Genomic DNA, 144,179 nt, shown 5'->3' on the forward strand with positions numbered 1-144,179 from the left:
GGAAGTGGGGCGGTCCAGACGCCCAGTGTATTGGAGAAGGCAGAGACATGTGGGGAGGTTGCCCGAGAGGAAGGGCAATCAGAGACCATGCATTCACAAGGACACCTGCCACAAGAATCAGGCCCAGAGCTTCTGGCGTGCCTGGCCACGGAGCCTGCAATCAACAATACAGCAGTGAGTGGGGGCGAGACTCATGGTCTCCCGCAAGAACCACCTTCCCAGCAGCAAGTTATCAAGATGGTGCTGGATAAAAATAGAGAGGGGATGTCAGACGAACAACAGCAACAGTTATGGGATGTTCTGTATGAGTTCTGGTCAGTCTTTGCACACGTCGCCCACTGACCTGGGGAGAACCCATTTGGTGCAGCATGAAATCGACACAGGCACGGAGCACCCCATTTGCCAGCGAGCTTGGCGCATTCCGCTGAAGAAGCAGGAAGCTGCTGAACGATGTGTGGAGGAGATGTTGGAAGCTGGGGATTGAACCCTCAAGCAGCGCGTGGGTGTCGCCCGTGGTAATGGTGCAGAAGAAAGGTGATTCAGGGTGGCGGTTTTGTGTCGATTTCAGACCACTGATTGACATAACTGTGAAGGACCGGTATCCCCTGCCCCGAGTTAATGATGCGCTGGATGGGGTCAGAGGTTCAGCCTGGTTCTCCTCGCTTGATTTGAAGAGCGGGTATTGGCAGGTCCCGCTGTCACCAGAAGACTGGCCTAAGATGGCCTTCCGACAGGCTCTGGATTGTGGCAGTTCACGGTCATGCCTTTCGGGTTGTGTAACGCCCCAGCCCCATTCGAAAGGCTCATGGAGAGAGTCCTTGCCGATGTCCCACCACAGAACAAGCAGGTCTATCTGGATGACGTGCTGGTCCATGGTCCAGACTTCACCACTGCCTTTCAGGCCCTTCGGTTGGCGCTCTCCAAGTTCCAGGCGGCGGGGCTGAAGATGAACCCAGAGAAGTGCAAGATGTTGCAGAGGGAACCCATCTTCCTGGACCACAAAGTGAGCGGTCAGGGGATAGACACAGAGGAGAAGAAGGTTACAGCAGTTCGGGACTGGCCGGTGCTGAAGAACGCTTCTGAGGTCCGCTCCTTCCTAGGCCTGGCGTCATATTATCAACGGTTCATCGCAATGTTCTCAACGGTGGCTGCACCTTTGCACCGTCTGACATGTAACAATGTGAAGTTTGGATGGGTCCTGATGAGCAACAAGCATTTGATGCGCTTAAAGCGGCCCTGTGTTGTTCCCCGGTTTTGTCTGAGCAATGATGCTATGGGAGCGGTCCTGGCCCAGATCACCGAAAAAGGCGAGCAGGTGATTGCTTATTACAGCGAAACCTTCACTAAAGCAGAACGCAATAATTGTGTGACACGAAGAGAACTGCTGGCGGTGGTGGAGTCTGTGCACCACTTCAGGCACTACCTATGTGGGGTTAAATTCCTCATTCGAACAGCTCTCTCTCCCTCTCTCAGATGGCTGATGTCTTTCAAAGAACCGGAGGGACAAGTGGCGAGGTGGTTGGAAAAGCTGCAAGAATACAACTTCTCAGTGGTGCACAGGCAAGGAAGTTCTCATACGAATGCTGACGGGCTCTCCAGGTTGCCATGTGAGAAAGAGTGTGCACAATGCAGCCGTGCCGAAGCGAATGATGCAACGGGCAGGAGAGAGTAGGCTGAGAGATGTATGGCCCTGAGGTTGGATGTGACGATGGACTGGGCAGGTGAGCAGCAAGGGGACCCTGAGTTGTGTGAGGTCTTAGGCTGGCTGGCTGCTAACCGAAGACTGGATTGGTCGGAGATTGCGGCAGCTGGCCCGTCTCTGAGAGGACTGTGGACGCAAGGGGATGGCCTAGCGCTTCGTGATGGTGTGCTCTGTAGACGTTGGAAGGAGCCGGCATCGGGAAGAGAGAAGTGGCAAGTTGTTGTGCCGAAAAGCCGTCAGGAAGAGGTGCTGAGCTTCCATCATGGGCAGCCTGGGGTGGGGCACTTTGCCATTAACAACACGCTGAATAGGGTGCGAGAGGGGTTCTATTGGAGCACCATGAGGCGTGATGTGGAAGCCTTTTGCCGGAAGTGTGATCCCTGTGTAGCCTGCAAAGGACCCTCAGGCCAGAGTAGAGCGCCACTGCAGCAGTACCGGGTTGGAGCGCTCATGGACAGGGTCGCTGTGGACATGCTAGGGCCCTTCCCCCGCTCACGGCAGGGCAACCGCTACGTGATGGTGGCGATGGATTACTTCACGAAATGGCCGGAGGCTGTGGCCGTTCCTGATCAAGAGTCAGCGACCGTGTGTGTTGGTTGATGCGATGTTCAGTCGGTTTGGCGTCCCTGCGGAGCTACATTCTGACCAGGGGACCAATTTTGAGTCCAAGCTGTTCGGGGAGGTGTGCGAACAACTCGGAATCCGCAAGACTCGGACGACGCCCCTTCACCCACAGAGTGATGGTCTGGTGGAGAACTTTAACCACACGCTGGGAGTACAGCTGGCCCTTGTGGTTGACTAGGACCAGAAGGACTGGGATCTGCATTTGCCGTTGATCCTGATGGCTTACCGTTCAGCGACACAGGAGACAACTGGGTGCACACCGGCCCTACTTATGTTCGGTAGGGAGCTCCGGACCCTGACCGCTCTGCCATATGGCCTGCCCCCCGACACTTACCAGGTACCGGCTGGTATGGAGTATGCCATCCTGCTCAGAGAGAGGGTGGAGATGGCACATGAGTTTGCGAGGGCACAGGCTGAGACTGCGGGGGCGCGACAGAAGCGAACGTATGATCAGCACACAAAAGGGAATCACTTCGACGCAGAGGACTTGGTGTGGGTCTATGCACCGAAAAGGATCATGGGGAAGTCGCCTTAGCTGCAGAGTAAATGGATGCCGTGTTTTGGAACGGATGGGGGAGCTGGGGTGAAGGGTGAAGCTGGCTGTTCAGGGAAGAGTGGTGGTGCTGCACCGTGATTGTTTGGCGCCCTACAGGGGCGCGAGTCAACCAAACTACAGTCAGGCTCGTCGCACCCCTCCAGCTGTTCAGACACAACCTGAAGACGGAGCCTTCTCCCTGCCGCAGTCTCCTGTTGGCTCACAGCATTCATCTACTCGTGCTGAAGGAGCCACATCCTCACCGCCCTCCCCAGGGAGGCCACAGAGTTCGGGGCGGCAGCAGATGGAGATCAGGTCATGCCACTGGGAGCAGTTGTTCCAACACAGGAGTTCGGGGAGAGAGGAAGCGGGGAATTGGGGATGCAGTGACCCAGGCGACAGCGGAGAGTCCTCCAGCATTACTTGGATTGAAGTTAGTTAGTTCCTCGAGGACGAGGAATTTAGAAAGGGGGGGGGGGGGGGGGGCAGTGTAACGCTGGGGTACTGTGTACATGTGTGTTCTGTTGCTTTAATTGAGGGAGGTGTGACTGGTTGGGGATTGGCTCGATTCCCGCCTGGGGCGCTGTTGGCACCGTGCTCCGGCGGGTTATCTCCCAAATAGGAGCCTTTCTGTGTGGAGTTTGCATGTTCTCCCCGTGCTCACATGGGGTTTCCTCCACCTCACGTTAGTAAGGACCCCCCTCAAAAACATGCACCCATCATCGTCTGACCAGCGATGGACATTTATCACCTGGTCCCCGGGCGCGTCCACGTATGCTGCCCACTGCTCCTGGCTGTGCCCCTGGAGGTAGGACAAGCCAGGATGGGTCAAAAGCAGAAGATCCATTTCACCAGCCACCATCAAAGCATGTGCCCCGCATCTATCATTTACCTTGGGCTAGCCACCCTGTTATTTGTTTTAATCCAGTGCCCTCAACCTCGGGGCAGCTATACGTCAGTACGTGACTGACAGGGAAATAAATCTGGGCTCAGTGTTTGAGTTAGCAACTTGGATCTTGTCTCCACGCCTCGTCTGTCAAGCTACCCCGCTAAACGTCACAGTATGCATCTTGTGCTGACCCGGCCCGTCTGTCAAATTTTAAAAGTCAATGTGGCTACTGAGCCAAAAAGTTTGCCCAGTATGAGAGTATGAAAATGTCTAATGTTAGCAAGTTAAGCAAGGCTACACATAACATTTTAATTAAATTGATTTGAGGAGCGGGTATTGGCAGGTCCCGCTGTCACCACACCATTCACATTAACATTTGAATGGTGTGTCTAGCTTAAACTGTTAGACTTTATTTGTTGACTACACCAAAGAAGCTCTCCAGTACCATAGAGAGTTGTTGCAGCAGACAGATAAACAATCAAACATCTGAGTCGTCTGTCTTGCCAGGAACCACAAATCTCCAGCTAAAAATTTAAAAAACAAACGTTATAGATTAGAACTATATTTTACTGAGCATTTTCTCACACAATTACGATACCAACCCATGTTTGGGTCGGTATATAACCACCCGGATCCCTCCGTCATGTCATTCACAATACTGGGACACAATCATACTCTCTTCAGGGCAATGACATACTATTGCAAAAAAATCTCACATCTGAATCCTACCCTAAAAGCTACAAGACATCAGATAGCAACTTTGAAAACATTAATACATCACTGCATGCATACATGCGAACAACTCGGAATCCGCAAGACTCGGACGACGCCCCTTCACCCACAGAGTGATGGTCTGGTGGAGAACTTTAACCACACGCTGGGAGTACAGCTGGCCCTTGTGGTTGACTAGGACCAGAAGGACTGGGATCTGCATTTGCCGTTGATCCTGATGGCTTACCGTTCAGCGACACAGGAGACAACTGGGTGCACACCGGCCCTACTTATGTTCGGTAGGGAGCTCCGGACCCTGACCGCTCTGCCATATGGCCTGCCCCCCGACACTTACCAGGTACCGGCTGGTATGGAGTATGCCATCCTGCTCAGAGAGAGGGTGGAGATGGCACATGAGTTTGCGAGGGCACAGGCTGAGACTGCGGGGGCGCGACAGAAGCGAACGTATGATCAGCACACAAAAGGGAATCACTTTGACGCAGAGGACTTGGTGTGGGTCTATGCACCGAAAAGGATCATGGGGAAGTCGCCTTAGCTGCAGAGTAAATGGATGCCGTGTTTTGGAACGGATGGGGGAGCTGGGGTGAAGGGCGAAGCTGGCTGTTCAGGGAAGAGTGGTGGTGCTGCACCGTGATTGTTTGGCGCCCTACAGGGGCGCGAGTCAACCAAACTACAGTCAGGCTCGTCGCACCCCTCCAGCTGTTCAGACACAACCTGAAGACGGAGCCTTCTCCCTGCCGCAGTCTCCTGTTGGCTCACAGCATTCATCTACTCGTGCTGAAGGAGCCACATCCTCACCGCCCTCCCCAGGGAGGCCACAGAGTTCGGGGCGGCAGCAGATGGAGATCAGGTCATGCCACTGGGAGCAGTTGTTCCAACACAGGAGTTCGGGGAGAGAGGAAGCGGGGAATGGGGGATGCAGTGACCCAGGCGACAGCGGAGAGTCCTCCAGCATTACTTGGATTGAAGTTAGTTAGTTCCTCGAGGACGAGGAATTTAGAAAGGGGGGGGGGGGGGGGGCAGTGTAACGCTGGGGTACTGTGTACATGTGTGTTCTGTTGCTTTAATTGAGGGAGGTGTCACTGGTTGGGGATTGGCTCGATTCCCGCCTGGGGCGCTGTTGGCACCGTGCTCCGGCGGGTTATCTCCCAAATAGGAGCCTTTCTGTGTGGAGTTTGCATGTTCTCCCCGTGCTCACATGGGGTTTCCTCCACCCCACGTTAGTAAGGACCCCCCTCAAAAACATGCACCCATCATCGTCTGACCAGCGATGGACATTTATCACCTGGTCCCCGGGCGCGTCCACGTATGCTGCCCACTGCTCCTGGCTGTGCCCCTGGAGGTAGGACAAGCCAGGATGGGTCAAAAGCAGAAGATCCATTTCACCAGCCACCATCAAAGCATGTGCCCCGCATCTATCATTTACCTTGGGCTAGCCACCCTGTTATTTGTTTTAATCCAGTGCCCTCAACCTCGGGGCAGCTATACGTCAGTACGTGACTGACAGGGAAATAAATCTGGGCTCAGTGTTTGAGTTAGCAACTTGGATCTTGTCTCCACGCCTCGTCTGTCAAGCTACCCCGCTAAACGTCACAGTATGCATCTTGTGCTGACCCGGCGCGTCTGTCAAATTTTAAAAGTCAATGTGGCTACTGAGCCAAAAAGTTTGCCCAGTATGAGAGTATGAAAATGTCTAATGTTAGCAAGTTAAGCAAGGCTACACATAACATTTTAATTAAATTGATTTGAGGAGCGGGTATTGGCAGGTCCCGCTGTCACCACACCATTCACATTAACATTTGAATGGTGTGTCTAGCTTAAACTGTTAGACTTTATTTGTTGACTACACCAAAGAAGCTCTCCAGTACCATAGAGAGTTGTTGCAGCAGACAGATAAACAATCAAACATCTGAGTCGTCTGTCTTGCCAGGAACCACAAATCTCCAGCTAAAAATTTAAAAAACAAACGTTATAGATTAGAACTATATTTTACTGAGCATTTTCTCACACAATTACGATACCAACCCATGTTTGGGTCGGTATATAACCACCCGGATCCCTCCGTCATGTCATTCACAATACTGGGACACAATCATACTCTCTTCAGGGCAATGACATACTATTGCAAAAAAATCTCACATCTGAATCCTACCCTAAAAGCTACAAGACATCAGATAGCAACTTTGAAAACATTAATACATCACTTATCTAACCCATAGAAGGAAGGGAAGGCTACGATTATGTCAAGTGAGGAATAAGAATAATCTAAGATAATGTAATACATGTATTCAAAATACCAAAAGAAAATGACAGATTAATTTGTGATTCCCATCTATGTGCCATATTGCATTTGGTGCCAGAACAGATTATTGTCTGTGTGCAAAACAATTTTGCTATCGTACTGCTAAGAGCTGCATCATGTATAGCCTACATACATGCACACATACGTGCACTCTTACTCACTCTCTCACACACTCACAGAATGAAAATCACAATTTAAAATACCTTCCCTCACTTCTCTGTCTCACACACACACTCCCTCTCTATTAGGTAAGATACTGTATAAAGTAATCTTTAAACACAGTACCCTTCTCTTCATATGCTCTTGTTTATTTCATCATTACAAAATCATTCAGCAGAGGAAAGCGATTTACAATTATTCATATGCCTATGGACGCAGCCATTACGAGCAATTAGGTGTTATTTGTCTTGCTCAAGGACACTACAGCACGCTCTCAGGAGGAGTTGTAAATGTCATGACACCCGGTGATTACGCACAATAAGCTCTATAATCTCTAAAAATACTAAAATGTGTGCAGTCGATTCGAGGCGCTCGCGTGTTGGCCGCAATCGCGATTCTTGGCTCTATAATTATACTGTATAATAGAATTCATTGTCTGTGTTGTATTAAATATACTGTGACGTTTAGCGGGGTAGCTTGACAGACGAGGCATGGAGACAAGATCCAAGTTGCTAACTCAAACACTGAGCCCAGATTTATTTTCCTGTCAGTCACGTACTGACGTACAGCTAACCCGAGGTTGAGGGCACTGGATTAAAACAAGTAACAGGGTGGCTAGCCCAAGGTAAATGATAGATGCGGGGCAGTGTCTCTCAGCTACTTCGTTCCCCGCGCGCACCACCAACAAACACAACCACCACCACCACCTTTGCTTCCCTCCTTTTTCTCCCTCCTGGAACAGAGCCTGCAGCCAATCCCCAACCAGTGACACCTCCCTCAATTAAAGCAACAGAACACACATCTACACAGTACTCCAGCGTTACACTGCCCCCCCCTTTCTAAATTCCTCATTTACATTTACATTTAGTCATTTAGCAGACGCTTTTATCCAAAGCGACTTACAATTATTCAAACACCGAAGGACGCAGCCATCAGGAGCAATTAGGGGTTAAGTGTCTTGCTCAAGGACACTACAGCATGCTAGCAGGAGGAGCCTGGGATCGAACCAGCAACCTTTAGATTACTAGACCACCAGCTCTACCTCCTGAGCTACCATCCCCATCCCCAACTTCAATCCAAGTAGCGCTGGGGGACTCTCCTGGGTCGCCTGGGTCGCTGCATCCCCCATTCCCCGCTTCCCCTCTCCCCGAAATCCTGTGTTGGAACAACTGCTCCCAGTGGCATGACCTGAATCTCCATCTGCTGCCGCCCCGATGTACTCTGTGGCCCCCCTGGGGAGGGCGGTGAGGATGTGGCTCCTTCAGCAAGTGTAGATGAACGCTGTGAACCCACAGGAGACTGCGGCGGGGAGAAGGCTCCGTCTTCAGGTTGTGTTTGCACAGCTGGAGGGGTGCGATGAGCCTGACTATAGTTTGGTTGACTCGTGCCCCTGTAGGGCGCCAAACGGTCACGGTGCAGCACCACCACTCTTCCCCGAACAGCCAGCTTCACCCTGTAGACCACCTCCCCCACCCGTTCCAAAACACAGCAGGGCCCGATCCATTTACTCTGCAGCTTAGGCGACTTCCCCATGATCCTTTTCGGTGCATAGACCCACACCAAGTCCTCTGCGTCGAAGTGATTCCCTTTCGTGTGCTGATCATACGCTCGCTTCTGTCGCGCCCCAGCAGTCTCATTGTGCCCTCGCAAACTCATGTGCCATCTCCACCCTCTCTCTGAGCAGGATAGCATACTCCGTACCAGCCGGTACCTGGTAAGTGTCGGGGGGCAGGCCATATGCCAGAGCGGTCGGGGTCCGGAGCTCCCTACCGAACATAAGTAGGGCCGGTGTGCACCCAGTTGTCTCCTGGCGTCGTCCGAGTCTTGCGGATTCCGAGTTGTTTGCACACCTTCCCGAACAGCTTGGACTCAAAATTGGTCCCCTGGTCAGATATAGCTCCGCAGGGACGCCAAACCGACTGAACATCGCATCAACTAACGCCCCACACACGGTCGCTGACTCTTGATCAGGAACGGCCACAGCCTCCGGCCATTTTGTGAAGTAATCCATCGCCACCATCACATAGCGGTTGCCCCGCCGTGAGCGGGGGAAGGGCCCAAGCATGTCCACAGCGACCCTGTCCATGGGCGCTCCAACCCGGTACTGCTGCAGTGGGGCACTACTCTGGCCTGAGGGTCCTTTGCGGGCTACACAGGGATCACACCTATGGCAAAAGGCTTCCAGATCACGCCTCATGGTGCTCCAATAGAACCCCTCCCCGCACCCTATTCAGCGTCTTGTTAATGCCAAAGTGCCTCACCCCAGGCTGCCCATGATGGAAGCTCAGCACCTCTTCCTGACGGCTTTTCAGCACAACTACTTGCCACTTCTCTCTTCCCGATGCTGGCTCCTTCCAACGTCTACAGAGCACACCATCACAAAGCGCTAGGCCATCCCCTTGCGACCACTGTCCTCTCTGAGACGGGCCAGCTGCCGCAATCTCCGACCAATCCAGTCTTCGGTTAGCAGCCAGCCAGCCTAAGACCTCTCAAAACTCTCTCCTGCCGCTGCATCATTCGCTTCGGCACGGCTGCATTGTGCACACTCCTTCTCACATGGCCGCCTGGAGAGCCCGTCAGCATTTGTATGAGAACTTCCTCGCCTGTGCACCACTGAGAAGTTGTATTCTTGCAGCTTTTCCAACCACCTCGCCACTTGTCCCTCCGGTTCTTTGAAAGACATCAGCCATCTGAGAGAGGGAGAGAGAGCTGTTCGAATGAGGAATTTCACCCACATAGGTAGTGCCGGAAGTGGTGCACAGACTCCACCACCGCCAGCAGTTCTCTTCGTCACACAATAATTGCGTTCTGTTTTAGTTTAGGTTTCGCTGTAATAAGCAATCCTCTGCTCGCCTTTTTCGGTGATCTGGGCCAGGACCGCTCCCATAGCATCATTGCTCGCATCCGTGTCCAACACATATTGCCCATCCGGATCTGGGGCAGACAAAACCGGGGACCGACACAGGGCTGCTTTCAGCGCATCAAATATTTGTTGCTCGTCAGGACCCCATCCAAACGTCACATTGTTACATGTCAGACGGTGCAAAGGTGCAGCCACCGTTGAGAACATTACGATGAACCGTCGATAATATGACGCCAGGCCTAGGAAGGAGCGGACCTCAGAAGCATTCTTCGGCACCGGCCAGTCCCAAACTGCCGCCACCTTCTTCACCTCTGTGTCTATCCCCTGACCCCTTGTGGCCCAGGAAAATGAGTTCCCTCTGCATCATCTTGCACTTCTCTGGGTTCAGCTTCAGCCCCGCCGCCTGGAACTTGGAGAGCGTCAACCGAAGGGCCTGTAAGGCAGTGGTGAAGTCTGGACCATGGACCAGCACGTCATCCAGACAGACCTGCTTGTTCTGTGGTGGGATGTTGGCAAGGACTCTCTCCATGAGCCTTCGATTGTGGCTGGGGCGTTACACAATCCGTAAGGCATGACCGTGAACTGCCACAATCCAGAGCCTGTTGTGAAGGCCGTCTTAGGCCGGTCTTCTGGTGACAGCGGGACCTGCCAATACCCGCTCCTCAAATCAAGCGAGGAGAACCAGGCTGAACCTCTGACCCCGTCCAGCGCATCATTAACTCGGGGCAGGGGATACCGGTCCTTCACAGTTATGTCATTCAGTGGTCTGAAATCGACACAAAACCGCCACCCTGAATCACCTTTCTTCGGCACCATTGCCACGGGCGACATCCACGCGCTGCTTGAGGGTTCAATCACCCAAGCTTCCAACATCTCCTCCACACATCGTTCACCAGCTTCCTGCTTCTTCAGCGGAATGCTTCGTGCTCGCTGGCGAATGGGGTGCCCCGTGCCTGTGTCGATTTCATGCTGCACCAAATGGGTTCTTCCCAGGTCAGTGGGCAACGTGGCAAAGACTGACCGGAACTCATACAGAACATCCCATAAATGTTGCTGTTGTTCTTCTGACATCCCCTCTCTATTTTTATCCAGAACCATCTTGATAACTTGCTCCTGGGAAGGTGGTTCTTGCGGGAGACCATGGGTCTCGCCCCCACTCACTGCTGTATTGTTGATCGCAGGCTCTGTGGACAGGCACGCCAGACGCTCTGGGCCTGATTCTTGTGGCAGGTGTCCTTGTGAATGCATGGTCTCTGCTGGGACAGTTGAAGCCTCTGATTGCCCTTCCTCTCGGGCAACCTCCCCACATGTCTCTGCCCTCTCCAATACGCTGGGCGTCTGGACCGCCCCACTTCCTTCATCCCCGCATATCAGGGGTAGTGGGGGACCACCCATGAACGTCACCCTCTTTCGACCCACATCCAACACGGCATTAGCGTCTAGCAAGAAGTCAAACCCCAGCATGCACTCTTCATGGATATCAGCCACCCACACAGTGTAAGGGAAAGTCTGTTCCCCCAACTGGATGTCAATTTCACAATGACCCAGCATTGCTGCTCTATCTCCGGTCACAGTGATGAGAGGCCGCACTGTAGAGCACCCCTGGAAATTCTCTGGAAACATGTCTGGGCGTACGATTGTCACAGAAGAACCTGAATCAACAAGTGCACATATAGGCTTCCCATTAATCAGGGACAGCACTCGGGACACCTTGAGCCCTGACTGTGGTTGTACACAACCCGCCACCCCGACGCAGTTATTCATAGCTGGCGAATACATAGAAGGTGAACGGCCAGGAGCGGAGTGACCTTCCTCACCTCTGCTCCCCACCCCGTTTCCCGGCGGCTGGCGTTGGGCAGGCGGCATAGGATTAGAGAGTTCTGGGCAGTTATACTGAATGTGGCCCATTTGGCCACACATCCAACAGACCTGAGACAGCTGGGCTGGTGCCCCCCTAGAATACTGAGGCCTAGGTGGGGGCCTAGCTGTGTCCCGCCGCGGAAGGGAATCAACATTGCGTGTCGGCCTCCAATGCCGTCCTTCCGTAAAGATATCCTTCACCTCCTGTGCACGCTCCAGCGCGACCTCCCAGGATTCAGGTTTGCTGAGTCGGACCTGCTCCCGCAGCTTGTCAGGCCTCAGTCCGCTGATGAACGCCTCCGTTGCAAGGATAACCCTCTGTTCTTCACTGAACTCTGGAAACGCCTTACGGGCCAGGCGGCGTAATTCAGCTGCATACACGCCCAGCTTCTCTCCTTCTCTGCGTGTTCTCTCATTAAACATTTGCCTGGCTGTTGACTTATTGATTGGATCACCAAACTGTCTTTCTATGACCACTGCTATAGCCTGTGGGTCAGCCATTTTACTGTCTGAAAGGTCCAACAAAACCCTTCTAGCCGCCCCCTCCAGGGCTGCGGCTAACTGGACCGCCTTCTCCATTTTGTCCCACCCGTTGGCTCTGGCTATCAACTTGAATTGAACCCAATATGTCTTCCAATCAGTAGAGCCATCATATCGCCCAGCCTCAACTTGGTCTCTTCTCTGAGTGGCTGCTGGCGCTGCTGCAGTATTCGGGGACGAGGAGGCACGAGCTATAGATGCATTGAAGGCTTGAGTGAGAGCAGTAGTCAGCATTACAGTAGGGTCAGGAAGGGGCCGCTGACCGGAGTGCTTGGAGCTGTCAGGGGGCCTGTTATCACGGTTCATCAAGGGGGTGTAGTAAGCATGCTGAGTCACATTTTCCTCCCCTTCGCTCCTGTAATCGCCCTCAAGGCGTCTTACTGGTTCAACATTATGATTTTGTTTCCTTGATCCCTCAGGCTGGGCGAACACACGGTTAATAATAGTAGCCTGTTTATCTTCACCCATAAGGCTATCCTGCTCATCTTCCAAACTCAGAAACCTCAGCTTTGGATTAGCACCCTCCCAACTAGCTCCAGATTCACGTCTCTGTGCAGCAGCAGCAGCTGAGCTGCCGGGTTGCTGTTCCATCGCAGCCGCATAGCGTGTCTTCAGCCACTCTCTGAACAGTCTCTTTTCCATTTTGGGTGTGTATGCTGAACTATGATGTTGATAATCAATCGATTCATCTCCTACTTTCCTCCGTCATATCTCTGTTCCACCCGAACGTGCCTCCATCTCCGCCGGAGTTATATCCGAGCGCGCTTGACTCACTTTTGCTTCCACAGACGGAGGGGGGGTTAGCACTCCACTCAGCATTCTTTTCTCCTCCATCGTCGTCATTTTAGCTACAGTAGATTAGTGGGAAATCCAACAATTCTGACACCAATGTGACGTTTAGCGGGGTAGCTTGACAGACGAGGCGTGGAGACAAGATCCAAGCAATATCCAAATATTAGATATAGACTTACAAATACATTGCCACACTGTTTTATTAACAGTTGCACAATGTCTGCTTGCTGTGGGAGGCTTGTCCTAACGAAGACAGAGAGATTGACCATTCTTAATGTTTTCAGGACGTAAGGCATGTACACCGGAATGCAAAACCCACCTGTGAAAAGAAAGCAACAAATGCGAATATTTGTGGGAGTCGTTGGACCAACTACCATTTGATGTACCGACAACATAGTTGGTCGCCAAGTTGAGAAATAAAAGGTTCCCCTGCGTCCTCAGCCTTCACGACAAACGCGAGTATAACCAGTGTGTTGCCGACCACAGTGGTGACCACCAGTAGCGTCATGAGCGCCCCCAGAATTACAATTACAATTACAATAGATAAATATCTCTGCAGGCAGCAATACGCTGGGTCCTGTTTATTCGTTTTAGGTATGTGTTCGTTTTTTTGGTTTCTCTGAAATGCATCACAATTTACTAAACTTACAAAAATCGTGGGGTTACATCATGGAGTTACATCCATGGTACTTTTTTTTTAAGAACATTGTGACTGACCTTGAGGACTGGATTTTTAAACAATGGCTTATTTATTGTCTTTATTGGCTATTTTTCGGCATCTGGAACAAAAACTAAAACAAACTTTATAATGTCTTATTTATAACAATATTAATAAATACATTTTATTTTAAAAACATAATGAATACATGTTAGTTGTAATTACTACTTCATTTTATTTCTTCTGTTAATAATGTACAATTGGAAAATTCAGCATAATTGATTACTTGTCTATATTGTAATGCAGACATTACAATATAGGCAAACATTTATGGAACTTTAACATTCATTGTCATTCGAATTATTATGGAGGACTTGTCGATACTTAACACTGACTGTCTTTTCATTTAAATCATTAATGGAGATTAATGATAGCAGTCAAACTTACACAATTTTAGTGGTAACTTTTTTCCTTGGATTACATTTTCATTAAGTTATGTCATTGCACGGCTTCTATTTTTTAACACATCACTCAGTCGCACATGTCAGTGGATTTGAAACGACGTGGGGACCAAAGAGATAAAATATCAATCGAACAGATCTATAGACATCTACCAGTTAAGAAGGTACATAAATACACATTTAAACGTATAGTTAGTAATGTTGAACCACTACAGAGCAATGGAGTCTACGCCGCACACAGGACACCATCCGTATGAACATTCTGAATTAGAATCTGTACATGTATGGTATATTGTATGACGACGTCATAAAAGGTCTTAATGTAAATCTCATCTGGTTTGGATTAAATTTCAACCACAAGATGCCTGGACATACCGGTTTAAACAACACCTTAACCGTCATGGTCATTTCTGTAATTAACGATCGTGAACAAATTCTTTGTCGCGTGTATATTTATTTTAGAGGAACAGAGTTAGTCTTTGCAAAGAGAGGAGAGGGAGAGAGCGAGTCGCAGGACGCAGCCTGTAGTCGAGCTCACCTGTCCTGCTGGATACAGGAAGTACGTGTGTATATATGTGGTGAGATGTGTGAGACCGTTGGGGTGGGGTGATGCACTGCCCCGTCTGTTGATGACCTTGAAGTCCTTGTAAGGATTTGTCTTCGACTATGTGTTTTGGTATGTTCTGCTAGTGGGTCGCAGGTGTTCCTTGTTGTGGGAATAACGCGTCCTTGCCTAGGGTGCATGCTGTTCACATAGTGTTTGGCAAACATGTTATTGTAGAAGCAGAAAAGGAGGATTTTGCCTCTACACCGTGTTCGTAGCTTATGTCATTGTGTTCGAGATAGTTTTAGTCGGGTTGGACATATTTTAGCGTGGAATGCATCGCACTACGTCTGTGATATTGATCAAATTTCGGTTTTTCATAAATCTCGGCTCCGTATGTTGATCGATTTGCATGAAACTTGCATGAAGGTGTTTGTGACATACCAGTTTAAACAAGACTGTGATTAAAATGTGATTGTAGCTTTTGTCGTTCTTCTGTTTCAAATTATTTTCGATTTCAAAATTCTGACAGCAATATCAATACGTGCTGGACCCCTAATAAAGGAAAAATAAAAATAAAACTAATAATAATAAGACTAAACTGTTTTCCAGAAACTCCTTTGAGAATTCCTATTATGAACCCTAACCCTAACACTCAGTGGATACTGACTAACAAATATATGCTAATCTTGGAAACCCAGCTGTATTACGAATAATGTTAACTGTTAGTTATTTTCAAGAATTCAGCCAGCCATTTTCTTGGCATGGGAAATAATATCCCTCGCTCAGCTCTAAAATTAAATGATGAATAAAAAACTAAAAACATTGTGGTGAGCGGCCACATCGTTGTCCATGCTTGGGAAACCCTGCACTGATCTCGGCTAGGAGGGACCCAAATGCACAACACGGAGACCGGAGGAGACTGGGGAGCGGCGGGCCACGGAGACTGGGGAGCAGCGGGCCGTGGAGACTGGGGAGCGCTGGGCCGCAGAGACAGGGGAGCGCCAGACAGCGGAGACTGGGGAGCGCCAGACAGCGGGGAACGTGGCGGCCTCGGGGACCCTTTGGACCGCGCCCTTTCTCTGAGGATTCCTGGGGGGAGTTGGGGGGGACTGTTCGGGATCCTCCGTAGCGGGAACGGGCCAGGCGAGTACCGGCCTAGCCGGCTCAGGTCAGGGGACTAGGCCAAGGGCCGCTGCCAGGGTCACAACCCCGCATCTGGTTGCCGTGATTTGGGTGCAGGGGGCGGGCCGTCCAAGGTGCCTGGAGGGGACGTCTGTTACGAGGTTATGCAGAGTGAACCCAGGTGCAGAGAACGAGGCAGAGGCAAGGTGGCAAAAATAAAGGTTTACTTGAAACAAGTACCAAAAACGGACAAAAAACAAATAAGAACTTCGTGGGCCTGGAGACTAGAGCGTTGTCAGGAGGCTAGACAAACTCGAGACTGAACCAGGAAGGACACAAAAGACAGGGTATAAATAGGAAAGACAAAACGAGACCAGGTGAAACATGTGACATAATGAGGCTGGGTAATCTGAAACAGAAACAGGTGAAACAAAGCAACATTGATGAGGCAGTACTAGCGGCATCCAGTGGCCGATGCCGGAAGGACCCGGGCTAACCCTGACAACATCCAGGCCAGGAGGCACGCTGGCCTAAGAGCACGCCCCGGTCCCGGAGAGTGCGGTGGAACGTCTCAGTGTCGGCAGGGTCCATGTTTTTAGGCCAGATCGTACTGTTAGTATCTCGGTTAGGAGGGACCCAAATGCTCGACACGGAGACCGTAGACAAACTGTAAAACTAAGGAGGTTTATTAGGGAACACAGTGGAGACACCAGAGGGGGTCCAGTCGGGTAGGAACGGGTCTGAGCCGGCGGGGCTAGAGGACCAGGTGGAGCAGGACAGGACGGGAGGATTGGGACAGAGGATCCAGGTGGTTCCGGGTGAGGAGGCGGAGAACCAGGCTGGATGGAGCAGGACAGGAAGACTTGATGATGCACACATCATCGTCTGACCAGCGATGGACACTCGTCACCAGGTCCCCGGGCGCGTCCACTAATGCTGCCCACTGCTCCTGGCTGTGCCCCCGGAGGAAGGACAAGCCAGGATGGGTTAAATGCAGAGGCCTCATTTCACCGGCCACCATCCAAAAAAGCGTGTGTGTGGTGTGCTGTGTGACGATTAAAGATTGTTCTTCTGTTCTTCTAATGGCAGGGTTCATTTTATAACAGAGGATGAAATAAAAGTGCGGGCACTGTGATTCATCAGTAGCTCACAGGTTCTCCCAGTGCCTATTCACATTGTTTCATACATTTTTTATACTGTTTTCACACCAAAATTAGAGGGTTGACCAGAGTTTTTCCCCTTTAAAAAAATAGGTGATTGACACCTTTCTCATTGCCAGGAGAATTCAGTTTTTTCTGGTGCGTCACGTCTGAAAAGGGGGCATGTCATGGTTACAGTGTGATTGGGAACAAAACAGTAGAGACAGCAACTTCAACAAACAACAACATAAAACTGTAAAACTTGAAAAAAGGTATTTCGAGATGTTCAAAAGAATCGGATCATTCATGAACGACCCAACACGGGGCGGGGAGTGTCGGAGTCCTTCGCTGTGGTTCCCACGGTGCAATCCCCACACTCCCAACATTGCATGCCCCCCCATGCAGAAAAAGGTCAATAAATTCTGATTTTGATTTTGGATTCTAAATGGGATATGAAACTATGGAATGATGCATGTATATTCCTGTGTATTTAGACGCCAACGTCCGGAACTTCAAAGCGCATCACATCACGCAGGTAAAGGGGCCAGAATGCAGTGGGAAAGGGGTTAGAAAATATTGACCAGCTAAATTTGAGCCAGTGGCAGTTCTAGATTTTATAATGCAGGGATTCAAAATTCAAGAGATTATGTGTTACATATCAGGCCCACCACGACGGTGTCGTCAGCAAACTTGATGATGGTGTTGGAGCTGGACCTGGCCACACAGTCATGTGTGTACAGGGAGTACAGTAGGGGGCTGAGGACGCAGCCCTGGGGGGATCCTGGGTTCAGGGTGAGGGAGCTGGACATGTGCCTCCCCACTCTAACCACCTGGGGCCGGGCTGAGAGGAAGTCCAGGATCCAGGCACACAGCAGAGTGTTCAGTCTGAGCTCCCGCAGCTTGACAGCCAGTCTGGTGGGGATTACAGAATTGAAGGCTGAACTATAGTAGATGAACAGCAATCTCACATAGGCTCCCGTCCGGCCATCCAGGTGTGTTAACATGGTGTGCAGTACCTGGGTGCCCACGCCATCCATGGATCTGGGTTGAGATCTAGAGACTGGCAAGGCCACTCCAGGACCTTGAAATGCTTCTTACGAAGCCACTCCTTCGTGGCCCAGGCGGTGTGTTTGGGATCATTGTCATGCTAAAAGACCCAGCCAGGTTTCATCTTCAATGCCCGTGCTGATGGAAGGAGGTTTTCACTCAAAATCTCAAATACATGGCCCCATTCATTCTTTCCTTTACACGGATCAGTCGTCCTGGTCCCTTTGCAGAAAAACAGCCCCAAAGCATGATGTTTCCACCCCCATGCTTCACAGTAGGTATGGTGTTCTTTGGATGCAACTCAGCTTTCTTTCTCCTCCAAACACGACAAGTTGACTTTTTACCAAAAAGTTCTATTTTGGTTTCATCTGACCATATGCATTCTCCCAATCCTCTTCTGGATCATCCAAATGCTCTCTAGCAAACTTCAGATGGGCCTGGACATGTACTGGCTTAAGCAGGGGGACAGGTCTGGCACTGCAGGATTTGAGTCCCTGGCGGCGTAGTGTGTTACTGATGGTAGCCTTTGTTACTTTGGTCCCAGCTCTCTGCAGGTCATTCACTAGGTCCCCCCGTGTGGTTCTGGGATGTTTGCTCACCGTTCTTGTGATCATTTTGACCCCACGGGTGAGTTCTTGCGTGGAGCCCTAGATCGAGGGAGATTATCAGTGGTCTTGTATGGCTTCCATTTTCTAATAATTGCTCCCACAGTTGATTTCTTCACAACAAGCTGCTTACCTATTGCAGATTCAGTCTTCCCAGCCTGGTGCAGGTCTACAATTTTGTTTCTGGTGTCCTTTGACAGCTCTTTGGTCTTGGCCATAGTGAAGTTTGGAGTGTGACTGTTTGAGGTTGTGGACAGGTGCCATTAATACCGGTAACGAGTGGAGGACAGAGGAGCCTCTTAAAGAAAAAGTTACAGGTCTGTGAAAGCCAGAAATCTTTCTAGTTTGTAGGTGACCAAATACTTATTTTACCGAGGAATTTACCAATTAATTCATTAAAAATCCTACAATGTGATTTCCTAGATTCTTTTCCCCCATTCTGTCTCTCATAGTCGAAGTGTACCAATGATGAAAATTACAGGCCTCTCTCATCTTTTTAAGTGGGAGAACTTGCAAAATTGGTGGCTGACTAAATACTTTTTTGCCCCACTGTAGGTCCGATAGTGCTGTGTCGGTGTTCGCTTGCGGTGGAATATAAATGGCTGTGATGATGACTTTTCTGAATTCCTGGGGGAAGTAGAATGGACGGCATGAGATGGTCAGCTGTTCCAGGTTTGGCGAGCAGGAGCGGAAGAGAGTCTTGATGTTGTTGGAGTTACACCAGTGGCTGTTTATCTTGAGGCAGACGCCTCCACCCATGGATTTCCCCGACTCTTCCGACCTGTCGGCGCGGAACACGGGGAAGGACTCGGCTGGACGAATGGCTTCATCCAGCACCAGCGGGTTCTGCCATGTCTCAGTCAGGCAGAGGACGCAACAGTTTCTCGTATCCCGGTGGAATGTAATCTTCGCTCGAAGTTCATCCATCTTGTTCTTCAGGAACTGGACATTAGCAAGAATGATGCTTGGCAGAGGTGGACGGTAAGGTTGCTTCGTCATTCTGACCCGAATGCCGCCACGTTTACCGTGGTGCCGTGGAACAGCAGCTCTGTTGTTGTTGTTGTTGTTGTTGAAAGCCTCGGTGAGTAAAATCTCAGGGGCCACTCAGGATCCACAGACAAAAAGTCCAAAAGTTGATCTTTCAGGGAATTTTCTATATCCACAAGTGCATCATGGCCGTAGGAGATCACTGCCGATTAGTTTTTGGCGGACATAGTGATATAAAGAGGGGGAGGTTCGGTGCGTGGTGCAGGACTGGAACCTGTACTTGGAATGGTAAAGCTTGTTCATCAAGTCACATAAAATTAAATACATTTTTATTTATATAGCACCTTAAAATAACAAAAACTATTTTGCTCCAAAGGACCCGTTTAAAACAATAGGAAGCAAGTTACAAAACAAGGGGCAAGAATAAGAGGGAAAAAATGCAAAACACGATCCATGCATAAATAATAATTTCTTCCAAAAAGGGTACATATACAGAATGCATATATCAAAACAGAATCATGTACAAGGTGCTGACAGATGTTGCTATGTATTTGAGGGACTGTGGTATCTGGATCTAGGTGATTTAGATCAGAGTGACTGCATACCTGTTGCTCGTTGGTTGGTCTAACGAGCAGCAGGTAAAACCCCCCTACCCACACACACTCAGGATAGGAGCCCTGTCATGACACATGTCTATCTGCTCCTGGCCAACTCTGTACAATAAACTGGCGTTTATGACCCCCCGTCTTCTGTGTCTGTGCCGGAGGTCCCTGAAACGCCACTTGGGTGGCGTATGGTAGGCGAAACTGCCAGATACATTAACATTTAAATAGTGGGAATCATTCAAATACACAAGAGAATAAAAAAAATGTGTTTTTGAGATGGCTTTTAAAAGATTCAAAGAATCCGCTTATTTGATATGGGGATGCTAGGGAGGCTATTTCACAGTCTTGGGGATGCAATTGAAAAATATCAATCACCAACCATTTTTTCCGTCTACACCAGGGGCGGGCAAACTACGGCCCGCGGGCCACATCCGGCCCATTGGTCTTTTTAATCTGGCCCGCCGAAGATTGGTACAGATTTCATAATTATGACTGCATTTGTGGCACGGTGGGGCAGTGCATTGCACTGCTGCCTCACAGCAAGAAGGTCCTGGGTTCGATTCCCGCCTGCGGTGCTGTTGGCACCGTGCTCCGGCGGGTTATCTCCCAAACAGGAGCCTTTCTGTGTGGAGTTTGCATGTTCTCCCCGTGCTCACATGGGGTTTCCTCCACCTCACGTCAGTAAGGACCCCCCTCAAAAACATGGACCCATCATCGTCTGACCAGCGATGGACAATTATCACCTGGTCCCCGGACGCGTCCACGTATGCTGCCCACTGCTCCTGGCTGTGCCCCCGGAGGAAGGACAAGCCAGGATGGGTCAAAAGCAGAGAATCCATTCCACCGGCCACCATCAAAAGCATGTGCATGTGTGTGTGTGTGCAAGCATGTGTTGTAGTGTGGTGTGTTGCGTGACTAATAAAGACTGTTTCTTCTTTCTTCATTTCACCTTGACCTGTAATGCCTGGCGTTTCCACCAGGTGGTGCATTAGGCGCAGTGACTTGATTTTGCAGCGCCCGAGCTGTTATTACTCTGCTACTACTCTGAACCCATCTGCAACAATGAGTGGGCCAAAGAAAAGAAAAGTCGACAGTGAGTGCCGAGTGTTTAATAAGGAATGGACAACTAAATACTTTTTTACTGAAGTCCGGTCAAAAGCTGCATTGCCAAGAAACAATTGCGGTTTTAAAGGGATACAACATCAGCCATCACTTTTCCACCAAGCGTGCTAATTACGCTAACAACCAATCAATGCATAACAGACGGCTACAGCTCAGATGTTGGCAGCTGGCTTGCAGGCTCAGAAAAACACCTTTATCCGACAAACTGCCATCCAAGAATCAAGCACGAAGGCAAGTTATTTGCTGGCATTCAAATTAGCAAAATCAGCACGCCTTCTCCGAAGGGGAGTTTCTCAAAGAATGCATGGTAGAGACAGCAGGTATCTTGTGTCCTGAGAGCAAGAACAAATTTGAAAAAATTTGCTTATCACGCAGGACAGCGACTCGCTGTGTTGAACTAATTGACGAAGACTTAGCTAGCAAGCTAAACAAAAAAGCGGAGTCATTTACATTATATTCTTTGGCACTGGATGAAAGTAATGACATAAAGGACACCGCTCAGCTTTTAATTTTTATCAGAGGGATTAATGACAATTTTGAGATAACGGAGGAGTTTTTTGCCGTGGAATCCTTAAAAGGGAAAACACGGGGAGAGGACTTGTATGACAGTGTGTCGGCGGTCATCAAGAGGCACAAGCTACTTTGGAGTACGCTCGCCAACGTTACCACAGATGGATCGCCAAATCTGACGAGAAAAATCGTCGGACTGCTCAAAAGAATGAACGGTTCTTCAGAACATAGGCATCTCTTACCTACTCCTTGTTGCCAGAGACCTGGCAGCGCTTCCTCTTACACAGCTGAGCCACATTTGGCTTGAGGGAGGAAGCAATTGAGACCCTCAATAGATTCAAGATTCAAGATGTTTATTCATCACATACATACTTTCATACATATATGCAGTGAAATGTAATGCAACGTACCCAGTGATAACACACAATATGTCCTAGGAACAGTATGGCTTGAAGATGCTCATCAGTAAGTTTGGACCTGTACTTTGACTTATTAAAGTTCACTGTGGAGAAGAGCTTTTCACACAGATATGTCCATGTTATTCCACCTGTCTTAATTCTTAACATCAAGTGCATTGTCTCATGTTTTATATATTTTAATTTCTTGCTCTTTTTGATTAAATTGTTCTTGGTAAATTTGTTTTCTTTTGCGATCGCATGTATCTGTCCTTTTTCCTTCTCTTTATTTCTCTTGTAATAATAATCTATAACTTCTTCTTTATAATATTCAGGTTCTAACCACCATTTGGCTTTTGTTCTTGCTGTCCATCTCATGCTATTTGCTATCCATGTAAGTCTTTTCCCTTTCCTATTTCAACACTCTGCTGTCTTAATTAGGTCACTGATTACTCTTGTTGAGTCCGCCCACTTCCTAGGTCCTCTGTACTTTGCACTGGGTGACAGGATATATTTTCCTTCCACTTGGTGTCACTCCGGAATCAGGTTTCAACCAAGTGACTAACGTTGCTAAATTGTGTTGGCTAACTTGTCAACAAACACCACGGAAGCTGTCACAAGCCTGAGCTATGGTAGCCCATAAGTGATAAAAAAAAAATAAAACTCCCAGGGCAACGACTTGCGCAACGACTTGGCAAAAAGGTGCATGTGAGAAAAATGGGTGGGCCGCACTAACACTAAACTTTGATGTCAAGTAGGGGGCTACAAAATATCATCCCACGGGCCTCGGGTTTGAGACCCATGATGTAAATGGTATGTATCAATGTAAAAGTTTGAACCCAGTAATGAGTCATTGTCCAATTTACATTTAACTCATTTTACATGACATCACTCCTTACATCAGACGCTATTGTCCAAAGTGACTTAAGTCCATTTTGCCATAATATCAAACCAACTGTACATAATATCACAGCTGGCTAAACCTTCTTGAGAAAGAAACAGCACAAGATTACAACATCTGTTGTTGATCATGCAATCCATCCCCTTTCTTCCTGTAGCTTTGCAGATTACTCCTGTCCACCTGCAGCAGCTGGGTAATTACATTACACTTAGCAGACGCTTTTATCCAAAGCGACTTACAATTATTCAAACACCGACGGACGCAGCCATCAGGAGCAACTAGGGGTTAAGTGTCTTGCTCAAGGACACTACAGCATGCTAGCAGGAGGAGCCTGGGATCGAACCAGCAACCTTTAGATTACTAGACAACCAGCTCTACCTCCTGAGCCACCATGTGAGATGGTATGACGGGCATGTGATATTTAAAAGGAATACAGCCAAATGTAATGATTGCAAAAAATGCACCTCTGTGCATAATTAGTTCCAGGTAACTCCTTGCACATAATTGGTTGTTGAGATGCAAATTATGCATGTGTAGAGTTGACATTGGATACATTTCAGAACGCGCTGTCAAGAACTGTTGCTGTCGATCCCAGTGAGCGTTGCACAGATTGCACCTCTCCAGTCAACAGAGGTGCCTTGCGATGTTACACCTTACTTTTACATCAATCTTTCGTAGATTTTTAATTTCTAATTATTCCCGCTGTTCTGACTGAACATCAAGTACTTTTGTAAATCACAATGATGAAACATCATTTTGGAAAACAAATAAAAAATACCCTTTTTTCTTTCTAATAGTGAGAAGTAATTGTATTATTTTAATGGCTGTCATAGTTCATAGTGGTCTATGGCCATCATATGTAAAGTGACAATCTGGCCACAAACAGGAGTGGAGGTTTTCCACGCCCCCATCCCCGCCCTAGTCAAAAACCCGCACCCCAGTCCTGTAGGTGGCAGTAATACACCATCAACGTTGGATATTGACCGTTTTGAATTCGAATGAATAAGTAAGAACGCCCCTAACGTCTCCGTTTATTGACTGTTTCACCACTGACGCGAACATTTGAAAGTCCAGGGCGCTGTGTGCGCGCGTCCGGTTTTGCCCCGCCCAAGACAAGCGCAGCTATATAGAAGTTTCAGTTCAGCGATTAATTTCAAGGTGTCACTTAATTTCCCAACAAGGCGGACAGGAGGACGCCCTCACTAAAATGTCGACAACGGTTAAGTCGAAGGTGGGGGAGAATCCGGACGCGACCGCGGATGCAGTGGAATTGAATTCGGATTCTTACGTTCACGTCGAACTCGAAACCAAAAACAACAACAACAACGACGGATTCCTTGTGGAAAACAATGCTTCCGCTTCTCGAGGTTTGTCGGATATTCTTGTTCTCGGGTGTAACTAGCAGGTGAATAGTGTTCCCTTCGATTCGAAGGTAACCAAGTCTTGCTGGGTTATGACCCGTTCTTTTTCTTGCCAAGTTTTATAGACATATGTGATATTTGCCTATTTAAGTTGCCCTCTCCTGTCGCCGGAAAATGTTTCCCTCCCCATTTAGGGGGGAAACGACCTGGCTGAAAAGGAGCGAACCCACTGCCACGTTGGGTACATTTAACATATTAAAATTTTACATTAAAAATAACTATCTGGCATTGTATTACTAAAATATCTATCTATAGAAAGATGTATTTTTTTATGTAAATATTGGCATTTGTTCGAATAAATATTAGTCCCAGACCGCAGCAATACATTTATGCACAGCACAAAATTAAATACATCGTTTAGGTTTTTTGATTTTTTTTTTAAACATTTTATACATACATGTTTATTAGATGTTGAACTCTATCTACATAAGCAATCGCACAATCAAAATTTGCTTATTTAAATGGTACTCTACTGCGCGATCTGGCAGCTGAACACATCTGCTAACTAGGGCCACGGACAAACCACAGGGCGCTGAGAAGCTGTGTCGGACCACTCCACAGATCACTCTGTAACTCGTCCAGACACTAGTTCAGCGCCCCCTAGTGGTAGAAACCAGTTTTAGTGACCATGCAGCCGGATCGCTTCTTCTTCACTGCTCGCATTGTTCCCGCTGCTCCTTAACAAGATGCTTACTGCTGCAACTGGCGATTCGAATATATATAATTATATATAATATAATAATATAAATAATATATATAATTTTAATGTATTAGATGAGGATCTTTTCGGTACTTCTGTGCACGACGGTAATATTTGCATTTTCAGATATGTCATCATAAAAAAGTGTTTTTGCAACTTTTGATGTCTGAAGGATGTATGATATTGGGCAGTAATTGCAAGGTTGATACTGTCACACACCAGCCCTCGGACTTCCAGGTTGTTGTTCTCAGAAAAACAAACCATTCATATGCCAATTTGCATAAAACAGTTGAATGGAAAATCAAGGAGGGAGGGGAAAAAAAGAATATGGGCCCCATTAACACCCCCTGGATCCCATCCTGGCTCACCAGCGTTGAAGAGAAGGAGTATTCTCAAGGATAATAATAAACACTTACATCTAGGTAAGAGTTGTATATCTAAAATAAAAAAATATATTCACATACTACATTATTTAAATGCCTTGTAAGTCCCCATTACATGTATTGAGTATGCTCATGGACAGTTTAAAAAAAAAAAAAAAAAAAAGGTAGGCCAATAATTATGTCCACAGCTTTACTGGACATGCCATGAAAATGATCTACATAACTACAGCAAATGAGGCAAAGATCTGCATAATTTGAATTTTTTGGGAAAGTGCTCACTAACCTTCAGCACTTTCCCAAAAAATTCAAAGCATGCACTTTTTCCAAACCCAGGCGGTTAAATGCAAAAAAACCCAAAACTTTTCCCCATTGCAAGTGTTTTAAACGCTGTCTTTTTTTGCTTTTTGAGGGGAAATGGAAACCTCATCAATGATGTTGTCTGTATTATCCAATTTCTTCTCATACGTTTTCGTACTTTTTACACAACCGAAAAATATATTTTTTTGTTTGTGACAACTATCAGCACTTTCACCTGAGTGATGCAAGCCGATGCATCCTAATACATTAAAATTGTTGCAATATATTTTTGTTTGTATATTTTTGTTTAATTTACACAGAACTGACATATTTTTCCATCGCCTCGGGTTATCACAAATATATTAGAGTCCTTCTATGTAGTTTGTGTTGTAAAGTTCGCCATACTTTTTTTACTATTTGGGTTTTGAGTGGCGCTTTGCCAAGGGTGGCTGCCTTTTTGACAGGACAGAAGTCCCAATGAAAACAACCAGCGGGGGACCAAACAAGGCTACTGTCATGTCAGGTTCACATTAAGTGAAGGCACGGTCGTGCCCCACCCCCATCCCCACACCGGTCAAAAAGAACAGCCATTTAAACATGTAATACCATCTATCCCTGCCATTAATTGTTGATTTTGACTCACATAGGGTGTCACCATCCATAAAAAAAAAAAGACAAGGTCCTATTTCTCTCTCATGATCACAGGCCAGATGACGGATGACGATGAAGATGATGACGACGATAGTGGCACCGACCACTTCAGCACCAACAAGTCGCGGACCCAGTTGCGGAGAGCTGAACAATGCAGAGAAGGGAATGCAGCCCTTCCCAATACCTTCCAGACAAACAATCTTCTGTATTATGAGAGATTTAAGGCATACCAAGATTATATGCTCGGTACGACGAACACCAGTACACCCACAATTGTTAAACTTTTATTCGCTGTCAGAAATAATGACACCGAGGCCAGGTATCTTTATCCTACCTATGTTGATATGCTGTTTAGTTATCCAAAAATAAATACTTTTACCGTGTGCTGAACGATGAGTATGTAATTGTTTATCTGGCCAACATTATCTATAATTGAGATACAATCTTTGGTAACCTTAACAACTGCATCTGCAATTTCACAATAATGTGTTCTTTCCAATTGCATTTTTGCATCTGAAATTGAATTTAATTGACCTGAAATTGTCGGCCCTATTCTCTACTCTAACGTGGGAGAAAGGGAGCTGTTGGTCTTTAAAATGGGGGGGGGGGGGATCTCTCAAACTTTTGCTCCAACTTTACAGATCGTTTAATCCCTCACAATATGTATCACCAGTGTCCTGAAATTAACATTTTTAAGCAGAAATATTGAAGTTTGAACACAACTGCGCAATCAGATGGTGGATGAACGAGCCGACTTCTTTTTAAAGTGACTTGTATCCTCCTTTGACATGGTTTTTGCACGTGCATTTTTTGGTCTGCACTTACAGGCGACTGCAAGACCTCAGAAGTGAGGGTCTTCACGGCAGACTATCTGGAGAAGGTTGTTAAGCCATGTGATTGGCGGGCGTTGTGGGCTACTGACGTCTTCAATGTTCTTGTTGAGGTAAGGCTGTGATAAATTACGCAAGTAATTTTAATCTGTAATATTATGATCACTAATATTATGTTTTCTATAGTTCTGCCCCATTGCGAATCTCAAGCATCTTGAAAACTGCAAGAGTGGTCTAGCCCAATTAATATTTATCAGCTGAGCTTTGAATGACAAGTACAAGCCCCATTGTAGCCCATGTAATGCGAGATCATCTCAACCGCGTGGCACTAACTAATTTGATGATGTGATCCGATTACGACTGACAGCACTAATTCTTCAGCTCCCCATTAGTTGCACTGTGTTAATTAATTTATATTCAGTGTTCATCTCAGCGGTGTGTAATCAGTTCACTCCCCTTGGCCACTGTGAGCACCATTATTCTGACAACGCTGCTGAAACCAGTTGTGATGTCAGGTCCGGGACGTGGACTATAAAGAGATGAAGGCCTTTGTGAGCCTTCCGCTTCCTCTGCGCTGTGAGGCCCGTGGCTGCGAGTTGAATGAAGAGTCGATGAGAGTGCTGCTGGAGGCTACACAGCACAAGGTGGCCCTGCAGGAGCTCCAGGTGGTGTATGAAGAGTCGGGGGACTTTGACCAGACTGCACTTGCCATTGAACATCTCAGGTATGGCCAGTTGTTTCAGTCTACAACAGAGGGGGATTAACAAAGTGAAATCTTTAGACATATGTCTAAATCATCAATCAATCAATCATCATATTTGATAATTGATCTGGCAAAAGGTTGCCTGGTCGGTGGACAAATCATAAGTGTGTCCTCTAGGACAGTGGTCCCCAACCCCCGGTACCGGTCCGCGGATCAATTGGTACTGGGCCGCCCAAGAAATAATTAATTATTTCCGTTGTATTTATTATCTGAGTCTGAACAATCTTTTATTTTGAAAAATGACCGGATTCTCTCCGGTTACATCTCGGTCACTTGAGCGCCAAAAATTTAACCCACAAGCTAGCAAAATGAGCAAAAAACAGACGTCTTTGGAAAGTTTCTTTTCGAAGGGGAAAAGGGCCGGTGAAGAGACAGAAGAAGAGCCTACAACTTCCAAGAAAAAGAAAGTTTTTAACAGACTGTACCAGGAGTTCTACTTGAAGTATGGATTTATCGTGGCAGGTGATTCCCACAGACCAAGCCCGCTCTGCATAATATGCGGCGAACGGCTCTCTAATGAGGCAATGAAGCCTTCAAAATTGCTTCGCCACCTGCAGACCAAGCACCCTGGATTAAAAAACAAGCCCCCGGGGGATTTTGAAAGAAAAAAACAGGAACACGAAAGACAGAAGAAATTACTGGCGGCCACCACATCAATAAATGCAAATACACTGAGAGCATCATACTTGGTGGCTAACCGTATTGCTAAGGCTAAAAAGCCATTCACTATTGGTGAAGAGTTGATCTTGCCCTCCACTAAAGACATTTGCCGTGAACTTCTAGGAGAGGCTGCTGTTAACAAGATAGAACGGGTACCTTTGTCGGCTAGCACTGTGACTCGGCGCATTGAGGAAATAGCCGAAGACATTGAGAAACAATTGTTGGAGAGGATTAATACGTCACCGTGGTACGCACTCCAGGTAGACGAATCTACAGATGTTGACAATAAGGCAATACTACTTGTTTATGTGCGATATCTTTATCAGGAGGATGTACATGAGGACATGTTGTGTGCACTATCGTTGCCAACCAACACCACAGCCGCAGAACTGTTCAAGTCGCTGGATGGTTATATATTAGGAAAACTTAAATGGTTCTTTTGTGTCGGCATATGCACAGACGGAGCTGCTGCCATGACCGGACGGCTGTCTGGTTTAACTGCTCGGATTAAGGAGGTTGCACCTGAGTGTGAATCTACGCATTGTATCATTCACAGGGAAATGCTTGCAAGCCGAAAAATGCCACCGGAATTGAACAGCGTTTTGAATGATGTCGTTAAAGTTATTAACCAAATTAAAGCACACGCCCTTAACTCACGCCTTTTTGAGCAGCTTTGTGAGGAGATGGACGCAGAGCACACACGGCTTCTCTTATACACAGAAATAAGATGGTTATCCAGAGGGAAATCGCTGGCCAGAGTGTTTGAATTACGAGAGCCGCTGCAAAGATTTCTCTCAGAAAAGAAGTCACTGTTGGCAGCACATTTCAGTGACGAGGAATGGGTCGCAAAACTGGCATACTTGTGCGACATATTCAGCCTGCTCAATGAATTAAATCTGTCACTTCAGGGGAAAATGACAACAGTCTTCAAGTTGGCAGATAAAGTAGCTGCATTTAAAGCCAAACTGGATTTGTGGGGACGGCGCGTGAACAGAGGCATATTGGATGTTTCAAACATTAGCGGGGATTTTGTGTGAGACTGAGCGTGAGCCTTCAGTCTCACAGCTGGTGCACGATCACCTGTCTTTGCTTTTAAAAGAGTTCGAGCGCTACTTCCCAACCAAAAAGGACCCACGAACTGCCAAGGGATGGATCCGCGACCCATTTATCAACAAACCAGGTGAATCCAGCATGTCTGTGCAAGAAGAAGATCAACTGCTGGAGATCGCAAACAACGGCGGCTTTAAAAGTATTCTCGAGACAACAACTCTGCCGATGTTCTGGATTAAAGTCATGGCAGAATACCCGGAGATCGCCACCACAGCACTTAAAACCCTGTTGCCATTTCCGACATCCTATCTGTGTGAAGCAGGGTTTTCTGCCGTGACAGCAACCAAAACAAAACAACGGAGTAGACTGGACATAAGCAACACACTTCGGGTGTCAGTCTCTCCCATTACCCCAAGATGGGACCATCTCTTTGCAGAGAAACAAGCTCAGGGCTCTCATTGATTTAGCGTTGTGGTGAGTTAAAATTTTCATGCACTTTATATTCATTTTTGTGGCGTATCTGTATCTTATTTTGAAGGCATGTTTAAACGTTACCATAGCGACCAGAGTCCGAGAGCGTTAGGGCTGTGGTCGCCAACAGAGGGGGATGAGGGAGAGGGGAGAGGAGACGGTTCAAACTGACAACTTTATTTCAGCTGTTGAAAAATATCATTCATGGAGTGTTTAATAATAAAAATGTGAAATGTGGAATTGCTGGTTCTTCGTATTTTTTATAACGTTTATTATTTTATTATTTATTTTATTATAATATATATTTCTTTATTATTTATTATCACGTTTATTATATTCGCAATATAAACAATCTACGAACCCCCCTCCCCCCCGGTCTGCAGTACAATTGTCAGGCATTGACCGGTCCGCGGTGATAAAAAGGTTGGGGACCACTGCTCTAGGACACCAACATGCCCAGGTGTCCTTTTAAGTTGTGTTTTTCTACATTTTTCTGATCTTCCCACATCACTTGAAAGAGGAGAATCAGAGCTTTCAAACAAGGTGTCACTTGTGCAAATCAAGCAAATATTTTTAAAGCTATGACATGTTAATGACAAGGGTGTGGCAAACTGTTTGAGATAATCACCTTGAAAGTTTTGCCGAGACTTGACTTCATTCACCTAGCTCCCAAAATGCAAATGGGGTAGCAAAAGCCACATGGCTAATTAACATACTGCAGAATGGGTCAATCACTGCTTTGTTCTTGTGTTTTGAGGGAACATTGAACAGGTTTTTGTTTTGGAAAAAAGCTTTTATTTAACAGTAAGAATATACACGTTTTATAAAAGTGGAATTTATTTTCCGGTGGTTCTTGAATATATTCCGTTTCATCGTGGCATTCGGATTGAAATCCGCTGTTTGAAATGTTCTCCAAGTCCTGAGTAATATCAGATTCAGCGTCGCAGAACTGACTATCATCGCGGAAAATGAAGTCCACTGCGTGCTGCTTAAACTGACTTCTATCGCGCGGGCCAGATTAAGGTCCGCGATATGATTTAGATCTTCCTCCACCCGCTTTTCCTAATCAACCGGAGTTTTCACAGACAAGTGAAACTGGAGCCTCTTCTTGTTTACGTCACAGAAGTAACAGTGACATCAGAGACACGCCCCCTCCACAATGTTGCCTCCGTGTGCGTATAAAATACGTAATATTTAAAGGCTGAACTATCAAAACGGTTTCACATTGTGACTTCACATCACATGGAATATGGATGAATGATCTTCATCTGGACTGTCGCTTTAAAGGAAACCATCAATCTGTGTCGTTCAGTGCTGTTCAGTGTCTCGGTGCATCCCCATGTAATCGAACAGGAATATTGAACTCCATGGTTTAACATTTTTCAACCATTTATAAATCAAACTCTGTTTTGAAAATATGTTGAGGGTTTAAAAATAACACAAAGGAACACGAATTTGGAAGAATCTAATTTTCCTTCAAGAAAGGTTTTTTTTTTTTTTTTTCAACTTATTTGGCTGCTCCTGGTGATTTTAGAAATGCGCGAGATGATCGCCGCTGGTAAACTCCTCCAGGGATGTAGTCCTCATCCGGCCCGATCCAGGTAGCTTGCAGCCCCCCCCACCCTCAGGGCAACACAGTGGGTTAATATCCAGATGTTATGTACCAGTGCTAAAGGGTGAAGGCAGTGTGAGAGGCAAGCTAAGAGGAGGGGTGTGGTTAACCAAATACAAGACTGTAAAAATGTATCTTCAGTCTTGATTTAAACATTTCAACAGAAGTAACAGCTCTGATTTCCTCAGATCGGACAGAGTACCAGACAGAGTTCCGGTGCCCAGAGTGAAAAAGCTCTGGAGCCAGCGGACTTCTTTTTAAGTCTCAATCACTGAGATGGTACATAAGGCGCGACTAAGTCAGTGAGATAGGGAGGTGCTTTCCAACTATTAAATGAATGGTCAATCTATTTTGATAATAGATTAATGTTGTTTCCTTCCAAGGCTACTTTATTTTATTGTATTTAATTTTATTTCATGATTGCCTTTTAATCTGGGGATTTCCTTTGTGTCAATTGGTGTTTCCTTATTCTCCCTTTTTATCTATTTCATGTACTTACTCACATCTCAATAGATAAATCAAGTTCTATTTCACGTACTTTACGGTCTCAATAGAACCGTGGAAACTACATTTCATTTCACATACTTTACTAAACCTCGGTTAAAAATTTGAAAATAATAACCAATGCCTTCACTTTAGGAAAATCTGTTGGTATGCGGATCATAAAATAAATCCTGAATATTTAAAATTTAGAATAAGAACATTTATTTCAAACACTTTCAAACACAACATATATCTTACCCCACTCTCAGGAATGTAGATTGAGGCGGTGCCCCGGAGTCCCACCGAAGGACAGCCCTCCAAACGAGGGTTTTTGTCTGTGCCGGCTCCGTCTTCGATGGTCCCCCTGAATGTAGCTTGAGACTGTCCGTGACGCCAGATTGTTAAATTTAAATTAAAGGGTCATTTTAACCTGCAGTTTGTCTTTCTGTGGTTTTAAATAAAGAGGCAGACAGACGCTGGTTTTTACTTGTAGAGGGTCGGGTCAGAGATATGCTCTCGAGCAGCTCTCTGAGACGAACAGTTTATTTTCAGGGAGTCCGAGAATATGTGACCCACCACAGCAAAAGACGCCATCTCGTGCATTTCTAAAATCACCAGGAGAAGCCAAATAATTTTTGGAAAAAACCTTTCTTGAAGGAAAATTCGATTTTTTCCAGATTCATGTTCCTTTGTGTTTTTTATTTTTTTATTTTTTTTAATCTCAAGGTATTTTCAAAATCGAGTTTGATTTATAAATAGTCTAAAAATGTTAAACCGTGGAGTTAAATATCCTCGTTAGATGACATAGGGAAACCCAGTTCACTTACCGACATGCAGAACAGTGCTGAACAATGCTGATTGTTTTCCTTTACCGTCTAGGTTAAGATAATTCATCCATATTTCAGGTGATGTGAAATCTCAATGTGAAACGGTTTTGATTGAATTCAACCTTTAAATCGTATTACTTTTACACACACAAACCCACTGTTGTGAAATGGCGAAGAAAAAGAACCTTTCGCGTCACACACCTACGTCACTTCCGAATACAGACAGTTAAAGCGCAGCACGTGGGTGTTTCGGTCTCACTTGTCTGTGAAATCTTTCTTCTCCATATCGTTAGTGATTACGCTAAGTGGGTGGCGGAAGCGATGAATCATATTTTGTACCTTAATCTGACCAGTGCGATTGAACCATGTCAGTGTTAGCAGCGCTTACTGGACTTCATTTTCCGCGATGATAGCCAGTTCTCTGACAGCGACGCAGAGAACGACAGCACTGCTGAATCTGATATTACTCCGGACTTGGAGAACATTTCAAACAGCGGATGTTAAACTTAATGTGACAATGAAACTGAATATTTTCAAGAACCACCGGAGGAGACTGACGATACGCCCATTGTTGTTACAACGGAAGAAGTTGATGACATGATGAAGTCTGAGGTTGGTGACAGATTTTCAGATTCCAGATTTTCTGAGACTCAATATTGATAGACTCTACATTTTGTAGTGTTGTCCATACTTTTAAACTCAAAAATAATTCCACTTTTATAAAACATGTATATTCTTATTGTTAAATAAAAGCTTTTTTAAAAACAAAATTAGTTGTGTGTTGTTGAGCTGTTTGTGATTGGCCCATTCAGCAGTATGTTTATTGGCCATGAGGCTTTGTTTGTCCGCCAACCCATTTGCATTCTGGGAGCTGGCTGAATGAACCTGGTGTGGGTAAAACTTTGGAGGTGATTATCTCAAAAACACGGTTTGCCACACCCTTGTCATTAACAAGTCATAGCTTTAGAAATAAATGCCTGATTTGCACAAATGACACCTTTTTTGGAAGCTCTGATTCTCCACTTTCAAATGATGCGGAAAACTCTGACACACAAAGGACAATGAGGTGTTCATGCTCTTGCAGCTACATCGGGGGAGGCCGACGAGAGGATGGCATAAAGACTACTCCCATGGTTTGAGTTGTCTGGAAACTAACACTGTGTACTGAAAATTAAGATATGTGACTGAGGATATATGAGGTTGTGTTCTTCATTATGTGTGTGCATATGTTTGTGATTACATTGATTTAGAGTGTGTGTGTGTGTGTGTGTGTGTGTACACACACTCACTGGCCACTTTATTAGGTACACCTGTTCAATTGCCTGTTAACACAAATAGCTAATCAGCCAATGACATGGCAGCAACAAGTTGCATTTAGGCATGTAGACCTGGTGAGGATGACTTGCTGAAGATCAAACCGAGCATCAGAATGGGGAAGAAAGGGGATTTAAGTGACTTTGAACATGGCGTGGTTGTTGGTGCCAGATGGGCTGGTCTGAGTATTTCAGAAACTGTTGACCTACTGGGATTTTCACACACAACCATCTCTAGGGTTTGCAGAGAATGGTCCAAAAAACAGAAAATATCCAGTGAGAGGCAGTTGTGTGGACGAAAATGCCTTGTTGATGTCAGAGGTCAGAGAAGAATGGGCAGACTGGTTCGAGACGATCGAAAGGCAACAGTAACTCAAATAACCACTCATTCCAACCAAAGAACGCAGAATACCATCTCTGAACGCACAACATGTCGAACCTTGGAGCAGATGGGCTACAGCAGCAGAAGACTACACCAGGTGCCACTCCTGTCAGCTAAGAATAAGAAACTGAGATTAGAATTCGCACAGGCTCACACAGAATAGAAGATTGGAAAAAGGTTGCCTGGTCTGATGAGTCTCAATTTCAGCTGCAACATTCAGATGGTAGGGTCAGAATTTGGCGTAAACAACATGAAAGCATTGATACATCCTGCCTTGTATCAACGGTTCGGGCTGGTGGTGGTGGTGGAGAAATGGTGTGGGAGATATTTTCTTGGCACACTTTGGGCCCCTTCGTACCAATTGAGCATATTTTCACCCCCGCAGCATAGCGGAGTATTGTTGCTGACCATGTCCATCCCTTTATGACCACAGTGTACCCATCTTCTGATGGCTACTTCCAGCAGGATAATGAACCATGTCACAAAGCTCAAATAATCTCAAACTGCTTTCTTGAACATGACAATGAGTTCACTGTACTCCAATGGCCTCTACAGTCAGCAGATCTCAATCCAATAGAGCGCCTTTGGGATGTGGCGGAATGAGAGATTTGCATCATGGATGTGCAGCCTACAAATATGCAGCAACTGCATGATGCTATCCTGTCAATATGGATCAAAGTGTCTGAGGAATGTTTCCAACACCTTGTTGAATCTATGTCACGAAGAATTAAGGTAATTCTCGGGGCGAAATGGGGTCTAACCCGGTACTAGCAAGGTCTACCGAATAAATCCTCCTCACCATGTCTACATGCCTAAATGCAATGAGTTGCTCTCATGTGACTGGCTGATTAGCTATTTGTGTTAGCAAGCAATTGAACAGGTGTACCTAAAATTGGCCACCTACGCGAATCGAGGAGATCCGATGAGGAAATATTTATGGGGAGGGAGTTCAATCCATTTGTATGTAGATCTCTCAAAATGTGCAGGCGCCATGTGGGCCCTGATGTCACCTGGCTTCAAGAAAAACAACGAGGACATGGACATACAAGCTGTGTCCCATTTCAGGGGCTGCAGCCTTTAGGCTGCATTTTAAGATCGAATGCGTCACACCAGCGCAACGAAGTGCTGTCCCATTCAGGAGGCTCCTTCAAATGCGGTCTAGAAATGCAGCCTTGTTTTACCGATTGTAAGGCTTCATCGGCAAGACAATCCAGCTTGGCGATGGGATGAACACTGTTTTGAAAACTCAACATAATTCGAGCACGAGGGCTCTACCACAGAGAATGTCAAGCTTTCCTATCTGATGTCGAAGCTGAATAAGGAGACGTTCTCTACCATTCTGATGTGAAAAGAAAGCATTCTGTGTGAAGTTCCGTCTCTTTGAGACAGAACTACGCCACTTCAATGTTGCACACTTCCCCTTGCTGTCTGAAATTAAATTTGCTTTTCCAAAGGCCAAGCTTTCTGTTAAAAAGGGGAAATATTTGTCTGTGATCACATCTCTCATGACAGAATTCAGTCAATGCTTCCAAGATTTTTCTATCATTGAGAAATAAATCAAGTTGTTCTTGACTCCCTTCCTGTTGGATGCAGAAGAAGTGGAAGAGAGTCTGCAATTAGAACTTAACGAAATGCAGTGTGATAATTCTCTGAAGAATCAACATCAGCTTCTCTCCCAACCCGACCTCTACCGGAGCTTGGAAAAGGCCAATTTTCCTCTGAGATGCTGCGCAAAAAGAAGGACGAGTCTGTTTGGCTCAACATACATATGTGAGAAAACATTTTCTCTGTTAACTCTGAACAAAAGCAGATTGAGAACTGAAATGACAGACAGCCATCTCTGTGATGTCCTTCGCATCTCAACCACCAAACTTACTCCTGACCTGTCAGCCATCCTTCTGTCATCAAAGCGCAGCATCACTACTCCCACTGAGTGCAACGCTGTTCCCGTTATAGGTGAGTTAAAAAGATATTACCCAGTATTCATGTGTTAATAAGCCCAATTACTTAATAAATTCAGTCAATTAAAATTTATAAAATTTTCTAACAAAAATTAGTTGATGTGTTAACAAGCCCAAAGCTTATTGGCATAACAAGCTTGAAATATACCCATCGCCTTTTCCCCTTATTTGTCCCCTTTATACAGGGCTATGAAGGGGATCACCATCCTGACTAAGGAGTATTCTGAGGCTGCTGTTTTGAGAATGTGCTACCAACCAATTTTGTAACAAAATAAACTCATTAATGGAAAGCTGTGATGTAGGCTTCTTTTTTTTTTCTTTTCTTTCTTTCTTTAAGCATATTCAATTAAATTCAAGCATTATTCAACCATAATTTACCTACGTTTGATTGATTTTGCTAACTTTAATACACTAGCGGTGAGTCAATATATACCTCACCTCTAGTGAGTGGCCCAGCCCTTGGTATATTTTCCTGTATGTGGCCCTCAGTGATAAAAGGTTGGACACCCCTGGTGTAGTCCCTCACGGCTATTTTGGACTGCTGTGCATATAGCCGCTATACTGCTTAAATGCAGTCATGGTACTGAGTCTGTTGATGTTGCCATACCTATTCCTCCTTTTATCTCTGATCCACAGGTTTTTCTACAAACACGTTTGGAGACAGTGGGATGAGGAAGATGAGGATGATGATTTTGACTATTTTGTTCGCTGTGTGGAGCCTCGTCTCAGGCTGTAAGTGCAACTCTGCTCATCTGGCCATGACACATGCTTGCCCTGTTTTCCCAAAAGCCATGAGATGGCATTCTTGCCAAAGCAACAATTTGAATTGATAATGTATTGCTGTTACCTTTTGTATTGTTTACACTAAGAAGTCGAAATGATTACTATTCAAAATTATTATTTATTTTTAAATCACGGGACCCAATATTTGAATATTTGAAGGCTTGGGTTAGGAATTCAGTTTTATAAATTACCTTCTTTCTGGATCTGCATGTTCCTTTTTGGTAGTATTTGTAAATACCTTTCTTTCATAATTTCCCTGTCAGCTGCTTATCAACCACTTGACCTCTACCCCTCCTCTACCCTGACCTCAGCTACTACGATGTCTTGGAGGACCGTGTTCCAGGCGGGCTGGTGGCAGAGTACCACTCCCTGTTGGCCCGCTGCTCGCTCTTATTCCATGATTTCTCGTCGCTGCGTAACAATCTCATCAGCGACTCTGACTCTGAGTTGGACAATGTATCTGTGGTGGAGGGGCTGAAGCTCTATGAGGAAATGGAGACACTGAAGCGCAAGCTCCGTATTATTGAAAACCCTCTGTTAAGGTGGGGTTCGTTTTGATTTGCTTTCTTTTGTTGTCCATATCTCTGGGTAAGTTTCATAAACTCTCAGGATTGGACATTGGGTAAGTGTTGTGGTTTGTGTGTGTTCCCGAGGCTGTTCAAATCGTAGTGTTTTTTGAAGCAGGCATATTTTCGAGCTGTTTTAATGACTGTTACTTGGTCATTAAAATCCTGAAAGTATGGGAATATTTCTGAATTTTTATTATATAAATATGAATATCAAGTCTTTTAAAAGGTCATGGAATGTATCCATTCAATATTTCAATGCTTGAACTTTTGTGTCTTTTTCTTTCAATATTATGGAGCTCTGCAAAGTGACTGATTTTTATATTTGATCAAATTATGTCATTCGCACAATAAGGGATCCAGAAGGTAGGCATTAGTTTCAAATGGAATTTCAAAGCACTTAGCGCTCAAATCTTTGGCGCAATTTCGCATCTCCAACCTTACCGTATCCGGCAAATGGTGGTAAGTCCCAATGCATCTTCACTGTACTTTACATCATAACCATAGATCCATTTCTGTTGCTGGGAAAAATAACACGAAAAAGCCTCAAGTACCATCTATCCATTCAATGCATTTGCATTATGAATTCTAGGCTGTTTTTATTGTTTGTGGCGGGATCCGCCTTTGGCCAAAGATACAGGAAGTGAAAGGGAGCCATGGTTAAATTGATAACCACCATAGCTAGTTGTGGTCAGTAAGCTGTCTATTGATGAACATTGAGAATAAAGTATTAAAAAATTTCCCCTCAAGCTCATGTGACCAAAAAAAATTATCAGAAGAAGCAAGGCATATTTGTACAAATTTAACCATCTAAGAGCCAGGTCAAGTGTAAACCCCTATGTTTGCGGGAAGAACAAAAACATGCCACATAATCCACCCAACACAGAGAAGAATGTAGAGAACCCATAAAACCCTCCACTTACCCTTCCTCTAAACCTTCAGGTACGTGCTGAGCTATAAGGGCAATGCACGACCGCAGTGCGTCCAGGCCAGGGGTCCCAGAGGGTCTGGAGGCAGGGTCATCCATGTTGTCACAGCCACCACCACAGCCAACCAGCTCCAGTCCCTCCTCAATGACAGGCTGTTGCACCTGTGCTCTGCCGAGGACACAGAAGTCCAGGTACAAACCACACTAAAACAGATTTGATAAACGCTGATGTTCTTCACCCAGGTGTCTGCTGTAGTTTCACTTCCTTTAGCTGTTGTGCTATAGCGTCTTTTAATTTTGAACTTTTGAATTTCTTAGTTAAAGGGGAAAAACGCATTTTGATTGGGCATGAGTCCTGGTGTTTCCGCAGCTTATGCAATGGTCTAGAGTAGGGGTTCTCAACCACTGGGCTGCAGACTGGTGCTGGGCCGTGGGCATTGGCCCGCCGTGAAAAGGTGGGCTGGGGTCCCCTGATTAGCCTGTTCTTTTTTTGCAAAGCCCGATCAGAGCGATCTCAAATCAAAAGCGGGCAAACAGTATGTTTTTATTGTAAGTGTATTTATCTTTTATCTATTTGTTGCCCCTTTTACATAGATCCCAGTAAATTACTGGAATAAGGTTTCTGGTACAGCTCGTGAGTTTCACCATTCACACAAGCTGCTACATTCAGGAAGATGTCTATCTTGCGTCTTTTCACACATACCATGATAATGCCGGAATAGATGGGTCAAGGGACAGTCCACAGAGCGACGCGCGCAAGAGGATGGATGTGGATGTAGCACACAAAAAAATATTCCTATAAAATAAATCACGTGAAAGTTTTGTGCGCTGCAGTCCATGATAATAAAAAGGTTGAAATCTCCTGGTCTAGAGTTAGGACAGTCGTAGAATTTCAGTATTCCCTTAAGTTTCCGATAACCTTCCCTTTGCTGCCCTACAGTGATGGTGTAGTGCAGCTGTATTTGCTTTGAAAACCTGTTAATTCAATATGTAAATGTTTATGGACTTCACAGATTCTCGAAGAATTCCTACATTTACCTGCATTTCCTGTGTTACCTTATTTTAGGATGTTCTTGTTTTTTTTTTTTTTTTTTTTTCAAGTGGTGTTATGAATGACGAACCTTTAATTAAGGGCTGCAGCCAACTCAAAGGCCACCTCCAAGTACCATTTATTAAAAAAAAAAAAAAAAAAAAAATATTGTAGGCATTAGTCTGGTAGCAACTGAAATTGATACACTGTAGTGGGGTATGCATATAAAAGTTTATTGCAGTACCAAGGGTTACTTTTAAAGTAAACATTTTATTCCTCTTCCTGTCTAGTTCCACAGTGACCCGGTGTTGGCGGTGAATGCAGCCTTCCAAGGAGATACTGTCATTGTTATGCCGGGACATTACTGTGTCACCAACTCGATCTTCCTTCCAGATGCCATAACCATAGAAGGTAAAAAAAAATTCAAAAATTGAAAGCATATGGGGTTGTAGGTTTAAACTGAATGAGTTGACATGGCACAACAAGGCTCTTTGGGTATACTATATAGTAAACCATGTCACACGGGAAGTGAGGGTGTGGGGTGGCAATTCCTTCCCAAGATAGACTCTGGGAGCCAGTTCTCTTGTAATTTGAGTATTGCTGATTCAATCTCTGGCTCTTCCTCATAATATGTTGAAGTGTCCTTGAGCAAGGCACCGAACCGCTCAGAATTAGAAGGTTTCCACATTGCTGACCCCGCAATCAGTGTGTGTGACAATGGCAGACCTGCCAACCCGCACACATTTTGTGTACCAACTACGAAATTCTTGGTCAAAATACACAGGTCCAAATACAGCTAAAACTATGGGAAATATACAGTGTATATGTGTCCCACCACAGCAAAAGCTGTGGTGGGACTGACCCTTGGTATCGACCCTTGCACGCCCCTGACTCACGAACAATCAATCTCCAACATCCCTTCCGGGTTGCCACATGGAATGTGCAAACACTTCGACGCACAGGACACGCTACTCTTCTGTCTCGTGAACTGTCTCGTTACATCTCCATCGCAGGACTCTGCGAATCACGCTGGCGTGGTAGCGGTGAGAAGAAAGAGGGAGACCACAGTTACATCTGGAGCGGCTCAAATGATAACAGAGGGCTATATGGTGTCGCCCTAGCAATGCCATGCCATGTTAGGAAATCCCTTATAGGATGGACCCCAGTCAGCGAATGGCTGCTAACCACCCGTTTCCACCACCAACACGGCAAGTTAACAGTCATTGTTGCCTATGCACCAACAGAGGTCGCAGACGACCAGGCAAAGAACACTTTCTTTGATCAACTACATCTGGCCATCCAGCAGATACCCCCTCATGACATCACTATTGTGCTAGCAGACTTCGTCACCGTCTCCTCTGCTTCTCGGGACTCGCAGACCAAAAACATCATTGGCCCAGAATCTCCAGATCCCATCGCCAACAACAACGGTGACCGCCTCCAGCATCTATGCTGTGCTGGGGCCCTATCTATTGTAGACACGTGGTTCCCCAGGAAGAACATACACAAATGGACATGGTATAGCAATGATGGCAAAACCCGCAAGGCCTTAGATTACATCATAATCTCCAGTCGCTGGAAATCCAGTGTTACCAACTGCCGTGTGTATCGTGGAGCCCAGCTAGGCAACACGGACCACCGATTATTGGTTGCCCAGTTGAGACTGAAGTTAAAGACTGTTCCATCATCACGGGCACCACCTCGACTGAGATCCTCTCATCTCTAGGATCCAACCATCACCTCAGTGTTTACCCGCTCCATCTCCAACCGGTATAATGCCCTGGCCAAAGAAGAACTCACCAACTGGAACCTTTTCGTGTCCACAATTAACCAGGCAGCTGCTGACTCCATCCGCCGCCCTCACCATACACCTAGGCGCCCCTGGATAACAACAACGCTAGAAATCATAGAGCTCTGTAGAGCAGCACGTCTTAGGGGCGACATGACTGAATACCGTTGCCTAAATCGCATATGCAACACCGCGATACAAGAAGACAGGGAGAGATTCAGGCAAGGAGAAGCAGAATGCCTGGAGTCTGCCACCGAAAATAACAACTTCTCCCAAGTGTATCGAACCCTGAGGCGAGTGAAATCAGGCCCCCAACAGAAGGCAGTCCAGGTAAAGGACGCACAGGGTATCATATTGAACTCCGAGGATGCATCAGCCGCCGGAAGGAGCACTTCAGTGACCTTTTGCATCACCCCGCACCCCAAACCGACCCCGCTCTCACCATTTCATCTGAAAATGCCAGGGCAAATGACAACTGCAGCATAGACCCCGTCACAAAAGTAGAGGTCATGGAAGCTCTGACCAAACTGAGAAATGACAGAGCCCCTGGTATCTGCAACATCACAGCTGAAATGATGAAATTGGGCGGTGACAACACCATTGACTGGCTCACCGAAATCATCAATCATGTCTGGATAACTGAGCACCCCCCGGAAGACTGGACCAGGGGTATTATCCTCCCCTTCTGGAAACATAAGGGTGATAAAATGGTCTGCAGCAACCACAGAGGCATCACACTCCTGTCTATCCCAGGCAAGATCTTCACCTGCATACTTCTCACCCGGGCCCTTCCGGCCATTAGAAGCAAAAGACGCCCCCAACAGGCAGGCTTCATGCCAAACCGCTCCACAACGGACCAGATCTCTGCCCTCCGCCTCATCATTGAGAAGGTACACGAGTTCCGCCAAAACGGACACCTCTACATTGCCTTTCTCGATCTTAAGGCAGCTTTTGACACCGTGGACCACTCCTCCCTCTGGAAGATCCTCACCATCCTTGGAGCTCCAAGAAAGCTTACCTCTCTCTTCCAAAAGCTCTACAGCGATGCTGAAAGCTGTACGTCTCAATGGCACAAACTCTACCTGGTTCCCAATCAACAGCGGAGTGAGGCAGGGATGCGTAGCTGCACCAGACCTTTTTAACTGCATCATCGGCCACCTGATGGAACGGATATGTGCACGTATTCCTGGGGTTAAACTAGGCAGTTACACCCTCACAGATCTGGAATACGCGGATGACACCACACTATTCTGCTCCACTCATGACCAGCTAAAATAAGCCTTGGAAACCTACCAAGAGGAAACCAACAAACTGGGTCTGAAGGTCAGCTGGCCCAAAACAAAATTAATGCACATTGGAGGTGCTGCCCCCCCTCCGCTGCATGTCAGTGGAGAGGAGGTTGAGTTTGTGACCTACTTCACCTACCTCGGGTCCATCATCACCAACGATGGCAACATTTCACCAGAAATAAACCGGAGACGTGCCCTGGCAGCCAGTGCCATGAAAACACTTTGGAAGCCGCTGTGGAGACACCACTCCGTATCAAGAGCGCCCAAACTAAGGATTTATAACACCTCAGTCCTCTCCATCCTCCTCTATGGAGCAGAAACCTGGCCTCTCAACAAGACCCTGGCTGCCAGAATCGATGACTTTGACACCAGAGCACTGCGCTTAATAGCAGGGATAAAATAGCAAGATAGGGTTTCCAACATCATGCTGCGGGAACGCACCCAACAGCCCCCTGCGTCCCACCTGGCAGCACAGCGTCCGATGCGCTGGTATGGCCATGTCAAAAGGCTCCCCTCGGATCACCCTACTCACTCTATCCTCCACTTCCAACCTAAAGCTGCCGGCTGGAAACGCCCCCGCGGTGCCCCCCGCACCCGATGGATTGATGCCATCACTAGGGACCTACACCAAATGGACCTGTCGCTTGTTGAAGCAGAGTCCCTAGTGCTGGACCGACCCAAATGGAGAAGATTGGTGAAACTGATTGGCTCTACGCATGGTTGTTGCCCCCGTCGCCGAGCAAGAGACCTGATGATGACGATGACAGCAAAAGCCGCCATCTTGCCCATTTCTGAAATCGCCAAGAGCAGCCAAGGTGATAAGCTGAAAAAACCTTTCTTGAAGGAAAATTAGAATTTTCCAGATTTGTGTTCCTTTGTGTTTTTTTTTTTTTTTTTTTATCTCACGTGTTTAAAAAGCGAGTTCGATTTATAAATGGTAGAAAAATGTTAAACTGTGGAGTTAAATATTCCCGTTAGATTACATGGGGAAACGCGGTTCACTTACTGAGACGCAGAACAGTGCTGAACAATGCCGCTCGATGTTTCCTTTAAAGCGACCGTCCAGGTGAAGATCATTCATCCATATTCCATGTCATGTAAAGTCATAATGTGAAACCGTTTTGATAGAATTCAACCTTTTAATCGTACTACTTTTACACATGGAGCCATTGTTGTGAAACTGCGAAGAAGAAGAACCCTTCGCGTCACGCACCTACGTCACTTGCGTATACAGACAGTTAAAGCGCAGCACGGGGTGTTTCAGTCTCACTTGTCTGTGAAAACATTCTTCTCCGTATCATTATGGATTACGCTAAGTGGGTGGCGGAAGCGATGAATTATATTTTGTACCTTAATCTGACCAGTGCGATAGATCCAAGTCAGTGTTAGCAGCGCGTACTGGCCTTCATTTTCCGCAATGATAGCCAGTTCTCCGACAGCAACGCGGAGAACGACAGCGCTGCTGAATCTGATATTACTCTGGACTTGGAGAACATCTCAAACAGCTGATTTCAAACTTAATGTGACGATGAAACAGAATATTTTCAAGAACCACCGTAGGAGACCGACGATATGCCCGAAGTTGATGACGTGATGAAGTCCGTTGAGGTTTGTGACTGATTTTCAGATTTTCTGAGACTCATAATATTGATAGACTCTACATTTTGTTGTGTTGTCCGTACTTTTAAACTCAAAAATAATTCCACTTTTATAAAACATGTATATTCTTACTGTTAAGTAAAAGCTTTTTTAAAAACAAAATTAGTTGTGTTGTTGAGCTGTTCGTGATTGGCCCATTCAGCAGTATGTCAATTAGCCATGAGGCTTTGTTTATCCACCAACCCAATTTGCATTCTGGGAGCTGGCTGAACGAACCTGGTGTATCTCAGAAACACGGTTTGCCACACCCTTGTCATTAACAAGTCATAGCTTTAAAAATATATGCTTGATTTGCACAAGTGTCACCTTATTTGGAAGCGCTGATTCTCCACTTTCAAATGATGACCCTAAAGTACCCGGTGGGTCACATATATGGTCAGTTTGGCTCATACGTGTGCAAGATAAGGTAAACTCTGTGACACACAAAGGACAATGAGGTGTTCATGCTCTTGCAGCTGCATCGGGGGAAGCCGAAAAGAGTATGGCATACAGACTATACTCCCATGGTTTGAGTTGTCTGGAAACTAACACTGTGTACTGAAAATGAGGATATGTGACTGAGGATATATGAGGTTGTGTTCTTTATTATGTGTGTGCATATATGTTTATGTGATTACATAAATTTAGATATATTGTGACTGTGGGTGTGGGTAAAACTTTGGAGGTGATTATCTCAGAAACACGCTTTGCCACACCCATGTCATTAACAAGTCATAAAAAAAATAATTCAAAAGCCTCCAAATGACCCTAAAGTATGCGGTGGGTCACATATATACACTCTCCGGCCACTTTTTTAAGGTACACCTTGCTAGTACCGGGCTGGACCCCCTTTTGCCTTCAGAACTGCTTTAATTCTTCGTGGCATAGATTCAACAAAATGTTGGAAACATTCCTCAGAGATTTTGGTCCATAGTGACATGATAGCATCACGCAGTTGCTGCAGATTTGTCGGCTGGACATCCATGATGCGAATCTCCCGTTCCACCACATCCCAAAGGTGCTCTATTGGATTGAGATCTGGTGACTGTAGAGGCCATTGGGGTACAGTGAACTCATTGTCATGTTCAAGAAAGTAGTTTGATATGATTTGAGCTTTTTGACATGAGGCATTATCCTGCTGGAAGTAGCCATTAGAAGATGGGTACACTGTGGTCATCAAGGGATAGACATGGTCAGCAACAATACTCAGGTATGCTTTGGCATTTTAACAATGCTCAATTGGTACTAAGGGGCCCAAAGTGTGCCAAGAAAATACACTCCTCACAAAAAGTTAGGGATATTTGACTTTCGGGTGAAATTTATGGAAAATAACAAGTTCACACTACAGTGATATTATACCATGAAAGTAGAGCATTTAAGTAGAAGCTTGCAATGGTGATTTCCTCATCTCAAACAATTTATTGAAACAAAAGGCAACCACAGTGGTGGGTATACCACAACAAAAAATGTCAATGTCTTAATAATGAGCATCAGTTACAGCTTGATAACGACGCCTCATGCTGTTCACAAGTCAACTTATTGTCTGCTGAGGCATGGCACCCAACTCTTCTTGAAGGGCGGCCCTCAGGTCATTGAGGTTCTGGGGTACAGAGTTACGAGCCTCTACACGGCGACTCAGCTGATCCCATAGGTTTTCTATCGGATTCAGGTCTGGAGAAAGTGCAGGCCACTCCATTTGAGGTACCCCAGTCTCCAGCAACCGTTCCCTAATGATGCGACCTCGATGAGCTTGAGCATTGTCGTCCATGAAGATGAAATTAGGCCTGTGTTGTTCATGCAGGGGCACAATGACTTGATTAATGATGTTATTCGGGTAGTATGGGCTTGTCACGGTACCATTCACAAAGTGTAGGGCAGTTCTGTATTGACTAGACACACCTGCCCACACTGTAACACCACAACCACCAAAGGCTCGTCTGGTGATGGTGGCTGATGCATAGCGCTCTCCTTGACGTCTCCAACATCGTTGGCGGCCATCATTTCTACTCAACGTGAATCAACTTTCATCAGAGAACAGCACTGAGGCCCACTGGTCCCTCGTCCAACATAAATGCTCCCTGGCCCGTGCAAGACGATGATGCCTGTGCCTGGTGGTGTGGTCAGGTACCCTTGCAGGTCGTCTAGCACGCAGACCACGCTGATGGAAACGGTTTCGAATGGTCTGACGTGACACTTGGATGCCTCTCACCTCCCTTAAATGTGCCTGGAGTCGAGTGGCATTCATCATCCGGTTCCGCAGGGCACTGTTCACAATGAAGCGGTCATCAGTGTGGAAGGCGGCCAAAGGATGTCTACTTCTATGCCTTTCTGTGACTCTTCCAGTCTCTCTGTATCTCTGTTGCAACCTGCTGATGACACTCTGTGACACTCTAAGCTCAGTGGCAACTTCCCTCTGAGAACATCCTGTTTGAAGCCTCGCAATGGCGAGGTACTGTTGATCAGTTGTTAGGTGTCGTCGTGGTCTCATGATGTCAAAATGTGAACAGCATGATGAAGAGGACTGTTTAAATACCAATTCTAATTGAACTAGGAAATGTATTGGTCGATTCATGGATCAAACACCTGTTGTGAATTTTGCTGTTCAGCTCCTTGTTAGAGAACAGCAAGTTGTGCAAAAAGCACTGAAACATTAAACAGTTGGACATGGGCATTCAAAAGTTAAGAGAAGGTCAAATTAAGTTCACCTGTAAAGATTATAGTGCATTTTAGCTTCATCCTGAAATTTCACCCGAAAGCCGAATGTTCCTAACTTTTTGTGAGTAGTGTATACCCCACACCATTTCACCACCACAACCAGCCTGAACCGTTGATACAAGGCAGGATGGATCCATGCTTTCCTGTTGTTTACGCCAAATTTTGACCCTACCATCTGAATGTCGCAGCTGAAATCGACTCATCAGACCAGGCAACGTTTTTCCAATCTTCTATTGTCCATTTTGTGTGAGCCTGTGCGAATTGTAGCCTCAGTTTCCTCTTCTTAGCTGACAGGAGTGGCACCTGGTGTGGTCTTCTGCTGCTGTAGCCGATCTGCTTCAAGGTTCGACGTGTTGTGCCTTCAGAGATGGTATTTTGCATTCCTTGGTTGTAACGAGTGGTTATTTAAGTTACTGTTGCCTTTCTATCGTCTCGAACCACTCTGCCCATTCTCCTCTGACATCAAGGTATTTTCGTCCACACAGCTCATGGGATTTTTTCTCTTTTTCGGACCATTCCCTGCAAACCCTAGAGATGGTTGTGGGGGATGGTAGCTCAGGCGGTAGAGCTGGTGGTCTAGTGATCTAAAGGTTTCTGGTTCGATCCCAGGCTCCTCCTGCTAGCATGCTGTAGTGTCCTTGAGCAAGACACTTAACCCCAAATTGCTCCTGATGGCTGCGTCCGTCGGTGTTTGAACAATTGTAAGTCGCTTTGGATAAAAGCGTCTGCTAAATGACTAAATGTAATGTAATGTAATGTAAAAATCCTAGTAGGTCAGCAGTTTCTGAAATACTCCAGACCGTCTGGCACCAACAACCACGCCACGTTCAAAGTAACTTGAATACCCTTTCTTCCCCATTCTGATGCTCAGTTTGAACTTCAGCAAGTCATCCTCACCATATTTACGTGCCTAAATGCAATGAGTTGCTGCCATGTGATTGGCTGATTAGCAATTTGTGTTAACAAGGAATTGAACAGGTGCACCTAATAAAGTGACTGTGTGTGTGTGTGTGTGTGTGTGTGTGTGTGTGTGTGTGTGTGTGTGTGTGTCTGCATGCGCACACAAACCAATAAATCTATCAATACAAAACAATACCGTACATTTATTGTGTATTTAAACTATATCCCTTGGGTTGGACCAGATGCTATGACCTGTAGTTCTGTAAGCCCTCCCTCTCACTCACTCAACATCCACTGCTATGCAGAGTGTAGCGGTACTTTATTATCCATTGACGCTGCATTGCTGAGGTAAAATGGGAAGTGGGCGAGTAAAAACCACAAAAATGTGACTAATCTTAACATATAAGGCATTGGTAATAGAGCTACATCAATCAATCGACCGTCAGCTCTTCAGCTATGTTGGCTGTGACCGGCCGATCCCATATTTTGAGATTCTGTGCTGGCAAATGTACATGCCCGATACTGTGCCCAAGTACTCGTAAAAATGATACTCAAACCCGATAAGAACGTAATGTAACGTAGTTACTTAATTGACACTCAAAAAAGAGCAAAAGAAAGAAAATGTCGGCTGTTTGGAGGTACTTTAACCAAGATTGGATAAATATTTCGCCTGACAATATTCCAAAATTGTGCACACTTTATTTATCGCCGTCACTACAGCGCATTATCTGCTCTGGTTGTTCCGAGTACACGAGCTCTGCTCGTCATGAAAGGTGTCACTCGTTATTGAGAGTCTGTTCTGGACGAGTCACTCAATAAAACAAGTTATTCCATTCATTTGGTTTAATGCGCAGTGAGTTCCGGTGAACGAGAGTGAGAAGAGTCGGTCATTTATTATTATTATTATTATTACTTTTTTTTTTTTTTTTTTCGATTGAAATTTATTTTGCAATGGCATGCACCACATAAATATATTAGAAAGGTATATTTATAGGTATTGTTTGAACTGGACATTTCCATCTTAGTTATACGTTGTGTCCTACTAAAACTCAGTGAGAGTTACAGGTTGCATGATACTGTAACTTGGTGACAGTTCCATTTTATTGGAACTCAGACAGTTTCATGTTCTATTATTGTTCCATAGTGAAAAATTAACAATAAAAGCAGTGTCAAAATCAGCAATCTCAATATTGTGGTAACTGAAAATTGGAGCAGTAGTCCATATGTGCAGCGATCATGTGAGCGAACTCAGATCACGCCATGTATTTGTCAGTGACGTACAGCAGATATACCCAATGAGACCAAATGATAAGAAAATTTGATTTCTCTGCTCACGGATATAAACTCAAAATGATTGGACGACAGTGTAAAAGTTCACAAGCAGGTTTGCGATTCTCCCCGTATTTTTGTGAGTAATATTGTCCGACATGGTCGGCATATTGGGGCAGTCAAGATCCCCGATAAACAAATGTCGTGTGCGCTGGGGGTGCGGGGCCCTCAAGAGTCCACTGCGGCTCACCCGGCACCGAACCAATTGGAGTTGGGAAAGCTGCAGGTCCCCTGCGTCGCATCTCTCAATGCATACTGCACCCATCCACCAGGCACTAGGCCTGCAGGAACATAATTTGACTATTTAAAAAAAACAAACAAACAAAAAAGTTCAAGTTCATTGTTGCACGGTGAACACACAATAGAGAGAAATATCCCGGGTAACAGGATGCAAAGTCGGCGGAGACGCACCACAGCACCGGCGCGTTTCCCTCTTCTCTGGCGTTTCACTGTGTGTACAAAGGAGAGTACGTACTGCCTTTGACCACAATGTCCAGTAATTCCACAGATGTGGCGATGAATGTGGGGAAATAAACCCGGCCATCACCGACGGAATGTCCTCTAGTGCAGAGGTTCCCAACCACCAGCTTGGGGTGGGGCCGCAGGGTATTCGCCGTTGGACCATGATATCATGGGCGGGATTTTTTCAGGAGTGATCTGCTCCATGGCAGAGCAGAGTTTTTTATTTGCTTTGTTTGGAGAAAAGATCGCTCTGATCAGAGCTTCAGGTACTACAACACAGAGTACTAGTATGCCATTACATCTAAGACAGAGTTAATCTGCAAGTGGAGTTCAACTTGTCAACCTGCAATGCAACTTTTTATTCAGTCTTCATCAAGAACTGCTTGCAACTCTGTCCTGTGGATGACCTGTGAGATGACAGGAGCACAGTTTATGTTACACGGAACCTCCACTGATCCCCTTAGAGAAATATCTTACCATGTTTTGGTCTATAAACCACTGATCACTACTCCAAGAGGGGGATAATCACATGCCAGAAACCACCAGCACAAGCCAGCAGGGCTCGAACCTAGCCAGCAGGGGCCCACCGGGCCGCCCCCTGGCCAACCGCACCCCCTCCGGCCAACTCACCCAGCGTGGTTCCTTTCAGCTCCCCTCCTTTGATTCGAACCAGCTCACTGTGCTTGAAGTGTTCAAACTTAGCTATGATGGAGTGGGGACAGTTCCCCACACGGTATCCCAGTCGGTGAACCCGGTGGAAGGTAATCTGCTTCACAGTGTCCGTGGGGAGTTTCATTTCAGATCAAACACCTGTTTTGAATTTTGCCGTTCAGCTCCTTGTTAGAGAACAGTAAGTTGTGCAAAAAGTACTGAAACATTGAACAGTTGGACATGTGCATTCAAAAGTTTGGAGAAGGTCAAATTAAGTTCACCTGTAAAGGTTATAGTGCATTTTAGGTTCACCTGAAATTTCACCCGAAAGCCGAATATCCCTAAGTGTGTGTGTGTGTGTGTGTGTGTGTGTGTGTGTGTGTGTGTGTGTGTGTGTGTGTGTGTGTGTGTGTGTGTGTGTGTGTGTGTGTGTGTGTGTGTGTGTGTGTGTGTGTGTGTGTGTGTGTGTGTGTGTGTGGTAGTACCTCGATTTACGACTAATTAGTTCTATAAGAACGGTCTTGTGTTAAAACAGTCGTAAGTCAAAGCAATTTTTTCCCATATGAATTATGAAATCATGAAGGGTGAAAATAAACAAAATACACAGCACAAACACAGTAAATATGAAAAAAATATCGATAAGCCACGAACTACGTGCACACACGATGTAGGTCACCCGCTGACTGACTGCTGACTGGCCGCCGACGCGCCAACTGCAAATTTCCACGGTCGTATCTTGGAGCAGTTGGTCCCAAGTCGATACAAATTTTCGCGACTAGCGCTACTCGTATCTTGGATTAGTCATAAGTAGATGCAGTCGTAAGTCGAGGTACCACTGTGTGTGTATATATATATATTTTTTTTTTAACTGATCTGACCAACATGTTGAATGAGCTTAATTCAGAGTTGCAAGGAAAAGACAAAACCGTGGTCAACATGATCAGTTCAGTTGCTTTCAAACGAAAAATGCAACTTCTGTCCTCAAAGCTGCAGCGCCACGATTTGGGGAACTTTCAAAACCTTGCATCAGAGCTGGAGACCGAAGGGAAGGCGTGTGCGCAACTTGACAGTGCGCACTACACAGAGCAGATTGAAAATTGTCTGTCAGACTTTCTACAGAGGGTTTAGAGACTTCATTCGAGCTAATCGCTACATTTATGTGCTACCCATTTAGGGAAGATATTGAGGTTGATTCACTCGCATCAAAAACCGCAACACTTTCAACTGAACTCGTCTGCAGTGGAGGATGAGATGTTGACACTACAGGCTGACATTCAGCAGAATTCCAGGGCTCATGGAGAGTTTTGGAACTTACTAACAGAAGAAAAGTACCCAGACATGAAGAAATGTGCTACCTCCTTGACTGCATTATTCAGCTCTACTTATTTATGCGAGTCCGCCTTTTCCCCCATGAAAATTATTAAGTCCAAATACCGTTCCACCATGACTGATCATTTGAGGGCCTGCTTGAGGCTGGCTACCAGCAGCTACTGTCCTGACTATGCAACCCTGGCCAACTCCATTCAGTGCAAGTCATCAGAGTAAGGTAGTGACAATAAATGTATGTAATTGTATTGTGCCGTAAGGGTTCATGCAGTGATGCAAGGTACGCCAACATATATTGTGTATATATAAAGTATACTCGGTGTGTGTGTGTGTGTGTGTGTGTGTGTGTATGTATGTATGTATGTATGTATATATATGTATATATATTTTTTTTTAGCATCTTTTAATGCAGTTGGATCATTTTGACCTGGTCATTTTAAAAGTAGCTCGCAAGTCGAAAAAGTGTGGCCACCCCTGTTCTAGAGTAAGTGGTTGATCTAAAGTGGTAACCTGCTCTGTCGAAAGTTTAGGAAGGTCAATATCACCAAGGAATGGGTGAATGTTTGATATATTAGATTAATTAACAGAGTGATATAGCTTATTATGAAAGTCTCTGAATATGTGGGCCACGCAGACTTAAGGGTCATTTGGCAAAAAAATTGCATCATGTGAAAGTGGAGAATCAGAGCTTCTAAACAAGGTGCCACTTGTGCAAATTGAGCAAATATTTTCAAAGCTATGACTTAATTAATGACATGGGTGTGGCAAACTGTGATTCTGAGATAATCACCTTCAAAATTTCGCCCAGACCTCCTTCATTCAGCCAGCTCCCAGAATGCCAATGGGGTAGCCAAAACTACATGGCTAATTAACATAATGCTGAATGGGCCAATCACAAATAGCGTCAACAACACACAACTAATTTTATTTAAAAACTTTTATTCAACAGTAAGAATAAAACATATTTTATAAAAGTGGAATTAGTACAGAGAACACAACAAAATATAGTCTATCAATAGAGAGTCTCAGGAAAATCTGAAATCAAGTCAAGTCATAGCTTTAAAAATATTTGCTTGATTTGCACCAGTGACGCCTTGTTTTGAAGCTCTGATTCTCCACTTTCAAATGATGCGGGAAAAAGAGTCAAAAGCCGCCAAATGACCCTAAAGCAGGGGTCTCAATCTCAACTTATCTGGGGGCCGCTGGACGTAGAGTCTGGGTGAGGCTGGGCCGCATCAAGTATTCCACAAAGAAAGGGTTTCAACTTCTTTTCCCTTTCCTATTGTTCCCTTTCCTATTGCAACACTGTGCTGCCTTTATTAGGTCACTGATTACTCTTGTTGAGTCCGCCCACTTCCTAAGTCCTCTGTTCCTTGCACTGGGTGACAGGATATATTTCCTTCCACTTAGTGTCACTCCGGAATCACGTTTCAACCAAGTGACTAACGCGTTGGCTAACTTGTCAACAAACACCACCGGAAGCTGTCACAAGCCTGAGCTATGGTAGCCCATAAGTGATAAAAAAATAAATATAAAACGCCCAGGGCAACGACTCGCGCAACAAAGGAAAAAGGTGCGTGTGAGAAAAACGCACGGGCCGCACTAACACTAAACTTTGATGTCAAGTAGGGGCCCACAAAATATCTTCCTGCGGGCCGCGAGTTTAAGACCCCTGCCCTAAAGTATGTGGTGGGTCACATATTGTGTTTTATAGTGTTCGACGAACGCCAGGATTTGTGATTATTTCTGGTTTGGGAATGGTCTAAACTTGGATCCAGTGTTGATACTGTGTTGAAGTCTCCTTCCAATATGATAATTGAGTCAGAATTCTAAGAGTTTTGAAAATATATTGGGAAAGAAATTTGGGTCATCCATATTGGGGCCATAAATATTAGCTATGGTTTATTTGATGTTACCTAAAATTCATTATGTAACACCCTTCTGGGTCTGAAATTGTGGTTTTATTTTGATATGGGATATTTTTATTGATCAGTATAGAACAAATGTTTTTTTTGTATGCTGCAGAAAACATCTGATTAACCCATTTAGCTTTGAGTTTGAGGTGCTTGGATGCAGTAAGGTGAGTTTCTTGCAGTAGACAGAAGCTGGGGTTAATCCTGGTGAGGTGACTTATGATTTTGCTAAGTCTAGCAGGTGAGCCCAAGCCTCTCACATTCCAACTAACAAAATTAATGGGTGTCATTGAAGTTAGTTAGGTGGTGATGGCACAGTGAGATGTGAGATTATGAGAGAAGTAGGGAGGGGGCATTAGGAGGGTGAGATGATGAGAGTGAGCGATATTTTAAATCCTGACATAGATAGCATGCTTATTTCTGCATCTCCCAGTATATAATTACCAGAACTACAAGTGTGGTGGAGGAGTCTCGGAATAACAGACCGTCTATATATTGTTTATCAACAACCATCGATACGCATTTATCCTTCCACCGGTTCTCCTTCAGGATGGGGTAGAGCACCTTTGCATCGGTTGTTGATCTCCCATGTGAATTGATTGTTCATTCCCAGCGTGGTTCCTTTCAGCTCCCGTCCTTTACTTTTAACCAGCTCTTTGTGCTTGAAGTGTTTAAACTTGGCAATGATGGAGCGGGGCCGGTTCCCTATCTGGTGTCCCAGTCAGTGAACCCGGTGGAAGGTGATCTGCTTCACGGTGTTCGTGTGGAGTTTCAGGGCGTTGTGGAGGAAGTCTTTCACTATGTTTTCTGGAGACTCAGTGTTGTTCTCTGGGATCCCAGAAAAGATGAGGTTGTCCCACATACTTCTGGATTCTTTATCCAGGATAGTCTCTTTCATTATTTTATTTCATTTTTTAGAACCTCCACCTCCGTTGTGAGACACTTTGCGGAGGTTCTTTCGAACCGCGTTTTTTCTTTTTGCATCTCGCTGACCGTGCGGTGCAGGAAATAAACGCTGGCTTTGATCTCGGTAATGTCTCGGAGAAGTGGACCAAGCATGCCCAGCTTCTTGTTAATCTCATCCAAGACACTAACCTCTACAGCACACAGGATTAGATCACCTGTGTCCATTGCTGAATCCGTCTTCTTCCTTTTCGCAGGATTATTGCGGTCCTGGTCGTCTTCCATCACGTACACGTTATAAAAGGAAAAATCAATATGATCCTTGAGGTCCTGAACAAAATGAACAAGATGAGATTTACAGTAAGACGCTTTATTACGTAACCCTCATACTATTTGCTAGGGCGACCTAGTGACGTCGAGTAGAATCCACTGAAATGTGCGACTGATTGCTGCGTTCAAGATCCAGTGAGGTGTCAGAAAAATAGAAGCGGTGAGATGGTAAGTACTCACAGAAATACCAGAATGTTCTTCGTATTTCATGGTAGAGCTCGGCGATAAAACGATCTGCATCTTTGATACAGAGTCCGTTTTCCCCACCTACAAAGACAGCCAATCGTACAGAGCAGAGAAACAACCGTGTGACACAAACTGCCAATCGTACAGCAGGAGCACCGGTGCTTCCTCAGCTCTCCGGTCGGCAGCACACAGCAGGGATGAGTCCCCCTGGAGCTGATGCCGTGGGTCTTCCTCAAACAACACTTGAACGGCGTGGCTCTCGCGATAGGAGAGCGATTTAAAGAAAGAGTCAGTGAGATTTTCAGTGACATCTGAGAGTCAAACAGTCCGCTCCAAACATCCCCGATTCGACTAGTTTACGGACTGATCTCAGTCGACAATGATGTTTATAATATATATTGTAGGGCTGCAGTGACACAATTTGAATCTAATTTGAATTTTCAAAAAATAAATTATTTGAATGCTGAAATTGCCATTCGATTGTGTATTTTTTAAAATGAATTTATTAGAAACTAAAAATATAAATCGCCTTACATTAGTGAATCAATCCACATGTGATGAGCAATAAAGTTCAATATATGTTCATACAATTTGTTGCACAGTGAACGCACATTGGAGAGATGGTAACTGTGCGAAGTCCGGTGCTCCCTTTCCTCCAGCGTTTCACTGTCTACAAGGGATAGTGCGTCTTTGACCAGAATCTCCAGTAGTTCCACTGAGGCAATGAAAGTGGGAAATAAACCCGACCATCATAGACTGCATGTCCTTTAGTGCAGAGGTTCCACTGGCTAGCGGACTGCTGTGCGGCATTTGCCAGTGGGCGGGGAGAATGCGGGAGTGATTTTATTTATTTATTTATTTTATTTTATTTTTTATTTTTATTTCAGCGATCTGCAATCTGCGCCGCAGCAGCTAGAGTTTTTATTTGCTTTGTTTGGAGAAAAGATGGCTCTGATCTTAGCTGCCGAACCGTGTTTAAGCCCCAAACCCCCACATTGAATTTGAGCATGAAAAATTTGTATAATTGAATATTAAAAATAAAGCATATAAATGCGAATGGGATAATAGAGGAATATCTGCAGCCCTGATATATTTATATATTAGTTATTTCTCTTTTTAGTTTCCATATTTTATTCATCCAGTGTTTAGGGTCATGAGAAGCCATGAGAATACACTTAAAACTTTAAATTGAGCATTATTATTATTATTTGATATATATTATGATAACATTATTGGCCATATCATCCAGCCCTATTTCATGGAAACAAAACTTATTGAAACTGTAATTCAAATGTAATTTACGGAAAAATTTGGCCATTGACGTACACAAGCCCTAGCGTCACCTACCGTCACTGAGACTGCACATATACTTACATACAACAAGGTAAGTTATAACAATGAAAAAGAATAAACGGTTGTTGTTCCAATTATAGATTATTAACAGAAAAAATACAATACAAAAATACAATGAAGTACTCATAAAACTGACATTTGCTCATTATATTTATCAAATAAAATACATTTATTATTGTTATGTAAAGTAATTACAAAGTTTGTTTTTGTTATTAGATGCTAAAAAAATTGCCAAAAGTCGGCGTTGGTGTTTTTGAGAATACATAACAAGTGGTACAAGGGTGTAGAATTTAACAACGAAAATTCCAAAATTGAAGAAGATCCAAAAAACACAACAATAAGATAAGATAAACCTTGTTGACAAAAATGTTGGGCCCCATAACCTAATAATTTGTTGCACAACCTTTAGAGGCAATCAGTGCAATCAAGCGATTTCTGTAGCTCTCAATGAGACTTCTTTGGCCCACTCTCTATCTCAGGATTGAAGGGTGCCTTCTCCAGACTGCATGTTTCAGCTCTTTCCATAGATGTTCGAGAGGATTCAGATCAGGGCTCATAGAAGGACACTTCAGAATAGTCCAATATTTTGTTCTTATTCATTCTTGGGTGCTTTTAGCTGTGTGTTTTGGGTCATTATCCCGTTGGAGGACACATGACCTGCGACTGAGACTGCTTTCTGATGCTGGGCAGTACGTTTCGCTCCAGAATGCCTTGACAGACGCAGCAAAGCACCCCTAAAACATAACCGAGCCTTCTCTAGGTTTCACAGGTACTGTATGTACTGTGTAGGTATGGTGTTCTTTTCTTTGAAAGCTTCATTTTTTTAGTCTGTGAACATAGAGCTGATGTGACTTGCCAAAAAGCTCCAGTTTTGACTCCTTTGTCCAAAGGACTTTCTCCAAGAAGCATTGTGGCTTGTTCCAGTCTGGCTTTTTTATGTTTTTCTTTCAAAAGTGGAGCCCTCCTGGGTCTTCTTCCATGGAGCCCACTGTCACTCAAAAAGTGAAGGATGATGTGATCAGACACTGATTTACCTTGACCTTGGAGTTTGGAGAGGAGGCAGAGAAGGGTAGCTGTGGCTGAGGAGGAAGGACAGACGAGAGGATGACTTGATATGCTACATTTATTGCATAAAAATAAGCTGTGTAACCAATGACCTTTGCAAAACATTAGCACATCATGAAAACGGTGTATTATTCATTGCTGCACTTTATCTTCCTTGGCTTGGAGAAAAATAATACCATGGCATCAGGATATGTTTCTCAATACGCTGTTTTGAGAAACACCTGGAGTAAGAGGTGTCCTCAGGGAGACGTTGAACTCTTGCCAGGTCTTTGCGCCAATTCCGTGGGTGCTTTTTTTAAAAATGTGGAAGGAAGTCCTGTTTAGGAAGAACTACTAGACCTGACTGATACACCCTCTGTGGAGGAGGCAGGGCTGGACTGTTCTTGTGGACCGGAATGCATCTGCTTGGCGGAAGTTACTGAAGTAGTTGGAGAAAAGTGCTCATTGGCAAAGTACTAGGGTATACAAGATGCACTGGGAGGATACCCTGGGTCAGACCCAGGAGCTACTGGAGGTATATCAGCTGGCTTGGGAACACCTCAAAATCCCCCAGGAAAAGCCGGAGGAAGTTTCTGGGGGAAAGGACGTCCCCGCCACTCTGGTTACCCTGCTGCCTCCACGAGCCGGACCCTAATAAGCACCAAGAGAATTGATGGATGGATGATTTATTTTCGTTTTGCCACTGTTCTCATTTTGCTATATAATTTCTACAGTATTTTCCTGTCTGTCCAGGATTTGGCATTCCTGACGAGGTGGTGATCGAGAAGAGCAACAAGGGCGATTCGTTTGTGGAATCCACAGGGGATCCAGTTAAAATCTCCAATGTGAAGTTCATCCAGCATGACGCTATTGAAGGCATACTGTGTAAGTGTCCATGTTTTTAAAGGCCATTCAATTGTCAAACCATTCAGTAGCAATATGATTTAGAGATTTAACCGTCCCATTATTTTAAAATTTACTAACGACTTTAACTGTTAAACTGTTACCCAGGTTTATGACCCAGCTACTTTGTGTTGGTCCTCTGAACATCTTAATAGCCCACAAAAAAAGGCACAGCTGGATTGGGCACCACATGCTACCCATATCATAATGCTGTATTTTTCCAGTTTGCTTGGTATATATTGGATGGATACCGCCCACGAAATGAAACTAGGCATCATCCACAGTCACATGGGGGCCTGGGGTGTAAAGAAGGGGCAGTGGCTGGACCTATTTATCCCATACATCCCTTATATCGGCGAGTTTGTCCCTCTCCCGTCGACTGAGTCTAGTTTCTCTGTCATCAAACGGTATGATGCGGGAGAAAACATGGAATGTCTCCAGAGACATTGTGGCTGGAAAAATTTCCCTATCGGTCAGCATTCCAAAGGCTTGCTGTTGCTTCACCAGTTTACTTATACAGTCCGACCAAAATCAGCAGCCCTATGTAAGCACACAATGGATCAGATCTATTTCCAATTCTCACCATATTCCTGCCCCTCCTCAAAATTTGAATAATAGAATAGCATGGAGCCATTTAAGTCCCTTTCCCACTTGCGCTGAAAGTCGTAAATCCACTGGCAATGTTCCATATTGGCGTAATGTGGGAAAAGGAGCCGGTGTTGGTGTTCTGTAAAAGTTGGTCCATAAATTTCCCTTGTTACCTGTTAATTGCATGTTTGTATGTTAGTACAAACTTATAATAGTTATAATAGTCGTCCTAAGCCAATTTTTTTAATAGGCAAGTAAAACATCTCAGTTAAAGAGCTTAATGTCAAGCCCTGGATTCCATGTGGGGAGGGGGATTTTGATTACATTAGCATCAAGTCTACCCTGTCTTTCAAGTGGGGAGAGGGAGCTTTCAATCTTTCGAAGTGAATGGGAACGACTTGAATCCTCGCAGAATCTATGAAAATGTATCATTTTAGAGCAATAAAGCATGGGAATTTATTTTTTTATATATATAAAATTGTATACCAGAGTCCCTCAATACCAGCCCAAACAACAACAACAAAGCAAAATAAAAACAAATATAGAAAACATGGTTAAAACTTTTATGTTTCCTCAGGCTTTATGCAGCCTGGGGACAAAATGACCCTGAACAACACCGTTGTATTTAAAGAAATATGGTCATAAAAGTTTCAAGTTGAAAAAGGGTTTAATCATTTTTTTAGAACTGCTAAACATTCAATGGAGTCAAACTGACCCCAAACATAACAGGAGGATTAAGACTGTTTTTGAATTTCCAATGTCATGATATATGCCTGATTTCACCTCAACAACAAAAATATAACCTTTGACAAGGTAGTGTTTTGTGATGCAAGTCCCATTTTGATTACATTTAAAGAGGAATAACATGCAGTAGACGGAAAACATTGAGACATTCAGTGTGTTTACATGCACTAAATACCCAGATTAAGCTCAATATTTGGGTTAAGATAACGCAATTTGAGTTCACATGCATTTGGAATAATGTGATTACTGAAAAAACTGTTTACATAGCAAGCAGCATAGTCGTGTTATTGACGGGAAGTAATTGCTCTTTCTTTAGGGAAACACCTCCGTCTACAATCCTCTTGGACACTTTATTGAATTTGTCCAAACTTCTGTTCTTGCGCCCATCCAAATATCTCACTATATTTACCTTCCTTATCAAACACAACATAAACTCATACTCACTTTCCGACCAAAAGTTAGCGTATTTAATGTTGGTTGCCATCGTGTCTGTTGTTTATCTGCCAAAACAACTCTTTCTGGGTCAAATACGTATATGCAGCAGAATCGCTGGGTTTTGTGCAGATGCGCAGTTTGGTTAAGGTGTTTACATGCCAAAATAAACCAAATAATTGAGGAGAGATCCATGTCTGTAAATCGGGTTGTGCTTGCGCCTATATCAAGTTTAACTTAATTAAGATAATCAGGGTAAGGTGTTTACATGACAGTTGCAATATTCTGAATATTGCCTTAACCTGATTGTGATTGGCTTTTTCAAGTGCATGTAAACACACTGTTTTATTTCATTGTGTGTATCTCACATTACTTTTACTTTTATTTGTTACTGTGTCCTCCCTTCCCATCTGTAGGTGTACGTCAGGGAAAGATGGAGATGGAGAATTGTGTGCTTCAGTGCGAGACCACCGGTGTGATTGTACGTACCTCGGCCCACCTCAGCATGGATATGTGTGACCTCTATGGCTCAAAGGTAAGCAGAGGAGGCACACATAACGTGTCCATACTTTACGCTTGTTCAGCATGAGGTTGTCAAGGGCCATATAAAAATACCTTGAATTTCTAATTTACATTTACTCTTTACATTACATCATGTATCAGGCGCTTTTGTCCTACTCTTCTAATTAACACACACATTTATTTGAAACAATACCAGTTTTAAATTAATGATGCGTAACATGACTTTTAAAGTGATCAAGAAGGGTCCCCGTTATGCACAGCCACTAATTACAGATGGAGGCAGACAGGTCCCATCTAGACCTGATCTAAGGTCTCATGTAGCCTTCTCTCCTCTCCTCCCATGAAAAGCAGACTGTGCTGTGACTCTTCTGTGCACGCACAAGCAGTGACTTTCACTTTTGTAGTATCCGACGAAGTATTGATAACACGCTTAAGTATTTTACGAATTCTATTTTTTTATTTGATGAACTTCGGCGCTGATACGCAAAGATGAACTGAATGTGTTTCTATCATATTTCTATAATATCAGTGTATGCCTGAACACCACATAACACCGATAACCACAGCAACCCTAATGTAGACCTATTTAAAAAATAAATAAAACCAACAGGGATTTGTACAATTATTATAATCTATTAACATATATGCAATATTGTATTTTTACTGGTTGGACAAGCGTTTCTATTTTCATATCGTCCAATTGTGGCTACTCAAGATCGCCGACAGGTGATCTAATGGCCGGGGGGGCGTGAGTTGGAGGGGACAGAGGGAGTTATGTTATAGCCCGCTAGTGGAATGCCAGCATGGACCACATGGAAAGAAATACATTTGTTTTTATTAAATAATTTATTCAATGTTTAGCATCTTTTAAATTGTTATTGACATAATAATTGAATTGTGATAAAAGATTTCTGAATGATAATTTTGAGCATGGCTCATCATCTGATGGAGCTTTGAACTAATTGAACCTTTAAGCCTTCTGCAAGTAATACAGTTAATGTTTAGTGAATAAACATTTTTATTCCAGTATGAATAAGTTTACCGTTACACTCCTCCAAGTTGTTTTTTATTTTCTTAATTATTTTGCCTTAAGAATCCTGTCAGCGCTTTTATTTTTTACTGATATAGGCAAATGGTAATTCCTTTATTCAGATTGCACAAAAAGTAGTGCAATAATGTTGGATGTTACAGGGACTGTGATAAATACAGATCCCATGGTTCTGATTGAATAAAATGTTGTTAACTCGGATTTTATGCATATGCCGCTTGTTCTTTTTATTAACAGTTTTCCTAAAATAAAACAAAAAATGCAATACCGTATATCGCCTTTCTTACAGTATACCCATATATCAGAATATATTGAATCCTAACCCGTGTTGTGATAGGTATCATATCGCCAGATTTTGGTCAATACACAGCCCTAGCAGGTACTCTGTTCTGCCCTCTCAAGTGAACTAATCAAGTGGACATCGGAGTACAGTTTTTCTTAAAATTATTAGAGCGCACAAGCGGCAAACTTTTGTTCGCAGCTTGTCAGTTTTCCTAAAATTTGAATAAAAATCACAATGTATATTGCCTTGCTTACAGTATTGAAAAATATTGGAATATACTGAATTGCTACCCCTGTTCCGTGACACGTTGTATCGCCAGGAATGGCTCGAATAGCCATTTTGGACTGTCCAAAATGGCTATTTGAGCTGGGAGGAGAGATCTTGGTCTCCAACCAGGTTCAAAGGGAGGTAAAAGGAGGAAAGGCTTTCAAGATACGATGCGTACTTCCGAACCGTGACTTGGCTGCTTCACGGTTTGGAAAACGTGGTTTCAAAAGGACAAAAAGGAAGACAGGCGGCGTGCCATCGCGCCAGGTAGATGGACGGAAGGTCCCCTCAAGTAGCAGTTGTGAGAGCGAGATCGTGGGAACAAAGGAACTGACTAGCTGTTGTGTTATGGGGTTTTTATGTCCACCGAGGGAATTACTTTCTTCGACGGCCATTGGTAGTCGTTGTGAGACTTTCCGTGGACCCGCTGTGGAGAAGGGCCGTTCCCCTTTCTTCGTGGTGTGTTCAAAATCCTATTCTATAATCTGAATTTTACAACCAGTCACTTTCAATCCTTAATCTCTGTATTACATTTCTGTTTGTTAAATACATCTTGAAATAAAAGACAAAATCACACACGTGAATAAATCTTTGAAATGCAAGAATCTGACAACACATACGAAAAATTACTCTTTGCAGTGCAAGAAGGAAAATCATACAAGTCAATAAGTCTTTTAACTGTACAGATAAAAATCACACACAGGTTGAAATCTTGGCATTGGGTAACACCAACGTTGGCCGCTAGGGGGGGCTAAGCTCCGCAAATGGGGAGAGCCGTTTTACTTTGTCAGTATACATTTCCCAATGTCGAGAGTGGCATCATTCTTTGCACATCCACCCAAAGAAAAATATTAAAGTTGTTACAGATTGATTATGATACATTTTCAGTCCCATTTCCTTTTGATGGAATGAGAGTTCAGGTGATGTAAATCTCCTGGGCCAGATGGCCTGCATTTCACTGATCCAGTCATTTTGGCTTAGGTCCCTTGCTGTTCACAGCAGTGGAAGTGTTCAGGAGACAAAGGCCAGAGATGGCTGTGTCTGCTCTCTTGGCCAACTCAAATGTTAAATTAGTTTGATCTGATCAGAGGGAGGGGAGAATATTCTCTCTCAAAGTCCAGGCAGCCTCTCGTTACAATTGCATGAGGCATTCCACTTACCTGAACACAGACCCCTTATGGGTCACTAAGTGGTTTCCTATCATGTGAAAATCCCCTTGTGGGGTACAACTATCCAGGATGTGGGATAGTGTCCTACTGACAGTTTAATGTTGTAGGCTTACAAGAAAAATGCAGATGAACCGTTTTTAACACAAAAGCCTTTGTGTTGTGGGCCTCACAGCAGTAAACATTGTTCCTTATCGCGACATCCGTGTTTAAAGCACAGGGCCTGGGTGGTCTGTCAGGGCCCCAAAAAAAAGAATACATTTTTATAACAACTGTACGCTACAAAAGTAATAATAATAAATGGCGGACTCTTCTCACTCTCTTTCACTGGAAGTCCCCCTTCGCTCGCCATGCCACCAACTGAATCAAATCAATAAAACTACTTATTTTACTGATTGACTCGTCAAGAACAGTCTCAAAAAAAGTCAAACCTTTCATCAAGAGCGGAGCTCGTGCACTACGTACAACCAATTATTTATCTAATTATCTTCATTCACAGCAGATGCTCTTTTTTCAGTGTCAACTATGCAACTACGTTACATCACGTGGGTATCAGGTTTGAGTATCAGATCATTTTTACAACTGCATGAGCACAGTATTGGGTGTGTAAATTTGACCTGCACAGAATCTGATATACTGATATGACATAGATCGGCCAGTCACTGATCAAGATTAAAACTGGCCGATACCGTTCAATGGCCAGTAATAAAGAATCCCAGCACAAACTATGAACTTAATGTTGTCAGGGGAATGGAGAGGATGACTCTGGAATATGGAGAATGTAGATAAAGAGTACCACAGCAACTAATTTAAAACCTCCTTTCTTCACAAGCCGAGGAGCAGTCTTGAGAGAGCAGTTTAGAGAAATGGTCTCAAGCGGGTTCATGGACTGATCCAGTCAGTTTAGCCAAGGCCTATGGAAATTTAAATGATAACATGTCCTCCTTTGATGTGTTTGTCCTTTCCGGTCAGAAACAAACAGTCTTGATATGAGGCTCAACAAAGGAGTGGAAATCAAGGCTAATAATGCTAGCTAGCTAGCTAACCCTAGCCTAATGTTTGGTAGTGTTAAAAAAAACCAAAAAAAAAAAACAAAAAAAAAACCGAACTATTCTCAAAGGCAAACTAGTGTTTGGCTTAGACTCAAAGAAACTGTTTTGGCATGACAGATTTATTTTCCTCCAACCATCGGAGTTATGTTATGAGATATGAGAAGATATGTTATTGGTATACTTTTTGACTCCACCCTGTTTATTTCCCTCCAGGAGTTCCTCATTCAGGAACACTGAAATTGATCATTGCATACTTTGTTGGTAATTAATACATAGTGTTGAAAATGAGCGCTGGATTTGGTGTCATAAGTTATGATACTTATAAATGATGAATGCTCATCATAGGCTGTGGAGTATAAAAGTACAAATGGCATTTGATGTAGCAAGCAGTAACTGAAGCATAAAGATGAATATGTACTGTGTTTATGGTTTATTTTTGTTATTTACATAACTTGCAGGTAATTACAGAGAAATAATGAAGGATGGAGGGAAGTTTGGGGAATTCTTAACACATAGTTTAATATCCCTATATAACATGATCAGAAGCCAATGACCTTTTTCCCTTACCAATCTAATTTAATGTCTCAACTATTTCAACAAGTACTTCTTTATTTGGCTATTGGCTATTTATATGGAAAAATTTTGAACTTATTAATCAGTGGGGGAAATAAATAGATAATAGCATATTACGCATCTAAAGCAAGTTAACATGGAGCAATTTATTCTAACGAGTGAGTATACGGGCAGTTGGCAGTTAACCTAAAGTAAGTAAGTACAGACAGTATATAGCAGTAATTTTCAATGGGCATCACAGCAGCATGACACAACAGTGGACATTTCTCTCCTCTCTCAAACTGCTGAAAAAGGCTGCAGTTCACTTCGCATTGCATTCAGCCAGGCATGGCGTAAGGAGTATAGGGGCCCTGTACCTTGGACCTTTTCCATTTGTGTTATGTACATGTTGATGCTTTGGTATGCACTCCAGGGGGCTGGCGTAGAGATATATCCTGGTTGTGTATGCATCCTTGTGGGGAATGGAATCCATCACTGCAAGGAGGGAATTCTCATCAAGGTGAGGAAATGCACTGCATGTCGAAGAACTGACCTTATCGTCCCATTCCAGCCTTGACAGATTACAATCTTAATTTGAGGTTACAGCATAACATTTACTACACATCTCATCTATCTCCCAAAGGACTTTGCGGATGAATTGGACGTGATGCCTCGCATCACCATGGAAAGCAATGTAATCCACAACAATGAGGGCTATGGTGTCATCTTGGTTAAACCCAGCAATGAGGTGCAGAACCGGAAAGAGGCATTGCCCGACATTGCTCAAGGTAGGAAGCGTTTTTCTTCCAGACACTGGAACCTGATGTGATGTTAGACAGCAATTTCCATTTTTTGGCCAGTAATTAAGACTAAAGTCCATCAAATGTAAATACTTGGCATCGTATCAACCCAATTATATTAGTTATTCTAGGTTTTTGTTCTGATACATAATATAATTTGGAATTTTGGTCCGATTGAGTTGGCGAACATTTGGTGGCAATTCACCTTGGATCAATCACCACAGGGCCACTTTTTTGAAGGCATTGAGGTTGAGTTTGCTTCGTTCTGATGTCCATTTGCTCTGGAAATCATAGCCCAACATTACAAAATTAGTAGGGGATGTTTTGATTTGCTTAAGGAAGAAATGTTTTTTGAGACTTGCTTCAAAGGCAATTCAGGGATGTGGGAAGGAACACATGCAGTCAAAAGTTGGACAAAACATTAAAAAATATACCCCACCCCACAGATAAGCCGATTGAAGAGGATGAAACAAGGCTGGCGGGTGAAGAGAAGCTTCAGACAGATGGCAGGACAGGACTGGAAGGAACAGTACCTTTGGGCAGTACGCCTTCCACAGAACCCAGTGCCCTGACACCCCCCGTGCCCCATTTCCAAGGCAGCCAGGACATCCCGTTGGAACTGCCAGTAGCCGGAGGCTCCACCGAGCAGGAGACTGCCAGCAACTCGGGCAGAAAGTGGCGTCTGTGTCGGCAACTGAGCAGAAACCGAGACGCTGGCTCCACCCGCTGCGACACCGGCGTGATGGAGCAGGAGGTGTTTGTCTCCTTCCAGGACAATCAGTTTAAACGCAACGGCCTCGGAGATTTCGGCACCTTCTTTTACTGACATTGGATCCGGCGCTTAATCGCTGACCCTTTTATTTTGCACAAATCCTTTTAGCTTTATTTGGTCCCTTAAGGTGAATGGCTACATTGGCAATCAAGGGGGTATGCAAAACTGAAAATATGTAATAAAATATTTAACACGAGAAACCTATAATTTTGTAGGTGTCTGCGGAGTGCCAGTTAGACCGGATTTAGATTTAATAAATCCAAATTATGGTATTAGAAGGCATAAAAGTATTCTATTGCACCAGTACACTTAATTCTAATGGAGATATATTCACCAGTGCCTTTCATTTTAAATGTAAACAATACACCGCTTTTGGATTTACTCAAGGTTGAACGGGATTTATTTTTATGGTTGAAGTTCACATTTATTTTTGTTTCTGAACTCAGTTATGCAGTTAGGTGTCTGACTGCAAACCCATGCCAACAAGTACAAATAAAATGAATTCAGTGTGATTAACATCAGCCATGGCCTCTTTTTTTCAACAAATGCTCTGGATTGGCCGGCCCATCCACTCTGAGGTGACCTCAATCAAACTCTGATCTACAAATGTCAGAAGATTTTTTTACTTCGCTTAATTTATTTCTAAACATGTTCTCAATAATAGTAATATAAAATTTCATTTTAAACCTATTTTTGCAATTGCCGCAGTGGCTACAGTGGTTTGCCAGCATAAAACAGAGAAAATACCTCTTTCTATTTCTTATGTTAGTGTGGATTTATCCAAAAGTGCTGATTTGCGACTATTTCCTGATACACCCAGACGTTAGCCTAGGAACCAGACAAATCTGCAAGCTCATAATTTGCTCTGACAGAATATGTCTGGCCACCCTCCCATTCAAGCAGATTTCCACCTGACCTTGCCAGGGTTGGGCCAATCACAAACATTTATCCAATATGGGGCAGGTTTGATATGATGACAATGCAGAGGGGAGCCTCTGATGCACCTCACCAAGATGGCGGTTGCTGACATAGAACAGTCTGTTTAATCCGCTATCGCGGTTGAGGCACCTTACCAAGACTATGTGGAATGGTCAAATGTTGAATCCGCTATCGTGATGATGCCAGGCTACCCACACCTTGTCTTGGAAGGCCAATTTCTGGAGTCCTTATTCCCTCTATTTAATGTCAACATAAATTAATAATATTGAGCATCAAAGGAGATCAGCAACAAACAATGCCAATTATTTTGTCTGTCTCTAAACTGATTATGAAACACAGATTGGTAATCCCCCCTCCCTGAATAATGTGAATTATTAAAGAATAATGTAGCCTTCCTTCTCGTTCTGTTCCTGCAAACAAAACAAGTTGCCTTGAGACCTAGACCTAGGGGATATTCCCTAAAGCAGGGGTGTCACACTCTGTCTCTGGTCAAGCATAAAAGCACCTGCCCGAGTTTCATTCGACAGAGAATCCATCCGGCTCAGTTCTCTCTTGGACGTCCTAGGCAAGTCTGGTCTGATGCTGTTCTTTTGTAATAAATCTATTATTTTACTCAAGTCAGCGTCAGCGGTCACTCCGTCATCAACACATCAAATTCATCAAGAAACTACACTTTCTTTTAAAAAACATTATGAACCTGAAATTTCTTTAAAATAAGTGCAATTTCAACAAAACATGTCAGAGGTATGTGGAAATAAACAACATAATATTTCACTTTTTGATCAAAACTTGTCAAGATCTACAAATTATTTTAAATTTACATTAATTTCCACATCTGTAGAAATCCTGACCACCTGAACCGACACACCACACCAAACAAACTGAAGTAGGAACTATTAAGGAAGAATGTTAAGTGGGGGATAGGGGATGATCTCTATCTTGTAAATGTATAAAATATATACATAAAAAAAATACATAAAAGCTGTGGCAGTGCATGAACAATAGTGACACCAAACCAAACAATTTTGTACTGAAGCAACTGACTGACATTATATTACACATTGTTGAGTGTCTTTAAATATTTCCACAGTAAGTATTAATTTCACAGAACTATATTCTTCAGGGTGCAAAGGTGTCTGAAGAATCATTTTACATGAAGTAGGCTTACTCCCCATTTACTTTGCTTCTCAGACTTGGGCTCTTTTAGCCTTCACAAGTGCATCAATATCAGGTGTCAAATCCTGAGTAGCAGCCAATTTCAGGATGTCATTTAAGTGCTTCTGTTTGAGCCTTGAGCGCAGCTTTGTTTTATTGATGCTCATTATGGAGAATACTTGTTCACAAATGAAGGTAGTCCCAAATATGCACAAAACCTTTGCAGCAAGGGTTGTCAATTTGGGGTACCCTGGCAAGAGATACTGATAAAATGTGTCCAAGCCCACCAAGGCAAATTTGTCCTTCAAATCGAAATCACACTGCAAGTCAATCATATCAAGTTATGTCGATGGGCAAATCAGAAGCCTTGACTGTGAATGGCGAGCAAAAAAACTGCGAATTCTGTCTCAAGTTCACCAAAGACCTGAAACTGCTGCTCAAACTCCCGTTGCAATCCCGTAATCTTGTCTTTGTCCCGATTCATGTCAGCATTAACTCCGGTCCCACACACATCTTTTAGACGAGGAAAATGAGCAGGGTCACCACTTGACAGTTGTCTCCCACAAAGTCAGCTTCAACTTGAACGCATGTATGCTGTCATAATACTGTGACAACTTTTTTGCGGCCTTGCAGCATTTTGTTCAGATTATTCAAGTGCTCTGTAATATCCACCATAAATGCTAGGTCCTCCAGCCATTCTAGGGATTGAAATTCCAACACTGGTTTACCCTTTTTCTCCATGAACTGTCCGATTTCCGTTCGTAGATCAACGAAACGCCTCAGCACGGCACCTTGGCTTAACCACCTAACTTCAGTGGTATGGCAGGCCATAGGTAATGTCTTTATCTCTGAGAAGGCTGTCAAACTGACGGTGGTTCAGACCTCTGGCCCGGATGAAATTAATAGTTCTGACAACCACTTCCATGACGTGATCCATTTTTGACGACTTGCAACACACATGCCTCCTGGTGCAAAATACAGTGAAGTCCGATGTCCTCCATTTGCAGCCTGTACTTTCTCTCTAAATTTTGTAACACCTGCTTGTTTCCTGATCATTGATGGCGCGCCATCTGTAGCCAGACTAACAGCACGGCCCCCCTCCACTCCGACCATGTCCAGCGCTCCAACGGGAGAGTTGAAAATGTAATTTGCAATGGTGGTGTCCGTCATTGGCACCAACTCAGGGGACTCCTCAGTGACAGTCAAAGTCTCAACACCATGAATGAATATGGCCAGTTGAGCAAAATCCATAATGTCCGTGCTCTCATCAATTGCAACTGAAAATGCAACAAAAGACTTGACTTTGTGCTTCATTTGGCTGTCCAAATCTGCCGGAAGATCTGAAATCGTACCTGCCACAGTGTTTCTCGTCAGGCTAATGTTAGCAAAAGTCTGTCGCATCTCAGGGCACATGATTTCTGCGGCCTTCAGCATGCACTCCACCTCACAGTATGTTTTTTATGCTGATGCTATTTCGCTAGCAATAAGGTAGCTAGCTTTCACTGCTGCATTACTGATATCTCAGCTACGGGTCAAAACAGACCTCTGTTCCTTCAGACCCGCTAACAAATCATTTATCTTCTCTTCTCAGTTGTGCTTGCAAGATGTTGTATTTTGTGCCCTGATGAGTTTCATAGTGGTGCAGAATATTATATTTTTTGAGTACTGAAACCTGCTGCGAACACACCAAGCACACTGGTTTCCCATTCGCCTAATTAGGAAACGTTCCATTTCTCCTGGAAAACTCTACACTTTGTCCACTTTTCTCTTTCTTGACAAAGACATTTTAGGTAATGAGGATGCCACAGAGTGTAATGTTGACAGCAAAATAACACGTAGAATAAGAATATTTTACTGGCAGCTCCAGCAGTTTGCTTGCTTGACAGTGTTGTGTGTGACCCCCAGTGGACACATTTAAAATAGCAGTTACTTTATTTTTAAATTAAACTTTTTTAAATTGCAGTTGACGTCTTGTCCGTAATTTTTACACTTTGCAAAGTCATCTCGCGGGCCGGATTGGACCTTCTGGTGGGCTGGGTTTGGCCCATGAGCCGTATGTTTGACACCCCTGCCCTAAAGGTTGCTAGGATTAGTAGGCAATAACCCACGATAGCATGACTTGCATAATCTGCAACTGGTGGTCTGAGCTAAACGGGTTATCTAAACACCACTTGGGGCTAAACCAGTCTGACTCAGTGGATTCTGGATCAGGAAAGGATCAACCAATGTGTGCAACACAAATTCAACACAGGCTCAATGAAGAACGTGATGTTTCCTTCACATCTACAGAAAAAAACCCACTATTTATGCTTTGCCGATACCGTATTTGGATTCAGCTCCACCCCTACGTCACATGCTTGTTCCAGCAATGTTACGGCTTCCACTCACAACACAGCCGTATCAATGCCGCACTGGCATTTTCCCAAAAATTATAGTAGTTCTTGAGGTGGGAAACTGCCCAAACAGATTTCCCAGAATATTGATCCCTTCTCCCATTCACACATGAACCTATGCAGGAACGGTTCCGGAACATTTCTGGGAAAGACTGCATGTGTGATTAGGGCTTTAGGGAATATCGCTCTAGAGACCAAAAGTAGAGGACACCGGGGACAGCAGCAGTAGCGTTATCACTACAATTTGGTGTCAAATATTTAATAATTAAATCATGAAAAATCACTTTGCAATAATGAATAATTGTCTTGTTGGGGCACCACCTTCGTTTTGCTTAGTTGAAGTAAACTAATGTTTTCAAGTAGATCAGTCAATCTCATATCTTAAGTGTGAGAGCTAAATATCACGAGAGCTAAATATCACAAAATGTTTTGTATAACAAAAGAGGCATTTATTGATTAAAAGGAAATCAATAAAAACAGATAGGGAAAGCATTCAGAGAAAATAAAATCATCGCTGATTGGCAGTAATGGAGAGAGTGTGTGATTATATGTATAATAAATGGACCGAGCGATTAAATATAATTCTAAATTCTAATCTAAAGGTTTAACATAAATTATACACCAACTCTGATCAGATGCACGGCAGAAGGAATATTCTACCGGTTCAACTTGTCGCGGAGGGTACGGTCTGTTGTACAGCTGTTTGAAGCCCTGAAGTGGTCGCTTATTCAATTCTGAAACGATGCTCTTCAAAGGGAGAAATCCGCTGTAGTACAGTGTCGGGGCGACGTCGTTGGGTCTTCCGTTATCCTGTTCCGGGGCAGCGTGAGGAAGTCACTACAACAAGTTCAGTTTGCCTGTGGTTCCGTTAGAGCTGTTGCTGGCTGTCTCGATCCAAAACAACCTGCAAGTAGCGTTGATGACCATCTGGCGGAATTTGCGATGTTATTATTCACCCAAGAGATCGGGTTGGTGGATTACAAAATGATCAAAACTTCGCTAATTATAAAAATCAGAAGAGGAAGAGTAGACTCGCAGCACGACTCGCGGGTCCAGACTGTTTAAAGAAAAACAAAAGCAAGTTAAGCATAATGCACCAAGTTACAAAAAGGAAACTTTTAGTAAATAAACCAAAAAGGAAAACTTTAGAAGATGGAGCTCCGGGTCCAAAAGGAGTTGCTTTGTTTAGAAAGTTGCCCAGGTAGACTCCTTGACAAGATGACTGTCTGCCGCGTTTGTTACTCGGTGAAGCGGGGCGTGTCTTTAAGGCAATTCCTCGCGGTGATGTCACCACGTCTCCACCCAGCGGCCATTTTAAGTCTCCAATGTATTCTATTCGCTATCTAAATATCAAATTAACGCGAACATTTCACACGTTTCCTCATTTGACTGTTAATCCAGTGATTGAACATTGTACAGTAACTAGGTTATATTCCAAATTAAATAATTTAACATCGCACTCTTGATACATTTAAGGAGGAGTAAACATTGGTTAACAACACTTTGGATTAACAAATGAATATTTATTATTAAAAGAAAGAGATATTGAAAACATGACACACTTATTCGAGTGGCGTGTGAGATACGAGATGTGGAGCTCTGAGAGAGGGCGGAGCAATCTTCTGAGTTCTTTCCGGCCACTCTGTGGCGGTAACTGTTCATGAAAGAGATCTGCGTTGTTTCTTGGCATAGCAAGACAGGGTTTTAATCCACTTGAATGGAAACATTTGTAGCCTAAACATAGTTTGGTTACAGATTGATGTGTTAAAAGTTTATAGTAGGGGTCTGGAAGAGTTCACACCTCCGTGTGATGTTGGTGAGAAACAAAGGAAGAAGTGGTTTGTGTGTGTGTGTGTGTGTGTGTGTGTGTGTGTGTGTGTGTGTGTGTGTGTGTGTGTGTGTGTGTGTGTGTGTGTGTGTGTGTGTGTTACAACAGCGCAGTGAGGTTATCAACACAGAGGTTGTGTTGTCCTGTTGTGTAAAGGGGATCTTCAGTATCAGAGTCCATCATTGTGCCCTTGAAGTGTGTTATTGAAAGTCGGAATAAAACGGGGAGAGAGGGGATTATTTCTCCTGGGGTTGGGGCTCTCCTAGTGAACGACCGAGGGGTTTTGCACCTAATTGTTAATTGCTGGTCAGATTTGGTGGCTCAGTTGTGCAGGGAAACAGACACGATTCAGATGTCCAGGCTGTAACCTTTTCCTCCCCGTCCGTAGGTGAGGATTAAATCACAGTCTGTGTTAAAATCTGAGTTTATTAATGACTGTTCCCTACATGGTGATCTTTAAATTGAAAAAGTTCTTTATTTATACAGCACTTTAAAATAGCAAAAAGATTTTGCTCCAAAGTACTTCACAGAGGTCGGGTCTACAAAAAAGACAAAGTAAAAATATAGAAAGTGTGAGGAAAAAATATATATACAGTGGGGCAAAAAAGTATTTAGTCAGCCACCAATTGTGCAAGTTCTCCCACTTAAAAAGATGAGAGAGGCCTGTTATTTTCATCATAGGTATACCTCAACTATGAGAGACAAAATGAGAAAATAAAATCCAGAAAATCACATTGTCTGATTTTTAAAGAATTTATTTGCAAATTATGGTGGAAAATAAGTATTTGGTCAATAACAAAAGTTCATCTAAATACTTTGTTATATACCCTTTGTTTGCAATGACAGAGGTCAAACGTTTTCTGTAAGTCTTCACAAGGTTTTCACACACTGTTGCTGGTATTTTGGCCCATTCCTCCATGCAGATCTCCTCTAGAACAGTGATGTTTTGGGGCTGTCGCTGGGCAACACAGACTTTCAACTCCCTCCAAAGATTTTCTATGGGGTTGAGATCTGGAGACTGGCTAGGCCACTCCAGGACCTTGAAATGCTTCTTACGAAGCCACTCCTTCGTTGCCCGGGTGGTGTGTTTGGGATCATTGTCATGCTGAAAGACCCAGCCACGTTTCATCTTCAATGCCCTTGCTGATGGAAGGAGGTTTTCACTCAATCTCATGATACATGGCCCCATTCATTCTTTCCTCTACACGGATCAGTCGTCCTGGTCCCTTTGTAGAAAAACAGCCCCAAAGCATGATGTTTCCACCCCCATGCTTCACAGTAGGTATGGTGTTGTTTGGATGCAACTCAGCTTTCTTTCTCCTCCAAACACGACAAGTTGGGTTTTTACCAAAAAGTTCTATTTTGGTTTCATCTGACCATATGACATTCTCCCAATCCTCTTCTGGATCATCCAAATGCTCTCCAGCAAACTTCAGACGGGCCTGGACATGTACTGGCTTAAGCAGGGGGACACATCTGGCACTGCAGGATTGAAGTCCCTGGCGGCGTAGTGAGTTACTGATGGTAGCCTTTGTTACTTTGGTCCCAGCTCTCTGCAGGTCATTCACTAGGTCCCCCCGTGTGGTTCTGGGATGTTTGCTCACCCTTCTTGTGATCATTTTGACCCCACGGGGTGAGATCTTGTGTGGAGCCCCAGATGGAGGGAGATTATCAGTGGTCTTGTATGTCTTCCATTTTCTAATAATTGCTCCCACAGTTGATTTCTTCACAACAAGCTGCTTACCTATTGCAGATTCAGTCTTCCCAGCCTGGTGCAGGTCTACAATTTCGTTTCTGGTGTCCTTTGACAGCTCTTTGGTCTTGGCCATAGTGGAGTTTGGAGTGTGACTGTTTGAGGTTGTGGACAGGTGTCTTTTATACTGATAACGAGTTGAAACAGGTGCCATTAATACAGGTAACGAGTGGAGGACAGAGGAGCCTCTTGAAGAAAAAGTTACAGGTCTGTGAAAGCCAGAAATCTTGCTTGTTTGTAGGTGACCAAATACTTATTTTACCGAGGAATTTACCAATTAATTCATTAAAAATCCTACAATGTGACTTCCTGGATTCTTTCCCCCCATTCTGTCTCTCATAGTCAAAGTGTACCTATGATGAAAATTACAGGCCTCTCTCATCTTTTTAAGTGGGAGAACTTGCACAATTGGTGGCTGACTAAATACGTTTTTGCCCCACTGTATACTATAACTATAACATACTACATATGACTATACTACTATAACTATAACATTACAGATTGAACTAATCCTCAATAGCAAAACTATATGTGTGTATACTACATTATACATTACATGAATGTATTTATATACATTACTATCATTCATATTGTGGGTAATTATGAAATACAGCTTCATTGATCAGTCAGAGCCAAAGTTAAAACATGTATAAAGACACTGGGTGTAACTACGTCTGAAACTAGATACTCGGGGGATGGGAAATTGCAAAGGAGGGACCGTCCCGCAGAGGAGGCTGTGTCGTTTGTAACAAAGGGGTGACTTTATTGGTGGCTGAAGGATTTGAGCAGAAGCATATAGGAGAAATGATGGCAGAAGCTGAGGAAGCCATTTTTTCACCAAAAAAGGAGAATCTTGCTATCTGGATAAGTGAAGAACAGAATTCATGAAAATCATGATTTCAGCTCAAGGACAAGGACAACCACAAGTGGTACAGATGACAACGAGTCAATGTTCAGCACTCAATTGGACTCAGACAGCATGAGAGAGGAAATGCTGCAACAAATTCCATAATGTCTGTGGTCACAACATGGTACTGACATCAGACTTGTGAAGTCAGCTCAACCGGGGAGAGTTGAACTGAGACCAGGAACCAAACCTCCTTGGAAGAACCAATACCCACTAAAGGAGGAGGCAATCAAAGGGATTGAACCACAAATTGAAGGACTGTTAAAAGCAGGTGTAGTTGAAATATGTTTGGATCCTCAGAGCAATACGCCTATATTGCCTTTAAAGAAACCAGATGAGTCCTATCGCTTGGTACATGATTTAAGAGCGATAAATGAAGTGGTGCAGGATTTTCCAGCAGATGTACCAGATCCACATACCTTGTTAGCCCAAATTCCTCCAGAGGCTACACACTTCACAGTGGATTTGTGTAGAGCATTTTTCAGTGTTCCACTGAGCGAAGAAAGTCAAGGGTTGTTTGGATTCACATACAAAGGAAAAACCTTCAAGTACAAGAGGCTCCCTCAAGGATTTAAACATAGCCCTCACATTTTCAATAAAGTGTTGCAGGATGACTTGGCTGGGATTGATCAGATCTTGAAAAGTACTGTCATTCAGTATGTGGACGACATCGTCATCTGTTCACCAGATAAGGAAACGTGCCATGAGGACTCAATCAAACTGTTACAGCTATTGGCAGACAAAGGATACAAGGCCTCTCAGAAGAAGCTACAGTATTGTCAAGAAAAAGTCGTTTATTTGGGTCAAACAATAACCCATGGACACAGACGCATCTCTGAGAGTCATTTGGAAGCCATTCGAATGGCACCAAAGCCTAGAACAGTCAGAGAGATGATGACATTTCTTGGCATTGTGGGATATTCTTCAGCCTGGGTAGAAGATTATGCCTGCCTAACAGGGCCTTTGAGAGCCATGATAAAAGAGACTGGGAATGCTCAACTCCATTGTAACCTTGCCTGGACGCAGGAAGGTCTTATGGCATTTGAAACGATCAAAGAGAGGCTACAAGAAGCTCCAGCGCTAGCACTGCCAGACTACTCTCAGAACTTTTTGCTGTATGTGGCTACGTCCACTGGAGGCAAATATGCATGTGCAGTTCTTTGTCAGCCCACAGGTACAACCTGAAACCTCAACCTGTTTCGTATTATTCTACTGCCTATTCAGAGGTAGAATTGGGGCTACCACAGTGCTACAGACCAATGGTGGGAGTTTATCTAATGTATGAGAAAGCATCATCAGTAACTATGGGTTACCCAGTGACAATTCTTACCCATCATAGTCTCAGAAATCTTTTGAACTTTGGTAAATGTACATTGACTATGTCTAGGCTAAGAGACTATCATAGGCATAAAATAATGTCCGGAGGGGTGTGTTGAGTCCACCCAGTCACATTCCAACTCCGACAGGTCCTATGCGTGAGTTGGTTGTGGATTTTGTTGACATGATAAGACCAATAGGAGGTAAATGATACATGTTAGTCGTCGTGGATAGATTTTCACGATGGCCTGAGGCATGTCCAACAAAGCGTAAAGATGCTCAGTCAGTTGCCAAGCCAAGTTCTTGTGTCGTGAGTTCATTAGCAGGTGGGGACTTCCTGATCACATATCCTCAGATAATGGGAAAGAGTTTGTGGATAGAACAGTAAAATAAATTCTGCAAAAATTGGGAATTAAACGTTTAGGAGCTGTTTATCATCTGCAAAGCCAAGGAGTTTGTGGAAAAAATGAATGTTGTGCTGAAAAATCGCATTGATAAAATCTGTCAGCATACAGGACTGAATTAGGTATAGGTGTGTAGTTAGGAGCTTACACTAGTAGAGAAATATCCATTCTAAATATCTGATTCCATCATATACTCAACACTATTGTTAACAATGAAAATGCATGGACAAAGGGGGGAAAGGGAAAATGTTAATCATATATTGGAATAATGTTAAAGTATAATGCAAAAGTGAAATTATTATACTGTATTTGATGTTTGTGCAAGATACTGGCTGGTGATTCTTTCTTTCAGGACCAGTCAGAGGATGGCTGTGTCCAGAGATCCTAACAGCCTAATGGACTTGAACATTCACACATGGACACTCAAAAATGGAGGATGAAAATGGACAGCGGACCCTGAATGAGGACACCATGATCAGGAGTGTCGAGTGAAATATCATTAAAAGTTGATGGTGTTAAAAAAGCAACAATTCAATACATACATATGTGTCCTGAATGTTTTTATAATATTGGAGTTTGTTTACTACAATGTAACCTATATTATTGATGAATGTCCTGTACTCTACACTAGATATTTTTAGCAAGACATATTACTTTGATTTGCTATTGGTTTCTTTGAGTTGTCTGTAATAGGATGAAGTGAAAACATTGGGACCTCAGGTATTTTCTTTTTTTGCGGTTTTTGAGGGACATTGGTGCTAGGCAGGGAAAGGTCCACTGGGTCGACCAGCCTGACTTTGGACAAATTTTTTGATTTGTTTCTGAGGTTCTAAATGTATGCATTTATATGTTACATCCTATACAGTTTTTTTAAACCCTTCGTCTTTTTCTGTTAATTGATTTGGAGTACCTTAGGTGGTTGCCTGAGGCAGAGGGACTGTGAGAAAATTTTCCTGTCTTGATTGTTTGATGGATGTACTAAGAAAGAAAGCTGCCAGATGGGTTTTTTGCTCTCATACTCCACAAATTTGCTGTATTGCTACAACTAAGCATGGTCAGAAGGGTATATTATAACCAATTGTGTTCGTTATTAAGTGATTTCTATTAAGCCAATTAACATGGTATGTTCAATTACTCTTCTCTCTGTCAAGACTTTGTATAGTCTCGAAGGGGGGAATATGAGGTGTCTGGAAGGTTTGAGGTGAATAGGTCATTGAGCTTCCAAAGCTCAGATATAGTGCGGTAATAATAGTAACGTATGTTACTATTAGCTTTACTGCCTCTATGTCATACGGAGAACGAAAACAACAACGAGTCTATTCAGAGGCCCTCTGGGAAAGGGAATTGTGTTGATTCTTCCAGCTTGACCAGAGGAGGAAATCTTTAGATTTATGGCAAGACAGAGGCTGAGCGGGCACCTATGGGTTGAAACTAGATGTGGTATGTTATCTCTGTACAGCTTTAAAAGTGAGTGCTGAGCCCTGCTTGGGAGAGATTCCATCCGGCTCGGGTCTCTCCTGGATGTCCTAGACAAGTCTGGTTTGATGCTGATTAGTGTAATAAAACTATTATTTTAATCAAGTCAGAGTCAGCGGTCACTCCTTCATTCATCAACACATCACACCCATCAAGAAACTACACTGTCAACAGGATTGGCATACAACACAGGGTTTTTGTATGCTATTGCATCCAAGACTGAGATAATCTGCACATGGAGTTCAAATTCTCAACCTACAAAACCACTCTTTATTAATCATTAAGAGCTGCTTGCAATAACTCTGTCCTTTGGACGACCTGTGGGATGACAATAGCACAGCATTTCTGTAATACATGACTGCCACCAATCCCCCTCTTTGGAGAATGATCTTACCATGTTTTGATCAATAGACAACTAATCATCACTACTTCTCCAAGAGGAGGGAGAATCACAGGTGAGACCAATGAACATAGAAACAAACAATAACATGTACTTGTAAAAATGTAAACATAAAAAATCAGACATGTATTTGACAAAACATAATTAATTAAATTGACAGAAATTGGAACAGCAATTATGGCATGTGGCCTCTTCCTGTGTTAGTTATAGTAGTAAAAGACAGAAAAGGAGAAGGACGTAATCAGGATGATGTGAGAGGATGTGTTCGAAGCAGATGCTGTGTGTATGTGAGAGATGTGTCCACTGGTGAGTGCACGGGATTGGTCCCAATTAGTTAATGTGTATGAGGTCAGAATTATGTCATAGTGCCTCCAAGCGGCAGGAAGGGACTCACAGCCACCCACAAGACACCCATGAAGAAGAAGAATCTTTAATTGTCACACAGCACACCACAACTCATATACGCACACAGGGTGAAATGAGGCCTCTGCATTTAACCCATCCTGGCTTGTCCTTCCTCCGGGGGGGCAGCCAGAATCAGTAGGCAGCATTCAAGGACGCGCCTGGGGACCTGGTGACGAGTGTCATTATTTTTGGTGGGGGTCCTTACTGACGTTAGGTGGAGGAAACCCCATGTGATCACGGGGAGAACATGCAAACTCTACACAGAAAGGGTCCTATTTGGGAGATAACCCACCCGGAGAATGGTGCCAACAGCGCCCCAGGCGGGAATCGAACCCTGCTGTGAGGCAGCAGTGCAATACACTGCGCCACTGTGTCACGACCACAAGCACATGCACCACAGCCACAGAAGAACCCACAACCCACAGAGAAGCCCATAACCCGCGGAGCAACACCCATGCACGACCCAACGAAATGACCCTGTACCCCTGAAGCACGCACATACAACCGACAGCCATGCATAGGCATAAAAAGCACCCAGAAGTGCAGAACCTGGGCCAGGCTGAGTGCCAAGTGCCAGACATGGACCCCAGGCCCGTAGCCAGGCCCCCAGGCATATAGGCCGACACAGAATCGCCAGAAATGCCTGCCCCACGGGCGAGCCGGCAGGGCTTCCATGTCCGCTAACTATGTCTTTTCTTTGTGAGGCCTGCAATACCGCAACCAACAGGATGCCCCACCCAGCCACAAGCTCTGAGCACTCACCCATGAGCCCCTAACCTCCAACTATCCTCCGATAGAAGGATAGTTGGAGGTTTTGGGTAATGATGCCAGTTAAGGTGGGGGGTCCAAAGAGTATTATTTCTTATGTCTTATTTTCGTCAAGTTGGAGAATGTAATTTATGCATTGAGTGAGTATACCAAGACCAGCCTGGTCACTTGGTTTGAGTGGGATGTATAACTGTGTGTTTTTGCCCAGTGAGAGCATGTAAATTAAGAAAAGAAGCAGACCAAGTATTGAACCCTGCGGGACCCAACATGAAACCTGAGCAGGAGTGTTGTGTGATGTATTTTAGTGAGGTTTTTAATATAAATAACTTACATTTTAAAACAACAACAGTTTTTGGAAAATTAATTTCTCTCGTAACTTACTCAGAAATGGCAGTATTGAGATACAGTGGGAGCCACTTAAAGAAGGCTCTCTCAACCAGAGGCCTCTCCATCTCCTCTAATGTCCGCCAAAAAAAGCATCGGCAGTTGTTTCTTACGGTCGCGATGCACTCGTGGATGCAAAAACTTCCCTAAAAGAACAACTTTGGGGCTTTTTATCCGTGGAACTAGAGTGGCCGATTGAAATTTTATGCGCCAAACTCTCAATCCCATATACATAAGTCCATCCCATATGCCTATCCCCTTTATCTATTTTGTACCCCCACCCTGCATTACCTTCGAGTTATTATTTTATTTTATTTTATTCTATTCTATAGTATTCGACTTACTGCATTATGTTTTAGGAATCAGTTAGTTAGTCAAGTAGAAATTCTTAGGTAGCTATTGTGTTATGTTGAGAACATTTTGTGTGTAATCACTGCATTGACATTTCGCTGCATATATGTATGAACGTATGTATATGTATGTGACGAATAAACCTCTTGAATCTTGAATCTCTCAGCTGGGAGCCACCTGGCAGAGTTCCCAGTTGATTGGGAGTCTCCCCCCCTTCAAGGCGTGTTTAGTTTGAACTGTAAACAAGCCCATTCATTCATTTGCAGGATTTGAGATGGCGCTAACTTCACAAACAACACATTCAAATTTCCGAGAGAGATTTTGGTGGACCTGAGATATTGTACTTTGAATCCTGATGAGAGGTTACCTTTAAAAGTTAAATAGTTTTTTTTGTCATATGAATGAGAACAGGTCTATATGCTTTTGAGATCTGATCTACTTGTGTCACAGCTTTTTAATTTCAAATTATAAGCTGCTTTTATATTTACATTTTTTTAATTACAAAGTTCAATAGCCTTTATTGACATGGGGGCACTCAAACTAGGTCTATATAATTACAGTTTCAAGTTTCAACTTTATTGTCAAATAGTTGATAACAATGTAAGCATCATTACTAGTAATGAGATTCTTCGTCTCAGAGCCAACTCAACTTTACATGATAAGTAAAATAAGGACGTAATGATTAAAACAAAACAGTATTTAAAAACACAATTTAAAGAGGATTTAAATGGTATTTAAAAATACAATTTCATAATAGAATTTTAAAAAAATCTAAAAAGCAAAGACGTGGTGTAGTTTAAATAATATAAATGTATTTTCCTATAAGAAAGATAAAGTAAAATACAGAGAATAATAATGGTGATAGTCAACTTGATAGTGGACATCTTAAATAGTTGTGGGCCACAACAATACAGTGTCATACTGAATGGTTAGATAGACACATTATTGTAAGACAATGTGTTTGTTAGATAAAAGAGGTATGCAATGCAATATTTGATACATTAAATTGAATAGTAGGTAAACAGCAGTTTTCCTTTGTTTTAAAGTGGCCGAGTGTGTGGATTTATAGGATCTAGTCTCTGGCCTTTTGATTTTAAAATAAGGGTCTTCCAACTATCTCATTTTACTTAAAATATAGTTAAATATATCGCAACAAATTTCTGCATTTGCACCTCTCTCTTGGGGAAATGGTCTCCCCCATCAGCCGCCCCCACAATTCAATAGGTTAATTTTATAAATTCCAAAAAACAACAATGAAACAATAAAATATTAAAAATCAATACATAATAGTCAATAGAATAAAGTTAACACCGGGGATATAATAATAATTTGTACAAACAATAACTAGGCTAAACAGTGTATGGATCCTTCTGAACATTCAGATTTCCTGATAGCCCCCCAGACCAGAGAATCCGAACCAGGTAAGCCAAGGTCCTCCACGGGGGAAAAGAGTCAACAATGCTAAATCACTGCTTTCCTGGTAGCCCCAGATCAGAGAACCCCAGCTGGATAATACTGCCGGAGCACTACTTTCTTGGTAGCCACCGGCGCAGAGAACCCGAACCAGGCTATCCCTGGTCCCCCGGGGTCAACAACACTAGAGCAGGTTGTATGTGTGTGCATCAGGGGTGCAGGGTCTCCTCGCGCTCTCTGGGATTTGGTTATGGTCCTCTGGCCCGGCGTGAGTGTTGCTCAGCGGGCTTCCGGCTTCTCTGTGGACTCGGGGGCCTTCTGTGGCTGCAAGGCAGGGTGCTCAGGGCTATCCTGCGGTCGTGGGGTGTCTATATGGCCACAAGACTCAGGGGTGGCTTCAGGGCCTTTTCCGCTGCTTGGAGGCGCTACGATATAATACCAACCTCATACACCAGAACCAATTGGGATAAGTCCAAGTCACTCACCACTCACCGGTGGGCGCATCGCGCACACACGCACACACACACGCACACGCACACATACACACACCTGGTTTGAACACAACCCAACACCCTCCTGGTTACACCCCTCTCCTTTCCTCCCTCATTTACTGCCATAACTACGACAGAAAGAGGCCACGTCCCAAATTGCTGTTTAAATTTTCCTGGACTTAATTAACACTGTTTTGTCGATACATGTTGTCATCTGATGTTTCTATGTTTGTTTTACCATGTTTGGTTCTATGTTTATTTGTCTCACTCGTGGTAATTCTCCCCCTCTTGGAGTAGTGATTAGTTGTTTAAAGACCAAAACATGGTAAGATCGTTCTCCAAATAGGGGGATTGGTGGCAGTTTTGTGTAACAAAACACTGTGCTCTTGTCATCATGTCGAGTTATCGCAAGCAGTACTTGATTATTAAAGAATGAATAAAAAGCGGTATTGCAGGTTGAGAAGTTGATCTCCACTTGCAGACTAACTCTGTCTTAAATGCAATGACATCCAAATATTCTGTGTTGTATGCCCAGCATGCTTACAGCAGAATAAAAATGTTTATTAAAACATGAATTTAATTGGAAGTTGTGAACAGAAGCCAAAAGATAACATCATAAAATAACACTTTTCAATTTCTCACAAAACAATAGTTAGAAAAATGTAAACAAGACAAAATTGCACTTTTCAAATTCTGAAAATCTCATACCTATAAATAAGTCTTAGAAATAACACAATACTTAAATAAAATGAACGAAGTATTCTCATTTTTGACTGCATCACAGTTTGTATTTAACCATTGGACTACAGTCATGACATTCAATAGACTATGATTTCAAAATCAGATAATAATCATCATAATCTCAAATCAATCATAATCATAAATTAAAAGAAGTGGAATTAGTCTGTGGAAACAGGAGGTTTCCTTTTAATAGCAATCTGAAATCAGATGTAACAGCTCATATTTGCTATTTTAGAGGGCTTTAATTTTTTAATTCAACCTCATAATTTGCTGATATTGTGTGAGTGACATTGTGAGGTAGTCTACTAACATTCTGAGGTAGAATTGGTCCAGGGAAACAGGAAGTTTTATTTTAATTGTAATTTGAAATCAGACGTTACACAGCTCATATATGTCATCTTAGAAGGCTTTAATTTTGAAATTCAACTTCAGAATTTGCTGAAATTGTCGAGTCAAATTGTGAAGTGGTCTACAATCACTCTAAAGTGGAATTGGTCTGGGGAAACAGGAAGTTCTCCTTTAATTCTAATGTGAATTCAGAGGGAAAAACGCTTATATTTGATTTTTTAGATTCAATAGGAATTTTAGAGGGCTTTCATTTTGATGAGTGTTTATAGGAATGTCGCTTATGTTTTGAAATCAGCTCTTTCACGCTCCTACCATAATTTCTAGTATATACACGTACCGCAAAACAACGTGGGGGCTAGAGTGACGGCGTTTTTCGAAGTGAAGGCTGGCTTAACCACAGTAAGGCGTATTGCATGAAGGTGCCCGCTGACATGGTCAAGCATAGCCCCATTATGGAATCCGGCGTTGTCGGTGTGAAGCAGCAGGGTGTGCTGAGCCTACCAGGGATGATAGTGTACCATACGTGCCTATTGCGTGGCGGTGCTGCTCCCGCATCTTGGTGTAACTCCGGAGTGGAATCCAGGGTGGTTCGGTGTGAAACCATGGAGTGTGCTTCTCTTCAGAAGCTGACTCCGCCCCCTCCGTCTTTGACGAGGCTGGGGGGGCTTGGCCAGCCCCCTTTTCTGTGCCCATCCTCCCAGATATTGAGAAAGTGGTTCAGGGACAGCTGGAGAAAACCTCCCAGGCCACAAGCCTCTCCCGAGATGGCATGATGCTTGCTGCCGCTCGAAACCGGTAGAGCATCTGGTGTGGCCAGTTACCGTTACCGGTGCATCAGGCTATAGGAGCTCTGATTTCACCTCCAAAGTCCATCGTGGGCATAGCGGGCACCCCCACTAGGAACTGTAAGGTGATTGATGTCCTCCTGGCTAAGATGCAGAGCCATGGTGCAGCCAGATAACACAGGGGCTATCCTCTCACTATATCAGTGGCAGCTAACACAGGACTTAGGGGAGGATCACAGCCCTCAACTTATGGAGGAGCTGAGGCAGACTCCTTCCATGCTCCCTAGGCTCATAAAGGAGCAGCAGAGGCGGAGGCTCTGGAGCGCGTCCCCATTCAACCCCTTTAGTCGGTGAGCCTGAAATGGCTGTTGCTCAAGACAGCGTTTCTATTGGCTGTGACATCTGCAAGGTGAGTGGAGGAGATGCAAGCCCTATCAGTCCACAAGAGGCTTTGCAGGTATAGGAAGGATGATGGAGAGTAGTGCTGCGTCTCAACCCGGCCTTTCTCCCCAAGGCCCTCTCAGATTTACAACTCAATCAGATGAATGAGCTCCATCCCTTCTTTTATCCACAAGTGAATGTAGAACAGAGATGGAGATGGTCCCCACTCTGCCCGGTTAGAGCGCTAGACTTATCAGGGTTAAACAGGCACAGGGGGTAACGGACCAACTCTTTGTGTGCTTTAAACAGGAGTGCCTGAGTAGACCACTGTCAAAGGCTAGACTGTTTCACTGGATCGCAGAGGTGATCCAGCAGGCATACAAGACAGTGGGAGTACTACTGCCGCCTAGAATACAAGCACACTCTACACGTGGAGTTGTGGCCTCCTGGGCACTTTTAAAAGGAACATCTCTAGTAGAGATCTGCGTAGCAGTGGCTTGGTCAACTCCGTCTATGTTTACCCGATTCTACTGACTAAATGTAGCTCCTGTACCGACTCCTGCTTTCTTTCAGGAGTTGTTTTTGCATGCTACTCAGCGGCAGGTAGTGTCAGTTGGCCTTTCGGCTGGCAGGCTAGCTTGGGTGACCCCTTCACACACCCCTTCACAGGCCCGGGCCCACGGGTTGGGTATGTGGTTGGAGCACTGGTGTTGGTTTTTCTGAGAATGCGTGCTTCTTTGCAAGGTGTCTCATAGAGTCTCCATACATATGAAATATGTAGCTGGGTGGAGAGATGACAGAAAACTGGAGGAACTTGGGTCTCAATATGATAGAGAACTGGAATATGTGGCCCTAAAACTGATACATACCGAACCGTGTGCCCACTGTACTGTTGCATCCCTAATATATAGGTATATAATATATATATCTTATATACATAGGACATTATTTGAATATACAGTATACTATATGTATATAAGTCCAAGTATATATATATGGATATTGTTTTAAATAATATTACAATATTTTCTTATTTATGTGAACACACTGAACACTCCTGGCATGGAACACATCGATTGATGAAGGAGCTGCGTTCTCCATACAATAGACAGATTTAGGTTCCCAGAATAACATCATTAACAAAGGTATAGATTCACCATTAAAAATAAACTTTATATGTAACTTGCAGCCTTATGTGGCTGCAATCAGCTCTTAACTGTAGCGCCAATTCATTGGATCATGCTTTTTAACAAGTGCCAGTTTTTACCATGTTGGAGATGTATTTAATATATTTCTGCACCAAACAAGAGTTTTACTCATTTGTTAGTTTATTATTTTTTTCAAATTTGACACAGCTGTCAATTGTCAACAGTTACAATGTTATTTTCTTAAGATATACTAATCTTATTTCTTATTGTAGGCTATAAAAAGTGTGCCCACACACAATTTGTGTACACGCAATACAATTATTTGTATCAATTTGTCTTTCTTAAATAAAACATGATTTAAATTTCTTTAAGCCTTATTTTAAGGAAGACAATTTCGTATGAATGGAACGTGCAGATCATTTTGTTTAGATCAGTTTAAGTGGAAAGGCAACTAGGGCATAATTATAAATTCTGTCTTTACACGATTCCCAGGCTGCTTTAATAATGTTCCATCAGCAATTCTTGCTCCATGGATGTGAAAGGATCCAGTGTTGTGTTCCATTGATTGGTTGATCCTTTAAATATCGAGAGTGCACACACACTATCTTCATCTTATCCGGACTTCACTGAGTCTGGATAATATGTAGATAGTGCATGCTGGTTCAGCACCGAGTGAGAAAGGAATTTAGACAATAACCCCCAGGTATTCTGGCTGGAAATTATGAATTAGTACAGCCTTGGAATTTTGTCCTTGTAACACAATAGTTGAGTTTCCTCTTTTTGTGGAATTTGATACATTTTCATGGCACACAAGATAAAGACTGATCTAGATACAGGCATGCAAACTGTTGAGGGGTGAGAAGGATGCGCAAGCGGAGAAAAACACAGACCAACCAGGGAGTTCCGGGGTTATGCCCTCGGGCGTTTCCTTTTTGAAAAGTAAGTTACTAAATGCTCATTTTTGATTACTTTTAGGATTACTTTAGGGTTGACTTGATCACAAGTTAAAATAATTACAATACTGCACAAAATTAAGTACAAATTATGAATTTATTAAGTACAAAAGGCAGCCCCACTAGGTACATAACTAATTACAAACTTGATACTCTCCAAGTACAATATTGCTAAACTAGACAATTCCGGGAAATTGTGTGGGTGCTTGCCAGCACGCACCGCCAACTCAGTGCATGTCGTTGAGTTGCGTGGCCGGAATTAAGTGTGCAGTGGATGTAGTGGTCAGTTGCCAACAGAGCCGGTCCTGACCTCCATGGCACCCTACGCAAAATTCTATGTGACTAATTCACCCTGAGGGTCGGTGTCAACGGAGAGGGTCCCTCTCATCAAGTTGATGTTGAGTCACTTTACTGAACACAATGAAATTATACTCTTCAGAAAACTTTTATTTACATTGTCATCATCACTTTCCACGTTACATGGAGGATTGGGGTTCACAACAATGCGACCATAACTAATCTGATGATTTCAGACCTACAAAACTTAAAATCAAAATAGCTAGAAAAACTACAATGACGTATCATTTCCTATTCCTGAACAGACTTGTAGAGGTATTTAGTGCCACCTTGTGGCCAAAGAGGTTGCCACCAAAAACTGTGGGAGGAGTAGTGGTCCAAACTTTGCCATTGACGCTCACTATAATAAGAATAAAAACAATAAGCAGGAATATGTGCAATAGTTGATTAATAGGAGGTGGGGGGACAGGGCAAGAGGAGTCTGTCCTTATTTATTTTTCTTGGCCTGGACCAGTGTCTCAAGGGCCAACTTTGTTTCGCTGCATGCCTCAGCCTTTGCTCTCTTCTCTTGTTCAGCCAGGCTGTACAGGCCTTTTGCTCTCCTGAGCACTGCCAGATGGTTGGCAGCCATACTTGATCAGCTGCCATTGCTTTTCTAGCAAACTCTGCTGCTGTTTGTCAGTGGTTCGTGCTGACCAGATGTTCTCACAGAGTGTGCGATCTACCTCCCCCTACTTCACATCCTCCCTTTTGAAGAGCTCCACAGCTGTCTTCTCCCTGGACTGGAGGGTGTATTTGACTGTTTGGATGGCACAAAAAGTTGAGATGTTCATGTTTCTGCTTCTCGGGTTGATGATCTTATTGATCAGGCTGAAAGATGACTCAACTCTGGGTCCATGAAAGATGGGGAAAGCACATTTGGCCATTGCACTGAGGGATGGGTACTTATCTCCCTTGTCAAAGACATGACCCCACACCTCCACCATGTTCTCTCCCTTCTTGAACGTGGGCAGCCAGAGATCAACGTTGTACCTTATGATCTCTTGGTGGATGTCCTTGTCAGCTGGTAAGAGGTGGTCCAGCATTCCACGCAACCTCTTTAGCCGGATAGTTGCCTGTGAGTTGGACAGATGAAGACACTGCACCCCTTATAATAAGGGGTGCAGTGTCTTCATCTGTTCCTGTATGAAACAGACCAACATGTAATGTGGCCTTAACTTAACGTTATACAGTGGTACCTCGACTTACGACTGCATCTACTTACGACAAATCCAATGATACGAGTAGCGATAGTCGCGAAAATTTGTATCGACTTGCGACGGACTGCTCCAAGATGAGACCGTGGAAAATTGCAGTTGGCGCATCAGCGGCCAGTCAGTCAGCGGGCGACCTACATTGTGGGTGCACATAGTTTGTGGCTTATCGATATTTTTTTCATATTCACTGTGTTTGTGCTGTGTATTTTGTTTTTTTTCACCCTTCATGATTTCATAATTAATATGGGAAAAATTGCTTCGACATATGACTACTTTAACATACGACCGTTCTTTTTTGAATGAATTACAGTCGTAAGTCGAGGTGCCACTGTAGCTCGTTATGTTGCTGATCACATATCTCACTTATTTAAACACTGCATTTCGTCAAAACTCGAGGAAAGCGCTAGTGAACCTCCTGCTGCTAGCGACCAACCTCCTGCTGCTAGCGTTAGCTAACCTCTGGCTATGGTAAACAACAGGTTCAGGTGGCTAGGGCAGCAGATTAACAAACTAATTTAACTAGCAGGCCCCTCGAATCATAAGTGCATTTTCAACAACGAAACCTTTATTTTGGAAAACAAAAGCTAATATAGGATTTGTGTTTCGAAATATTTTATGACATATGACACATTCCTTACTTACATTAATGATCTTTAGGGGTCTGGTTAGATCAGGTTGGTGCCGCCTCGGCTTGCTTTGGTGTCTGCCATAGGAAATGCATTAGTGCCCAGACAGTGTGGCCGAGACCTCTGATAGTCGTCAGCGAAAACTTTTAAATAAATCTGTAGATCTAATTTGAGTGAACATTCAGCAACTGAATTGCTTTTCACCCGAGGCAAATATGTTCAGAAATCAATTTTGGTGGACTGCTAAATTAAATTAAATGAAAGTTTACGCAGCTGATAATCGTTTTATTTTTTAAAAATAAAATCCTATCTCACTGGCCGCGCAATGAATCTTGGGTAGGGTAGGATGCAAAGGATCCAACGGTTGAAGCCTTAAAATCAGGGGAAATAAGGCTGCATTTCTAGACCGCATTTGAAGGAGCCTCCGGATTGGTCATGAACTGTTTCGAGAGGCTGATTAAGGATTATATCTGCGCCTCTCTCTGCCGCACCTTGGACCCGTTGCAGTTCACGTACTGGCAGAACAGATCCACGGATGACGCGGTCTCCCAGGTACTGCATACCACGCTCACACACCTGGATGGCCGGAAGGGGGCCTATGTGAGAATGCTGTTCATCGATTACTGTTCAGCTTTCAACACCATAGTCCCCACCAGACTGGCTGTCAAACTGAAGGAGCTCGGACTGAATACTCCGCTGTGTGCCTAGATCCTGGAATTCCTCACAGCCCGGCCCCAGGTGGTTAGGGTGGGGAAGCACATGTCCAGCTCCCTCACCCTGAATACAGGATCCCCCCAGGGTTGCGTCCTCAGCCCCCTACTGTACTCTCTGTACACACATGACTGTGTGGCCAGGTCCAGCTCCAACACCATCATGAAGTTTGCTGACGACACCGCTGTCGTGGGCCTAATCACCGACTGCGGTGCGGAAGGCCTACTGCGAGGAGGTGGCTGACCTGTAACTCTGGTGCCAGGACAACAGCCTACACCTGAATGACAGCAAAACTAAGGAGCTGATTGTGGACTTGGCAGAGATTACAATTCAGGACGCACACACCCTTGGTGATTAATGGGACTTCTGTTGACAGGGTGAGCAGCTTCAAGTTCCTGGGAGTCCACATCACAGAGGACTTAACATGGACTATACAAACAGACACTCTGGTGAGAAAGGCGAGGCAGTGTTTTTACCACCTCAGGCAGCTGAGGAAATTCTGGGTCTCGGTGAGGATCCTCAAGTCTTTCTACTGTGGAGCGGTGGAGAGCATCCTGACAGGCATCATCACTGTCTGGTTTGGGAACTGTACTGCTCAGGACAGGCGGGCCCTGGAACTACCCTCCCCTCCTTGCAGGACTTATACACCAGGAGGTGTAGTAGCAGAGCCCACAGGATCATGAAGGATCCTCACCACCCCAACAACGGACTGTTCCAGCTGCTGCGGTCAGGCAAGCGCCTCTGCAGTCACACAGCGAGAACAGAGAGACAGACAGTTTTTTCCCGCAAGCCATAAGAACTGTCAATGCTGACCCCACCAGGGGTCCTCACTGAGCCACACACATAGGCTCCACTACCTTACTGTACTGTATGTAGCATACTGTACCGCATACTGTGTCACTGTTCTGGGTTGTTCGGTGTTACCGTATTGCTGCGCCGTACTGTTGTATACTGTGCTGTATTATCCCACAAACACTACCTCACTTTATTCACATGCCACTTTAATGCATATCTGTATATACATAATTGCCTATCCCATATACATAAGTCTATCCCATATGCGTAAGCCTATTCCCTTTATCTATTCCATTTAATTAAATTTAATTTAATTGTATTCTATATATTTTTCCTTTATTCTATAAGTATTCGACTTACTGTATTACATTTTAGGAATCGGTTAGTTGGTCTAGTCGAAAGAAATTTTCCTAGGACATATTGTGTGTAATCACCGGGAGCGTTGCATTACATTTCACTGCATATATGTATGAAAGTATGTATATGTATGTGACAAATAAACCTCTTGAATCTTAAATCTTGGAATGGGACAGCACTTCGTCGCACTGGTGTAATGCATTTGGTCTTAAAATGCAACCTACAAGGCTGCAGCCCCTGAAATGGGACACAGCTTGTACAGCATGTCCATGTCCGTGCCCCTGTTGTTTTTCTCATCGGATATTTTCTCATCGGATCTCCACGAATCACGTAGGTGGCCAATTTTGGTTTCAAAACGGCAAATTTCGCCGAAAGGTGTCAAGTTTGCATGCCTGTAGACCAGGGCTGTCAAACATACGGCCCGTGGGCCGAACCCGGACCGCCAAAAGGTCCAATCCGGCCCACGAGATGACTTTGCAAAGTGTAAAAATTACAGAGAAGACACAACTGTAATTTTAGAGCGCTGGACGGGGTCAGAGTGGACTGGGCCCGTGCTGTTAGCCTGGCTACAGATGGTGCGCCATCAATGATCAGGAAAAAAGCAGGTGTTACAAAATTTAGAGAGAAAGTACAGGCTAAAAATGGAGGACATCACTTTTGGACACTTCACTGTATTTTGCACCAGGTGGAAATAATAGATCACATCATGGAAGTGGTTGTCAGAACGATTAATTTAATCCGAGCCAGAGGTCTGATCACTGTCAGTTTGACAGCCTTCTCAGTGATAAAGACGTTACCTATGGCCTACCATACCAGACTGAAGTAAAGTGGTTAAGCCGAGGTGCCGTGCTGAGACGTTTCTTTGATCTACGAACGGAAATTGGACAGTTCATGGAGAAAAAAGGCAAACCAGTGTTGGAATTTCAATCCCTAGAATGGCTGGAGGATAGCATTTATAGTGGATATCTACAAAATGCTGCAAGGCCGCAAAAAAAGTTGTCACAGTATTATGACAGCATACGCGCGTTCAAGTTGAAGCTGACTTTGTGGGAGACAACTGTCAAGTGGTGACCCTGCTCATTTTCCTCGTCTAAACGATGTGCGTGCGACTGGAGTTAATGCTGACATGAATCAGTACAAAAACAAGATTACGGGATTGCTGCTGGAGTTTGAGCAGCAGTTTCAGGTCTTTGGTGAACTTGAGACAGAACGCGCAGTTTTTCGCTTGCCATTCACAGTCAAGGCTTCCTGATTTGCCCATCGACATAACTTGATATGATTGACTTGCAGTGTGATTTCGATTTGAAGGACAAATTTGCCTTGGCGGGCTTGGACACATTTTACAGTATCTCTTGTCAGCGTTCCCCAAATTGACAACCCTACCTTTGTGAACAATTATTCTCCGTAATCAGCATCAATAAATCAAAGCTGCGCTCAAGGCTCAAACACAAGTACTTAAATGACATCCTGAAATTGGCTGCTACTCAGGATTTGACGCCTGATATTGATGCACTTGTGAAGGCTAAAAGATGCCATGTAAAATGATCCTCCAGACACCTTTGCATCCTGAAGAATATAGTTCTGTGAAATTAATACTTACTGTGGAAATATTTAAAGACACTCAACATTGTGCAATATAATGTCAGTCAGCAGCTTCAGTACAAAATAGTTTGGTTTGGTGTAACTATTTTTCATGCACTGCCACAGCTTTTATGTATACATTTTCTACATTTACAAGACAGGGGGATAACTTATCGTTCTTCCTTAATAGTTCCTACTTCAGTTTGTTTGGTGTGGTCTGTTGGTTCAGGTGGTCAGGATTTCTACACAGATGTGGAAATTAATGTAAAATTAAAATAATTTCTAGAAAGATTGATCTTTGATCTTCTTGATCTAGAAAGACATCTCTGACTAAATGTTTTGTTGAAATTGCACTTATATACAAAAAAAAAAAATTCAGGTTCATAATGTTTTGTAAAAAGATAGTTCATTCAATGTGAACATTTTCACAATTTACTTGTACTTTTTGGAAAAATTTGGAGTTATCGTTGTTTGTAGGTTATTATGCCATTACTTTATTGGTCCGGACCACTTGAGATCAAATTGGGCTGTATGTGGCCCCTGAGCTAAAATGAGTTTGACACACCTGCTGTCGATAGTCAACTTGCTTGTTTACAGTCCCAACAACACACCATGATTTTGACCATTACAATAATACAATGGAGACGCTATTTCAAACACTTTTGTGGGAGGTTTCATCCTGCTTTAATATTTGAGTCCAGCGACCACAGAAGTTACTGGTAAAATTGAGTGACACTGTATAGTCAAATGTAACACTCCCTTAAGGAGCAATAGAGAACTTTTTTGCTTTTACTTATTACAAAATAAATGTTTATTGCGCAGTGTAATGGCTATAGAATAATGACAGTTGGCCTTTAGATTGGTTCCCTGCAAGCCTCGCTTTCACTATGCAATTCTCCGTGGCACTGAGAATAAAAACCCCTGGAAAAATGAACAATTTCCAGCAGTGCATCACAGGGAGTGCCCAACCATTAGCGGAAATGGCAATCCACATAGATCATGAACCCTTGAATATAAAAACAACTCATTGAAATCGGTTGAGAAATGTAAATGTTATAGTGCTTTTTATCCAGAAAAACTGCAGCTCCCCCATTTACATGTATCCAATATGGTGGTGACGATGTATCGCAGCAATGGGCCAAAGCAGTCAATGCGGCGTCTGTGTATATGTCCATGATTGAGCTACCAAAAGAAGTAATATTTAACTGTAATTGTGACAATTTCAAAGTATCTGTTCAGTGAACATGCTTCTTTCTTCTCTCTTGTTTCCAAAGTGGTGTTTACACGGAGCACTCTGGGGAAAATGTAACTCGATCTGGTTGTTTTTGCGACAGCGGATCAAAAAATAATAGACCTTAGAAATACTATGAGGGGGAAATTGAAAAGTTGTCTATTGCTCCATTAACGTGTGTATGAGTATAAAATATAAATTAACAAAGGATTTTCTTGTATTGACCAACTGAGTAACCAATAATAAAAATGTTTGGAATGTACATTCATTCCTTAAAATGACCATCAACAGTGAACTCTCGGTTTTCATGTTGTATAAATAGGCTACAAATCAACCACCCACACTTCTTGAGATGAACGTGAATTGTTATGGATAAAACTACAGAAGCGTTCAGTACTATAACTAAAAATGGTCAAAGTACAAATCTGCAGCACGTCTTAAGTCACCTTAAACCGCACGCGCGCACACGCACACGCACACGCACACGGACACACACACACTAGACTAGGTTTAGGAAAGGCAACTTGATGGACAATTTAATTCTGAGAAATTCTACTTCTCAGGTTATGAAGCAAAATGATAGAAAGGGAGGCTGGTTTAAGATAAAAATTAATATTTATTGAATTAATTTAACTCTTACAGACACACCATACCTGCCAATTAGAAGGACTGCAAGAACAAGAAGTAATTTGATCCTTATAGTGCATCTGTTATCGCCAACATTTTGCTCGAGAGCTGCACAAATATACATCAAAATGCAGACGGAACTGGTAAATCTCAACACGGACTTGATTTGGGAAACCCAAAACCAGAATCGACAAGAGATCTCAAGTCCAATTTTTAGTTTTTATTTTCAGTTGCTGCTATTATCCAACAATCACTGTGTCATCGTCGAGAAACTCGTAGAAGGGCACCTCAAGATTAAGAGGGGCTGGACCTTTTCTGATGCGCCCGGAGGCATCATAGTGGGAGCCGTGACAGGGACAGTAGTAGCCACCAAAGTCACCAGCGTTGGCAATGGGCACACAGCCGAGATGCGTGCAAACGCCAAGAACGATGACCCACCTGGGGTTTAATACACGGTCCTTGTCGTTCTGCGGGTCACGGAGCTCTGCGAGGTTAACTGCTGCCTCTGTGTTGATTTCTTTCTCTGTGCGGTGGCGCACAAACAGAGGCTTGCCCCTCCATTTGAAGGTCATGTTTTTGCCCTCGGGGATGTCGCCCAACTTGATCTCAATCTTTGACAGTGCCAGCACGTCAGCGGATGCGCTCATGGATGAGACAAACTGTGAGACCACGGTCTTGGCGGCATAGACTCCTACAACAGTTGTTACGCCTGTCACCAGATAGGAGAAGGCCCGTCGGGCTTCACTACTCTCTTGGGAGGACTTGTTTGGGTCCAGCACCTCAGGCCGCCTGTAGTCTGAGAAGTCTGGCACCTTGATGTCAGTGTGAGCAAAACGAACTCCTGCACGGCCTGTCAGCATAAGAGAGATGGCACAATGTTTCAAAAGTGATAAATACATTAGGTGGAATAAAAATTAATTAAGGGCAATTTAAATATCACATAAAAATGATCCTCCAATATGACCCTGGATGTTATACTGAACGGGTTTTCCAACTGACTTACAATGTCCGGGTTAATCAACCAGCCATGTCCATCATATCTTGATATTTTTTATGACTACATACTTGCTGTCTGCATGTCATCCATCTCATCAGGTATGCATCGTCAGAATATTTGGCCATCAAAAATTTTACAGATTTAAAACTGCAGGATATTCTGACACAAAGGTCACAATTTCTCTGGTGCCATACACCGAAACAGCATTTCGCCCGTATACCAGGACCTGGACAAAGTCATGAGTTCCAGGCAGGATACCAGTTCTGTGCTCATCAGGAGCAGCTCGGGTTTCACATCGAGCGCGAGAACTATTCATAGGCCAAAATAATAAGCAGTTACACCTGTTTGACACGTTTTGTAAGGTTGGGAAACGCCGTCTTAGCATCCAACAAGCTTTCCCTACCTTTCCTCCAAAGGGATATGTGTTGATCTTGCGTTTCGGTGCGGTTAGTCACAGGCAGGCTAATAATATTAACTAGAAAGTCGTTAAGATTCAGTAACATTCAACCTATCAAAATTCCTTGGTTAGAGTTTCCCCGTATTTAATTTTATTCAGCGAGCAAACATCAGATGCAAATTTGCAGTCATTTCGTTGATTATAATGTAAAGGCCGCTAGCCTTACAAGGGTACACATAGCAAACCGTTAGCTACCCAGCTGTAGCTGGCACGAAGGGGAAATCAACTTACCTGCTAGGTAGAGGACGGGTCAATATTCAATTACATGCGACATTTGTTACAAAGGTTCTGAACTAACACGACCGACGCAAATTACTGGCCATCCAGTCTTATTCTAAAAATAAACTAAAAGTTGTCGTTTTTCTGCTTACCATTGATGCTAACCGTGATAGAAGGCCCCGCCCTCGGACTCTGACCAGTGAGGGATTCTCGACACAGGAACTGCTTTTTCGTGTCTATAACAACCTTCTCTCCTTTGATAACAACCCCGGGTATTAGGGTTTTGAGCGGCCCCGCAACCGAAAATGTCGTAGCCTGCATATATAAGGAAAATGCCCCCGATCTAGCGGCAAGGGACATCATTTTGTCTGCGTCTCAGCCTCCGCTCGCTGCGTTAGCAACAACGACCTTGGAACAAACAAACGTGTTGACGTAATGATACGTTCCGATGGTTTCGGAGCTCGGAAAAATCCAATCTATTATTGGGAAAATGTGGACAGGAACGGTCATTTAAGTCGGTATTTCATGCAACTCCTTCTGGCCTGAGTTTGTAGAGATAACCGACCTGACGGCACACATCGTTTAAGGCGAACATTCCATCCATCTATCCATTATCTATACTGCTTATCTTCGTGGGGTCGCGGGGGGGCTGGAGCCAATCCCAATTCCATTTACATGAATGTTTATTCGAAAAAACGTCGTACTTCGATCTAAACCATCCTGTGGTTTTTCATGTCACGTTTTGTCACTTGTAGAATGTACACGCTTGCCAAATAAACACGCTTGCTTTTACTGTAGGCCTCCATGTTTCCAGAACAAACCCAGCAAAGCAGTTCGCCCGGAAGTCTAAGACTACAGTTTCGGAATTACCCATGTCCGAGTCCAATCCAATTAGAAATAAAGTATTTCTAATTTAATTTAAATCTCATATAATCCCGTGAATTAATAAATTAAGACAAGTACTTTGTGTATTATGGTAAAAAAAGAAAAGTACAAGTGTTATTCAAGGGGTGTCAATGATTTGTTTAAACATTTTTATTGTATTTATCTAATTTCCCTTATGCCGCACTTTCACAAATATTTTCATATTCTCATCTATTTTTTAATTTAACAAACTACTTAGAATATATTAGTGACAATGCAAATCAGCAGTCAATCTTCCCATGAATTTTTAGCGGCCCCATATTTGTCCAAATGAACATATAACAATATAAAAATGAACATACAGTATAAAAATGTAGTGAGACCACCAAGTACCACAGTGTTCTCACACGCACTCATCATTGTACCCATGGGCGTTGCCAGAATTTTGGGAACCCATGAAAAAATCAAAAACCTACCAGGCCCTTCACATAGAAATCAGTATGTTTCACATTAAAATAACATACTGAACAATATGTGTTATTAAATGTACTACCATAAGCTGCTCTATACCAAACATGTGCAGATTTTAGTTTCCAACTTCATCCTTTGCCTATATTAACAGTATTGTAAACATTTTTGGCTCCTAATGTTAACAAAAGCACGAGATCATGAGATTTTTATGATGCTTTATTATAAATAACTACACAATTGGTGCGTATTTTTAATGTATGGTATTGTAGTCAGTTTTAATTCAGAAATTACCAATGATCCATGTTTCAGATTAAAGAATTTAATACCAATTCTTATAAACAAGGCTAACCCTTTTCTTCCCTATGCATGACTCCGAAATAAATGCCTAAATAACATAACCAAAAAAAAATAAAAAATCCTGAACTATGTGGACTGCAGGCATAAATGTGGTACCTACAGAAAAGAAACATCTGTGAAACTGCAACTGTAGTGTCAAGACATCATGTGGGCATTCCTGAGTAAGTTTAAAAGGGAGATAGCAGAAAATACTCTGAAACAGTATTTTGCCCATCCTGGGCAGGCTTTGGTAGAACAGGTAAAGGCGTTTGTCCTTGTGTTTGTTCCCTGTCAACAAAAATCAGAGGTTACATTGCATGAGCCCAGTGTCGAGCCTTCTTGTGAGCAAACTCATTTTTAATGTCTTTAAAGTTTAATTTCCCAGCTAACTGGTTTTCAGTTGAAAGGATGGCAAGGCTGTTCAACCTGTCTTGGCACATTGTAGATCTGTTCATTTGTTATGTCATCTTCAGTCTCATCAGGGAAATGTTTTCTTTTTTTCAAGCGGCTCCTCTGTTAACTGTGAACCTGACTATTTACACCCATTTCATTTGCCACCTTGGAGGCTTCTGTCAGAAGTGCGTCCCATTGATTACGCAGAGCATGCATTTCTTCCTGTAGTGCCTTAATGTGAGCTGCTTCAGTGTCCAGAGAAATATTTCCTGACCGAAGAATTAGGCTTCTATTTTCAATACACTGCAAAACTTTTACCCAGAAAGTGAGCAGGAAGATTGCCTTAAAAGACATGAAGTAGCTTTTCAGACCTTTTGCCTCAGATATGGCTTTGTTTGTCAGGCTGCAGGTAGCAAGAAGCATGTCTAGGGCCTTGATGATAGATGGTAAATGAACTGCCGCTGGTAGCAGCAGCAATACACGCACTCCAACCCTCTGACCAAATATTCCTATGAACTGTTTTGGCTCTCAGAGCTGCGGTAATAAGTTGGTTGTGCACCTTTCTTTTTGTCCCTGACTTTCTGTAAGTGCTCACGTAATAGTGAGTCATAATTTGACAACAGTTCAAGTAAGCCTAGGTAATGTCCATTATGCAAATCATCAAGATTGAGTGCTTTCTCCCGGAATGGCAGATTCCTAGATGCTAAATACAGTGACACATCCAAAATCCTTTCTAGAAGTGCTCTGTTTTTATCAATTTCTGACTGGATTTGTAGCCATAGCTCGTGGTAGTAGCTCATCATCATTATGTTAATAATAACTGCTCTGACCAAGCCAAGTGAGTCCACAGTAGGTTACTCAGTTTGGCAGGCCATCTGCATTGACTTACCATTTAAATCCTTCTCCTTGTTTTATTTTCTGGGGAAAAACATAGTGAGTAATTTTTTTTCCTGAATTTTACTGTATCTCTCTGTTTCCTTACTTTCCTTTTCTGGAAACCCTAGTTTTTGAGGGAGGCATAGTGGTTATCTCTCATGAATGCTGCTACATGCTGGAGCATGGGGACAGGATGTTTGGGTAGAGGTACCTGATCTGATTATGGTTATATGTTTTAATTAGGGGCCGCTACAAGGCTAGGGCACCATGAATTATTCATGGTTCCCTTAATAACGCCCTTGATTGTACCCTCTACTTAAGAGTGGGGGGCTGGCCCCCATTTAGCAGTGAAGAGACTAAATCGTTTTTACACTATTATTCATAAGGCCATACTAGTTCTATTCCCACAGTAATTATGTAGCTATTTTGTCCAAAGGTCAAACATTCTATGGCCAATGCTCAAATAGCTGCATTTTCATGGAAATCACCGAGGTACAAACACAGTTGGGCAAAAAAGCTTCCAGTTTTCTGAGTTCCCTTGTGTCGAGTTCAGACTACGCGATCTGTACTGATTTTCCGCTCGTCGACAGGTTTTTGGAGATCACCGAGCAAAGCCCCAGATCGGAGGAAAATCACAGCATGCTCCCGGGAGTGATGAGCATGTGGTGTGAACTGCTCACGATGCAATCCAACTGCTCGCCAACAACGTGAGATATCAAGCATGTTTAATATCTGGTTGTGTCGGGATCGAGTTGGGAGTGATGCAACGAGCTACAGCCCATCAGGCAGACACGGAGTGATGGGGAGAGGGGAGGAGTCGAGAAGGAGAGATGGGGAGACCGGAGTGCACGGAGCATCAGCCAGAAACACACAACATACCTATTTTACATTTCTTCTCTAGGTTTTTGTTATGTTTCTTATATAAATTCTGCTTTAATTCATTTTTTAAATTAAAATGACGCATGGTATCGCATAGTATTACGTCATTTCTGGTGTCAATTCTTGCGTGTGTTTTCGTGACAAGACATATTTTGGAGACCCGACAGACTCGTTGGGGATTCCTCCTGGTGAAAGATCTTGTTACGACCCCCTGTCGAGTAGTGTGCCCGTGGCATGACAAAACACCCTAAAAATGCAGGAGATCTTTGAATATGTATAATATATGAATGAATATGTATGAATATGTATGTATGTATGAATATGTATGTAATGAATATGTATAAAGCGATGGTTAAAAGTTTGGGCAATGAACGGGAAAGGAAAGTGAAGGCTCTCTCACAGGAAATGGGCTTGAGAGCAAATTACACTAATAGCAGGGTTCAGTTTTTGTTGGGTCAGCTTAAGCTCAGCCACATTAGGTGATTTTCAAGGCCGATTTGGCAACGATTTGAGGTCGGGGTAGTCCGGGTCCGGGAAATTTCAGTCGTTAACTGTGCACTGCTCAATTCTTTCATTGTCCTTCATGATTGAAAAAAAAAAATCATGTTATGTTGCCCCAGCTTTACTTACCCTAAATCAACCCTCAATATTTGAAGGTGCGGACATAGTCAAGTTTGTAGTCATCATGATCAGGTGTTTGACAGTATGTGTGTGTGCACATCCTATTGTGTGTTTCTTTGTTTTTGCTAATATACATCCATCTATACGTACATGGATTTGTTCTTTAAGTTTGTTTTTAACCTTTTCAAGATGGGGTAATGGCTGTTCTTTTAACTCACTCGTTTTATACTAGCAGAATAATATGAAAAGCACAAATAATACAGTGAGTTATAGATACACTGTAAACCATGTTCCCCTTGCTTTGCTAACATTTTGTCTTTGTTTTTTTTTTGTCTTCAGAGATTTACTTCAGCCGATAGTGAAGTGTGTGAGCTAGTCAAGTGAGCTGAGGGCACCTTCAAGGGCGCTGAACGTTAGTCCCTGGGGATAAGAGGGGCATTTGGATTTAGTTAGTGTAAAGAGGGGCAACTTTTATCTCAGCTGTGACCTATGTGGTGTGGGGATGGTGTGGTTTGAGTAGCCACATCAGTCCTGGGTCTAGATAATTGGGACCCAGGATCAGCATATCTGCATATCTGTTGCTCATTGGTTGGTCTAACTAGCAACAGATAAAACCCCCATCCCCACACACACTCAGGAGACAAGCACTTGTCATAACATGTGTGCATCTGCTCCTGGGCTTAATCCATCCAGCCCATGCTCTACAACAAACTATGTTTCTGAAACCCTGTCGTTTGTGTTTCTGTGCCGGAGGTCCTTCGAAACACCACTTGAGTTCCATGTGGTAGTAACTGCCACAGTATGTTTGTGGGTTTTTAATGTTCTATTTTATTCACCTGCAACATTGTCTCAGAGAGAACAACATTACTAGGGACCATATGTAGTCTTTTATTGTAAGGTCACTGTTCTCAGAAGAATTTTGAGCTCTGCAAAACCAGGTCAAGACAGGTTATTAAACTTAAAATAACCTAAAGTTAGAACTGATACTACTGTATCATGGTTGTCGGTCATGCTGCTGCAGCTCAGTGGTTGGCCGATCTCTACTAAAGATGCTTTGATTGTAGCAAACAAATCTTTTAAATGACTCGGGAGTCGGGAGTCACTCTGGCAGTGAGTGCATCCTCGAATCTTTCAATAATTCTTGTGAGAATTCCATTCAGAACTCAGCCAACCGACTCTTCTGATTCCTGTTCATCTTTCACCGGAAGTAATCCCTCGCTCACAGTGCGTTACACCAACTGAATCTAATTGAACTGCTCTTTTTACAAGTCAAGAACCGAATCTGAAAAAGGAGCCAAACCTTTCATCACGACGAGACAGGGACTTGCTGCAATGACAAACCAACCACGGCTCTCGTTAGAGTTTTCTTTTTATTATTTAATTGTGATTGGATCCTATTGTGAAAATGTACACAGGGAAAGTTGGCCTCTGGAATTTCCCATTCCATTCCGTCAATTAGAGGACTTCCCCATTGAATTTTTTTGCACGAGCAGCCTGGCACGCTGATGGTAGATCCAACACTGCCCAAGAAGGGGGATAAATGCATTTACAGAAAGCAATTCAAAAAGGTACTGCAAGCTACAACATGTGCTTTGTGTGGAAGAATGTGTGTTTTGAATGCAAAAATGCATAAAGATAAATACATCTCCAAACCCACAAATAAATGCTCCCATCCTCAAATCAATATTTAGATTTTAAAATGCAAAAATACAAAAAGATAAATACAGTGTCTCTACATTCACAAATTAATGATGTCTTATTGTTATTTGATTTTACTGTCATACATACAACTTTCAAACGCTTACATGCATTTAGGAATCATTGAATTCACTTGTGGATCTTTTCACATTTTTATTTTATTTATGACTGTTCTCCCAATGGGTTATCTGTGGCATGGACTGTCAAGTCAAGTCAAGTTTATTTATATAGGCCTTATTCACAGTACAAACCAATGACATGAAACCATGCTCATTTTTGAAATGCATGTTATTGAATTAAGTATGACTTCATACCAATCATAAATTAGAGGTTAAAAGGCTTTCCCAGGCATGGTGATCCTGAGAACGCAGCAGGTGTGAGAGATCAGCAAATCAATCATTAAATTCTCTCTGAATCACATCCTACTCAATCACATCTCTCTCTCCCTGATTATTGACAATCGCACTTATTGTGCATCTTATATATAACACTCTGTCCTTCATTTCCTTGTGGAGTCTTGGAAAAGCATATGCTACGAGAAAGTCTCTCCAGTGTGACAATCCGATCTGTCCAGCATTATTTAGTTCTCAATGTGGTTTGTTATTTTTCCTGCTGCATCAGTGTGCAGCAGCAGTTTTTATTATATTGCTGTTCAGGCTTTCCTTCAGTGTTTAGAAAAACTCCTTTCAACTACCCATCTGCTAAAATATCTGAAATTACATAAAGAACATCATAGAGATGTCTCGATGAGAACAAGAATCTCCACTAATATGTGCGATACAAGAATGTACAAGTTGTAGTGTAACAGTATTATTTTATTGTAGTGCAAAGCGTAAGAATCTTTCGTGAGTGACGTCAGCTACTGTGGGTATCCGTCTGTGCTGTGCACCTAGGAAAGTAGTCCAGTCAGTCTCAGCAGTCCCAGTCTTATGGAAATGTTTGGCAAATAAAGTAAGCCCAAAGAAACGTCTCTTTATCATATTAACCACAGAACACTAAAAGGTGTCAGAAGATGGCCAAGTTCTCACCTCCTGAAAATGTAGACCTTTCTCACCCGGAACAATGGCCAGAATAGCGACCGAGGTTTCACAGCTTCAGGATAGCGATGAAGCTTAACAAATTAACAGGCGAGGTACAGGTGTGTACACTGCTCTACTCGCTTGGGAGAGAAGCCGAGCAAGTTTTCAAAATGTTTACATTTTTCAGAAGAGGGTTATGGAAATGATTATGAGACTGTAATGGCGAAACCTGATAAATATTTTGTGCCGAAGGTGAATACAATTCATAAAAGGGCCGATTTCCATCAGCGCACTCGAAGTCGGGAAAGCGCAGAGGAGTTCATCAGAAGCCTGTGTGACTGATACCTACGCATTTGCTGATATGAAGGATGAAAATATCTGACAGGTTAGTCATATCGAGATACATAAATTAGATAAAGAGCTATCAGATAAGCTACAGCTACTAATGCCAGACTTGACGCTCAACAAAGCGGTAGAGCTTGTGAGGCGGTCTGAACAAGTAAAGGGGTACATTAGCCAGCAGAGAGTTAATGCTAACTGTTCACAAGGGAGTGAAGTACATAAAAACATGTTGCGCATTACAGTGAGAAACAGAGAAACTGTCAAGGACAGAACAAAGTAACCAAGGCAAAACAAGGACATGGTGTTAGCAATAAGAATGCATGCTAAGGAGGACAGATGTGCTGCAAGCAATGCTGCAATGTCATAACTGTAAAAAGCTGGGACACTTTGTAGGAGTGTGCAGCTCGCGTGTGGCCAACAAAGTCACTGCACCATACGAAGGAGGAGACGGGAGGCACATTCATTTCCTGGGAGAAATTAAAGATGTGAAAGATGTGGTGGTAATTTTTTATTATTAATATTATTTTTTTTTTCTATTTTATTTTTTAACCTATGCTGTCAGCATGCTGGGCATGCTTTATGTATGCCATTGCATCGAGGACAGAGTTAGTCTGCTGGGTTGCAGCATGGCAGAAACCACCAGCACCAGGCACAATTAGACAAGGGTAATGAAGTGGGGGCAGTGTTTATAGACCTTAAAAAGGCTTTTGACACTGTGAACCATGAAGTACTTCTGAACAAACTTAGCACCTTAACTTTTCTGAGCAAGCAACCGACTGATTTGTATCATACGTCGAATGTAGAGAGATACGCGTTAAAATCAATGCAGAACATACAATCCCCTGACGATCCAGAATGGGCATTCCACAAGGCTCGATATTGGGGCCTCTGCTCTTTAGCTTATACATAAATGATTTACCAACATGTTGTAAAAGAGCTGGTTGTCAGATGTACGCTGATGACACAATCATTTATGCATCAGCTAATACCCCTTGTGTAGCAGCAGATATTAACAAATGAAATGGAGGGTGTTTCCTAATGGCTCAAAAACAATCATCTAACCTTGAATCTTAAATCTGTGTCAATGTGTTTTTCCATGAGAAGGAAAGCAAATGATAAGCTAAAAATTAAAATAGGTCAAGAGGAAATACAGGAAGTCTGTGATTTTAGGTGTCATTTTGGACTCTGAACTCAAATTTGATAAACATGTTTAAAAGCTATGCAAGACCATAAAGACCAATTTGAACTGTTTTAGAATTATAAGACATTACATACCTCTCAAAGCAACTCAACTGTTCATGCAGACAATGATATTTTCACACCTATCCTATTGTGTTGCTATATGGAGACAGGTTTCACAGTTAGGTTTTTAAGTGTGGGAACAATCTCTCCCCAGCTGTACTTTGTCCATATGTGACAAAAACAACCATCAATAGGATCGCCACTAGGGGATCAGCAAATAACAACTGCAGGGTGGCACAGCATAAAACCACTTGCGGTCAGTCATCTTTTTCAGTTAAAGGGATACATTTTTGGAATGCCCTACCAACTGAAATAAAAACAAAAACTGATCTGAAAACGTTTAATGAAAAGGTTGCTGAATCACTGGCTGACACAAAACCAAACCTGCCATCATTGATCACTGATCACATACACAGTACGTAACACATGTAAATGATTGTGATGTGATGTAATTATTGTACGATCATGTAAAGAATGTCACTACTTATTATGTGCTTATTTTAATTTACGTATTTCTGGTAATGATGATGTGTAATGACCAATTTCTTTGTAGAAAAGCCTAACCAGAGACAGGGGTCACAAATTAGCCTCGGCTAGAAATCCTATATGCAACACATCTGTTTTATGTTTTTGTAACCTGTTACAATGTTTTTTGCATTGACCCTGACAAATACATTAATAAATAAATAAAATAAAAATGCCACCTGAGTGGCATTTTCAGGGCCCTCCGACACAGACACAGGCAATCGCGTTTGAAAGTACTATTTTTATTGTAGATAATAGGCAATGTGGAATAAGCCGCAGATGGGCAGATGGAAGAAATGTCATGACAAGGGTTCCTCTCCTGTGTGTGTGGGGGAATGGGGGTATGGGGGTTTTACCTGTTGCGTGTTGATTACTCTCACGAGCAACAGGCATACAGCCACCCTAATCCTGGGCCCAATTACCTAGACCCAAGACAGATTGGCTGTTAAAACCACACCACCCCCACACCACAAATACATGCCATCACAAACTTGCATCACAAACAGGATGCTCGACTTGAATCGATGAAGAACTCATTGCTGAAGGGAAAATCTGCTCACACTCCCAATCACCCCTACAAACAAGGTGGAGTGTGCACTGGAAGCCACTGCAGCATTTCTTGTATAGGATACAAGCAGAAACTTCATTCGCAGGGTCAGAGAAAATTCTGGGTCAGAGAAAATTACATTGTGATTCCTAGAATTGTGTACAAATTTTTTATTGCTTATTATTAGTTGGATAACCACTAAGTAATAGGGTAGGTCTGGGATTGGTGGATCGCTTAAAATGGGTGCCATAAATAGTAAAAAAGATGCATCAAAGGGAAAAGCAGGGAGAGATGCTGAACCAGTCCCAAATCCTGTAGATCAGGGAGCATTAAACCTACTTTATGTTAACTTATGATTTATGTTAACTTATTCTGGACCAGGGAGCTGTGAACAGTTGCATGACTGGGTAACAGATTGTGGGTTTCCTGAGGGAGGGAATTTCATAGTTCACAGTTGACAGCATTAAAAAGTAAGTTAGAAGAGAAGGAGAAAGTTGATAAGGAAAAGCATGGCGGCAAAATATGTACCATTTAAGGCAGATTAGAAAGCTTACAGCAAATGGCTAGAAGAAACAAAAAATGTTGGATGTTGACTGTTGAATTACATTTTTGTGTTTGCATATAAATTGATTTATTGGGTATTGATATACGGTGCCTGCATTCATGTGTTGACTTCCTTTCTTCGGAATCCCAATCCCAGTTGCAATACCAATCAGACTTGGTAGAAGTACCCCAGGCGCATTGACGTAGTGTATAGCTGGAGCTGAGCGTGGTTTTTCACCGGTTATGTGGTAAAGCATCCAAGACTTGTCAATATTGTCATAGAGAGAGGAGGAATATTGAAAACAACAGTGATTCAAGGGGCACCCAGCATGACAATACAGTGATGCTTGGCGGAGTCGACCAGACAGACAGAATGAAGGAGACATAGACGTTCGGTCTGTGTCTCCTTCATCACACATCATCATCACACACACTAAAACACTCATGGACCCAGAAGCAGAAGACGTGGATGCTGCATACAGTGCCTACTGTGAAGTCCTCCTAAGGGCAGCAAAGCACAACATCCCACGTGGCTACAATAAAAACTATATCCCGGGCTGGGATGAGGAGTGCAGCTGCCTGCTGCGCCAACACCAGCAGGCGAGCACCAGGGAAGAAATGGACGCAACAGCAACAACCCTACTGCAGAAGCTGGATGACACCCGAAGGGCTAGGTGGACGGAAGTAGCGGAATCCATCGACTTCACCCACTCCAGCCGGAAGGCGTGGCAGACCATCAACTTGCTCTCAGGGAGAAAAACAACACCTCGTAGGTGTCCAGTGACTGCAGATGCTATTGCTTCCCAGCTCCTGAAAAATGGTCGCTTCCCTGATGCGGACAAAAACTTTGCACGACTGACATCGTGTGAGGTATCATCCCTCTCCAGAGCAGCCAGCGCTGATGCTAATCTCTCAGGAGACTTCACAGCAGCCGAGCTAAAGGCAGCAATTAAAAAACTGAAGCTGGGCAAATCACCAGGATCGAGACAATATCCACCCAGAGTTTGTCATGCACCAAAGTGAAAGAACATCTCAATGGCTACGCACATTCTTCTCATCATGCTTCCGGAGGTCCAAGCTCCCGAAGACCTGGCGCCGTGCTTCCATCATAGCCTTGCCAAAGCCGAACAAACCCGCCGAAGACCCGAAGTCCTACAGGCCCATATCCCTGCTCTGTGTCCCGTACAAGATTCTGGAGAGGCTGATCCACAGCCGCATTGAGCCAGTGGTGGACCCTCAACTCCCACCGGAACAAGCCGGCTTCCGCAGAGGCAGGTCAACGGTGGACCAGGTAATGCTACTCACCCAGGACATCGAGGACAGCTTCCAAGATAATGAGAAAGCTGGAGTAGTATTCCTGGACCTGACAGCCGCTTATGACACCGTGTGGCACCGTGGACTACATCTGAAACTGTTGAGAACAATCCCGGACCGGCACATGGTGAGATTTATTATGGAGATGCTATCTAACCATAGCTTCATCCTACAAACCAGCGATGGCCAGACCAGCAGGCTCAGAAGGCTGAAGAACGGTGTCCCGCAAGGCTCTGTCCTCTCACCAATGTTATTTAACATCTATATTCACGACCTGCCAGACACAACATCCAAGAAGTACGGCTATGCGGACGACCTGGCCATCATGCTTCGATGCCCAACATGGAACACTATGGAAGAAGGCCTCAACCGAGACATGGGCATCCTGGCAGACTACCTCCAGAAGTGGCACCTTCAGCTCAAGATGGGCAAAACAGTGTCTGCAGCTTACCACCTCTACAACCGGGAGGCAAGAAGGGAACTGGACGTGCATGTTGGCAACATCCGCCTGGAGTTCCAGCAAGCCCCCAAGTACCTCGGCGTATGCTTGGACCGGACGCTGTCCTACAAGCAGCATCTGGATGAAGTGAAGGCCAAGACAACCGCAAGGGTCTCGCTCATCCGCCGCCTTGCAGGCTCGACTTGGGGAGCTTCCCCCCAGACCCTACACATATCCACGCAAGTCCTGGTCCTACCCGTAGCGGAATACTGTGCCCCTGCCTGGAGCAGAAGTCCACATGCGAACAAGGTGGATACTGTCATCAACAGCGCCCTCCGGATAGTAACTGGTTGTCTGAAACCCACCCCTGTGTCCTACCTGCCAGTCCTAGCTGGTATCGCCCCACCCAGTCTCCGACGGGAAGCAGCTACCCTCGCCCTGGCAAGAAAAGCCCAGAAGAACGACTGGCACATCCTGCACAAAGCCACAACAACACCGGCACCACCATGCAGGCTCAAGTCTCGCCATCCCTACAACAAGGCAGCACAAGAGATGCTACAGTCGATCCCTGACGACTTGTCCAAGGACGCCTGGCTGGCAGCATCCTGGAGACAATCGTGGGAGACAGCTGCGCCCTCCCGCATCCAACAATACATCCGGGACCCAGGAGGAGGTGTAAAAGGAGAAGACATGCCACGCCACCTATGGACCTCGCTGAACCGCCTGCGTACTGGCGTCGGGCGCTTCAAGTCATCTCTAAAGAAGTGGGGCCTATCCGACAGTGCGTCATGCGAGTGTGGCGAACCTGAACAGACTGCCGAGCACATAATCACCAGCTGCCCCCTATACAGCCCACCCTCAGAAGCTGGCCTTTTTGACCCAGGACTGGAGACGAGGGCGTGGCTATATGACACTGAGTTGGCCATCTGATGATAAAGGAAAGAAGAAGAATCACACACACTGTGATCCACCTCCGTGGATCGCCAAAGCTGGTTCTATTGCCTGCCGCGAGGCTTACAACCACCCCGGGGTTGTGGTGTCCAGTCGGAAAATAACAACCTGGGATGGCCTTGTCCCTTTTTATTACGAACACCTGTTCAGTCACTCTCTGACACATCCCCTCCAATCGGATGAACTTATGCAAATTATAACAACCCACCAATTAACTTAAACACCCTCCCCCCAAGGGTGTAAGAAAAAACAGGATTCAGTTACGTATTGCGATTCTGCTTACAAACAATTCACAAACAATTCACAAATCGATTATTCCAAGAAGAATCGATTCATAACTTCCAGTTTTTGGGTAACGTCATCCAAATGCGCCGCTGACGTGATACAAGTGCGGCGCTGTTGTCGTGCCACGTGCGACAATGAGCATAGACTATCTGAGAGGGTGCATGATGCACCTTCTCATTTTAAAGAAAGAGTTTGGCCTCACCTCGGCTTTTACAGAGTAGATGGAAAACTGGATATGACCACTGCAATATACAAACATTGCAAAGGCAAGACAAAATATTGTGGCAACCCACAAATATACAGGTGCATCTCAATCACTGCCACATGGAACTAAGTGCAGACGACGGTACCAAAAACAACCAACCAGCCAACAATAGAAGCAGCTTTGCAAAAACGAATAACAATCGCAAATTAATAAATTCCAACAATGAAACAGTAAAATGTTAAAAGTCAATACAATAAACTAAACATCTCAAAAGTATTTAACTTGAAATTAAAGTAACTTCAAATGTTATGTTATCAAGCAAATTTCAAAGGCAACGTCAAATGGCAAAAAACACAACTTTTCATCAATTAACATTTCAAAGCAATAGGCCTAGTGATTTAAAAAGTAAGTCAAAGTCTAAAGAAAATGGCAATAAATATCACAATACTTGCAGAATCGCAATACATATCGAATCGGCAAGTCTCTGGCAATTTAAAACCCCTTCTGTCTGAAATACCACCAATGCTTAGTTTGGATAAGTTATTATGTGAAAAATAAAAACAAATTTCTACTAATTACTTGTTTAAAAATAACATAACCGTGGTAACTTCTGCTTTGAAAAAGACCACTCGACAACTTTATAATGCTCATGTTATAACTATAACAACATGTTGATGTTGTTTAGATTGTCTTACAATGTGTCCTATGATCTCTGCAGGGACTTGCAGTTATTCAGTTAAAAAGTATTTAAAAATTTTTTTTATAAGAGGCTGCCATAAATAACAAAATATAAATGAAATGTGAGCTACTAAATGTGAGCTGAAACGAGAACTGTAACTGTTGAAATTGGTCAGTGGGATATGTACTGTATTGCATTACTTCTACATGTTACATACATGTTTGTTATTTGTATTTAAAACAGGTCTTTATCAATAAGCAAATCCGACATCAGCTCTAGGTCTCTGGTACAATGTTGACTCATAAAACACACTTAAATTGATTGCACTCTTTACAAAAACATTTCTATGTAGTTTTATCTCATATTTCTATGAATGAAGGCTCGCGTAGCCATGGACAGTTGGAAAAAACAAAAATAGGTCTATTTTTTGTTTTTTTATTCTCGTGCAAAAATAGAGAATTACCGTGGGGCTGATGTGGCCAGTGGCGCTGCAACAGTGTTTTCCACATGATTCAAGAGGAAGCGTGCACTTACAGCACACCTTCTAGTGAGGAAAAGTCAGGAAGGAGACAGTTAGCAGCTAGTTGAGTCTATTCTCTACCTAGTCTAAGCAATCTTTAGAATCCTGTACAGTTGTAAAACCTGGCAGGCTAGAGATCTAACCCGTTAGATGGAGGACTAGTCCGAAGCACTGTACTCTACTATTGCCAGGAGACACTGAATTGCGTCAAAATCTTTGGGCCACATCATCAGTAGTGGACTCCAGGATCATGGGGTGTTTCTGCCATCACTAGACACCCTCACCCGAGGAAGGCCCTCCTGAGGTTGAGCAAGCCTTGGAATGTGTCCCACGGCCAATTGGAGTTAAATTTGGGTTAAGCTCAATTTTTGAAGTAAGGTAAAGAGTTCTGCTAAACATTGATTTAAAAGGCAAGTCTAGGTTGGTAAGGGAAGTTTTTAAATAAAAAGTTCATGTTATTTTTCATTTTTTTATTAAAATTTTTTAACCTATGCTGTCAGCATGCTGGGCATACAACACAGAGTATTTGTATGCCATTGCATCTAGGACAGAGTCTGCAAAAGGAGTTCAAGTTCTCAACCTGTAATGCAACTCTTTATTAATTCTTAAATCATCAAGAACTGCTGCAATAACTCTGTCCTGTGGATGCCCTGTAGAATGACAAGAGCTAGAACTATTTATCATGTTTGGGTCTATAAACAACTGATCACTACTCCAAGAGGGGGAGAATCACCATGGTGAGACAAATTAACATAGAAACAAACAACATTTACACAAAAACATCAACATTGGACAACAACATGTATTGAAAAACTGAATTAGGTCCAGGAAAACTGGAAACTGGAAGTTATGGCAGTAAATGAGGGAGGAGAGGAGAGGAAAGCTCAAGCACTCCAAGCAGGTGTGCGTGTGTGCGTGCGTGCATGCGTGTGTGTGTTTGTAAGATATCCACCGGTAAGTGTTCATGACTTATCCCCATTGGTACTGGTGTAGAAGGTTGGTATTATGTCGCGGCGCCTCTAAGCAGCGCAAGGGGCCCCGAAGCCCCCCCGAACTCCACAGCCCCGCGGACAATCCCCGGCTGCAGGAGATCCCCGAGAACCCCGCCATGTGGCCACGGAAGACCCCCGGGCCCCCAGAGAAGGCAGAGGGCCGTGGAGCAACTCCCACGCCCAGCCCGAGGAGCATAACCAAGTCCCAGGGAGCACGAGGAGACACCGCTCTCCAGGGGCGCAGACATACAACAAACCCCCGGGCGCAGGTTCAAGACGCAGCCGCCGGCACAAAACCCGAGCCACGGGCGCAAGGCACAGACCGCGGGCCCGGATCACAGCCCCACGGTGACAGACCTGTCTGTCTGTCACCGTGGGGCTGTGATCCAGGCCCCCGTGGGGCTGTGATCCGGCCCCGCCTGAGCCCCACGCCCGGCACAAGGGAGGAGGCCCGCCCCACAGCAGCCGACCAGACGCCCCGCCCGGCGTGAGTGCCAAGTCACCATACACATAGCAGCAAGTGCCAGCGCGGGGCACCTCGAAGTTACGCCCCCCAGTTTTTCCATTGAGATGTAATCCATTAATAACTGCAACAATTGGGATGTGGTGAGATTATCTCTATTTTTCCAATAATATAGTTTTCTTGGCCATGGTGGTGTTTCAGTGGTGGGATCGACTGAGGAGAGGTCACCGAGAAGTCATAAAGATGGGGAGAATGGAATGCTGCGACCCAGAAGGGTTGATAGCTTCTTGGTGATGTTAGTCCAGAATGCTAGGATAGGTGGGCGGAGCCAGAAGGCATGAAAGTAGTCATCTCTGGTATCAAGGGAACAGTGGGAGCAAATGTCTTCATCCGCAAAACCCATTTTGAACATTTTGTGTTAGTGATATGGCAAAATCTTATATTGGATGAGTTGCATTTTGGGAGTTGCGGGTCATAGAAAAAGTGTTGTTGCAAATAAGCTTCCACAGGTTGATATCGGTGGGAACAACAAGGTCTCTTTCCCATTTCATTGTGGGTAAAGATAAGGTGTCGTCTATTTTCAATAAACGTTTGAATATTCTGGAAAAGGAATTTTTCAAGTGACCGATATGAGTGAGATGTTCAATCATTTCAGGTGGATGTAGGATGTAGTTCGTCAATTTGATTTAAACTTTTAGAGACTGTTGTAATTGAAGGAAGTGATTGAACAAAGCTGTGGCCACCGATATTATACCTTTGGGTTAAAGTTGGGAAGGATATAAGCAAATTGTTTTCAAAAATGTGTTCCAGATGAGTAATTCCTTGTCTTTTCCAACACCTAAAGATTATTGGTCTGTTTTGTTTTTTAGAAATCTGGGTTGTGCCAGATTGGCGTAAATTTGTTTGGAGATACAGTGTGACCACTGAGTTTGAGGAATTTCCACCAGGCTGACAGAGTTGTTGCGATAAGTGGGTTTTTAAAGCAATTACGTTTCCTTATAGATTCAGTAAGGAATGGGAGATTGGATAATGATAACTCCTGACATTCAGATTGTTCAATGTCTCGCCATCCATGGGCCAATTGTTGCTCTGGTTGTAACCATTTAGTTATAAATTGAAGATGGTTTGCTAGATAGTAGTGTCTAAAGTTTGGGGCTGCTAGGCCTCAACAGTCTTTGTTTTTCTGTAGTGTTGCTTGTTTAATTCTCGGTTTCTTGTATTTCCAATAAAATGTGTTGACTATTGAGTCTAGAGTATTAAACCAATGTACTGTTGGTTGCACTGGGGTCATTAAAAATATATAGTTTATTTTTGGAAGTAAATTCATTTTCACTGCCGCTATCCTACCAATTAGTGAGATTGGTAGATTGTTTCATCGAATGAGGTCTTCTTCAATGGATTTGAGCAATGGGGTGAAGTTAAGGGTAAACAAATCTGATAGATTGGGGGAGATATCAACACCAAGGTATCTAATATTGCCCGTTGTGATGGTTAAGTGAAGTTTCTGGGTTGCAGCATTACAGTCCCCCCCCAATGAGTGGTAAGACTGTGGTTTTAGTCCAATTTATTAGAATATTCTGAGATAGCTGAGAATTTAAATATAAGATTCAACACCTCCGGTAGGGATGATATTGGGTTCCGTATGTACAGTAGGATATAGTCTGCATACAAACTGATTTTGTGAACAGAGTTTCCTGTTTGTATGCCAACGATATTACTGTTTTGACGGATAGCCGTTGCGAGGGGTTCAATAAAGATGGCGAATAGTAAAGGGGAGAGCGCACATCCTTGTCTTGTGCCGCGTTGTACAGTGAAATGCTGTGAGGTGTAACCATTGGTGATGACAGAAGCAGATGGAGAGTTGTAGAGGATTCTGATCCATTGAATGAGGGACTCTCCAAAGCCAAATCTGTTGAGGATTGAAAAGAGATATGTCCAATTCACTCTATCAAATGCTTTTTCAGCATCCAAAGAGGCAATAATAGTATTAAAGTTGTTCCCTTTAGAAATGCTCATCAGACTGAATAAACAACGCATATTGCTGGATGAGTGTCTGCCTTTGACAAAGCCTGTTTGATCTGGGTTAATTATAAATGGAATTTCTTTTTCAATTCTGTTGGTTAGTGTTTTACTTATAATCTTAAGGTCGCAATTAATAAGGCTATTATGGGTCTATAACTGGAGGTGAGGGTTGGGTCCTTTTTGGGTTTCAGCAAAACCGAATAAGAGCAGTATTCATATGCGGAGGCATGGTGGAGGTTGACTTGACCTCTGTAACCATTCTGATGAATAATGGGGAGATAAGTGGCCAGAAGTGTTTATAAAATTCCACTGGGTAGCCATCTGATCCAGGTGATTTATTGTTGGGCATAGAGAAGAGCGCTTTCCTGAGTTCTTCAAGAGTAAGTGATTGATCTAAGGTGGTAGCCTGCTCCGTCGAAGGTTTAGGAAGGTCAATATCATCAAGGAATGAGTGAATGTTTGATATATTCGATTCATTATCCGAGTGATATAGGTTGTTATAAAAGTCTCTAAATATGTTATTGATGTCTTGCGGAGAGAATGATATTTTACCCTGTAAATCTTTGATGGCTGTAATAAGTGATTTTTTTCTATCACGTTTCAATTGATTGGCTAGAAATTTACCTGATTTGTCATTGAATTCAAAATAATTTGCTCTTGTTCGTGTCATAAGGAAATGTGTCTTTTGATGGATGATAGTTTCAAGTTGAGATGTAATTGTCCCGATCTCACTTCGGATTTGCTCAGAAGATGATTGGACTTTCTGGGAATGCAACTCCTTTAGTCGCTGTTCGAGTTTATTTTGGCATTCTTGTCCTTTCTTTTTCTTGTCAGTGGAGAATGAAATAATACTACCGCTTAGAACTGCCTTAGCAGTTAAATCTTTGGATGTTTTACGTTTTTCGACATTGTATAGTATTTCATTTTTGGGATATTTTTTGGCGTTGTATATTTTGATGTTTTTTGACATAGTATATGATGTAAGTTTTGGGATATTTTTTGGCGTTGTATATTTTGACATTTTTCGACTTTTTTCGTATGTCGTTTTTGGAATATTTATCTGGGTAGTATATTTTGAAGTATTTGTGATATTTTTCGGCGATGTATATTTTGATGTTTTTCGACATAGTATTATGTCGTTTTTGGGATATTTATCTGGGTTGTATATTTTGACGTTTTTGGGACATATTTTGGCGTTGTATATTTTTACATTTTTCGACATAGTATTATGTAGCTTTTGGGATATTTTTTAGTGTTGTATATTTAAACTTTTTTCGACATAGTATTATGTCGTTTTTGGGATATTTATCTGGGTTGTATATTTTGACGTTTTTGGGACATATTTTGGCGTTGTATATTTTTACATTTTTCGACATAGAATTATGTAGGTTTTGGGATATTTTTCGGTGTTGTATATTTTGATGTTTTTTGACATAGTATTATGTCGTTTTTGGGATATTTATCTGGGTTGTATATTTTGACGTTTTTGGGACATATTTTGGCGTTGTATATTTTGATGTTTTTCGACATAGTATTATGTAGTTTTTGGGATATTTTTTGGCGTTGTATATGTTGACGTTTTTTGCATGGTATGTTATGTCATTTTTGGGATATTTTTTGGTGTTGAAAATTTTGATGTTTTTCGACACAGTATTATGTCTTTTTTGGGATATTTATCTGGGTTGTATATTTTGACGTTTTTGGGAAATATTTTGGGCATTGTATATTTTGACATTTTTCCACATGGTTTAGTATGTCGTTTTTGGGATATTTTCTGGGATATATATTTGGGATATTTTTCGGCGTCGTATATTTTGAGGTTTTTCGGTATATTATATAGCATGGCGTTTTTGGGATATTTATGTGGGTTGTACATTTTGACGTTTTTGTTTTATTTTTCGGCGTGGTATATTTTGACGTTTTTCAATGTAGTATAGTATGTCGTTTTTGGGATATTTTTTGGCATGGTATATTTGGACGTTTTTCGACATAGTATATATAGTATGTCGTTTTTGGGATATTTTTTGGCATTGTATACTTTGTCTTTTTTCAACAAAGTATAGTATGTCGTTTTTGTGATATTTTTCGGCGTGGTGTATTTTGACTTTCTTCGACATACTATATATAGTATGTCGTTTTTGGGATATTTTTTGGTGTTGTATATTGTGACGTTTTTGAGATATCTTTCGGCGTGGTATATTTTGACTTTTTTCGACATGGTTTATTATGTCGTTTTTGGGATATTTATCTGGGTGGTATATTTTGACTTTTTTGGGACATTTTTTGGCGTTGTATATTTAGATTTTTTTCGACATTGCATATTATGTCGTTTTTTGGGATATTTATCGGGGTTGTATATTTTGTTGATTTTGGGATATTTTATGCCGTTGTACATTTTGAATTTTTCGACATGGTTTAGTATGTGGTATTTGGGATATTTATCTGGGTTGAATATTTTGACGCTTTTGTGATATTTTTCGGCGTGGTATATTTTTACGTCTTTCGACATAGTATATATAGTATGTCGTTTTTGGGATATTTTTTGGCATTGTATATTTTGATTTTTTTCGACATATTATATTATGTCGTTTTTTGGGATATTTATCTGGGTTGTGTATTTTGACGTTTTTGAGATCTTTCGGCGTGGTATATTTTGACGTTTTTCAATGTAGTATTGTATGTCGTTTTTGGGATATTTTTTGGCGTTGTAGATTTAGACTTTTTTCGACATGGTTTAGTAGGTCGTTTTTGGGATATTTATCTGGGTGGTATCTTTAGACGTTTTTGGGACATTTTTTGGCGTTGTATATTTTGACTTTTTTCGACATAGTGTTATGTCGTATTTGGGATATTTATCTGGGTTGTATATTTTGACGTTTTTGTGATATTTTTCGGTGTGGAATATTTGGACGTTTGTCGACATGGTATAGTATGTCGTATTTGGGATATTTTTCCGTCTTGTATATTTTGACGTTTTTCGACATAGTATAATGTCCTTTTTTGGGATATTTTTGGCGTGGTATATTTTGACGTTTTCGACATAGTTTAGTATGTCGTTTTTGGAATAATTATCTGGGTAGTATATTTTGACGTTTTTGGGACATATTTTGGCATTGTATATTTTGACTTTTTACGACATAGTATATATAGTATGTCGTTTTTGGGATATTTTTTGGCGTTGTATATTTTGACTTTTTTTTCGACGTTTTTCGTATGTTGTTTTTGGGATATTTATCTGCGTTGTATATTTTGAAGTATTTGTGATATTTTTCGCCGTTGTATATTTTTACGTTTTTTGTCATAGTATTATGTAGTTGTTGGGATATTTTTTGGTGTTGTATATTTTGACTTTTTTCGACATAGTCGTATGTCATTTTTGGGATATTTATCAGGGTGGTATATTTTGACGTTTTGGGACATTTTTTGTCGTTGTATATTTAGACGTTTTTTGACATAGTATATTTTGTCATTTTTGGGATATTTTTTGGTGTTGTATATTGTGACTTTTTTCGAAATAGTATAGTATGTCGTTTTTGGGGTATTTTTCGGCATTGTATATTTTGACCTTTTTTGACATAGTATTTAAAGTATGTCGTTTTTGGGATATTTATCTGGGTTGTATATTTTGACGTTTTTCAACATAGTAGAGTATGTCATTTTTGAGATATTTATCTGGGTTGTATATTTTGACATTTTTGTCATATTTTTCGGTCTTGTTTATTTTGACTCTTTTCGACATAGTATTATGTCGTTTTTGGGGTATTTCTCGGTTTGGTATATTTTAATGTTTTTGGCATAGTTTTGTATGTCGTTTTTGGGATATTTATCAGGCTGGTTTATTTTGACATTTTTGGGATATTTTTTGGTGTATATTTTGACATTTTTGGACAAATTATTATGTCGGTTTTTGGATATTTACCTGGGTTGTATATTTTGAAATTTCCCGGTGTGGCATATTTTGACGTTTTTCGACGTAGTATAGTTTGTCGTTTTTGTGATATTTACCAGGGTTGTATATTTTGACATTTTTCGGTGTGGTATATTTTGAGGTTTTTCGACAGAGTATAGTATGTCGCTTTTGGGTTATTTACCTGGGTTGTATATTTTCACGTTTTTGTCATATTTTTCGGTCTTGTATATTTTGACGTGTTTCGACATAGTAATATGTCGTTTTTGTCATATTTACCTGGGTTGTATATTTTGAAGTATTTGTGTTATTTTTGGGTGTTTATATTTTCACGTTTTTCGACAGAGTATTATGTCGTTTGTGGGATATTTATCTGGGTTGTATATTTTGACTTTTTTGTGACATTTTTCGGTCTTGTATATTTTGACGTTTTTAGACATAGAATTACATCGTTTTTGGGATATTTTTCGGGGTGGTATATTTTGATGTTTTTCGACATAGTTTTGTATGTCGTTTTTGGGATATTTATTAGGGTGGTATATTTTGACATTTTTGGGATATTTTTTGGCGTATATTTTGACGTTTTTGCACATATGTCGTTTTTGGGATATTTTTTGGCGTTGTACATTTTGACTTTTTACGATACAGTATATATAGTATGTCGTTTTTTGGATATTTACCTGGGTTGTATATATTGACATTATTCGGTGTGGTATATTTTGACTTTTTCGACATAGTATATAAAGTATGTCGTTTTTGGGATATTTATCTGAGTTGTATATTTTGACGTTTTTCAACCTAGTAGAGTATGTCATTTTTGGAATATTTATCTGGGTGGTATATACTGACGTATTTTTTATACTTTTGGGCGTGGTATATTTTGCCGTTTTTTGACACAGTATTATGTTGTTTTTGGGATATTTACCTGGGTTGTATATTTTGACATTTTTCGGTGTGGTATATTATGAGGTTTTTCGACATAGTATAGTATGTCGTTTTTGGGATATTCATCAGGGTGGTATATTTTGACATTTTTGGGATATTTTTTGGCGTTGTACATTTAGACTTTTTTCCACATAGTATATATAGTTGGTCGTTTTTTGGATATTTACCTGGGTTGTATATTTTGAAATTTTTCGGTGCGGTATATTTTGACGTTTTTCGACATAGTATTATGTCGTTTTAGCGATATTTATTTGGGTGGCATATTTTGACGGTTTTGGGACATTTTTTCGCTTTGTATATTTTGAACTTTTTCTACCTTGCATATTATGTCGTTTTTTGGGATATTTATCTGGCTTGCATATTTTGACGTTTTTGGGACATATTTTGGCGTCTGTATATTTAGACTTTTTTCGACCTAGTATATATAGTATGTCGTTTTTGTCATATTTTTCAGTCTTGTATATTTGGACGTTTTTCGACATACTATTATGTTGTTTTTGGGATATTTTTTGGCGTTGTACATTTTGACTTTTTTCCACATAGTATATATAGTATGTCGTTTTTGTCATATTTTTCAGTCTTGTATATTTGGACGTTTTTCGACATACTATTATGTTGTTTTTGTGATATTTACCTGGGTTGTATATTTTGAAGTATTTGTGATATTTTTCGGTCTTGTATATTTTGATGTTTTTCGACATAGTATTATGTCGTTTTTGGGATGTTTTTCGGCATGGTATATTTTGGTGTTTTTCGACATAGTTTTTAGTATGTCGTTTTTGAGATATTTCTCTGGGTGGTATATCTTGACGTTTTTGGGAAATTTTTTGCGTGATATATTTTGACTTTTTTCGACAGAGTATATTATGTTGTTTTTGGGATATTTATCTGGGTTGTATATTTTTACGTTTTTGTGATATTTTTCAATGTGGTATATTTTGCCGTTTTTCGACATAGTACATTATGTCGTTTTTGTGATATTTACCGGGGTTGTATATTTTGACATTTTTCGGTGTGGTATATTTTGAGGTTTTTCGACCTAGTATAGTTTGTCGTTTTTGTGATATTTACCTGGGTTGTATATTTTGACATTTTTCGGTGTGGTATATTTTGAGGTTTTTCGACATAGTATAGTATGTCGTTTTTGTGATATTTACCTGAGTCGTATATTTTGTCATTTTTCGGTGTGGTATATTTTGACGGTTTTCAACATAGTATAGTATGTCGTTTTAGGGATATTTATTTGGGTGGCATATTTTGACGTTTTTGGGACATTTTTTGGCTTTGTATATTTTGACATTTTTCGACATTGCATATCAGGTCGTTTTTTGGGATATTTATCTGGGTTGCATATTTTGACGTTTTTGGGACATATTTTGGCGTTTGTATACTTTGACTTTTTTCGACCTAGGATAGTATGTCGTTTTTGTGATATTTATCTGGGTTGAATATTTGACCTTTTTTTGATATCTTTCGGTGTGGTATATTTTGATGTTTTTCGACATAGTATTATGTCGTTTTTGGGATATTTTTCGGCGTGGTATATTTTGATGTATTTCGACATAGTGTTGTATGTCGTATTTGGGATATTTATCAGGGTGGTATATTTTGACATTTTTGGGTTTTTTTTTGGCGTATATTTTTACGTTTTTCGACATATTATTATGTCGTTTTTGGGATATTTTTTGGTGTTGTACATTTTGACTTTTTTCGACAAAGTGAATATAGTATGTCGTTTTATGGATATTTACCTGGTTTGTATATTTTCACGTTTTTGTCATATTTTTCGGTCTTTTATATTTTGATGTTTTTCGACAAAGCATTATGTTGTTTTTGGGATATTTACCTGGGTTGTATATTTTAAAGTATTTGTGATATTTTTCGGTCTTGTATATTTTGATGTTTTTCGACTTAGTATTATGTCGTTTTTTGGGATATTTTTCGGCATGTTATATTTTGGCGTTTTTCGACATGTTTTTAGTATGTCGTTTTGGGGATATTTATCTGGGTTGTAGATTTTGACTTTTTTGTGATACTTTTCGACGTCGTATATTTTGCCGTTTTTTGACATAGTATTATGTCGTTTTTGGGATATTTTTTGGCGTTGTATATTTTGACGTTTTTAGACATAGTATATTATGTCATTTTTGTGATATTTACCTGGGTTGTAAATTTTGACATTTTTCGGTGTGCTATATTTTGAGGTTTTTCGACCTAGTATAGTATGTCGTTTTTGTGATATTTACCTGAGTTGTATATTTTGACATTTTTCGGTGCGGTATATTTTGACGTCTTTTGATTAAGTATAGTATGTCGTTTTTTGGATATTTATCTGGGTTGTATATTTTGAGGTTTTTCGACATAGTATAGTACGTCGTTTTTGGGATATTTCTCTGGGTTGTATATTTTGACGTTTTTATGATATTTTTCGGTCTTGTATATTTTGACTTTATTCGACATAGCATATTATGTCCTTTTTGGGATATTTACCTGGATTGCATATTTTGACGTTTTTGGGACATATTTTGGCGTTTGTATATTTTGACCTTTTTTTCGACCTAGTATGGTATGTCGCTTTTGTGATATTTTTATGGGTTGAATATTTTACGTTTTTGTGATTTCTTTTGGCGTGGTATTTTTTGATGTTTTCCGACATAGTATAGTATGTCGTTTTAAGGATATTTATCTGGGTGGCATATTTTGACGTTTTTGGGACATTTTTTGGCTTTGTATATTTTGACTTTTTTCGACATAGCATATGATGTTGTTTTTTGGGATATTTATCTGGGTGGCATATTTTGACGTTTTTGGGACATATTTTGGCGTTTGTATATTTTGACTTTTTTCGGTGTAGTATATTTTGAGGTTTTTCGACATAGTATATATAGTATGTCATTTTTGGGATATTTATCAGGGTTGTATATTTGGAGATTTTTGTGATATTTTTTCGGCGTGGTATATTTTGATTTTTTTCGACATAGTTCACAGTATGTCGTATTTTGGGATATTTATCTGCGTGGTATATTTAGACGTTTTTGGGACATATTTTGACGTTGTATATTTTGACTTTTTTCGACATAGTGTCATGTCGTATTTGGGATATTTATCTGGGTTGTATATTTTGACGTTTTTGTGATATTTTTCGGTGTGGAATATTTGGACGTTTGTCGACATGGTATAGTATGTCGTTTTTGCGATATTTATCAGGGTGGTAAATTTTACGTTTTTGCGACATTTTTTGTCGTTGTATACTTTGACGTTTTTCGACATAGTATATTTTGTCATTTTTGGGATATTTTTTGGTGTTGTATATTTTGACTTTTTTCGAAATAGTATAGTATGACGTTTTTGGGGTATTTTTTGGCATTGTATATTTTGACCTTTTTTGACATAGTATATAAAGTATGTCGTTTTTGGGATATTTTTCTGGGTTGTATATGTGACATTTTTCAACCTAGTAGAGTCTGTCATTTTTGGGATATTTATCTGTGTTGTATATTATGACGTTTTTGTCATATTTTTCGGTCTTGTTTATTTTGACTTTATTCGACATAGTATTATGTCGTTTTTGGGATATTTTTCGGCGTGGTATATTTTGATGTTTTTCAACATAGTTTTGTATGTAGTTTTTGGGATATTTATTAGGGCGGTATTTTTAGACGTTTTTGCGATATCTTTTCGGCGTGGTATATTTTGATGTATTATGTTATGACGCTTTTGGGTGATTTACCTGGGTTGTATATTTTCACTTTTTTGTCATATTTTTAGGACTTGTATATTTTGACGTTTTTCGACATAGTATTATGTCGTTTTTGGGATATTTACCTGGTTTATATATTTAGACTTTTTTGTGATATTTTTCGGTCTTGTATATTTTGACGTTTTTCGACATAGTATATAAAGTATGTCATTTTTGGGATATTTATCTGGGTTGTATATATTGACATTTTTCGGTGTGGTATATTTTGACTTTTTCAACATAGTATATAAAGTATGTCGTTTTTTGGATGTTTATCTGAGTTGTATATTTTCACGTTTTTCAACCTAGTAGAGTATGTCATTTTTGGAATATTTATCTGGGTGGTATATTTTGAAGTTTTTGTTATATTTTTGGGCGTGGTATATTTTACCGTTTTTCGACATAGTATAGTATGTCGTTTTTGGGGTATTTATCTGGGTTTTACATTTTGAGCGACATAGTATTATGTCGTTTTTGGGATATTTTTCGGCGTGGTATATTTTGATGTTTTTCGACATAGTTTTGTATGTCATTTTTGGGATATTTATCAGGGTGGTGTATTTTGACATTTTTGGGATATTTTTTGGCGTATATTTTGACGTTTTTCGCCATATTATTATGTCGTTTTATGGATATTTTTTGGTGTTGTACATTTTGACTTTATTCGACATAGTATATATAGTGTGTCGTTTTTTGGATATTTTCATGGGTGGTATATTTTGAAATTTTTCGGTGTGTTATATTTTGACGTTTTTCGACATAGTATTATAACGCTTTTGGGTTATTTACCTGGGTTGTATATTTTCACGTTTTTGTCATATTTTTCGGCCTTGTATATTTTGACGTTTTTCGACAAAGTATTATGTCGTTTTTGGGATATTTACCGCGGTTGTATATTTTGAAGTATTTGTGATATTTTTCGGCGCTGTATATTTGGATGATTTTAGACAGAGTATTATGTCATTTTTGGGATATTTATCTGGGTTGTATTTTTTGACTTTTTTGTGATATTTTTAAGTCTTGTATATTTTGACGTTTTTCGACATAGAATTATATCGTTTTTGGGATTTTTTTCGGCGCGGTATATTTTGACTTTTTTCGACATAGTATATAAAGTATGTCGTTTTTGGGATATTTATCTGGGTTGTATATTATGACATTTTTCGGTGTGGTATATTTTGACTTTTTCGACATAGTCGTAGTCGTATGTCGTTTATGGAATAATTTTCGGCGTGGTATATTTTGATCTTTTTCGACAAAGTATATAAAGTATGTCTTTTTTGGGATATTGACCTGAGTTGTATATTTTGACGTTTTTCAATCTAGTAGAGGATGTCATTTTTGGAATATGTATCTGGGTGGTATATTTTGACGTTTTTGTTATATTTTTGGGCGTGGTATATTTTGCCGTTTTTCGACATAGTCGTAGTCGTATGTCGTTTTTGGTATATATTTCGGCGTGGTATATTTTGACATTTTTGGGATATTTTTTGGCGTTGTATATTTTGACTTTTTTCGACACGTTTTTGTGATATCTTTCGGCGTAGAATATTTGGAAGATTGAAAGAAAGAAAGACCGAAAGAATGATTGAAAGAAAGATTGAAAGACTGAAAGAAAGAATGAAAGAAAGATTGAAAGTAAGAAAGATTGAAAGAAAGATTGGAAGATTGAAAGTAAGAAAGATTGAAAGAAAGATTGGAAGATTGAAAGAAAGAATGAAATATGGATTGAAAGATTGAAAGAAAGAATGAAAGAATAATTGAAAGATTGAAAGATGGATTGAAAGAAAGATTGAAAGATTGAAAGTAATAAATATTGAAAGAAAGAATGAAAGAAAGGTTGAAAGATTGAAAAATTGAAAGAAAGACTAAAAGAAGGAAAGAAAGATTGAAAGAAATATTGAAAGAAAGAAAGATTGAAGGTACGAAAGATTAATAGAAAGATTGATAGATTGAAAGAAAGAATGAAATATAGATCGAAAGATTGAAAGAAAGATTGAAAGAAAGATTGAAAGTTTGTAGAAAGATTGAAAGAAAGATTGAAAGACAGAAAGAAAGAATGAAAGAATATTGAAATTAAGATTGAAAGATTGAAAGAAAGAATGAAAGATTGAAAGAAAGAATGAAAGAATGAAAGAAAGATTGAAAGATTGAAAGAAATATTTGAAGAAAAAAAGATTGAAAGAAATGAAGATTGAAAGAAAGAATGACAGAAAGATTGAAAGATTGAAAGAAAGATTAAAAGAAAGATTTAAAGAAAGAAAGATTTAAAGAAAGATTGAAAGACTGAAGGAAAGAATGAAAGAAAGATTGAAAGATTGAAAGATTGAAAGATTGATCGAAAGATTGACAGAAAGAATGAAAAAAAGTTAGAAAGATTAAAAGATTGAAAGAAATATTGAAAGAAAGATTGAAAGTAAGAAAGATTGATAGAAAGATTGAACAATTGAAAGAAAGATTGAACAATTAAAAGAAAGATTGAAAGATTGAAAGATTGAAAGAAAGATTGAAAGAAAGTTTGAAAGTTTGAAAGAAAGATTGAAAGAAAGATTCAAAGAAAGATTGAAAGACTGAAAGAAATAATGAAAGAAAGATTGAAAGAAGGAATGAATGAATGAAAGAAAGATTGAAAGATTGAAAGAAATATTGAAAGAAAGAAAGATTGAAAGTAAGAACGATTGAAAGAAAGAATGAAAGAAAGATTGAAAGATTGAAAGAAAGAATGAAAGAAAGATTGAAAGAAAGAATGAAGTAATGAAAGAAATATTGAAAGATTGAAAGATATATTGAAAAAAAGAAAGATTGAAAGAAAGATTGAAAGAAAGATTGAAAGTGTGAAAAAAAGAATGAAAGAAAGATTGAAAGAAAGAATGAATGGGAGATTGAAAGATAGAATGAAAGAGAAATTGAAAGAAAGAGTGAAAGAATGATTGAAAAAAACAAAGATTGAGAGAAATATTGAAAGAAAGATTGAAAGATTAAACGATTGAAAGAAAGATTGCAAGAAAGATTGAAAAAAAAGAAAAATTGAAAGAAATAATAAACGATAGATTAAAAGAAAGGTGGGAAGATTGAAAGATTGAAAGATAGAATGAAAGATTGAAAGAAAGAATGAAAGAATGAAAGAAAGATTAAGAGATTGAAAGAAATATAGAAAGAAAGAAAGATTGAAAGTAATAAAGATTGAAAGAAAGAATGAAAGAAAGATTGAAAGATTGAAAGAAACATTGAAAGAAAGAAAGATTGAAAGAAAGAATGAAAGAATGAAAGATTGAAAGTAATAAAGATTGAAAGAAAGATTGAAAGAAAGATTGAAAGATTGAAAGAAAGATTGAAAGAAAGAATGAAAGAATGAAAGAAAGATTGAAAGAAATATTGAAAGAAAGATTGAAAGTAAGAAAGATTGAAATAAAGATTGAAAGAAAGATTGAACGATTAAAAGAAAGAATGAAAGAAAGATTGAAAGATTGAAAGAAAGAATGAAAGAAAGATTGAAAAATTGAAAGATATATTGAAAGAAAGATAGAAAGATTGAAAGATTGAAAGAAATATTGAAAGATTAAACGATTGAAAGAAAGATTGCAAGAAAGATTGAAAAAAAGAAAAATTGAAAGAAAGATGGAAAGATTGAAAGATCGAAAGAATGAATAAAAGATTGAAAGAAAGAATGAAAGAATGAAAGAAAGATTAAAAGATTGAGGGAAATATTGAAAGAAAGAAAGATTGAAAGTAATAAAGATTGAAAGAAAGAATGAAAGAAAGATTGAAAGATTAAATGATTGAAAGAAAGATTGCAAGAAAGATTGAAAAAAAAGAAAGATTGAAAGAAATATTGGAAGAAAGATTGAAAGAATGATTGAAAGATTGAAAGAAAGAATGAAAGAAAGATTGAAAGATTGAAAGAAAGAATGAAAGAAAGAAAGATTGAAAGAAAGATTGAAAGAAAGATTGAAAGATTAAACGATTGAAAGAAAGATTGCAAGAAAGATTGAAAAAAAAGAAAGATTGAAAGAAATATTGAAAGAAAGATTGAAAGAATGATTGAAAGATTGAAAGAAAGAATGAAAGAAAGATTGAAAGATTGAAAGAAATATTGAAAGAAAGATTGAAAGATTGAAAGAAAGAATGAAAGAAAGATTGAAAGATTGAAAGAAATACTGAAAGAAAGAAAGATGGAAAGTAAGAAAGATTGATAGAAAGATTAAAAGATTGGAAGAAAGAATGAAAGATTCAAAGAAAGACTGAAAGAAAGTATTAAAGTTTGAAAGAAAGATTGAAAGAAAGATTGAAAGATTGAAAGAAAGAATGAAAGAAAGATTGAAAGATTGAAAGAAATACTGAAAGAAAGAAAGATGGAAAGTAAGAAAGATTGATAGAAAGATTGAAAGATTGGAAGAAAGAATGAAAGATTCAAAGAAAGACTGAAAGAAAGTATTAAAGTTTGAAAGAAAGATTGAAAGAAAGATTGAAAGAAAGATTGAAAGACTGGAAGAAAGAATGAAAGAAAGAAAGATCGAAAGTAAGAACGATTGAAAGAAAGAATGAAAGAAAGATTGAAAGATTGAAAGAAATGTTAAAAAAAAGAAAGATTGAAAGAAAGATTGAAAGAAAGATTGAAAGAAAGATTGAAAGACTGAAAGAAAGAATGAAAGAAAGATTGGAAGAAAAAATGAAAGAGAGATTGAAAGAAAGAGTCAAAGAATGATTGAAAAAAAGAAAGATTGAAAGAAAGAGTGATAGAAAGATTGAAAAAAAATAAAGTTTGAAAGAAAGTAAGATTGAAAAAAAGAATGAAAGAAAGTTTGAAAGAAAGAAAGATTGAAATAAAGATTGATGAAAAGAAAGAGAAATTGGAAGATAGAAAGATTTAAAGAAAGATTTAAAGAAAGATTGAAAAAAACAGAAAGATTTAAAGAAAGATTGAAAGAAAGATTGAAAAAAAGAAAGAAAGATTGAAAGAAAGAAAGAAAGATTGAAAGAAAGAATGAAAGAATGAAAGAAAGATTGAAAGAAAGAAGGATTGAAAGTAAGAAAGATTAATAGAAAGATTGAAAGATTGAAAGATTGAATGTAATATAGATTGAAAGATTGAAAGAAAGATTGAAAGAAAGATTGAATGAAAGGTTGAAAGTTTGAAAGAAAGATTGAAAGACAGAAAGAAAGAATGAAAGTAGATTGAAATTAAGATTGAAAGGTTGAAAGAAAGATTGAAAGATTGAAAGAAAGAATGAAAGAATGAAAGAAAGATTGAAAGATTGAAAGAAATATTTGAAGAAAAAAAGATTGAAAGTAATAAAGATTGAAAGAAAGATTGAAAGATTGAAAGATTGAAAGAAAGATTAAAAGAAAGAAAGATTGAAAGAAATATTGAAAGAAAGAAAGATAGATTGAAAGATTGAAAGATTGAAAGAAAGATTGAAAGAAAGTTTGAAAGTTTGAAAGAAAGATTGAAAGAAAGATTTAAAGAAAGATTAAAATACTGAAAGAAATAATGAAAGAAAGATTGAAAGAAGGAATGAATGAATGAAAGAAAGACTGAAAGATTGAAAGAAATATTGAAAGAAAGAAAGATTGAAAGTAAGAACGATTGAAAGGAAGAATGAAAGAAAGATTGAAAGATTGAAAGAAAGAATGAAAGAAAGATTGAAAGAAAGAATGAAGGAATGAAAGAAATATTGAAAGATTGAAAGAAATTTCAAAAAAAAGAAAGATTGAAAGAAAGATTGAAAGACTGAAAGAAAGAATGAAAGAAAGATTGAAAGAAAGAATGAAAGAAAGAGTGAAAGAATGATTGAAAAAAACAAAGATTAAAAGAAATATTGAAAGAAAGATTGAAAGATTAAACGATTGAAAGAAAGATTGCAAGAAAGATTGAAAAAAAAGAAAAATTGAAAGAAAGAATAAACGATAGATTGAAAGAAAGGTTGAAAGATTGAAAGATTGAAAGAAAGAATGAAAGATTGAAAGAAAGACTGAAAGAAAGTATTAAAGTTTGAAAGAAAGATTGAAAGAAAGATTGAAAGACTGAAAGAAAGAATGAAAAAAAGAAAGATTGAAAGTAAGAACGATTGAAAAAAAGCATGAAAGAAAGATTGAAAGATTGAAAGAAAGATTAAAAAAAAGAAAGATTGATAGAAAGATTGAAAGAAAGATTGGAAGACTGAAAGAAAGAATGAAAGACAGATTGGAAGAAAAAATGAAAGAGAGATTGAAAGAAAGAGTCAAAGAATGATTGAAAAAAAGAAAGATTGAAAGTTAGATTGAAAGAAAGAGTGAAGGAAAGATTGAAAAAAAGAAAGATTGAAAGAAAGAAAGACCGAAAGAAAGAATAAAATAAAGTTTGAAAGAAAGAAAGATTGAAATGAAGATTGATGAAAAGAAAGAATGATTGGAAGACAGATTTAAAGAAAGATTTAAGGAAAGATTGAAAGACTGAAAGAAAGAATGAAAAAAAAGAATGAATGATTGAAAGAAAGATTGAAAGAAAGAAAGAAAGATTGAAAGAAAGAATGAAAGAAAGATTGAAAGAAAGAAGGATTGAAAGTAAGAAAGATTAATAGAAAGATTGAAATATTGAAAGAAAGAATGAAATATAGATTGAAAGATTGAAAGAAAGATTGAACGAAAGATTGAACGTTTGAAAGAAAGATTAAAAGAAAGATTGAAAGACAGAAAGAAAGAATGAAAGAATATTGAAATTAAGATTGAAAGATTGAAAGAAAGACTGAAAGATTGAAAGAAAGAATGAAAGAATGAAAGAAAGATTGAAAGATTGAAAGAAATATTTGAAGAAAAAAAGATTGAAAGTAATGAAGATTGAAAGAAACAATGACAGAAAGATTGAAAGATTGAAAGAAAGATTAAAAGAAAGAAAGATTGAAAGACTGAAAGATTGAAAGAAAGATTGAAAGAAAGACTGAAAAAATAAAGATTTAAAGAAAGAAAGATTTAAAGAAAGATTGAAAGACTGAAAGAAAGAATGAAAGAAAGATTGAAAGATTGAAAGATTGAAAGATTTATCGAAAGATTGACAGAAAGAATGAAAAAAAGTTAGAAAGATTAAAAGATTGAAAGAAATATTGAAAGAAAGAAAGATTGAAAGCAAGAAAGATTGATAGAAAGATTGAACAATTGAAAGAAAGATTGAAAGATTGAAAGATTGAAAGAAAGATTGAAAGAAAGTTTGAAAGTTTGAAAGAAAGATTGAAAGAAAGATTCAAAGAAAGATTGAAAGACTGAAAGAAATAATGAAGGAAAGATTGAAAGAAGGAATGAATGAATGAAAGAAAGATTGAAAGATTGAAAGAAATATTGAAAGAAAAGAAAGATTGAAAGTAAGAACGATTGGAAGAAAGAATGAAAGAACGATTGAAAGATTGAAAGAAAGAATGAAAGAAAGAATGAAAGAAAGATTGAAAGAAACAATGAAGTAATGAAAGAAATATTGAAAGATTGAAAGAAATATTGAAAAAAGAAAGATTGAAAGAAAGATTGAAAGAAAGATTGAAAGTGTGAAAGAAAGATTGAAAGAAAGAATGAAAGAGAGATTGAAAGAAAGAATGAATGAGAGATTGAAAGAAAGAGTGAAAGAATGATTGAAAAAAACAAAGATTGAAAGAAATAATGAAAAAAAGATTGAAAGATTAAACGATTGAAAGAAAGATTGCAAGAAAGATTGAAAAAAAAAGAAAAATTGAAAGAAATAATAAACGATAGATTAAAAGAAAGGTGGAAAGATTGAAAGATTGAAAGATAGAATGAAAGATTGAAAGAAAGAATGAAAGAATGAAAGAAAGGTTAAAAGATTGAAAGAAATATAGAAAGAAAGAAAGATTGAAAGTAATAAAGATTGAAAGAAAGAATGAAAGAAAGATTAAAAGATTGAAAGAAATATTGAAAGAAAGAAAGATTGAAAGAAAGATTGAAAGACTGAAAGAAAGAATGAAAGAAAGAAAGATTGAAAGTAAGAACGATTGAAAAAAAGAATGAAAGAAAGATTGAAAGATTGAAAGAAAGATTAAAAAAAAGAAAGATTGATAGAAAGATTGGAAGACTGAAAGATTGGAAGACTGAAAGAAAGAATGAAAGACAGATTGGAAGAAAAAATGAAAGAGAGATTGAAAGAAAGAGTCAAAGAATGATTGAAAAAAAGAATGATTGAAAGAAAGATTGAAAGAAAGAGTGAAAGAAAGATTGAAAAAAAAGAAAGATTGAAAGAAAGAAAGACTGAAAGAAAGAATAAAAGAAAGTTTGAAAGAAAGAAATATTGAAATGAAGATTGATGAAAAGAAAGAATGATTGGAAGATAGAAAAATTTAAAGAAAGATTTAAGGAAAGATTGAAATACTGAAAGAAAGATTGAAAGAAAGAATGAAAGAAAGATTGAATGAATGAAAGAAAGATTGAAAGATTGAAAGAAATATTGAAAGAAAGAAAGATTGAAAGTGAGAAAGATTGAAAGAAAGATTGAAAGAAAGATTGAAAGATTGAAAGAAAGAATGAAAGAAAGATTGAAAGATTGAATGATTGAAAGAAAGAATGAAAGAAAGATTGAAAGGTTGAAAGAAAGATTGAAAGGTTGAAAGAAAGATTGAAAGAAAGATTTAAAGAAAGATTGAAATATTGAAAGACTGAAATTAAGCTTGAAAGTAAGATTGAAAGATTATACGATTGAAAGAAAGATTGCAAGAAAGATTGAAAAAAAAGAAAAATTGAAAGAAAGACTAAAAGAAAGATTGAAAGAAAGATGGAAAGATTGAACGATTGAAAGGATTAATGAAATATTGAAGGAAAGAAAGATTGAAAGTGAGAAAGATTGAAAGAAAGAATGAAAGAAAGAGTGAAAGATTGAAAGAAAGAATGAAAGAAAGATTAAAGGTAGATTGAAAGAAAGATTGATAGTTGGAAAGATTGAAAGAAATAAAGATTGAAAGAAAGAATGAAAGAAAGATTGAAAGATTGAAAGAAATATTGAAAGAAAGAAAGATTGAAAGTAAGAAAGATTGAAAAAAAGAAAGATTGAAAGAAAAATTGAAAGAAAGATTGAAAGACTGAAAGAAAGAATGAATGAAAGATTGAAAGAAAGAATGAAAGAGAGATTGAATGAAAAATTGAAAAAAAGAAAGAAAGAATGAAAGAAAGATTGAAAGAAAGAAAGATTGAAAGTAAGAAAGATTAATAGAAAGATTGAAGATTGAAAGAAAGAATGAAATATAGATTGAAAGATTGAAAGAAAGATTCAAAGAAAGATTGAGAGAAAGATTGAAAGTTTGAAAGAAAGATTGAAAGAAAGATTTAAAGAAAGATTGAAAGACAGAAAGAAAGAATGAAAGAAGTTTGAAATTAAGATTGAAAGATTGAAATATTGAAAGAAAGAATGAAAGATTGAAAGAAAGAATGAAAGAATGAAAGAAAGATTGAAAGATTGAAAGAAATATTTAAAGAAAACAAGATTGAAAGTAAGAAAGATTGATAGAATGATTTAAAGATTGAAAGAAAGAATGAAAGATTGAAAGATTGAAACAAAGAATGAAAAAAGATTGAAAGCTTGATAGAAAGATTGAAAGATTGAAAGAAAGACTGAAAGAAAGTATTTAAGTTGAAAGAAAGATTGAAAGAAAGATTGAAAGAAAGAATGAAAGAAAGAAAGATTGAAAGTAAGAACAATTGAAAGAAAGAATGAAAGAAAGATTGAAAGATTGAAAGAAAGATTAAAAAAAAGAATGATTGAAAGAAAGATTGAAAGAAAGATTGAAAGAAAGATTGAAAGACTGAAAGAAAGAATGAAAGAAAGATTGGAAGAAAAAATGAAAGAGAGATTGAAAGAAAGAAAGATTGAAATAAAGATTGATGAAAAGAAAGAATGATTGGAAGATAGAAAGATTTGAAGAAAGATTTAAAGAAAGATTGAAAAACTGAAAGAAAGAATGAAAAAAAAGAATGAAAGAAAGATTGAAAAAAAGAAAGAAAGATTGAAAGAAAGATTGAAAGAAAGAAAGAAAGATTGAAAGAAAGAATGAAAGAATGAAAGTAAGAATGATTGAAAGAAAGAATGAAAGAAAGATTGAGAGATTGAAAGAAGGAATGAAAGAAATATTGAAAGATTGAAAGAAATATTGAAAAAAAGAAAGATTGAAAGAAATATTGAAAAAAAGAAAGATTGAAAGAAAGATTGAAAGACTGAAAGAAAGAATGAAAGAAAGATTGAAAGAAAGAATGAAAGAAAGAGTGAAAGAATGATTGAAAAAAACCAAGACTGAAAGAAATATTGAAAGAAAGATTGAAAGATTAAACGATTGAAAGAAAGATTGCAAGAAAGATTGAAAAAAAAGAAAAATTGAAAGAAAGAATAAACGATAGATTGAAAGAAAGGTGGAAAGATTGAAAGATTGAAAGATAGAATGAAAGATTGAAAGAAAGAATGAAAGAATGAAAGAAAAATTAAAAGATTGAATGAAATATTGAAAGAAAGAAAGATTGAAAGTAAGAACGATTGAAGGAAAGAATGAAAGAAAGATTGAAAGATTGAAAGAAAGACTGAAAGAAAGATTGAAAGAAAGAATGAAGGAATGAAAGAAATATTGAAAGATTGAAAGAAATATTGAAAAAAAGAAAGATTGAAAGAAAGATTGAAAGACTGAAAGAAAGAATGAAAGAAAGATTGAAAGAAAGAATGAAAGAGAGATTGAAGGAAAGAGTGAAAGAATGATTGAAAAAAACAAAGATTGAAAGAAATATTGAAAGAAAGATTGAAAGATTAAACGAATGAAAGAAAGATTGCAAGAAAGATTGAAAAAAAAGAAAAATTGAAAGAAAGAATAAATGATAAATTGAAAGAAAGGTGGAAAGATTGAAAGATTGAAAGATAGAATGAAAGATTTAAATAAAGAATGAAATAATGAAAGAAAGATTAAAAGATTGAAAGAAATATTGAAAGAAAGAAAGATTGAAAGTAATAAAGATTGAAAGAAAGAATGAAAAAAAGATTGAAAGATTGAAAGATTGAAAGAAAGATTGAAAGAAAGATTGAAAGAAAGAAAGATTGAAAGAAAGAATGAAAGAATAAAAGAAAGATTAAAAGATTGAAAGAAAGAAAGATTGAAAGTAATAAAGATTGAAAGAAAGATTGAAAGAAAGATTGAAAGATTGAAAGAAAGATTGAAAGAAAGAATGAAAGAATGAAAGAAAGATTGAAAGAAATATTGAAAAAAAGATTGAAAGTAAGAAAGACTGAAATAAAGATTGAAAGAAAGATTGAAAGATTGAAAGAAAGAATGACAGAAAGATTGAAAGATTAAAAGAAAGAATGAAAGAAAGAATGAAAAATTGAAAGATATATTGAAAGAAAGATAGAAAGATTGAAAGATTGAAAGAAATATTGAAAGATTAAACGAGTGAAAGAAAGATTGCAAGAAAGATTGAAAAAAAGAAAAATTGAAAGAATGATGGAAAGATTAGAAGATCGAAAGAGTGAATGAAAGATTGAAAGAAAGAATGAAAGAATGATGAAAGATTAAAAGATTGAGGGAAATATTGAAAGAAAGAAAGATTGGAAGTAATACAGAATGAAAGAAAGAATAAAAGAAAGATTGAAAGATTAAACGATTGAAAGAAAGATTGCAAGAAAGATTGAAAAAAAAGAAAGATTGAAAGAAAGATTGAAAGAAAGATTGAAAGATTGAAAGAAAGAATGAAAGAAAGATTGAAAGAAAGAATGAAAGAAAGAAAGATTGAAAGATAGATTGAAAGAAAGATTGAATGAAAGAATGAAAGAAAGATTGAAAGATTGAAAGAAATATTGAAAGAAAGAAAGATTGAAAGTGAGAAAGATTGAAAGAAAGATTGAAAGAAAGATTGAAACATTGAAAGAAAGAATGAAAGAAAGATTGAAAGATTGAATGATTGAAAGAAAGAATGAAAGAAAGAATGAAAGATTGAAAGAAAGAATGAAAGAAAGATTTGAAAGAAAGAATGAAGGAATGAAAGAAAGATTGAAAGAAAGATTGAAAGATTAAACGATTGAAAGAAAGAATGAAAGAAAGATTGAAAGATTGAATGATTGAAAGAAAGAATGAAAGAAAGATTGAATGATTGAAAGAAAGAATGAAAGAAAGATTTGAAAGAAAGATTGAAAGATTGAAAGAAAGAATGAAAGAAAGATTGAACGATTGAAAGAAAGAATGAAAGAAAGAAAGATTGAAAGATAGATTGAAAAAAAGACTGAATGAATGAATGAAAGAAAGATTGAAAGATTGAAAGAAATATTGAACGAAAGAAAGATTGAAAGATTGAAAGATTGAAAGAAAGATTGTAAGATTGAAAGAAAGAATGAAAGAAAGATTTGAAAGAAAGAATGATTGAAAAAAAGAAAGATTGAAAGAAAGAGTGAAAGAAAAATTGAAAGATTTAAAGAAAGATTGAAAGAAAAATTGAAAGAAAGATTGAAAGACTAAAAGAAAGAATGAAAGAAAGATTGAAAGATAATATGAAAGAGAGATTGAAAGAAAGAGTCAAAGAATGATTGAAAAAAAGAAAGATTAAAGAAAGATTGAAAGAACGAGTGAAAGAAAGAATGAAAGAATGAAAGAAAGATTGAAAGAAATATTGAAAGAAAGATTGAAAGTAAGAATGATTGAAAGAAAGAATGAAAGAATGAAAGAAAGATTGAAAGAAAGAATGATTGAAAGAAAGAAAGATTAATAGAAAGATTGAAAGATTGAAAGAAAGAATGAAATATAAATTGAAAGATTGAAAGAAAGATTGAAAGAAAGATTGAAAGTTTGAAAGAAAGATTGAAAGAAAGATTTAAAGAAAAATTGAAAGACTGAAAGAAAGAATGAAAGAAGATTGAAATTAGATTGAAAGATTGAAAGAAATAATGAAAGATTGAAAGAAAGAATGAAAGAATGAAAGAAAGATTGAAAGATTGAAAGATTGAAAGAAAGATTAAAAGAAAGAAAGATTGAAAGATTGAAAGATTGAAAGAAAAATTGAAAGAAAGATTGAAAAAAGAAAGATTTAAAGAAAGAAAGATTTAAAGAAAGATTGAAAGACTGAAAGAAAGAATGAAAGAAAGATTGAAAGATTGAAAGATTGATAGAAAGATTGAAAGAAAGAATGAAAAAAAGTTAGAAAGATTAAAAGATTGAAAGAAATATTGAAAGAAAGAAAGATTGAAAGTAAGAAAGATTGATAGAAAGATTGAACGATTGAAAGAAAGATTGAAAGATTGAAAGAAAGATTGAAAGAAAGTTTGAAAGTTTGAAAGAAAGATTTAAAGAAAGATTTAAAGAAAGATTGAAAGACTGAAAGAAATAATGAAAGAAAGATTGAAAGAAGGAATGAAAGAATGAAAGAAAGATTGAAAGAAATATTGAAAGAAAGATTGAAAGTAAGAAAGACTGAAATAAAGATTGAAAGAAAGATTGAACAATTAAAAGAAAGAATGAAAGAAATATTGAAAGATTGAAAGAAAGAATGAAAGAAAGATTGAAAGAAAGAATGAAGGAATGAAAGAAATATTGAAAGATTGAAAGAAATATTGAAAAAAAGAAAGATTGAAAGAAAGATTGAAAGAAAGAATGAAAGAGTGATTGAAAGAAAGAGTGAAAGAATGATTGAAAAAAACAAAGATTGAAAGAAATATTGAAAGAAAGATTGAAAGATTAAACGAATGAAAGAAAGATTGCAAGAAAGATTGAAAAAAAAGAAAAATTGAAAGAAAGAATAAACGATAAATTGAAAGAAAGGTGGAAAGATTGAAAGATTGAAAGATAGAATGAAAGATTTAAAGAAAGAATGAAATAATGAAAGAAAGATTAAAAGATTGAAAGAAATATTGAAAGAAAGAAAGATTGAAAGTAATAAAGATTGAAAGAAAGAATGAAAAAAAGATTGAAAGATTGAAAGATTGAAAGAAATATTGAAAGAAAGAAAGATTGAAAGAAAGAATGAAAGAATAAAAGAAACATTAAAAGATTGAAAGAAATATTGAAAGAAAGAAAGATTGAAAGTAATAAAGATTGAAAGAAAGATTGAAAGAAAGATTGAAAGATTTAAAGAAAGATGGAAAGAAAGAATGAAAGAATGAAAGAAAGATTGAAAGAAATATTGAAAGAAAGATTGAAAGTAAGAAAGACTGAAATAAAGATTGAAAGAAAGATTGAACAATTAAAAGAAAGAATGAAAGAAATATTGAAAGATTGAAAGAAAGAATGAAAGAAAGATTGAAAAATTGAAAGATATATTGAAAGAAAGATAGAAAGATTGAAAGATTGAAAGAAATATTGAAAGATTAAACGATTGAAAGAAAGATTGCAAGAAAGATTGAAAAAAAGAAAAATTGAAAGAAAGATGGAAAGATTGAAAGATCGAAAGAATGAATGAAAGAAAGATTGAAAGATTGAAAGAAAGAATGAAAGATAGAATGAAAGAAAGATTGAATGAAAGAATGAAAGAAAGATTGAAAGATTGAAAGAAATATTGAATGAAAGAAAGATTGAAAGTGAGAAATATTGAAAGAAAGATTGAAAGAAAGATTGAAAGATTGAAAGAAAGAATGAAAGAAAGATTGAAAGAAAGAATGAAGGAATGAAAGAAATATTGAAAGATTGAAAGAAATATGGAAAAAAAGAAAGATTGAAAGAAAGATTGAAAGACTGAAAGAAAGATTGAAAGAAAGAAAGAAAGATTGAAAGAAAGAATGAATGAATGAAAGAAAGATTGAAAGAAAGGATTGAAAGTAAGAAAGATTAATAGAAAGATTGAAAGATTGAAAGAAAGAATGAAATATAGATTGAAAGATTGAAAGAAAGATTGAAAGAAAGATTGAAAGTTTGAAACAAAGATTGAAAGAAAGATTTTAAGAAAGTTTGAAAGACAGAAAGAAAGAATGAAAGAAGATTGAAATTAAGATTGAAAGATTGAAAGAAAGAATGAAAGATTGAAAGAAAGATTGAAAGAAAGATTGAAAAAAGAAAGATTTACAGAAAGAAAGATTTATAGAAAGATTGAAAGACTGAAAGAAAGTATGAAAGAAAGATTGAAAGATTGAAAGATTGATAGAAAGATTGAAAGAAAGAATGAAAAAAAGTTAGAAAGATTAAAAGATTGAAAGAAATATTGAAAGAAAGAAAGATTGAAAGTAAGAAAGATTGATAGAAAGATTGAACGATTGAAAGAAAGATTGAAAGATTGAAAGATGGAAAGAAAGATTGAAAGATGGAAAGAAAGATTGAAAGAAAGTTTGAAAGTTTGAAAGAAAGATTTAAAGAAAGATTTAAAGAAAGATTGAAAGACTGAAAGAAAGAATGAAAGAAAGATTGAAAGAAGGAATGAATGAATGAAAGAAAGATTGAAAGATTGAAAGAAATATTGAAAGAAAGAAAGATTGAAAGAAAGAACGATTGAAAGAAAGAATGAAAGACTGAAAGAAAGAATGAAAGAAGATTGAAATTAGATTGAAAGATTGAAAGAAATAATGAAAGATTGAAAGAAAGAATGAAAGAATGAAAGAAAGATTGAAAGATTGAAAGATTGAAAGAAAGATTAAAAGAAAGAAAGATTGAAAGATTGAAAGATTGAAAGAAAAATTGAAAGAAAGATTGAAAAAAGAAAGATTTAAAGAAAGAAAGATTTAAAGAAAGATTGAAAGACTGAAAGAAAGAATGAAAGAAAGATTGAAAGATTGAAAGATTGATAGAAAGATTGAAAGAAAGAATGAAAAAAAGTTAGAAAGATTAAAAGATTAAAAGAAATATTGAAAGAAAGAAAGATTGAAAGTAAGAAAGATTGATAGAAAGATTGAACGATTGAAAGAAAGATTGAAAGATTGAAAGAAAGATTGAAAGAAAGTTTGAAAGTTTGAAAGAAAGATTTAAAGAAAGATTTAAAGAAAGATTGAAAGACTGAAAGAAATAATGAAAGAAAGATTGAAAGAAGGAATGAATGAATGAAAGAAAGATTGAAAGATTGAAAAAAAAATTGAAAGAAAGAAAGATTGAAAGTAAGAACGATTGAAGGAAAGAATGAAAGAAAGATTGAAAGATTGAAAGAAAGAATGAAAGAGAGATTGAAAGAAAGAGTGAAAGAATGATTGAAATTAAGAGTGAAAGATTGAAAGAAAGAATGAAAGATTGAAAGAAAGAATGAAAGAATGAAAGAAAGATTGAAAGATTGAAATAAATATTTAAAGAAAAAAAAATTGAAAGTAATAAAGATTGAAATAAAGAATGACAGAAAGATTGAAAGATTGAAAGAAAGAATGAAAGAAAGATTGAAATAAAGAATGACAGAAAGATTGAAAGATTGAAAGAAAGAATGAAAGAAAGATTGAAAGAAAAAATGAAAGAGAGATTGAAAGAAAGAGTCAAAGAATGATTGAAAAAAAGAAAGATTGAAAGAAAGATTTAAATAAAGAGTGAAAGAAAAATTGAAAGATTAAAAGAAAGATTGAAAGACAGATTGAAAGAAAGATTGATAGAGTGAAAGAAAGAATGACAGAAAGATTGAAAGATTGAAAGAAAGAATGAAAGAAAGATTGAAAGAAAAAATGAAAGAGAGATTGAAAGAAAGAGTCAAAGAATGATTGAAAAAAAGAAAGATTGAAAGAAAGATTGAAAGAAAGAGTGAAAGAAAAATTGAAAGATTTAAAGAAAGATTGAAAGACAGATTGAAAGAAAGATTGATAGAGTGAAAGAAAGAATGAAAGAAAGATTGAAAGAAAAAATGAAAGAGAGATTGAAAGAAAGAGTGAAAGAAAGAGTGAAAGAAAGAATGAAAGAATGAAAGAAAGATTGAAAGAAATATTGAAAGATAGATGGAAAGTAAGAATGATTGAAAGAAAGAATGAAAGAATGAAAGAAAGATTGAAAGAAAGAAGGATTGAAAGTTAGAAAGATTAATAGAAAGATTGATAGATTGAAAGAAAGAATGAAATATAGATTGAAAGATTGAAAGAAAGATTGAAAGAAAGATTGAAAGTTTGAAAGAAAGATTGAAAGAAAGATTTAAAGAAAGATTGAAAGACAGAAAGAAAGAATGAAAGAAGATTAAAATTAAGATTGAAAGATTGAAAGAAAGAATGAAAGAAATATTTGAAGAAAAAAAAATTGAAAGTAATAAAGATTGAAAGATAGAATGACAGAAAGATTGAAAGATTAAAAGAAAGAATGAAAGAAAGATTGAAAGAAAAAATGAAAGAGAGATTGAAAGAAAGAGTCAAAGAATGATTGAAAAAAATAAAGATTGAAAGAAAGATTGAAAGAAAGGGTGAAAGAAAGATTGAAAGATTTAAAGAAAGATTGAAAGAAAGATTGAAAGAAAGATTGAAAGATAGAATGAAAGAAAGATTGAAAGGTTGAAAGTTTGAAAGAAAGATTGAAAGAAAGATTTAAAGAAAGATTGAAAGACAGAAAGAAAGAATGAAAGAAGATTGAAACTAAGATTGAAAGATTGAAAGAAATAATGAAAGATTGAAAGAAAGAATGAAAGAATGAATGAATGATTGAAAGATTGAAAGAAATATTTAAAGAAAAAAAAATTGAAAGTAATAAAGATTGGATGAAAGAATGACAGAAAGATTGAAAGATTGAAAGATTGAAAGAAAGATTAAAAGAAAGAAAGATTGAAAGATTGAAAGATTGAGTGAAAGATTGAAAGAAAGATTGAAAAAAGAAAGATTTAAGAAAGAAAGAATTAAAGAAAGATTGAAAGACTGAAAGAAAGAATGAAAGAAAGATTGAAAGATTGAAAGATTGATAGAAAGATTGAAAGACAGAATGAAAAAAAGTTTGAAAGATTAAAAGACTGAAAGAAATAATGAAAGAAAGATTGAAAGAAGCAATGAATGAATGAAAGAAAGATTGAAAGATTGAAAGATTGAATGAAAGATTGAAAGAAAGATTGAAAAAAGAAAGATTTAAAGAAAGAAAGAATTAAAGAAAGATTGAAAGACTGAAAGAAAGAATGAAAGAAAGATTGAAAGATTGAAAGATTGATAGAAAGATTGAAAGAAAGAATGAAAATAAGTTTGAAAAATTAAAAGACTGAAAGAAATAATGAAAGAAAGATTGAAAGAAGGAATGAATGAATGAAAGAAAGATTGAAAGATTGAAGAAAAAATTGAAAGAAAGAAAGATTGAAAGTAAGAACGATTGAAGGAAAGAATGAAAGAAAAATTGAATGATTGAAAGAAAGAATGAAAGAAAGATTGAAAGAAAGAAGGAAGGAATGAAAGAAATATTGAAAGATTGAAAGAAATATTGAAAAAAAGAAAGATTGAAAGAAAGATTGAAAGAAAGAATGAAAGAGTGATTGAAAGAAAGAGTGAAAGAATGATTGAAAAAAACAAAGATTGAAAGAAATATTGAAAGAAAGATTGAAAGATTAAACGAATGAAAGAAAGATTGCAAGAAAGATTGAAAAAAAAGAAAAATTGAAAGAAAGAATAAACGATAAATTGAAAGAAAGGTGGAAAGATTGAAAGATTGAAAGATAGAATGAAAGATTTAAAGAAAGAATGAAATAATGAAAGATTGAAAGTAATAAAGATTGAAAGAAAAAATGAAAAAAAGATTGAAAGATTGAAAGATTGAAAGAAATATTGAAAGAAAGAAAGATTGAAAGAAAGAATGAAAGAATAAAAGAAACATTAAAAGATTGAAAGAAATATTGAAAGAAAGAAAGATTGAAAGTAATAAAGATTGAAAGAAAGATTGAAAGAAAGATTGAAAGATTTAAAGAAAGATTGAAAGAAAGAATGAAAGAATGAAAGAAAGATTGAAAGAAATATTGAAAGAAAGATTGAAAGTAAGAAAGACTGAAATAAAGATTGAAAGAAAGATTGAACAATTAAAAGAAAGAATGAAAGAAATATTGAAAGATTGAAAGAAAGAATGAAAGAAAGATTGAAAAATTGAAAGATATATTGAAAGAAAGATAGAAAGATTGAAAGATTGAAAGAAATATTGAAAGATTAAACGATTGAAAGAAAGATTGCAAGAAAGATTGAAAAAAAGAAAAATTGAAAGAAAGATGGAAAGATTGAAAGATCGAAAGAATGAATGAAAGAAAGATTGAAAGATTGAAAGAAAGAATGAAAGAAAGAAAGAATGAAAGATAGATTGAAAGAAAGATTGAATGAAAGAATGAATGAAAGAAAGATTGAAAGAAAGAATGAAGGAATGAAAGAAATATTGAAAGATTGAAAGAAATATGGAAAAAAAGAAAGATTGAAAGAAAGATTGAAAGACTGAAACAAAGATTGAAAGAAAGAAAGAAAGATTGAAAGAAAGAATGAATGAATGAAAGAAAGATTGAAAGAAAGGATTGAAAGTAAGAAAGATTAATAGAAAGATTGAAAAATTGAAAGAAAGAATGAAATATAGATTGAAAGATTGAAAGAAAGATTGAAAGAAAGATTGAAAGTTTGAAACAAAGATTGAAAGAAAGATTTTAAGAAAGTTTGAAAGACAGAAAGAAAGAATGAAAGAAGATTGAAATTAAGATTGAAAGATTGAAAGAAAGAATGAAAGATTGAAAGAAAGATTGAAAGAAAGATTGAAAAAAGAAAGATTTACAGAAAGAAAGATTTATAGAAAGATTGAAAGACTGAAAGAAAGTATGAAAGAAAGATTGAAAGATTGAAAGATTGATAGAAAGATTGAAAGAAAGAATGAAAAAAAGTTAGAAAGATTAAAAGATTGAAAGAAATATTGAAAGAAAGAAAGATTGAAAGTAATAAAGATTGAAAGAAAAAATGAAAAAAAGATTGAAAGATTGAAAGATTGAAAGAAATATTGAAAGAAAGAAAGATTGAAAGAAAGAATGAAAGAATAAAAGAAACATTAAAAGATTGAAAGAAATTTTGAAAGAAAGAAAGATTGAAAGTAATAAAGATTGAAAGAAAGATTGAAAGAAAGATTGAAAGATTTAAAGAAAGATTGAAAGAAAGAATGAAAGAATGAAAGAAAGATTGAAAGAAATATTGAAAGAAAGATTGAAAGTAAGAAAGACTGAAATAAAGATTGAAAGAAAGATTGAACAATTAAAAGAAAGAATGAAAGAAATATTGAAAGATTGAAAGAAAGAATGAAAGATTGAAAGATGGAAAGAAAGATTGAAAGATGGAAAGAAAGATTGAAAGAAAGTTTGAAAGTTTGAAAGAAAGATTTAAAGAAAGATTTAAAGAAAGATTGAAAGACTGAAAGAAAGAATGAAAGAAAGATTGAAAGAAGGAATGAATGAATGAAAGAAAGATTGAAAGATTGAAAGAAATATTGAAAGAAAGAAAGATTGAAAGAAAG

General features: G+C 40.3%; 2 protein-coding genes across 2 annotated transcripts; one reads left to right on the forward strand and one right to left on the reverse strand.

Moving 5' to 3' along the window:
- Nucleotides 1-24,182: 24,182 nt before the first annotated feature.
- On the forward strand, nucleotides 24,183-67,681 carry shcbp1 (SHC SH2-domain binding protein 1). Its single transcript, XM_079997563.1, has 13 exons — nucleotides 24,183-24,464; nucleotides 26,604-26,795; nucleotides 27,377-27,492; nucleotides 27,895-28,103; nucleotides 37,538-37,633; nucleotides 37,996-38,226; nucleotides 39,193-39,370; nucleotides 40,499-40,619; nucleotides 58,790-58,921; nucleotides 61,120-61,238; nucleotides 66,027-66,113; nucleotides 66,237-66,381; nucleotides 66,840-67,681. The coding sequence occupies exons 1-13, from the start codon at nucleotides 24,305-24,307 to the stop codon at nucleotides 67,217-67,219; spliced, it is 2,166 nt and encodes a 721-aa protein (XP_079853689.1). The 5' UTR covers nucleotides 24,183-24,304; the 3' UTR covers nucleotides 67,220-67,681.
- A 27,674-nt stretch (nucleotides 67,682-95,355) lies between these two features.
- Nucleotides 95,356-97,493, reverse strand: uqcrfs1 (ubiquinol-cytochrome c reductase, Rieske iron-sulfur polypeptide 1). The gene is made up of 2 exons (XM_079997162.1): nucleotides 97,212-97,493; nucleotides 95,356-96,236 (listed from the first exon to the last, which is right to left on the reverse strand). The coding sequence occupies exons 1-2, from the start codon at nucleotides 97,420-97,422 to the stop codon at nucleotides 95,626-95,628; spliced, it is 822 nt and encodes a 273-aa protein (XP_079853288.1). The 5' UTR covers nucleotides 97,423-97,493; the 3' UTR covers nucleotides 95,356-95,625.
- Between the last annotated feature and the right edge of the window lie 46,686 nt (nucleotides 97,494-144,179).

The sequence above is a fragment of the Zeus faber genome (assembly GCF_960531495.2).
Source record: "Zeus faber genome assembly, chromosome: 3".
Lineage (NCBI taxonomy): Eukaryota > Metazoa > Chordata > Actinopteri > Zeiformes > Zeidae > Zeus > Zeus faber.

What these genes read in the sequence shown, in the direction of transcription:
- shcbp1 (XM_079997563.1), top strand. Translation starts at nt 24,305, where the DNA reads ATGTCGACAACGGTTAAGTCGAAGGTGGGGGAGAATCCGGACGCGACC. An exon ending in CCGAGGACACAGAAGTCCAG is followed by an intron (nt 39,371 to 40,498) that starts GTACAAACCACA and finishes CTTCCTGTCTAG; the next exon opens with TTCCACAGTGACCCGGTGTT. An exon ending in ATTGCCCGACATTGCTCAAG is followed by an intron (nt 66,382 to 66,839) that starts GTAGGAAGCGTT and finishes CCCACCCCACAG; the next exon opens with ATAAGCCGATTGAAGAGGAT.
- uqcrfs1 (XM_079997162.1), bottom strand. Translation starts at nt 97,422, where the DNA reads ATGATGTCCCTTGCCGCTAGATCGGGGGCATTTTCCTTATATATGCAG. An exon ending in TATCACGGTTAGCATCAATG is followed by an intron (nt 96,237 to 97,211) that starts GTAAGCAGAAAA and finishes TTATGCTGACAG; the next exon opens with GCCGTGCAGGAGTTCGTTTT.